Source organism: Neodiprion pinetum, chromosome 3, assembly GCF_021155775.2.
Source record: "Neodiprion pinetum isolate iyNeoPine1 chromosome 3, iyNeoPine1.2, whole genome shotgun sequence".
In the NCBI taxonomy this organism is placed as follows: domain Eukaryota; kingdom Metazoa; phylum Arthropoda; class Insecta; order Hymenoptera; family Diprionidae; genus Neodiprion; species Neodiprion pinetum.
Window position 1 is genome coordinate 25,000,464 of NC_060234.1, and position 114,699 is coordinate 25,115,162.

Here is a 114,699-nt window from a genome sequence, read left to right on the forward strand (position 1 = left end):
ATTGGCGCGCAAAAAGCTGCGTCCAATTTTCGTGATTAATCTACGCGCGATAAGGCGCGACAGATTAAACTGTCAAAAAATTTGTATTATCTAAATTTGTATCCCAAAAATTCTGTAGAAATCCAATCCGCATTTGCATCTTTCTGAATTAGATACATTGCTATGCGGATTGTTGTTCTCAGATTACAAATCGATTTGAAATGAGGATGGAGGTTGGAAGGCATGCATTATTGTGTGGCGTGTCGGTCGGCGGTCCTCTTCGACGCGAAGTCTTCGAGCTCAGTATCTCTCCCCATCTAGCGTACCACGGAACGCGATAGATGGTCCAGAGATGAGTTTTGCCCATTCAGACGATCACAGAGATCAATTGAATGGAATAACGATCGGTAATGACTAAATAATTAAATTGCATAACGATTGAAAAATGGTTGCAGACTGACAAGAAATGAAAAATTCAATTTCATTTATATTCAAATGCTTTCAAATACTCGAGAGACTCGAATACGGAGTCTTTTGGCAAAAATATTTCTGTGATCGTTTGACGCTGTGGATTACAAAGGTTAGTAACATCACGGTACATCGCGACCTTCCTACCCTCGCCTGTTTCCCAACGAAGCCACCCAACGGAAAAGAGAGACTCACACACACATGCATAAACCCCGCGACGGATCCCAAAACGTCCACCTACCTACCCGGTTACCTATATTCGACCTAAACGATTCTCCATTTTTTCCAACAAACATTATTCTTCATCATTTGCACCGTGGTCACTGACTTACATTTTCGTTGGTTACCTGTTGGGAGCAAGATATTTTTGTATCGTAGTCTGCCTTTTCGAAATACAGTATCGCGGTTGTATCCCGCGAACTCTAATATTGCATTTGTTATTTTAGTAAATGTTGGCAGACTATCGGTACATTAACCTTTTGTAAAAGTGATTAAGACATCCTGTATGCCAATTAGCATTTTTCTAAGCGAGCTAAGCCTGCAGTTGATCAATACTTGTTGGATGTCAAAAGATTGAAAATGATATATAATATAAGATGCAAGTTGATTACGTTACGTTATGCCAGACTTTGGAATTTCATCAATTTAACAATATCGTGAATTTAAATATTTTCAAACCTCAGGTGAACCCACCACTTAATCGGCATCATCGGTAAATTCAAACGTAGATTATTACGTCAGTTGCAAAACACAATTCGATCTCCTGAGTGCCGAGGAAGCGATGGTTACCTGTCGCGATGCTCATTCCACTTTTAGCAACGTGTAAAACGTCTAACTTTGAGTAAGGTATGGTAAATTGCATTACGAATAAAAATGGTTCGACTGAAAGTCAAGCACGTTGCGATCGTGAATGAGCCTATCCGTGCAGCTAAAAAATGGAAGATTTATGTAACAATTGTTACCGCCACGCCACGTGACAGAGGAATCCCAGGGAAATACCCATAACCTAACACATGCAAACTCACCAACGTTGCCGAGAAATGGTGAAGTCAACCGGAAGTCTCTGCTGAAATCTGTGAAAAACAAAGCAAGACACTAGAATTAATTTAGCAAATTGGCTTTTCGGTTTTCAAATGAATTATTACTGTTGTCTATTTTCATATTTATGCATTGCATGTTCCGCAAGAACAAAATTTCGGCTCTAGATTTTAATTAATTTTATGAGCAAAGTAAATGGTATCACTTTGATTATTCCGATTACGAATAGCATATTATACTATGGGTGCTTAATCAGAGGAGCAAGGAGAACGTTTTCACAAAGCTATGATGAACTTTGAACGACGTTACCAAGGGCAGCACAACGAAAATATGATGGAAGATTACATTTGGGCTCTAATACGAGAAAACCCATGCAAACATAAAACATCCACTATAAAAATATTCATTTTTAAACTTGATTTATCGTTGTTTTACATTTTTGTGCTATTATTTATCACAATTCTTGAATAAAAAAGACTTTGATGTTCCGCAAAAAGTTTAAAATTCAATTATAAAAAAAAAAGTAGTAATTTTTCTTGAAAATTAAAAAAATTGTTCTAGCTTCTACAAAAGCAAAATTTGATCAGAAAAATAATTGTTTCCTTTATTTGCAACGTAGGAGAAACCAAAATTTCACATGCAGAAGCCAGATCCAGAAATCATGTCGACCGGTGTTATCAATCAATAATTAAAATTAGTATCGTCACCTAGAATCTGGGTTGCTCCACACTTTAACGTCGTAGTTCTTGTAGCATCTCAGGTTTATTGGTGAAGCGACGCACTTTTCACATAATTCAGATCTCCACTTATCTCTTATACTTCAAAAATCCGCACCGGAATAACACTAGCACCCGATTCTACACTGACTTTTTGTAATGTAGCCGTTTGTTTTCACCGACGCGACTGAATAAACTTGCTAACAATGCAACTGCGCATTCGCCGAAAATCAGCCAAAAATATTACTAAAATTGACACTCGACGCAGAGACAAAACTACGCAGCACTCAAATCTGAAGTTACACAAAACAATGAAAATTCGGGACACGAAATTCACCTTCAACATTCACGGGATGTTTTCATTTCAGTAACTCGAATTTTTTTCTGGCTACACGCTGCTCCTCGTGATTATTCACAGATGAGTATGTTGTAAATACACTGATGGAACAACGTGCCACAACCTGAATAACGCGGTCTGAACGTTGAAGTGGTCCGAGAACACGAGAACACGTGATTTCGTTCCAATTGCTCGGAAACGACCGACGTCGCCCGGTGCTCAGAAGAGAATAAAATCAGTTCTCTGAAGCCGAAAGATAATATTCCCCCCCCCCCCCCCCCCCCCCCTCTTGTCGCTCTTCCCATGAGGGGGGGTAGCGCCTACTTAGCTGCTCCCCTCCCCGCCCCCGGCCAGCCTGTGAGTAGAGTGAGAGAGGGTGGGAGAATTATTATCTCCTGTCCTTCAGAGAACCGATTCAAACCCGTTCGCGGGACGCTTACGCCGTTGCCATCTATCGCTATGGTCTCAACGGCCGGGTGAAAACACCAGGTAAAATGCACGCCACGCGATCTAACGTTTGGAGGATCGCCGCATTATGTGACGTCAGGCAAAGTTTGAATTCTCCGACCACTTACGGCGACTGTTCAAATAAAGCTTATGTATCATTATATATAATTTGTCCAACTAGTCTTTATATAAGACTCAATTTTTTAGTATAATCAATTATTTTATAAAATAAAAGTTGACCCTCCGGTACTTCGTTTCAGAATTTGGGTACATGGGAGCCAGGAGAATGTAAATAGATGAAACGGAATACGAAACTTGTATACAACTTATACGTATACAACAAATATAATCGTAAGAATACTAACAGACGACATTTGTTAACACTCGTAATAAACAATCGCACTGTGTATAACCCATAACCTCTTCTTGCGCATTTGTACTCCTGCAGTCGCCGTAACCAGAATATTATAATGTGTATGTACTTTTATCACGTATTGTAGACCAGGCTTTATCCTTCTGAGGGTTCATAGTTCAACAGCTCCAGCATTAGCGCTGCACACGACGAATTGTAAAACAACCAAAAAACAACGGTTGTGGTTCACATTATAGAACTACTTATCTCGAATGACAATCATTTTCGTGGTCTATCATCGGAAGAGTCGCGATGGATTATGCAGGTTAGAAAACGGCGAAAAATGTCAACATGAAACGTCTCATTGTAAATTAGTAACGAATTTGATATAACAGGCCAGAAAAAACTTAGAAATAACTCACGAATATCTATTCAAAGTTTCATTTTCCCATTTAAAACTCCGGGAATATCGCAAATGCCTCTCGTCGCAAGAAATTGTCCGCACATAGCCAAGCATGGGGATCTGTCAATCCTCGAATCGTTGGCTACGCAAAAGGAGAAATTCTTCAAGTGTAACGATTGTGATAATGACGGGCCAAATTTGTGGTTCTGTCTGTTTCCCAATTGCAAGTGGATTGGTTGTTCGACAACCCATTTAGACCACAGCACGATCCATAATACAAAATTTCCAAACCACTGCGCCCATATGAACTTGTCAACCGAGAGGATATGGTGCTACTATTGCGAGCACGAGGTCATAGCAATCCACATACCGTCCCCTCTGCAGTCGCCAAATCCGAGAGAGCCAAAATCAAGCGGTAACAAATTCTCCGGAGATGCCTGTATCGGTGTGACATTAAAATCGGATAACTCGGAGCTGCATCAGTCCTTGATGAACAAATTCGGCAGGTCTGGAGCAAACAGAATAGACTGGGAAAAAGGTGTTCTCACCTATGAAAAATCTGGCGACTCTCCGGATAGCACAGACTCTGATGATAGCAAGGACCTCGCAGTAAAACCAAAGGGCCTTGTCGGCTTGCAGAACATTGGCAACACGTGTTACATGAATGCTGCGCTCCAAGCCTTGTCCAACGTTCCACCATTGACTCAATTTTTCTTGGAATGTGGTCTGATCGTCAATTGCATACTCAAAGATCGCAAGCCCGGCCTGAGCTTGAGCTACCTTAATCTGATTAGTGAAATGTGGAACAAAAAGACACGAGGATATGTTGTTCCTCATGGTATTTTATATTGGATAAGAACAGTTCATCCGATGTTCAGAGGCTACCATCAACACGACACACAGGAATTCTTAAGATGCTTTATGGATCAGCTGCACGAAGAACTAAAAGAACATATAGAGGATGACAGAGATCATTTATTGAGACTAAAGGGGTTTGAGGAACATTCTTCGGACGAAGAAGACACAGAGATTGATGGAACCGGTTTGTAACAGTTTCCATTTGTATATTCATTGCAGTAGAGACACATTACCTGAAAATAAATTCCCAGTGATTTTCCTGACTTGTTGCAGTTTGGAAGTCTTTAAAATATCAGCCAGCTCCGCATTGTTAAATTGTTTATGCTCTTACTAAAAGTTGGGTACCCTTAACATCTATCACGATTTCTAATATGATATTTCAGCAATACTTCATGACATTTGATAAAGTATTATTACAAATTTCTCATTTTTCATTTAAGATTATAGCTATATTTGAAGAAGAAAAAGATATTTGTCACCAAATTCCTAAATATTCAACAATCATTGACTGAAAAGTGTGTAGCTTACCCAATAAGGAACTTCATTCCTAATTGTTTCTAATTTTTCCTGTGTTTCTGGTCTGTCGCTATACTGTATCATTATTCTTTCAACTTTAACAAATAAATGGATATTTATACAAGTGAATGTTACAAAATAAGTATTACAAGGGAATATATACATATAAAATTAATTTCAATGTAATTCAAAACTCTTAGATAATATGATGAATGACTATGAACCTAATGTGAATAAGTTCACATTTTTCATTTCATTTTCAACCCGTTTACAAATATAAATTGACTGATAGTAGTCATTTATGCAGATGTGTGTTCTTAATCTGGTACAGGTTCTAGTCAATCTGATGCTGAATACGAAACCTGTGACTCGGGAGTTAGTGAGCAAAGCTCGTTGAGTGACGAGGGAGAACGCGGGACCAAAAGGCGATACTACAGGTTGTCCCAGTCAGAGAAATTGAGAAGCAAGTTCAGCAATAGCAGGAGCATGAAGAAGTCGACTGGTGATGATTCCTTCTCTCAAAATCAGAGATCGACCCCGAGCTCACCGACCAAACATCGTAACAAGAAACTAATGAAAACTAGAAGTATTATCAGCGACATATTCGATGGAAAACTTCTGAGTAATGTACAGTGCTTAACTTGTGACAGAGTTTCCAGAAGGGTTGAAACTTTTCAAGACCTCTCTCTGCCCATACCTAGCAGAGATCACATCGATATGTTGCATCAAGGATCGCTTACTCCACAAAAAGCTGGACCTTGCTCTGACGTAGTTTATGTGACCAATCAGTCGGGCTGGGTTTCCTGGTTTTGGCAATGGATGCGTTCCTGGTTTTGGGGGCCGGTTGTTAGCCTCCATGATTGCCTATCTGCATTTTTCAGCGCCGACGAATTAAAGGGTGACAATATGTACAGCTGTGAAAAGTGCAATAAACTTCGTAACGGTATAAAATTTTCAAAGGTCTTGGAACTCCCTGAGGTTCTCTGTATTCATCTGAAGAGATTTCGGCACGAACTAATGTTTAGTTCAAAGATTGCCAATTACGTTTCATTTCCTTTGGAAGGTTTAGATATGAGACCATATATGCACAAGGAATGCGTGTCAAAAGTCACCACGTATGATTTGATATCTGTAATTTGTCATCACGGAACTGCCGGAGGTGGTCATTACACATGCTACGCTTTGAACACTGCTGTAAATCAATGGTTCGAATTTGATGATCAATGCGTTACTCAAATGTCGCCGGAAACAGTTAAAAATTGTGAAGCTTATGTGTTGTTTTATAAAAAATCGTCACCTGAAATGAATCAGTTTAGAGAAAAAACTGTAGAATTGAGAAATGTATCAGCCCTGGAGCTGTCGCATTTGAATTTCTTCGTATCTCGTCAATGGATAAACAGGTTCAATACATTCTCGGAACCAGGACCCATTGACAATTCAGACTTCCTGTGTGCTCATGGAGGTGTAATTCCTGCCAGAGCACAATTTGTTGATAAAATCAGTAGGCCAATCCCACAAGAGGTGTGGGAGTATCTCTACGACAAGTGAGTATTCGCCCTGCAACAAATTAGAATTTATTTCTGGCTATGTGTAAAATGCACACTGATACAGATCAAAAACATTGATTGTGTTTTCTTTACAGATTTGGTGGTGGGCCAGCTTGCACGCATCTTTACGAGTGTCCCATTTGCGAGGAGAAACATGAATCATTGCAAAAACGGATGCGGTATGAGATGGAGGTCTTTCAACGATTAAATCACGGAGTGGATAACCCACCAGCAATATATGCATTAGCCATGGCTTGGTTACGCCAATGGCAGAGCTTTGTTAGGGGAAAAGAGACACAACCGCCAGGACCCATTGACAATACCTCCATTATCATAAATAAGAATGGTCAAAACCTCTTGAAAGCTGGTAAGATTCCCAATTAATGCCTCTGCAAAGTCTAATTGATTCTATGTCCCTCTCAATCTTGGCATATAACATACAGACTGCAGATTACGTTCACCGTATTGTATCTAAAATACTTTAATTTGAAAAGAAATTACCCTTATTAGAAGTATGTTGAACCATGTAATCCATCAATATTATAAGTTTTTGTCTTATGCAAACTCGCTGAAATCAAACCTGAGTATGTGGTTATAGTCCTAAAATTATTCTTTAATCCGTAACAGGTTCAGACTATGCCCAGATATCAGAAGAACTTTGGCAATTCTTCTTAAATACTTATGGCGGTGGCCCTGAATTAATGTTGCACTCGTGTCAACGGCCAGTATCGACACAACCGAATTCCTCCCAACATTCCTCCTCTAATCCAAACTTGATTGACCAAAATTCCAAAGCCAGTCGACAAGATGTCAAGACAATTAAAGTGAGTACAACCAGAAGTTCGGAAGTTGTGGCCCACCAAGGAAATGCCGGAGATTGTTTGATGGCCGACTCTGACACCTATCAAATGCAAGGTGACGCAAATTTCTAAAAAGTTGAAAGATTTCCAGAATTATTTTTTCCACTAAATTGTGAAATTAGAAATATTTTTCATACGAGTAATTGTTCAAAAATATAGTCAGTATAATAAACACCAACCAACAAACTTTACTTATTCACCTATTTTATCAAAGATATATTGTACGGCGAAATTCTTTAAAATCAAAGTATTCCACTGAACTGCAGATTCAATCGGTTTGTTCGTATTCAAACAAAATACAAGAATGTGATGTTTTCAGATTTCGTTTTTTAATTTCCTTTTAGATTTAATGTTCTTTTATATTTCCAATATCTGGAAACTATTCACCAAGCATTACCAATGATACTAAGTACACAAAACGTTAGTAAATAAATAATAAAACCAAGGAATGAAAAATTGTATTTATGCATACTTTAATTTAAGAGCAACAACTTCAATCGCTACACGAGTGTAATATGTTAACGAGGAAAATAAATCATATTTTTTGTTCTGCTCGAAAATAAGCTAACTACCAAAATGTGTAATATTGTTATACATACAGAGGTACAGGCTATTACCACCATAAGTATTTTTACTGTACTTCATCTGTCATTGATCGCCAGTAGTACAAATATACATTTGATCAATTTATTCCTTTCTTTCTATTCCCCATGTATCTAACACATGAAGCACCGGCAATTTTTTCAAAAAACGCAAAGTCATTCCTGGTTTGTGTGAAGTTGTGAATGAATTTTTATTCAAAATAAAATCATAATTATGCCTCGACGACCTCTCGAGACGCAAGTGATAATCAGTAAGGCTGATCAATGAAGGGAAGACATTTTAGAGGCAGAAAAAAAAATAGAGTTGAAATCAGTTGATTTTCAAAATTAGTAAGAATGTTAGGTTTTGCTTGAATCTAAAGCCCCTTCTCGTATTTTTTCAAAACCGATTTTCGTAATCGTAAATAGAAAGTGTCAGAAATTTTAGTCTAATGTATCTTACAAAATTTTATTTCACTCTGTGTAGTAAATAAATTATTATTATCTCGAGAATACAAATAATAATTAATGAATACAATCAATTATAATCATAGAGTTATGAAGTGGTAAATTTACAACAAGAAAAAAATGTATTATATCAACTAAATAATTGTTGTTGTACAAATTAATTTATCAACTTACACCAGCGACATAGAATTTGAAAAATCACTATGCAACGTGACCGTATGACATTTTTGTTTAAAACGATTCTGAATGGTTATTGATTATTATGTTACTGTTGTTGTTGTTGTTATTATTATTAATAGATATTGTATGTAATTAATAAATAGCGATATGGTATTTTTTAAATACGTATACGTTAAGTAGTGGGGTGGTTGGGATCTCACTATTACGACATATTAAGATTGTAAATTTCTTATTAATTATTAATAAAAAGTATAAATCACATGTACCATATACAAAATAAATTACGAAGTTGGCTGAATTATTAATTCAAATAATTTTTAGTTACATTTAATATCTGAGGTCAACTGCACGTTCAGAAATCATCTAAATCAACAATAAAATTCTTCATCCATTTCGGGAAAAAAAGTTTACACAGACGTCACTAACATTACGAGCTTGTGAAACTGGTTAAAAAAATGTTTAAGTAACTGAATTGTACACGTCGGCCTGTGGGCTGTGATTGGAAATCACCCTTGGCGAAACCAGAACCGTGGTTAATCCGATTTTAAAGTTTTTTACTTTCCTTCTATCTCTATAAATGGGAAAGCAAGAGTAGATTTGGAGGCTTTCTATTTCTAAGTTGAGGAATAAGTATTTTCTATAATGTCGCTATTTTGCCCATTACGCGCATCGTTATTTAGCCCTTGCTTAATTGTTGAACGAATGGTTGGTATTTTAGCTGGAAATGAGTTAGGAAGTTTCCACATAATAATATATTTTTACGCGAATTTTTTAGTGGTGTATTTTATTTGATGTAATAAGATTAATTAAACCCCTTTTAAAAATTCCCTATAAAATATTACCTACGATTACATTATGCATTCCTATCTATAATTGGAGTTACAAGGAATGTTATAGTATCTGATTAGACAGCATTTTCATATTTAAAAAGAACGACTTTGAACGGGAAACTTGTCGAAGCCTACATAATTATATAATGATTTGTATAGTTTGAGGAGAAATTATATCGTATGTATGGTTGTCTTCAGTACGCCAAAGCAGCTTCAACGCGTCGCGTGAATTAACATAAATGTCAAAGAAACAACGTCATATGATACGGACGTAAAGTCTTGAAATGGAAATGGAATGTCGGCGATAAATAATCTCCGTTTCGAAGGATCTACGCGATTTGGCAATGAGTTGAATCGTGGTAAAACTCCGACGCTTGCGTTCCTTGACGCAGGCGATCCAGACTTGCGCGAAAGATGCGCAGCATGCGTCGGAAAAGGAGCACATTGATCGAGCCGGACGCCATCAAGGGATCCTGACACACTCCGATCCCAATCCCCAAACACCGACACACCACCCCCAGTCAATGCCGCGATTCAAACTACGAGATTAAAGACTTCTAACTCGTAATAGAAAACGCGGCTAGCCATGCGGTATCGCACCAGTACATAGCTAGGCGTTAATTTGTAAAAATAAACTTTTTTTTCAAAGTGCCTATGATAATTCATTTAGTTTAGTGGTATAGAAGTCACCGACCGTTGAAGCTGGAAAAATATCGTAGACGATTCAACGCGCTTCAAGTTTTTATTGTTTCACGCAAAATAAAAAAAAAAATATAAAAAAAAAAAGAAAGACAAACTGATAAGTAAGCTGCACATTTAATATTAGACGTATAATATATTGTACTACGGGAACTGTGTAAACACATTTAACGTAATTTAATGAAACCCTATTCGTTTTGCTTTCCTACAAACAAGAACAGGAATATGAACGTTCAAATGCACCGAATCTTAATACAATTGGATGTTTTTCACGTTTCTTGTCGCTAGTGCCGTTTAGAATTTCCATTCGAATTTCATTGTAGACGGAATTATATGGTAGCATTTACTCCCGAAGTTGATACGTCTAGGTGATGTACAGCATCGTATATTCATCTTAGACGAATCTCTATCCAAATCTTGATATTATACTAATTTCAAACGACTTTGCATGCCAACAATGTATCGTGTTCTAAATTGTTTTCCTCGTGAATTGCAAGTGAGATTAATTTCTGAACACGATGAATTACAGCTTTAGCGTGCGGTTCTATCGAATAATTTTGACATTTGTTAAAGCTAGGCGATAAAAAGTGACTCTATGCCCAAGGTGATTTGCCATTCGCATTAGGCAATAACAAATTTATAACTAGGTGAAATTTCGTGTTGCTTCCGTTTTGGTAAGTAAAGTTTTCTTCACGTAAAGATCATGTCGATCGTAAGTTCAGAAAAGATGCTATCTGTTGCGATATGTAATCATTGATCTTTCGGTGCCGGGACCGACCTATATATAAACAGACGGATTTTTTGAGGGTGAATCGTTCGAGCAACAATACCAATAATAACAAATAAATGTAAAAATTTATCGAAACGGCAAAACACGAGATGAAGAAAATGGATTCGAATGGATATTTCTGAAATCTTATGATCATTATATTTAGCTTCCACCGATACTGATTATCTTTCACGCTAAAAGCTTCTCGTACTTTACAGAGTTATAATTATTGTCGTTTTTATATACTCTGGTATAAATACAATAAAAAATTAGTATACAGTAAGAATTATACGTAAATGCAGCATACGATGATGAATTTGATTATAACTCTCTAAAGTCGACAGTACACAAGTAATATCGTAATAATTGTTGAATTCTACAGGAATAATAAAAACACAAGGATAAAGAAATGGCAAATTTTCGGGGATTTTATATACCTCCAATTGGTGCGACCATAAACGTCGCCTGGGAGACTCTGAAGGCGAAATGGCCGGAAAGCAGCCCATGCATGGAACTGATACGCGGCACTGGCGGGGGTCAGTCGCAAGGTCAACAAAAGCAATTCGAACAGTTTAACGAGGGTCGTGACAACACCGAAATGACGGCAATGAATGGCGAACACCCTTACGCGGAACAAAGTATCGGCGGGATTGCGGAAGACTCTTTCAGCTACCAGCGCAGCAAGTGAGTTCAAAGCTCATGTTCATAAAAGCAGTAATTCTCTTCGCCCGTCTATATTTCAAAATTTTAAGTCACCGTTATTCAAGTCTGTGGATGAATTCAAATCCATGTAATGTCAATATTTCGCGAACATGTTGCTCCCGAACGGTAATATTTAAAATTTGTCATATGCAGCGACAAACCGAGAGGCGGAAGCACAAGCAGCGGCGGCTTCAGCGAATATGATGACGGTGGGGAATTTGGGGCTCCCGGAGTCAAGATCAACGAATGGCAGGCAGCCTGGAACATCACAAATGCGATCCAGGTAAAAATATTCCTGAATTTGGCTCTTATTTCTTACAAGTATTCAGAAACGAAGTTGGAAAATGCTAGATGATTTAAAAAAAAAAAAAAAACTATTTGAATCGGATGACATTCAGTTGCGTCGACTCTCGTAGAACTTCGCGGTTGACCTTCGCATTGACGTTAAAAAATCGACAGTAATTTGTTAACTTTTCTCGCATCGAAACGTGTTGGTGAATATTTCTGCACAAGGATCGAACAGTATCTGGTAGAAATGTGAAATTCCGATATAAGTTAATTCTGGTAGACTTTCAGTACAAGGAATGTCTACTCGACAAAACTCTAATCAAAATCAACAGAAAATGTTTATTGATTGCAATTATTTTTCTAAGCTGCTGTTTAAAGAAAAAACCTTCAATTATTTCTTTTAACTGTTTGAGATAGACCGATTATTGAAGATGTAACAGATCAGGAGCGCGAGAATGAAACAGCTCCGATGATTATATATACAAACTTATCATTAAGCTGCCTACGGATTTTTATTTCTATAATTCTGACGAAACTGGGGCGTCAAGAAAACGGAAAGAACCGCGATTTACGCAATTTCACATTTCACGCACGATTCTTTAGGCCAATTACCTCGACACTTGATTTTCACCAAGAAACGAATGTTTCAATATAATTCCAATACTACGTTGCTTTGCGATTGCTCTGAAACTTAAAAAGGATAGCATTATTATTAAACAACAAATAGTGTGTCTATCTTGAAAAAAGCTCTCGCAAAGGTCAAACGTCGTCAAATTTTGCATTCTTACCCCGCATAATTAAAGGACTACCAATTCTTAGGGAATGTTTATCGTGAACTTGCCGTTCGCCGTGCTTCGCGGCGGTTACTGGGCAATAGCCGCGATGATTGGAATCGCCCACATTTGCTGTTACACCGGCAAGATACTGGTCGAATGTCTCTACGAGTTGGACCCTGCAACGGGGCAGCGTGTCAGAGTGCGAGATTCGTACGTGGCAATTGCCAAGGAATGTTTCGGGCCAACGTGGGGAGCGAGAGCAGTGAACATAGCTCAGATAATCGAGCTACTGATGACGTGCATCCTCTACGTCGTAGTATGCGGTGATTTGATGATCGGTTCTTTTCCCGAGGGAGCAATCGACACCAGAAGTTGGATGATGCTCATCGGTATATTCCTCATTCCGTTGGGATTCCTGAAATCCTTGCAGCACGTTTCGGTTCTGAGTTTCTGGTGCACCATGGCCCACTTGCTGATAAACGCGATAATCGTCGGCTACTGCATCCTCGAGATCAGCGACTGGGGATGGTCGAAGGTTAAGTGGGACATAGACATGAAGAATTTCCCAATATCGCTGGGCGTAATAGTCTTCAGCTACACCTCTCAAATATTTCTTCCAACCTTGGAAGGAAACATGATCGACAGGTCAAAGTTCGACTGGATGATCAACTGGAGTCACATAGCGGCAGCAGCGTTCAAATCTCTATTCGGATGGATATGCTTCCTCACGTTTCAGACGGACACGCAACAAGTGATCACCAACAACCTTCACTCCCCAAGTTTCAAAGGTCTGGTCAATTTCTGCCTCGTCATCAAGGCCGTCCTCTCTTATCCTTTGCCGTATTACGCCGCCTGCGAACTCCTCGAGCGCGCCTTCTTCAGAGGTAGACCGAAGACCCCTTTCCCAACCATCTGGACCGTAGATCGCGAGCTCAAGGTCTGGGGATTGGCCTGGCGCGTGGGCGTCATAGTCTTCACTATTCTAATGGCGATTTTTATCCCACACTTTGGCATACTGATGGGATTCATCGGGTCCTTTACTGGCACCATGTTGTCGTTCATCTGGCCTTGCTATTTTCATTTGAAGCTGAAAAGAAACTCCATGGAATGGGGCACGGTCGCTTACGACTGCTTTATCATTTTTCTAGGCATTTTATTCGGCGTTATCGGCGTTTACGATTCCGGGTCAGCTCTCATCGAAGCCTTCGAAATTGGCCTACCGTTTTAGGTCATTTTAACGCATAGCTACATACATTATCTTTTTATTAATATAAGGAGACACCCTTTACTTACGCGCACATGTTCTAGTCACATTTAGGCCACGTGAATGTCGATCACAGACAAACATAATATAACGTACATATCGATTATACCGTACTAGATCCAGAAGCAATGTTCTACGGAACCATATCAGAGTAATTTTTGAAACTCGATATTTCATCGATATTAAGTCCTACCTATACCTTGGGTGGTAAAATGAAATTGATAAAGTGTTCTAAACCTAATTTACAGCTTCTAGATCTTACGACTAGCTTATCCTACACTTATGCAACAAGCAGTGATCGTGACAATATTCCAGAACGTATGTACCTATACATATACATATGTATTATATATAAATCACTGTCTTCCAATGTTAAAACTGTACAAGTATATATATGTTATTCATTGTTGAGTAGAATTCTGTATTTTATAATAATGATTAGGAAACATAATTTTTACGCACAATTTATAATTACTCATACGAGGTGAGTCGAAACAAACCCCTGCTGCATATTGATTGTGATGCTGATATTGAATTTGATATGAGATCAAAGAACACCGATTGTCAACGACTTATGAAAACTTGAAAGAGTATATTTGTTTCCTAACGCTGCTTCGCCAATCGAGTTCGATCAATTTTCTATCAAAGTCTATAATACCTGGAATTCAAAGTTGAGATTTAATGGTATTGAAAAAATTAAAAGATAAAAAGACCTCCAAGTAATAACTTCCCTTAGTTCACCTCGTAAATGAGTAAGCATAAATAGAGTAGGTGCAGTAAGATATTTATACTCAAGTGATCCAATGTCTTCCAAAGGTCTGAGAAATCAAAGTTAGATTTTATTTACACTGTGAACCGTGACTGTATCAATTATATACATATAACATTTTTGAATCACGTGGTAATGATTTACTGTCGATATCTATACGGTAACAACAATATCACACGTTACTATTCAACTTTCATTGTTACTGTTCTTGTTATTATTACGGTGCAATAACGGTTGTACTTTTTCTTATCACCGAGGAGTTATTATAAATATACGATATACACATAGATATAATATACAGTAGGCTGATCAAGCTAATGATCATACTGACAAAAACCATATAAGAGTTTGTGTCTCTAAATATATGGATATATATATATATACATATAATACATTAATCAATTAATCGTAAACCAAGTCTTCCAACGATGTCTTCCAGAATGACGAATAATTGTATATCATACAATATACTTTGTTCATAATAATAATAATAATAATAGTAATAATATTAAAATGACCCCTGTAAACGTATATAAAAAGTAGTTTCATATGAAAAATGCGATCGTACTTCACTGAGCAGTTTCACTACGCGTCTATAAAAAATACGTTGGCCTGAATACGAAATAAAATTGGTTAGAAAATAAAGTATTATACATTATACCGCATTACGTGTCGGTTGTGTATAGATCGCCCGGTGGAATTAAAATATATGACAATTCAAACCGGTGAATGTAACAATCTGCATAATGAATTTGATTATAAGATTTTACTACGTACAAAATAATAAAAAATAAACAACAGCTTAAAATTTATATCCAATAAAATTAAATTGAAAAATGTTTTAAAGAATGTAAAAAATCAAAGTCATACCATTCTTTTATTCACTTCCGAAATAAAAATTTTTAAGCCAAACGGAAAACGGAACAAGGAATTCTGAATTTTCGTGAAAATCAAGAAAAATTTCGATTCACGTCGCTTCGTTTCTTGTTTCAAATTTGAGCCTAAAGTAAAATGTTACGATAGATAGCGAATCGGGTGTTTTTATAATTGAAATTTTTTCTTTTGAGTTTACAACGCGTAATTTAATTTGCTCTCTGAAATATCGATTGGCCAATACTACCGTATCATGTACGTATCTAAGTGTAAAATATGATAAGATTTAAAAACTGAGAAAAAGAATATATTGAGATGATTATTAATAATGTAACAAAAAAGTTACATTTCAAAACGTAAGCGATTAGAAAATTAATCAAACGAAATATTTTATTTATAGGTTCGATCAACTTTCGTAGGTGAAATTTATTGTAGACATCATTCCATGACGGTCTATCCTCTGGACTCGATCGGTCAAAAAATGGACTTGGTTTTTTGTTTACCCGTTACTATTATTCTTTCTCTTTCTTTTTACTAACATTTGAACGTACCACAAAATCCCGCTGCGTTTTGAAATGAAATTCATAAACGTTATAGCTACATAGTTATATAAAAAATTATGGTGTAAAGGGCTTCCATATTACAAAAAATATACGAATGAAATTTTATTGTGCGGATTTGAACAACTTTATTGAATCATATAACGTATACTGTATACAATTATATGTATACACTTTTATTGTTCAAAGTAGCAAACCTAAGCATACAAATTATATGTGCGTTGATATTAATTTTTAAAACATCGACAATAACGAAGAGTATACATCACACATGATATATAGTAAGATGTTAGCTCCCGCTGTTATATAATGTCTTTATCGAAACAGTCAATATGTAACATGTATATGTGCAGTGTATCACGCGCAAATTATCGATACTTGTGTAAATGAGTATTATTATAAGTCTAGATAAATGAATCACGCATCTATATGTGAAGAAAAAAAATTATACAATATGTGTGCGTATGCAGGTGATACTTGACTACATTTTAATGTGTTTCATCCCGAAATCATAGAGAAGCATTTGAATTGTACAATGGAATTTATTACAGTTAAATTATTAACCTGACGCGATTGAAATACCGTATTGCATCGATTGAACTTTAATATTCAGCATATTTCTTCAGAATTGAATTATGAGAAGCTTGTTGTTCGATGGTATTTATTTGCGCACCTAATAGTTGCTCTGTCTCAGAAGAAAATAAGTATGGCCAATGACGCGGTTAAGTGATAAACTTAGTCAGCTAGGCAGACAAAAGGTTCACACCTTTCTCCATACACGGTAAAAACATGGAAATTTTGATTTTAGTCACAACTCGAATGCTGCACGAATCATTAGAAGGATGTATGTGTAACCATTTCAGTGGTAATGAAAAAAAAAAAAAAAAACTTTCACTTGAGCGAGAATAAACACCAAATGAAAGAAAAGTCGGTATTTTTTCACAGTTGGACATTTACGAATAAACAGTAAGTGAGGTATTTCGTAGAAATCAGTCATGCTCCAGAAACGACAGATAGTTCTATAAAACACGTTTAAGCGGCGAATTATTCAGTTCACCGAATACTGTCAGGATGAAACTACTACAGGTACGTGTTAATGTTTTAAACAAAAAGTAGTTGTAGTATTACTAAATTATTAAGTTGTATCGAACAAATTGCGTTTAAATTGAAAACGCCGTAAAGATTATAAAACGTAAGCCCTACGTATTTTTCATATCGTTACAGAATATGATATACGTATTGCTGTTATGCAGCAGTTTCGCTGCCTTCTCCGTAGTGGCGAGAAAATCAGGCGATGGTCAAAGAGAGAAAACAGGTATGTGAGATTAGTTTACGAAATCCCGATATTTCACACGGAATATCATCATTTTTATACAGTTGTATGATAATATATGAAGCGAAGAAAGTGTAATTGAATTGTAACGTCAAGGATGAATGGGCCATGAAGTCTGAATAAAAATTTGATAAAAATGAGAATACCGTTTCGAAAATCTTCAGAAAAGTTATATATGCCAGTGACGGTCAATACGAACGAAACAATATCCCTACTTTGTGAAAGATATCAATCCGAACAAATTAGAACATTCAAAATGATCAAACTTTTGTGTTGTTGAACCGGCTTGTGTTCACTGTTTACCATCAAGATCTCCAGAAGCCACAAGCGAAAAATTTACAAAATAGTTATCTCCAGAGTGGATAAAGATAAATTTATCTAAGTGCGACATAATATGTATCGAAAATTACATTTTCGCGTTACAACTGTACTTAATTGTAAAATTTCCTGGATGTTATTCCGGAAAATGTGTGGGAATCTGGTCAGTGAATAAAATGAGCTCAAAAACACTAAAATGGGATAAAGAAGCACCGAAGTTTAACCATTTCGAACGATCTGATTACAAAACCGTTTCTCAAATTGTTGATATTGGCTTATCTTGTTCAAATTCGCTCAGATCCATTTCTATTACATATATATATGTATGGGATGTTGTTTCATCCTTGTCCACTATCAACGGTGCAAATAACATTGCTGGAGATTTTTTAAGCGGTTTTTTCTCTTATTCTAACTTTATATTCAGACGGTGCTACCAATTCATAGTTAATTACTGGCATTCATCGTGTAATGATTAACTACGCGGATATAATTGTACGGTATTTATTTTCGTTTCAAACCGACGGTTCATGCCTATACAGTTGAGTAGCTAATATAAACAATAAGTTCAGATTACGGATAATATTGCTGCTGGTAAGATTGAAAGAGTAAAATATTAATCTGTTAAAAAACTTACTTTGATTTGTTTACAGATATTTCTCGAGTAAAAATCAAAGTGTTTCGAGGACCAAATCAAGAAGAGATGGGTAAAAAATTCGCTTCGTGGGGATTTTGGGTGAAGCAGCCTAGTGGCAATTAGAAAAAAGGGCTGAGCATTTCCATTAATTCCTTGTAGTACGTTTAAAATAGGTATTACAGATTGTATTTTTCTTATGATATCTGTTACCGTTGACATTGTACTACATTGTTTCAAAGTTTTTAAAATATAGAATAAAATTATCAGTTTTAATAATATATTAGCTTTAAAACTCTCGCTCGCTGAAGCTCGCTCGGGGTCAGATGCCTAGTGTAACTGGTTTTTGTGCTCGCTTACTAGTTGTCAGTATTTTACCATATGACATAGTTGTAGGGGAGACTGGGGCACGATGGACTCCCCAAAAAATTCTGGTATTTGCTTCATAGTATACAGAATGAACACTGTCTTTGTGCATGTGACGCAAACCAAATTTGCCCGTAACATTTTTACTATATAATGTTACAAATCACGTTTACACATCCATGTAAGTATAACATATTGTAATTTTATGACAATAAATTTAGTCAAAAAATACCACACAACAATCAGCTAAGTGCTGTAAGATTTGAAACACTACGCACAGCAATTTTAGCTCTAATTGAACCACGTTATTGTCATGTATTCCTATGTATACAATGCAAATCACTCACCAATTGCAATTTGTTGATCCTGATCGTTCGGTTTCTTTTTCCGATTCAAGATGTTATCTGAAGCATGCATATTGGTTTGATAGTACCAAACATGACGTTTTCAATAATCAAACTTGTAAACTTGAAAATTAGTCCTGAAAGTCAAAAGTCACCAGGTCAAGGACCTGGACAGCCAGAACTACGGAGCGCTTGTCCCTGAAGTCGAATTTCACGAGGTAGCGGACCTGGAGCGCAGGATCCGGGAGGTAGAGAACCCGGTACTCGAAATCTGCGGAGCGCGATTCTCATCCATCCGTTCTACTGCGCGGTTGTTTCCAGACTGAGGGATTCGGTTAGCTGATTTTCGTCTATATAGATCGATGACGTCGAGAGAAAAAAAAATTTCGGTGACGTCACTTTCTGAACATCCGAACATCCGAATATCCAAACTTTGGTTTCGAACTTTAATACCATGTATGATGTATGATTTATTCTCTAGCCTTAAGTGCGTGATGACAAATAATTATAAAGGTTTCCTTCGAAACACATTTCTATGACGGAGATTACGACTATATGTATAGAGCTGATATCTGTTTGGTAGAAATTTATTGTGGGATTTGGCCAGTGATTTGCCAGTATCACTAGAAAACAACGATTTTCATTTCACTTAGTTCAATTATTTATTTCATAATTATACCAATTAACTTATATTTTATAATAGTACATACTGTGTAAAGCTTGATTAAGATACACCCATAATTTCCATTACAGCTGTGTCAAATCCTCTGAAAAATTCCGCTCAGTAATTATTGATAAATAAATATTTTTATTTAGTATGTGCACTTCTGACAAACTTACTTGGATTGGATTTGGTCCCCTGGTACATAGAATGGATTGCACACTGCGTTCGCGTAAGCAGAGTGTAATTTTCTGAAGATCTAATTGTGGAATAAAAACTTGATTATTTACTTTTGATGAAGGCCAAATATGTATATATACAGAATACAGATCAAGTTTGAAATTAAATAATGTAATATAAATTTTTAATCGACTTCATACCATTCGTACTTCATTGTCTCTTAGAGATGCATTTGTCGATTGCAGTACAACGATGAATTTGATTTTGGTATTTGTAGCATAACCAAATCTGAAAATCATCGAATTTTTTGCCATATAATTAACTATATTCCCACCATAGGAGAAAAATTCTCCAGTGTACTTAAAAATCAGTGGCTTAGACGGGACCTTCGAAAAACGAGATGTAAATGAAAAGAACGTTTGGCAAAAGCATTCAATACATTTCAACCAAAGACAATCGAAATGCCAACTGCAAAATGTACACAAATATTGAGTTGTGCGAATTTCATGGTGAATTACATTTTGTGCTCCTCGGTTGAAAATAGCAATCCTAAAAAGAGCTCCCTAACATCAGCTGCCATCTTATTTCCAGTGTTTAATTTTTCTTCTATAATATCAATTGATGTGTGCACTTTGTAATGGAATTGTAAAGCCGCTGTTTCATCAGAGCAGCGAATATACTTCGGAGAATTCTGTAACAAAACTCACAGTGTAATCATTCACAAGTTCACATTTCCCAAAGTCAAACATAGAAGCTTATAAAAATCATTAAAGACTTCCCGTAAACCATGTAGCTAGCTTGCGAGTGGGGGGAGAGGGATTTCACGAAAGACTACGTTAGGCTACATGTGAGTTGGTTTTGTAATTGATGCGGGTTTCAATGAGGTGCCTTTGTATTAGGTACACTTAAAACTCGGCTTGATTATCACGAAAAAGGTGAGAAAAATTCTTTTTCTAGTAATAATAAATGGCATTCGTGGCTACTTTTGCTATTTGTTCCTCGGGATGTCTTGGTGTAATAAAAATGAAAAAAAAAACACTACTTGTTCATCAATATTTTTTAAACCACATGCTTTTGTGGGGTGGGGATATCTGTGAAATATCCACGATCAAATGGTATGGGGCGATGGGGATGAAAAGTGTCCAAAATAGAGCTATGTACTTTACGGACAGCCCTTTATTCGTACCTCTGATATGGCTATGATATCATTGAGACAACAGGCTTGGCCAGAGAGACCGAAGACAAGGAAATATACATGTAAAGCTACGTTTGGTCAAGGAACAGGGACCGCGAATGTTGTTAAGGACTATATTTGTAAGACTCCATATCCAGCTTTGTAATTCAGTCTTTATCCAGACTTATATCAGATCCGACAAACTTTGAAAAATTGTTAGTAATCGAAAGTATTTTGACAGATTTTGTAACCTAAAAAAATGATTTACTCACGTCTTTCCCGATCACTGCGACGCACACAGCCATCTTAGTGCATCTCAGGGATGTGAGGACATATAACAGTTTTCACCTAATTTGTATACCACAATACTTTTATGCGAAATTATCGAAAACACGGTCTTATCATTGTTTTATCAAAGAATATAGTTTTACACAGATACACTTTATAGTCCGAAGTGAGTTCATTACTTGCACACATACTACCAATACTACCAGCAAACAACCGCCTCAACAAAATATCCCTAGAGATTTTGCTTTAAGTTCTACTAACTAATGCACAATTAAGGATTAACTGACACACGTCAGAATTCGACTTCAAAACATCAGTAAGGAATGATTAATGTTCATATTGCGTATGAGAACTTTAGTCTTGACGAATATCAGGGGACTTGATCCAAGTGATAAATAAATTCGTTTAGACTATTTCAGTGACGGTGACCCCTGATTGACCGTCTTTCCGATCAAATACTATGTTAAATACCTCGTTTGTTGGTCGATCGTGGGATGTAATCTTCCTGATCTTCAATAATGAACCGTGTATTTATGAAGAGATTGAACAAGTTTGATCAGCTTGGTTCGTGAAATCAGTGATCACGATCGTTTTTTCCATATTTTGTTCACATCTTCTCAGCTGTTCATACTACATTGTTTTAAATGCCTCTTCTGCAAACCTTCGGATCCAATTATTCCAGATAGGACCATTTAACACTAGAACTACCAGACCAGTCAAAATGACTGGTTTTATAATTTCATTTTAAAATTCCCACTTCATGTCACATTTTTTCCCCGCAATGATGTAATGACTTTTACAACGATAACTAAAGGAGTAATATAATGAATTTTATTTTTGTTTTATTAAATTGGTTTTACAATTTCATTTTAAAGTTCCTGCTTTGGTACATTTTACCTCGGTAGTTCTAGTGTTAAGATTTTTCCAGTTCACTTTTGGCGGATTTAGAAAAATGCTGAAATACATGTATTCAGACTTTATATCGACATAATTTTACGAAAGGAATCCGTTGTGCACAGTCTCGAATCACTGTGAAGAACAGATTAAAAGTTGTCGTCAAAGAACATGAAATTTCGCTGTATTCTCTTCGTATTTTCTCAGCTGTTGATCCTATGATACTGAACATGAGATTTTTTGAAATTTTTGGGGTTAACTTTATGTACAAGGAGTTGTTTGAATCACAGTTACAGTTTAATGTGAAACAAAGATTGATTGTCGGTCATTTGGTAAATTATGACTTTTTAACTTCTCTGTAATTCATTGCACAATTAAACCCTTGTGAATGTAATATCAATATTTGAATATCCTCATTGTTATTACTGATAAGACACGTTATACTATGTGGAGCTACATTATTCAATTATCAAACAGAAATCTAAGGCAGATTACAAAACAGTTAATACTTGTTGCTCGCAGATAAAATTTGGAATTTTCTTTATTCTATACGCTGCCAACTGCATTAATAATAGAACTAATATATATGAACCACAAGATATTATATATACACTATAGAAGACAGGATTGTTACAATTGTCAGTCCTTATCAATCGTACTCGACAGCTAGCTAGGTTATTTGATAAAGTCTAAACTATTTTTAACTGTAATATCTTTTCTTTAGGGTTCGATATTTCCGAAGCATATAAAGAGCCTCCAATTCTTTAATCACGTACTGTCCATGCTCCAACATTTTTTCAATTTTTTGTGGATCATTTTCATCTTTGTTTTTCGTAAATATCTTTTTTAGGTTTGTACGAAAGTAAGTGTATCCCTTTGGATAATCTTTCCCCAAGTGCAGCAGCTAAAACAATATACATAGGTTGAATAGTACAATTTAGAATAAGAGAACGTAATATACACGATTAAGCTATGATTGATGGAAGAATAAGATGAAATAAAAAAACACGTCATATTGATACGCACCGTTTTGTACAACTCGATTACTTTTGTTCGCTGCGCCATTATTCACAACTTGTTTTTAAACATTGTCTGTAGGATTTGTATCAATAATACCTCTGGACTGCTCCCAACTAGGCTTTACAACGTACCTCCACGCTTGATTTTCTACTACTGCGCGACAATTCAACCTACTGATCTTGGGTTCAGAGTGTTCAGAGTGCAACTGTTTCGACAAAGCTCGGAGGTTCTCGGATTTGTTCGGATATTTGGAGTCGGCGACACTAGTGAAAATTGGACAACTGGGATGCCTTCCGAAATACACTTATCACGCCAACTTTGGGCGTGTTCGGAAATTGACAAAGTACTGTCAGTACTGAAAATGGTATAGTCCAAGTTACGTATACTGTAGATTTTCAGTACTGACAGTACTTTCAGTCAATTTCCGAACACGCCCTTTGTATCACGCAGTAAGCTGCTAGACCCCCCAGTGTATGTGTAGACCAGGCAATGATCGCCTATCGTTTTTATTTCGAGTTGCCAGTCGCAGCAAAAGTCAACTGGCGCAGCCATCTTTCACATACACGTGGTTGGCCGATACGTTTCGTCACTTTTAACGCGCTCATGTCGGCAAATTTAAAGACAAATGCAACTGCTACTTGGCAAATTTAACTATGTATTATGTTAAAAAGATTCGCGTCTAGAAATAACAATATATTGGAAACTAGAAATTCAATACTAAACATGGGAGAAAATAAATTATCAATAGTCTTCAGTCAACGTTCCAGTCCTGAGGAGGTCAATGAACATGAATGATTTTTCGCAGTAAATTTTTAAGTGTGAAAATGTAGATTTATAATAAATCATAATTACTGAAAACAAACAATTATGATTGTACAGTTGAAATGAGAATAGTTGATTATTCACATTTTCTTTGAAGTATTATAAAACGCTATCAGTATGAGATGTAATTATTGTGAATAGGAAAATAAGAAAATGGGGAAGCTTTAGTTGTAAGCAAGAAATTGTATTTCTAATGGTGTCGAGTAAATCTAATTCTCCTAGCGCATTCCTAAGCAATTTTAGAACATGATAGCCATCGCAAATAACAGAAACTTTTTCTCCGTAATGTACTGAGACCATGATTGCGTAATACCCAAAGATGCACCTAAATTTTTGCACGTATTAATACTCGAGTGTAACCCATTGAGCGTTAAACTTGTAATTATAATTCCAGTATTATCAGGAGGTAATAAAGTTTCTTTCACAATTTCAGTTTTTTTTCCCCAGTCTGAGAATTCACAAAATAATAGAAAACTGGAAACTTCCAACTTCCATTTTCACAGACAACTATCAAAACTAAAACATTGCTGCGTCTGGTAGATCCTTTTCTTCAATACCTTTATCTATATCAATGAAACCATATTCTTTATCATCCATCATTTCAATGCCTTTCTTCACTTTCATTTCATCCATCACAAGATTTCCCAAAACAACTTCATTGCGATTCAGTGCTGTTTCCCTTTCGACTTTTCTTGCAACAGCACTAAGACAGACCCCGTTAATTATGGTTGAAAAGAGGATTTCAACTATGCACTTAAATGTCTTCAAACTCATTCGATGTAATTAAAAATTATTAAACGGACTATATCTCATAAGGTGATTTGTTTGAAAAATATGTATGTTCATGTAGTGTTCACCGACCGTAGTAACATAGTGTGTGAGACTGTGGAACAGGGGGACCTGAGTTCAAATCCTTAGCCTGTCAAGGAGGATCTGAGCGGCAGCTTGCAAAAATTTTATGACGTTGCTCAGGCACTAAATTGGCAGGTTCAGGTTCGAACTCAGTCCTGCTATATGTGGGCAAGGTTTTCTGCAATTTCCCTTGTCCCTTGTGAAAATGCGGGTGTTTCTATTGAACATCTTAAGATGGCTGCAGCCGCATAATGATGGTCACTAATCCATCCTTTCCCTTGCTTCGCACAAGTCTACTGACTTCTGGGGACATACTCTACCAGGTATGGGGGGAAATGGTAACGATTATTATTATTAATATTATACAAAAAATGTTGAATTATTAAAATAAAACCAATATGTATACAATATTCGAACTCAAGGTTAGAAATGAAGAGTGATTACATGATCATAACTTCTGTTGACTTACAGAGTTTCTGTAAGAAAAATATATAGAATAATGTACACTTTGAAAGTAGACATAGTTTTTAAATGGTTAAAATCCACGTATATCACAGACATTTTTCATGTCTCGTTACTTTTCAAGTACAAAAATTCAAATACTTACTTTGAAAATATCCAACACTTTGTGTGTTATATGCTTCTTGTTAGTCATACTTTTGAGCAAATTATTTATATTTTTTTCCTCTTACCATAACGAGCATTTTTCATTCTCAGATTCTTATTCTTCTTGCGTAATTGTCTTATCTCTGATTGAGCTTTTAATACCAGTTGTTGCAGAAGAAAATTATTCGAAGAATTTATCCCATCAAGATCAATGTTAGCTACTGACTTTTTTAGTATAGCATTTGCAATGAGAGTCGCGTCATTTCTGAAATGGCGAGTAGTTTTTATGTAAAAAATGTATATCAACCAAATCCATGTTAATTCTATCCAGATATTAAGTTGGAATGTCAAGAATCTTGAAGATCTTTTTTTGTAAGCCAAGAAACACTATCCTACAAACATCTGCTAATCGACTATTAAATCAGTTCACTGACCTTCCAATGATGAATGAGTCACATTCATATTGTGTGCATTTTGTACATGTTGACAATGGCTCAGTTTGTACACTCACATTTTCATTGATACTGGAACTGAAAATAATTTAGATCATCTGTGTACTTTTATGCATTGTATAAAACACCATAATAATTACAAAAAATTTTACACATACTTCATACAATTCATAGCCCGTGGACATTCATTGCCACTCTCATTATCTCCTGCATTGGTTGGTTCTTGTTCCTCATCATCATTAATTGGACTAACTGGATTATATGGAGATGAGCTATGCAAATTATCACTCCTATTCATTGAGCTGTCGAGTATATCATTTTGCTGTTCTGTTTGATAGTTTTGATGGATTGGTAGATTTCTAAAAAAATGTCTTCCATTTACAATTCATTTTTTTATCAATATTTCTTTGTATTGATAGAAAGTATGTAATCACTTACCTTCCACGATTCTTCGCTATGCCAAATATAGTCGGATAATGATCTTTCTTTATTCTTTTCAGTTTGCCTAAACCACTATAATAGAAAGCTTCTGGTTCAAAGTGCAAACTACAAACATCCATAAATTTCTTTGGTTCTAATTTTGTATTCTCAGCATTGTTTATACTTTCTAACCATTTACTTTGAATACCCTGATCTTTAGGCAATCTGCAATAAATTTCAGAGGAGTTTAATTTTTCTACAGTATGAATTAACCTCAATCTGTCACCATTCTAAATATAATTGTTTGTCGTAGTTACTTATGAAAACTAACTGCGACTGCTTCTGGATCATCACCTTGCAATTTACAGCTACGAACACAACATTTACGTGGCATTGTTAATAAATTTCTATTTACACGAATGCCAAAGATTCAAACACAACCGGTAATTTACGTTTGAAAACAATCTGTGATTCGGTACGAAAGGGGATCAGCCAATCAAATGCAGAGTGAGAGAGAGGTAGTATTTAGTGTGTAATATATCTCGCTCTCTCATCACTTCGGCAACAATTTTGGCGTGGTCGACAGCATGGGTAGCTCCTCCAGTAGTACATATGCTCTAGGGATCCACTATTCCGTACAAATATGACAGATGGAATTAGCGGAACGCAGATTTTATTTTCCGTCCATTCCGTTCCGTCATTCCGGATTGCGGCATTCGGTCCTACATGGGACGGCACCATCGCGTCCAGTCCCAAACCGCAGTCGCAGTCAATGACGTCACGGGTTTCATGACGTCACTGACGGGCGGTAGTAAGCTGTCGGACGATTTGGGAACGCGGTTTTCAGTGCTTGCAGTACTGGAAGTATATTTCCGAACGCACCGTTGGTCGAATTACGCGAATCCTTTTGACATTTCTAGCAGAAAGGCGTAGTATTTTCGACAGACGAAATTTCCTAAAGTTTAGCTGTTTCACGTATATTTCGTTTAGAAGATGAACAGATTATTCGGACGGGCTAAGCCCAAAGAACCGCCAGCAAGTATAACCGACTGCATCGCCGGGGTAAGAAACAGAAATTCTTAATTTATAGATCCGGATGCATGTAGGTTATATTCGACCTTGTACTGAATCATCAAATAACTATGGAATTGCAGAAAATGGATGGCTTATTTACTATTCAAAGGATTGTTTTTGTTTAGTTACATGCGTTGTTATGTTTTCTATACATGTATTATACCTATGTTTGTCAATCTTGGCCTATTTTTTATACTGGTTCATTATTTACAAACCCAATTTCGCGTTTACAATTTTGCAAACATATCAGATTGGATTCATTACTTGTACTGTAGATATGTCTGAATTGAATTATTTAGCCGAAAATTTGTTCTGGAATGGGTTCCTGAAACTTGAAAAGAATTTGAAACACTGTTTTTTAATGACTTCGATCTCTTCTGCTGAAAAATTTGTTGGAAATTACAGAGTGCCTGCTGAAAGTAGATAGTCTAGTCTTTGAATCGGTTTCAAAGATTTGTAAGGATTGTAAGATTTATGATTAAAAACAGGTGGACAGCAGAGCTGATTCAGCAGAAAAAAAAATAGCACGCTTAGATGCAGAATTAAAGAAGTATAAAGATCAGATGGCAAAGATGAGAGAAGGGCCGGCTAAAAATGCCGTGAAAGCAAAAGCCCTGAGAGTTTTGAAACAGCGTAAAATGTATGAATCCCAAGTAGATAATCTGAGACAGCAGGCATTTAACATGGAACAGGCCAATTATGCCACTCAAACTCTTAAAGACACACAATCAACTGTCGTAGCTATGAAACAAGGCGTTAAACAAATGCAGAAGGAGTTCAAACACATCAATATAGATGATATCGAGGTATTTAACACGTCTTTCTTTACCTTGTTAAATTCAGCATTCTATAATAATCATTTTTATACTTCCTTTCATTGTAATTACTTTATTCTAATAAGTGATTTCCATTCTATAAAACTACATGACCCCCTTATGCTGGATACATCTTGGCAGTGTTTTTGATACTTCTCATATCTTCATAATCAAACTTGAAATCTGACATTTCATTTGTACTCACTTGTTTTAAAGTTTTTAACTGCAATGTCATCGTTTCCGAAAAGACGAAATTGCTATGACAAATTCACAGGACATGCAAGATGACCTGGCTGATATGCTATCACAAGCCGATGAAGTCCACGAGGCGATGGGCCGAAGTTATGGAATGCCAGAAATTGACGATGATGAATTAGCAGCTGAATTGGATGCTCTTGGTGATGAAATAGCCTTGGATGATGATACATCGTACCTGGATGACGCTATTAAAGCACCTAATGCTCCCATCAAGGAACCTGGAACAGACTCTGTCAGAAACAAAGTATGTGAAGCATTCTTCAAATTCAATATCATATTATTATCAACCGAGTATTCAAATCCATTGTTTCTATTTTGTAGGATGGAGTTCTTGTGGATGAGTTTGGGCTCCCTCAGATTCCAGCTAGCTAAGTTTATGCCAAACGTTGAGATTCACAGTAATACATACTTAAGCTAATCATTCTTACAGGAGCACTTGCAGGCACAGCACGCTGATCCATTTGGGTTTAGGGTATAAAAAGTTGCAAAAAACAGTCTTCAAGAATTTTGCTAAGAAAATACAACTGTTTACTGTTAGTATTTGTATCTCTTAACGCATGCAGTATCTTTGCCTGTGCAATTTCTGTCCTCTTAACATGAAAAATTAATTTTTTATTTCTGTATAGAATTAATTTAACTGTATCATAATCCACGTGTAAACAAGAAAATATAACAGCTAATAAAATGCTTGTATCTGCCGATATGGTTGTTCCAGATCAATTGGAAATTCCATTTGGCGAATTGAACAAAATTACGTTTATGTTATTACTATCACCTGCATCTGTTTACAATAACTGTAGTCGTGGGATGTTCATTGGTTGTTGGATTTGCAGTTCTACATATTGCTTTGATAGATTCAGAATGGATTCTCGGCTTTCATGGAAGTGATTTTCTTCAAATCCATTCACCTCTAGGTAATGGTGAGCATGAGCCTGCAACGCATAATTGCACCATTAATGTTCGAAAGGCTCCTAACATTACAAACGACAAAATAGTGTCCATCAACTCTTGTAATAATGATAATTACTGATTAAATTGTTGATTTACCTTTCTGCTGTAAAGTTTATCGAATTGTTGCACTATAACTTCAAGCATATTGGACATAGCTGTCGAGTTTAGAAGACACAGGAGCGACGCAGGATGTCCGAAAGGTGGTACGGAACATAATCCAACTTTCATTGCCTCTTTGCTCCATGTTGTAAATCTAGCTTTACTCTGGAATCTACAAAGCAATATAATCTCATCGAGTATGCTTGGATAAATTTCAATTAAAAAGTATAATGTTAATATTCAAAGTTACTTTTTAATGTTTCGTCTCATGTCCGTCAAAGAAGTGGTGCCTCTGACAACATGAGCTGCGCTTAAAATCACGGATCCGGGGCTCAAGGGATCTGTTTTTAATAATTGATTGCTTCTAGACCAAGCATCTGTAAATAGCTGATCTTGCATCCTGGAAAAGCAATTTAACGGCTATACAACGATAGGATGTGCCGTTGATGTATGAAAAATTAATCAAATATAACGTACTTGGTACCCGGAATTGTTGGCATTGTTGAAGCAGTCAAAGCAATAGGACTAACACTGCTGAATATGTAATTCAACTTTGGATATGTAACAAGGTTTGTTGCCAATTCATTCATATCCATATTCAAGCTACCGGGAAATCGTGAACCACTAGAATACGAATGGGTTAATTATTCGAGTACGTTGGAAATTGCTGAAGAACTACCAAGTTGATCACACATTTATACAACTCACCTGATATAATAAATCTAACACGAATAGATGGAGATGTAAGAATGGTAGTATCCTGAAAAAATTACCTTGTCAAATGTAAAAGCATATTAACAATAATACTATTCATGTCTTGGAAGGGTAGGCAACTACCATTGTACGAAGCTTGATCAATATTCTCCCTCTTAGACATTTGAGCATTACAAATTTCCAAGAGTGCTTTGTTTTCAACTGGAAAGACGCATGTGGCATGTTCTAAAAGCTCCCTTGAAGCTAGCAACACGTTATATGGAGCCGTTACAACATCCTCAGTGCCTGATGGAAACACACACGATACAAATCTGAAAATAAATCGAATTTACTAGGACAAGGAGCTAATCAATGGCTATTTTTGGCTTACATTGACTGGATTAATTATATCTTCTTTCACCTAAAAGACGTGTTAAAAAAAGATTGAAATAGATTTAATAAAGTCATTGCGGTCCAATTAAAATCACCATTGGTATGAAAAGGTTTGCCTAGTGTAAATAGTGTAATCACACTTTGAGAGTCCGATTGGAATCATGGAATACTAATTACCTGTCAACACGAGGGTGACTATCTTCCAAGAAAGACAAAACAGCAGTACCCAGGCCAGAACCTGTACCACCACCAACGGAGTTTGTTATCATAAATCCGTGAAGACAATCGCATCTTTCTGCTACTCGCCTCACAGTTTCATCTATTCGATCACGATACTCTGTGCCATGAGTGTAATGCCCAACTGCCCTAAGATAGTGAATGCAAGATTTTTGTTTTCAAAAGTTTTTTGGGTAACATACATTTGAAAAATTATTACGTCCAAAAAAGAATTTATTCAACAGAAATCTAAAGCTTTTTGATGCCGTTTTAAACATATTCATCATTTACACTTGTATTGTTTTATTAATTGATTGTACAACAAAAACAGTAGTCTTACAGAGGAAAGTTTTAAAAGTAGTAGATTAAGGGAAAAAACAATGTTAAGTTAAACTAGTCGTTATTTTTACTTCTGGATACACCGATTGAAAATAAATTTTGCCTATTACCAGTTATTTCCAGATCCTGGATAATTTGTAACGCTGCACGTTTGATCGAAGAGACCTCTTAAAGGTCCTTGTCTGTATCGAGACACAACGCTATCCTCCATGTCGATGAGAACTGTCTACACAAAACGATAATAATCACGACAAGATACAGAGAAGGTATAAGGTCGCTAGACTTTGCCAGAAGGTACGATGAATATTACCCTGGCTTTGACTTTAGCAGCATTCAGATCTGCTAACGTTTTAAACGACAAGTCTCCTTTGTTTCCAGGAACGTGGAAAAAACTGTGAAATGCTTCCGATAGCTCTCTTGTGTTTTTAACATGATCCTTTTGTGTTTTCAATAACTGTACGCTGTTACTAGATGTTTGAATTCCATACTCGTTTAATACCAGTGGCCAAAAAGCCGAGCCTATTTGATTTCCACATTGACCGACTGAAAGGAAGCCGTTGCGAAAGGTTAATAACTGAAATCTGTATTAATGTAAAACATTTTCATTGTATTGATTGGTGGATGTTCCCTAGATAGACGCAAACTAAATGAAAACAATCATGGCATGTTTGCCAATAAAGCAAACAAAATTCAACACGTTACTCAAAATTTTCTCAAAATATTTTGTCCATATGAAAAAACTGATAATTGTTTGAACTAAAACTTTAAAATCTTGTGTCAATGTATGTCACGTACCTTGAACTGATATAAATTGACTCATTATTTATTTTCAGTGAATTATTTACACGCAATGCTTTTTCCAGTGAACAAACCGCAACCTACTTTGTGCATATTATTTTACCGTTTTCCTGTCCCAAGCAGGGAATGAAGATACAAAAGTGCAAAATTGATAGAAAAAATACTGCTACTAATAAATAGTGGGTAAATTTAAGTTTGAAGGAGAAAATTGGAAAAATGTGACCGAAAATGAGAACAATACGACACGTGCTTGATATTTATTGTATGCATGCGAAAATGACAGTTGAAAAGTGAAAGGTATCAGGTGTCATCTGTGTTGACTCATGTCACATGGCCGCATGCGTAAAATTCTTTCGAGAATCAGTAGAAAGGTAAAAAAAAACTTTCAGTAAACGGCCACGATCAACGGTCTACGGTTGATTGTGATACCGCGATAAAGTAAAAGTCAGTCTTGTAGTTGATACGTCAAGTGAATTCATGGACGGAAAAATATTTTCGTGCCGAGGAGTGATGTCAATTAAAATTTTTTTTATTTTCGATCTATATCACTGAATGAAATGTGAGTAAAAATTAAGAAACTGTTATTTAGGCGGTTTAAATGCCCAGAGGCTAATGGATCCTTGCCAAATGGTAAATTACTGCGGCTCACATTCGACAAGTGTTTAGTCAACGATTGTTGTCCATTTCTGGACTTGTTTCCAGTGAATACTAGAAGTTGCTAGATTCTAGAACAACACAGCCCTAACACTTGCGAGGTAGCCTAACCTCGAATATACACATATATACCTATACATATACGACTAAACGCAAGTTTTGTGTTGTTATTTCATTGCTACGAACAAGTTGGTACAAAATTTTGAGTCAACACATTCAGAGTAATTAACCTGAGCATAATAACTTGTCAATCATGTTACGTCTAATTTTTTTGGGAACTCATTATCGTTGAAATATTTTAGTCCGTTAAGGTATTGTTGGCGAAATTTCGTCCCGGTACGAAAATAAAGGATTACACGTAAACTAATCAATCATCTCGACGCATCGCATAATCTGCTAAGTAATTTAATATCAATTGCGCAAAAATTTAGATTGTATACCATTACATGACGGAAATATTTTCTGTCAAATCATTCAGTTACTTCAATCACATCACAACAGCTGAGAGGTGATAACGTAGCTTTTCGCAACAGCTAGAAACTGCGATTACGAAAATTCCATGTATTTTGATGCTCCCAAGATATTTAACCTAAAAATTCTCCATGGTTAGTATATCCATTTACGGTGTTGTCTACCATCTAATTCATTTAATAATGTTGAAAAATTTAATTCGAAACACTGTGCAATGTATGCATGCATGGCTAGTGACTTAGGGTGACGATACCATAATTATGAGAAAAAAATTAAGATACTGTAACCACAATCAGCTGGACATTTTTATGCACGGTGTCCACAGATTCTGGTCATATACCGTTAATTATGAATTATCTGTAGATAAATGGCGATAGACTCTTCAAACTTGATTTATTTCATGAGAACTACTTGGAACTTTTTCTTATTTACCAGATTTGTAAAAGCTTCAATTTTATAGTTTACTTATTGTTAGTTTGTATTCACGGTATTAGTTTTGTGAATATTCTTAGGTTTGTTACAAACTTGGAACACCTTGAATACCTGCCGAATTTTCAATCATATCACAAGATGAGGGATTACTCAGAAATATCATTTAGAATTTGAAATTCTAGTGGGATAATGACGAAAACTTGAATAATCCATACCATCAATAGTGTAAAGTCCATTATTTTCTGTACTCCAATGCTTAATGCTCAACTGCATTTATATTTTGATTTAAAGATACTGTCATTTTTTAATCAAACACAAATGGAATATCTAAATCTTAGTACTCGATACTTTCATTTAAAAAATTTTTCTACTACAGGTATATCATTATCAAGAAATTGATTCTAAAAAATTTGGCTTCATTACAGTAATTGTATCGAAGAAGTCATTTTTACTTTTGGCATCTAGGAATAGAAAATAAGAATAGAAAATTTTGAGTATAAAAATTCATAAGAGCCCTGATTTTATCTTTATCATTTATTCGAAGAATTTATAAAACGACACATATTGTGTATTTCGTTAACAAATTTTGTATGTTTCTTCGTTTCTAAGTTTCCTATTGTTATTCAGTTACAAATTGAATATGTCTTGCTAAGGTAGCTTAGAACAAAACACTTGACACTCTTGAGAACGCATTCATATCCAAATTTCATCGGACACTCTGTCCAATTTACATTATTTGAAAGTAAACAGCTACAGTTGGTAATTTCTGTGATTTAACTCCGATCATGAATGGTATACTCAAAACTTTTTATTTCCGTGGTAGGCAAGTTGGACAAAAAAACGGCGCCTGGAAAGTGAATCGCAAGTCATAGTCAGTACGTCTAGACTTGTAAGAACTAAAGATATGTTTTGCTGGGGTAGTACTGTCCATGGCGAACTTGGCCTTGGAGGTATAGAAGATGAGAATATTCTTGTTCCCCGTGAATTGGAATTCAAAAAGTCTACTCAAGTAGAACATAGTAAGTTCGAAACTTATTCTAGTTAACTCAATTATTATTTTATTTAGTATTTAAGGACATTCAAAAATAATATTTGTGAATATGTAAATTGACCAGTTGCTTGTGGTGAGAACTACACTGTTGTTATAACTCGAGATGGTCAGCTCTATTCGTGTGGTAACAACGATCATGGACAACTTGGTCACGAAAAACCGAGGAAAAGGTTACGTAAGTGCTGACATGTTAATTGCTCACCATATTAATGAATGGGAGATGAACAATTAGAGAATAGTAAATAAAATATTGTTACGAGTCAAGATTATTCTATTGTTGTACTGTTCAAGCAGTCATCCCAGTAATCAATTCTTTCATTAAATTTTTGACATAGATTAGATGTAAGTCACGAAATGCTCGTATAGTTTATTTAATTAAACTACTTATCGCGCTATAAACTGAACTACATCACGTTGTGTTTCTATGAAACTACATTTTTTTTTCAGACCTCATACCGGGTCTGGATGCATTTTTATTCAAAAGAGCTGCCTGCGGCGCAAGTCACACAATGGCTGTTAACGAGTGGGGCCAACTTTTTAGTTGGGGTTCGAATGCTGATGGCCAGCTAGGTTTGTATTGAATTCGTGAACCGATATAGCGAGACACTGACGGTGAAGTTATCGATTCGATTTGATAGGTACTGCCAAAACTCATATTATTCAACATTTAGGCTGATTCAACCTTTGGTATCTTTAGACTTTACTGATAAACCTTCCAAACATTGTCATACAACAAACAATTGAAATCATTCATTTTGTAATGTTACTGAAAAATATATCTTTACTCATCTCTTAGGATTGAATTTGAACAATTTCGATGAACGCACTCCACGGATGGTGAAAACTTTAGGTGCAAGCGTTGTTGTGCAAATAGCTTGTGGACTAAAGCACACACTTGCACTAACAAACAATGGAGAACTTTATGCCTGGGGCTGCAATAAAGAAGGACAGCTTGGTATTGGTGGCGAATCAATTAAAGAATTGAAACCAAAGCTGGTCACCAGCTTAGCTTCTGTCCCTATGTCTTATATCGCGTGTGGTGGTTACCACAGCATTGCAGTCTCAAAATCTGGTAGTTTTTCAACATAAGACATTGCTTCTGTGTGAAATATATTTTACTCTCCAATCGTTTTAAACATTTCTACATGTATAGGTGCTGTTTTTTCTTGGGGCAGAAATATATATGGTCAGTTAGGATTGAACGACACTCGCGGTCGGGGTCTACCTTCCCAATTAAGAACGCTTCGTAATATAAAAGTACGATATGTCAGCTGTGGTGAAGACTTTTCTATATTTTTAACAATGGTACGTAAAAATTTTTCAGTACATTGATTAATAAATTGATTGAGACGAATTGAACTGTACTTGAAAAAATCGGCGGCAAGAATGGAACTACGATTATATTGAATTATGTTTTTTTTTTTTTGTGATTAACCATGATCTCTTCTAGAATTGCATGAATATGGAGGTATTTATCATGAAATAACGTGAAAAGGTGTAACAGGAGAAGATATCCAAAAAAGGTTCAAACCTTTTTCCCTTATTTAAAAGATCGGTTGAAATAAGATCTGAGTTTACTGCACTACAAATCAATTGGTATTGGTTTCATTTGTGCTTGACCATTCAGAATGTTTTTGAACAACGCTAAGTATATATGTGAATATTTCAGGGTCTGATATGAATATTTGAATTATCATTCACATAAGTATTATAAATAATTATGCCTGAAGCAAAATGTTATTGCTTTCTTATTTACTTTGCGATCTGAATGACTGAACAATGCACACATTTTGCAGCTTGAATTTCCCTTTAACAAACATTCTATGCCATTTCGCTGATTTGGGAAATTTGCAAAGAGTGTTCCCAGATTTTTTCGATTGTTTGAAAGAAATCATTTATGTAATTGACTAACAAGAAGAGGTCGATTAGTTTCCACTGATGAAATTAAATTTCCTTGGGCAAGTATTTCGGATCGAAGCATCAATAAACCTTTACCGTTTAAATTCCTGAAATACCGAAGGGATTCAAATTTTGTAACATTATAACCAATGCGTCTTATTACAAATGAATCACTTTGAAAGATATAAAATTCGACAACTTATTTTCTCATGAATGGATAGTAAGTTGTAACTCATTGTTTCAATATATATTTATTTAGTACCGGCTTACTTCTCTGAGTTTCAACTCAACTAATGGTGGATATTCAGAACACTTGGCCGAATATGTAGAGAATTTTTTTTTTTGGTTTGATTGCAGGATGGTGGAGTTTTTTCTTGCGGTGCAGGCATGTATGGACAACTGGGCCATGGCAATACTAATAGTGATATTTTACCTCGCCAAGTCATGGAACTTATGGGCAGTACAGTTACACAGGTAAATGATACATAAAATATTGAAACTAATTTTTAATCCTGTACAAATAAAACAGGCGATTTTTCATGATTTTGAAGTACGTAACGTTAACGTAACGAAACATTATCAGGAAATCATTCCTTTGCACCCTCAGAATAATCTCGCAGAAATCGCGGATGAAACAAGAGTGTTTTCAAACCTTACGTGAGCTGTAATTTATGGTTTATTCCATCATGGACAATCATAAAGTTGCCAAATAGCAATTTCTTTTTGAAATGCTTCATGATATTAGCGTCGCAAACTTCACTCTACCAATTTTTTATCCTCCTGTATTCTTGTTGCATAATCTGCACTCTTCATCTTCCGTTCAAGGTGTCCTGCGGACGACGGCACACTCTTGCCTTCGTTCCATCTAGAGGTCGCGTTTATGCTTGGGGTCTTGGCGGAGCTGGACAATTGGGTGCTCGAGTTTCTCGAAGTGTTTCCACTCCACAGGTGGTACTTGGCCCCTGGGTTTCGCCTAACGGAGCCGCCATGGTTCAACCTGATATCTCAGCTACTCCACATTCTGTGGATTGTGTTGTTCGACATGTTTTCACTGGCGGTGATCATTGCTTTGCCACTGTAACGCATAGAAAGGTAATTTGGTAACTGAAATCAAGTAGTTCAAAAGTACCAAGATCAAACTTCATTAACGTTTTTTAACTTCCCGTTTTTTTTTATCAAAATCAATCAATGAAAAGCATTGTTATTAACAATATCGTCAATCACTCCGCTGGTGGTCTGTTTTACGGTGTCCACAATAATTTATGAATAGCTCAATCCATTTATTTCAAATTTGATGACAATATTCTTCGATAGTTTATTCTCTTTGCCACTATCCCACTTTTTTTTGTTAACTATCAAATTTTTTCTTGAATACATAAAAAAGGATGGAAATTTTAGTTGAAAAATCGAATTGCAACTTCAACGGTCACAATTTTATTGAACAGAAAAGTAATCGAATGCATACAAACCTACTTTCTCCAAATTTGAAGTAAATCGATTGAGTCGTTTTCGAGATATCGCAGACATTGCAAAATATGTCAGCAAATAAAATGAAGCTCGATTTGGGTACTTTTGAACAAAAGAAACCAGATTCGCATTGAACAATTGGTTTTCGAGATATAAACTGCCGAAATTCACCCACTGTTTTAGCCATCTACTCGTATACAGGTAATACCTCCTTATATGATAATTCTAATTTACACAGCGATTTTTTATGTTCATAGGATAACATTCAACCAGACGACTGCAGAATATTACCACCATCAACACAAGTACTGACAGTTACTGAGGAACAATTGGGAGCTTGCCAAAGAGTGCCAAAAGATGCATCTGTTGATCATGACCTTCTCACGTGAGTACAATCTTGGTGCATAAGCTTGTCGGCATTGCAATCAATTATAAACATTCGAAACGTATCAGTTATCTTTAAATTTCTTTACTTTCATTCGCTAAAAAGTTATTAGTCAAGATTAGGTGAAATGAATGTAATAAACTTTTCATTTTACTTCAAAGCCTAGTATTTCAGCAATATCTCGTAATATTTTTTCAAAAAGTATCTGATGCTTGAATAGTATATTAATGATGATATGCAATTCAATATTCCACATACATCGGGTATTATTCGTCAATTCTGTATACTCAGTTAAACAATGTAGAACTAATTTATTCTAATTCAAATCTAATAAAGTTGACAGTGATTTCTGAGTTTGTGTTTTATTATTTATTGAGTATGTTTTCACGAATAATTTTCGAAACTCCTGGAATAAATAAACTCCTCGAAAAACCTGATTGACTGATCTGATTAATTGTTGAGTACAGATATCTAGAGACTGTATTCAGTAGTCAGGCATGTCTAAATGCATCATTCTTACTCGATGACGATGCTCATTATGGATGTTCAAGCAAACATCACGGTGTGGATCTTGATAAAGCGACAAAATTGTTTACAACCATTGCTGATCTTGACAACAATACTATCAAAGAACTGGTGAGCTTTATAACGAGTAAGAGAGGTAATAACTAAACTTTTAGAAAGCAAACGATGACGAAAGTTAGTTAAATTTAGTTAGAAAGAGCTGGCAAATTACCGTCAGGTTTCTGGGCTATATAAATCGTTTTGATGACATTTTATTTTATCAATTATGTTTTTTCATTTGGGAATTTAATTCCGCGAGTTTCTGCTAAAATGTTATCCTCATGTGAAGTTTCTTTGTACTCGGATTACTAATGAATTGATATAATGTAACTGACCAATTATTTTTCGAATAATACTTTTTTTTAGATCTTTACATGTCTGACTGAAAGTCTGTTACCAACCCTAATGCCATCACCCCCTGATGTCGAATCATTACGAGTATATTTGGTGCTGCCTCTCTACCATGGCTTTGACGACCCTAAACTTTGTAATAGCTTACACAAACCGTTTTCTAAAGCAGTCTCACAACTAAAACCTGAGGCCTTAAAAGTCATAAGCTTATGGTGGAGTCAGGCACCCAAGGATTATTTTGAAAGATTAGTCCGGAGTTATAAATCAGTCGTTTCACACTTCTTGCAGCAGCCAAAAGTTGCAGAAAACAAGGTTTGTAATTCGATTACCATGTACCTTGTACCTTGTACAAAATTTACATCACTGAAAACATTTATTATCATATAGAGTGTGGTATGGGATGCAACACTTCAGCTTGCTTTGGACTTTTTAAGATTATTGAACAAACTAAATCACACAACGGCTGATGGCTTACGAGTACCGTATACATCGTTTCATTTACCAGAGCTGTCTGAGTGTATCGACGTGAGAACTGATTATGTGAAATGGCTCACGGAAAAACACCCGTATGCAGTATGTATCTCATAAAATTTTACCAAATTTGTAACAATTTAAAAGTCTTTGAGTAATGTTGTGATAATAATTATATTTGATTGGCATATACCGTTATATTCAAACAAATACAGTTGTTGAATCCATTCATGGCCCAAAATTAGTTCAGTCAAACTCTGGATACCCAACTCGATTCTATGCTTGTCCAAACTAATAGTTACTGATGATAATGCGCATGGATTTTACTGACGAATATTTTACTTTTTTGTTTACAGTACCATAAAATATTTTTCTGCAACTATCCATTTCTGTTTGATGCTCAAGCAAAGACAATGTTACTAGAAACAGATCAAGCAATACAGGTAAGAAAGTCATGTTTGTGTTTGAGTATTTCGTCTGAACAATTAAATTTACAAATAAAATTGTTACGAATAGTACTATAAAATCATTTGTAATATATAAATTTTTATTAATGTTATCAGATGCGATCAGCAATGAACGAAGCAGCGACTAGAGCAATAACTCAAATGTTATTTACTCCTTTTCCTGCTGGAAATATTAGTGCATACGTGACATTGAATGTATCTCGGGAAAATTTAGTTAATGACACACTGAGAGAGTTGTCCCAATATAACTCAAGTGATCTTAAAAAGCCCCTCAAGGTGAGCTTTATCCGTATTCAAGTACTCGTATTACTAGGATCCTTTTGATTACTTTGTTCAATTAAAGAACGTGGTCTAGTATAACAATTTTTTATGTGACTTCACGTTAATTATTACTTATTCAGGTGAAATTTCATGGCGAAGAAGCCGAAGATGCTGGCGGTGTTAAAAAAGAATTTTTCATGCTTCTACTTAGAGAAATTTTAGATCCAAAATATGGTATGTTCAAACAATACGAGGAAACGAGAACCATTTGGTTCAGTGAAGATTCCCTTGAGGACGAAGTGATGTATTTTTTGATCGGTCTTCTCTGTGGGCTAGTCATTTACAATTTTATTATCATTGATTTACCATTTCCACTCGCTTTGTACAAAAAGTTGTTACAAGAACCTGTTGGACTTGCTGATGTTAAAGACATGTCTCCTGTTCTGGCTAAGTAAGTACCGAGTTCTTTGTTTTTATCGTGTTGTATTCACGTGTTGCTTTATTATAGTTTTAAATTGAAATGTGTTCCGTTTTTTCTTCACACATAGGTGCGAAATTCAATGTATATCGATCATAATATTTGTATTTTTCAAAATATGAAAGCAGCGAAGTTGCGGCTTGAATTCTTTCTTTCACAATCTGAAGTAGAATTTTGTATTGAATCAGTTAGTCTTTGAATATAGAATCTAATATAATATACAAATTATATTTATAGGAGTTTACAAGATGTCCTGGATTACAATGAACCAGATTTAGAAGAGGTATTTTGTTTGCATTTTGAAGTGACGAGAGAAGTTTTTGGTGAACAAAGAATTTATGAATTAATCACAAATGGTAGTAACGTTCCTGTTACATTAGAGAACAAGTAAGTTGTATTTCGTCTTATACTCAGTACATTAGAAAAGTATATTCCAATCAACTTACATTATTTTTCAGGCAAGAGTTCGTCGATTTATATGTAGACTACCTGCTCAACAAATCAGTAGATTCGCATTTCCAAGCATTTTATCAAGGATTTCACAAAGTATGTGGAGGACGCGTTCTAGAATTATTCCACAGCCACGAATTAATGGCCGTCATTGTTGGTAATGAAAATTACGATTGGGATGAGCTGGAAAAAAATGCAGTTTACAAAAATGGCTACACTAAGAATGATCCTACAATTGAAATGTTCTGGAAAGTTTTTCATGAGCTTTCTTTAGAAGAGAAGAAGAAATTCCTATTATTTTTAACGGGTAGTGACAGGATACCCATACAAGGCATGAAAGCTATCAAAGTAAGTTCGGCGAGTATTTCTTATATTTTTAGATCTTACGCTGCAAGTTTTGCTCTGATCTGTTACTTCGTTTCAGATAACAATTCAACCGATGTCAGATGACCGATTTTTGCCAGTGGCTCATACGTGTTTTGATCTGTTAGATTTACCTCGGTACCAAACGCGAGAAAGATTACGTTACAAACTTCTCCAGGCTATCCAGCAGACCCAGGGATTCTCGTTGGTCTAGGATTTCATGTAATGATTGCAACTAACGGTAATTAATGTCCGCAAAAGTAGTAATCATGATCGTCAGCTTGCAGAAATTTGAATCAGTAACAATTGAAAAAGTACGTTTCTGAAAGAAAGATGCGGTCAAAGCGATGTTATTTTGCAGCTATTATTGATTGTGGTTTTACGTCAAAGGTTTTCTGGGACTCACTTATAACCATATATGCATAAAGGAATTGTTGTATCGGATTTGTTTTAGCACACTAAAGATAAATTTTGTCAAATTTCTGTAGCAAAATATTTCAAACAGAACAGCTTTAACTCGGGAGTTGATTTTTCAGTAACAGGATCGATCAAAATACAGTAAAAGTAAACGGTCACGTCGTTTCCTTTTTTTAATCCGAATTCGTTCCTTCGACCTACCCGCGTCTTTCACAATGTTATTATTAATCAGGAACCGTATTTAAACAGCACGGAAATGACGTTTTTCACTGTTCGAGTTATGCAGAATAAAAAATTAAATATAAAAAAAAAAAAAATAATAAACATAAAACAAACGAAACTCAAACAAATAGCTGGACTATCGAAATTTTAATTATTCATCTGTAAAGTTTGTTTTCTACGCGTATTCATATGCTGTAATAAGGCCAAATTACTGCTGAATATAGAGACGATGGCCTGGGGAATATCTCTGTAACTAATATTACACATTCAAATTAGATGGTAATATTGCAATGCTGTTCTTATTCGAATTGCCTACCTCTAGCTTCACCTCTGTCTGAAACGGTGATTTTATGCTTCTCGAAGATGTATCTATATTAAAAGAGATTTTTTATTAATCATTACCTCATAAAAACTTGTGACGTCAATGCACCAACAAAGATTCCATGTTACAATCATGAGGTAGTAAGAGTAACAACTTCTATTTTTCTATAAAACGATAATATTAGTGGTTTATTATGATTTTCAGCTTAACATTACTAAATATATTTATTTTTAGAGCAATTTTATATTTGATAGAAACGTGTTAAAACGATCTACAGATTTAAATATTTCTTATAGAGCCGTTTGTCGATCGACTTGTGTGTTGAAAAACAATTTTCTCGTACCATAGTTTCATTACAGTAGTTTGATGCTTTTCCATATGCAGGTGAATGTCAGTCTCTGGGAAACTTTAATGTTTTTCTCTCGTCATTTGCCGTATATACTTGATGAAAGACGCTGTAATGAGATCGTGTTACAATAAAATTGTTTGGGCATCGATTGGTTGTTTATTAAAATTTTATGGAAATAGTGAATAATAAATCAGTGATCCCCTTTGCCCCTTTTTGCTAACACATGTACAATGTGCGTATATGTAAATTTTGCGGCCTAAGTTTTCGAAAACGGTACGGTATTTTCTCGACATTAACTTGTTTCTGACATGAAAAATAATTAGCGCAAAATGACAATTTTCATGACGAATTATTAAGAAAAATGAAAATGCTGAAATACCGTTTTCAAGATACTTGGCGTAAAATCAACATAACAGCTATAATTTCAATTTGGCTCAATGATCATTGGGGGCATTCGGTAGCTACTATCTAGCTAACTATCAAACGGTATTTCATGTAAAATAAAATCATGGCAAAAGTACAACTGAAATGTGATATCGCAATCAACCAAATTCTATAAACTGAGAATTTACCTCGCGATATCATCCGTATAATGCACAAGTGGCAGTGTCACGCGGAATAAAACATTATCAGTCACTTTTTTGTTGATTTTACTCTTTTAATTTGCGTAATTCAGGTCACAGCCACGACACGTGGATTTTTCTAGAGCACGCGAACAATGATTTGAGTCTTTTATAGTGACGATTTTAATTGACTTGAAAAAATACAATTTGCTAAGTTCACATCTATATTCATGTAACATGTGATAAAAAGATTTTTTGCGGGTGCTTTATTATTTCCACGGAATGCGCAGGATGTTTTTAATGCTTTTTAATGCAAAATAAATTAAAAAAAGGTATAATGTTACGATAATGTGAGTTAATGATTGAATAAACGTTATTGTTGATTTATACCATTGATATTATCTAAACTTATAATGCAACTCACCATTAATATTTATTATTAAAAATAGAGAAATAATATACGTAGAAGTGTGTGCACCTCTGATCATAAACAATGAAAAAGCTCGAACTCTGATTTTTGTGACAATTTCCAGTATAATAAAATCGACGATTTACGGTGTTTGAATTACCTGAAAAATTATATCGCTGAATTGTCAATATTTAAATTTTCGAAACGCTTTTTTGGGAAAAAAATGTTTTTCCTTACAGTTTCTGTCATAGATCGAAAACCACTGCAGAGTTGCACAAAATTCGGGATGATGAAGCTTCTGTTCATTTAAGTTTCGTAATTATGTTTTTGACTGTAATTCCATGGACAATAACAGTATGCGATACGTCGTAAAAAAATTCTTAGGTGAGTTTAGATTGCTTGGTTATCAAATTAATTATTGATATTATCGTTATTTATATACCTTATTGATGCATTTACATTTTACTGTTGCGAAGATATTTTTGATTCTTCGTAAATGTGCAGTCAAAGAGCCTTACAGTTAACAACATTGTTGGTGATACTAATTAATAATAAAAAAATTTTAGATATGGTTATGTATCTTGTATCCAGCATCATGTCAAATAAAGATAAATGATTCAATTAACTTGCGCAACGAATATTATAACAAGGAATCTATTAATACACACGGAGGGAAACCATTATTTGAGTAAAGTGATATTCGTTTTGATTCGTTCAACTAAATGCCATAGTCGAATGCAGTTTAAAATAGAATTCAACCAAGTCTTTGAATGATCATGCTGACTCTATCAATTTATTCAAGATAACACGGGGTGAGTTTTTTGCGATAATGTGAATTTTTTACGAAGAAAATGTGTGATTGAAATGACTAAAAATTTGATTAAACGCACCTCAATTGTTTTGTTTTTACAATACGAAATGGTTGTATCGAAACAAGTTAAGTTTGTTCTAATTCATAATTCGTTAATTCAAAAGTTCAGTGGTTAAGCAGGTAATGAAATTTGTTGTTACAAAACTCTTGCATTGACTGAATAATTACATTAGAGCTTTTCATTTATTTAAGCATCTGAAACCTATGTACGGTTTATATCTGCATACATTGGTTGATAATATTTGGTTTCCAATGGATTGCAGTGAGTAAGTTAAAATTAATTTAGAATACAGTTTTGTATATTCATAGTGCAGAGTGAACATCAGAACTCAAGCGCACAAAACGTATTCTTCCATTAATATCATTTATAATTCTCTTGACTCAAAATTTTATGGGATTTACTGGACATTTAATGGGTAAAGCCCAAAAAATCGTTGTTCTATATGGAGAAGTATAAGTTTCAATTAATTTCGATGACTCGAAACTTGGTATTGTGCCTTATTCGGTTGTAATAGGCCCGATGACACATTTGTTTTGCGTTATTCGTGTCTGACTTCCTAGTCGACTACCCGGTTTTATAACTATCTCTGTAGCTATTTCCGTAGCGAGAGAGTTCACCGCCTAATGACCGTTTAGAGTAATAGTATACCAATGTTTACGACGAACATAATCTCCACTTGTTTCAAAGCATGTGGTATTTCTCTTACCTCGTAAAGAAATTAGTGCAACTGATTCAACCAGTTACGCCTAACAAGCTCCGGTTGGATCAAGAAACTGTGGCATTCAATCGATGTAAATTTTTTGTTGGCTAGATGCACGTACTTATTTTATTTGAAATACCTAATTGTTTCTGTCAACGCACATGCGACTTGGAGGGACAACACCGAAACTTGAAACCAAATGATATTCAGTTGAACCAATTTCGGAAACACATAAAAAGGTTCACTCGAATCAATACTTCACTCGATCACGACAAGAAAGGGTTTTGTTAAATCAAGAAACTCGCTGAACTAACTAAAACATTTTTGCAAACTAAATCGAAATTGTTGAATTGAAATCGTTGTATTTTGAACAAACAAGGGGTGCTACATCGAAGTGAATGGACTCTAACAAAATCTATTTTGTAATTGGTTCAAGAATAACTTTTCCTTCGTACAGGATATCATTGTCTTCTATGCGTCCGCAAAAAAATACATTTTATGCACGCGTCGTCTGTGTATAAATAAGGGATTTTCAACTTATTTTAACAGTTTATTTATTCATCTGTTCACGTTAATATATTACATCGTTGTAAAGTTTTCATTAGTTTAATAATTCACGTTATTCGTTGTTTAATTACGCTGTATAAAATACGCCCACCTTCAAAATGATCTTTGTTTAGGTTTTTGTACATTAGAGAAGCGCATGCAATTTTTTTTCTTTCTTTTATATCTCAATTATAATTATTCTTCTTGCACCTTTTTCACCTCCTTCTACACAGTTATATAAATTAGTTATTATTCGCCAAATCTTGTGCGTTGCGCCTATACGGATGTGTATAGTTATCTTTAAATATATACAACGCTTACACACACGAACCTTTGCGATAAAAATAAATAGCTCAACATTGCGATGCCTAAAACACATCGAATATACAATAACTATAATTCGATAATAACCTCCCCACGAGGTATTATTATTTATTTATTATAGCGATCAGTTGAAGATGGTTTAATCTAAAGCAGTGCTTTTTGAAAATTCTACGTTTGTCCTATATAAAGCGTTAGTTTTGACATAACTGGATCTTAAGCCGATTAGAAACAATTTACGTATACCTATTAAAAACCTGACGTTTGTTTAAATGATGTTTATTAAATTTCGCCGGATGACGGAGAGAGAATAATATATGAAGAAAAGCAGTTACGTGAAAAGTAAAGGAGCCAAAGTAAAAACCGAACCTGTCAAAGGTATATAATGCGTGTATACGATCAGTCCTTACTAACTTTTGCCACTCCAAATATAGCGATTATGTTGCGTATATCCACTCCGATCGTAGCAAACCTAGCGACAAAAAAAAAAAAAAAAAAAAAATGCACCAAAAAAATTATTTCTCTTCCCAACTAACTTGGAGCGCGAGGCAACCACGGTGAAAAATGGATTCCGAGGGTAAAAAAGCGACAGCGAAGGCCTGTGCCTCTTGGCCTCCGCAAGTCCTCGGGCCCAAGAAACTAATCGTCCCTATATACTCTCCACGATTACGTTGATTATTAATTTCACAACATATTGTTCAAGTAAATTGAAAATTAATCACGGTATCAAAAGCCGAATCTCTCTCACCTAATTTCTGTTCTTTACTGTGTTTATACATGTGCTTTTGGGCGGCGTTTTTAAGCTCATTCGAAAATCGGCTACTCGTTTCGATCTCCCCGTTACTCAGAGAAAAAAGAAAAAAGAAAAAAGAAAAAAAAAAAAAAAAAATGAAAAAGTACTCACGACGTTAGACGGGTATGAAAATTATCTGTACGAATCGTCATATTTTCTTGGTGAAATTCATGTGCAGGTTTTTGCGTTGATTCATCCATCAACGATTCATACCTTCACGGAATGATCTCGTGAAATTTTCTGCACGTTTCGAAGTCGGAGGGAATTCGGGGGTCGGATATCGCGGAGTCGCGGAGGAAATTAAAAGGGGAAGATCGCGGGAAAGTCGGGAAGGTTCCTCGCAAAATTTCGATCATCGCGGCAAGAGCTAATGCTGGTATCCGGGTGCAAAGTATTGGGTTCCCGGGGGTGCCCGGTACCCGGGATACGTGCTGTTCAGGGCGTGTTGGGCGAAGAAGCGGCTGTAGTCCTTGTTGACGCGACGCGGCCTCACCGCCGGTCCTTTCGCAAGCTCGAGTCTCGCCCTGTTTTCCGCCTCCGTCTGAGCCTTGACCGACTCTGGCGGCCACTTTTGATCACCCCTCATGTTTCCGTGAACCGTTCCTTTCGTCGCTGCCGGTTGGGCTTGATAGACCGGAGCTGGTATCTGGAAGCGCGAGCATGCAACTGTAGGTATGCGAGATTTGATGTTGCAACAGACAGTAAACGTAGTGTCGGCAGCTGTAAATTGCATTGTATGGCTGCTTGTGCCACATTTTCTCGTAATTCTAATAATATTTGAACCACTATTTTAACGGTATCTATTTTACTAGATTTTTTTTTTATTAATTATACGATATTGAAAATGAAACAGTTCGGCAAAGTTACCACGGATTCGAATTCATTAAGAAACAACAATTGTGCACGGTATGATTTGTGTGCAGAATTTGAATTCCGTTTCAAGAGAACTCGCGATGTGGAAAAAATCGTTCGATACGTTTTTAAGGGACGAAAATTCTGTCGCTATTGATATTCTCGTTCCTGACGTTCCGGTGAATCAACACGTAGTATTTTCCTTTAATTTATTTTATTCCTTTAATTAATTTTACCCACCACCGACGAATAATAGGCTAATTTATTACCTCTTAAAGGGTTTAATTGTTTTGCACCGTACATGAAGCGAAATCATTTCGACGGGATTTTTTAACCTTGATCTTAGTCCGGTTATAGAATTTATCTACATGTATAACGATCAGAAGATCGCTCATTCAAAGACACAATTATAGGACAATGTTGAAATTGTTTTACTACAAATGAGTGCATCACGAGCATCGTGTTTTAAAATAGACAAATCTAAATCTGTAAGTCGCAAGGTAGAATTAAAAAAAAAAAAATAATTTCTTCATTCTTCACAAGTCAGACAATATACCTGAGAAATTGGTGGCTCAGGTCTGAGTGTTATAGTAGATGGTGGTGGCGAGAAGGTGGAGCGTGTAGGTGCCGGTGAAAATTGACTCTGCGGGGGTGGCTGCGAAGGAAGAACCCGCACGCCCTGACTCGGAATCTGGTTTTGCTGAAATTCAATTTAACATAATACGTTCACATTTGCAACCGCCAGAGATGGTGTTATCTTCGACGTAAGATGCACTCCTGCATAGTCACGGCAAATGCTGGACAATCTATTTCCGTTTTACGTTCATTATTAAACGGTAAATGCTGTATATTGTGTAATTCCTCAGTTCTTTCGAATGCATGTTTTTACACTCAAAGCAATCGCTGAAATACAATTAAAGGATACGCTTGCGTGCAGTGGATACCGTATACATATATCGATGTAAAATGATCCTCAGTATTGTGACATAAAACATGTTTTCAAAATTAATAACATCCAGAAAATGTCGAAACTCTTGCAGAATAATGATAGTGAAGCTGACTGATGTGAGTGATCACGTTTTATCCCCTTTTGAATTTGGAGTATGGATTAATTGGTTCCCGCAATTACAAAGTTTCACGTTTAGGGTATAATTATTGTAGGATGAATCGTCGTGTTCGTAAAGCAATTCAGTTATACATTGTCGTTCAACATCCACCAGTCGACCGACTCACCGAAGGTGGTGTACAATTATTCAGAACTGACGCTACTGAATAAATATTTTTTCCAGATAAGAATTTTTCTCTACTTCGCGATCAAATTCGGTAATATTGTTAATATGTAGATTCACTTTGTGCTCGCGAAAATTTGCGCAAACTATAACGATGCTGGATCAGAGAAGAGATAATTGGTCGATTGGAATATTTTGAATACAGAAAAGTGTTTTTCCGAGAGTCTTTAATTAAGTAACTGCAGATAAGAACGCTGTAATTTTGAAGATTGAAAACTGACTGACGGAAAACGCGTCTCTGGGTTTGTAATATACGAGGGTGAGAGTTGAAAAAAAATCACAAAAATCTCAAGAGCCAACAATACCAATTTTGCCTTGGAATAAATATACATTACATACGTACAGAAGTGATTTTCATGGGTTATATTTTGGGTCATTAAAATTTAGTCAACATTTAATATCCAACGAGCTTCGAAACTCAGTATAACGGCCACAATAAAAATGCGAGTGTGTCTGACAGTAGCCAATTTAGATTTTCCATTCAAGTTCGAACCGGCCTATGACGAATACTGTGAAAAATAAACATTCTAACACAATAGTCGAACGTTATTTGAGAGCGTAATATTTTGACCCATAAAATTTCTCCCAAGCATCTTTTCACTCCCACGAATTCAACCCACAAAAATCACTCGCACACGTATCGTGGCAAGGAGAAAAGGGCACGAATCGAGTCTCAAAACCGACAGCCAATAATTTCGGTAGCCTGGACGGCCCGTAATGTGAGCAGACGAACCTGTTGAGGAGTAACAGGTTGTTGCCACGGTGCCTGGGCCGGCTGTGATTGCCAAATTGGTGGCTGCTGATTACGGTTTGGCAAGGGTGACGTAGCCGGGGGTGTGACGGGAGCCCAACCCTTGGGTGCTGCTGACTGGAAGTTCAAGGGTTGACGAAGCGTGCCCCCGGGGCTTGCGGGTGACGGAGAAGGCGGAAAGTTCGCGAGTTGCACTAGTCCCTGGGGGACCTGAGAGCTAGGGGGTTGCGGAGAAGGACCGGAAGCCGGGCTGCTTCCATACGACGCAAAGTCTCCCACGCCTCGTGTCTGGGGCAAAAAACAATGAAAAAAATCCAAGGGGTTGCAGTGAACAAGTTGGGTAGCCAATTGTGCAGTTCTCGCGATAATCATCGAGCCGCGTTAATTACACGAATTAATTATACCCCGTTGTTATCGCCCACCGCCGTCTATGAATAATTACGTGCAGTTTCGGGATTCGGGGGAGTTTATGTGTGCAATTGTGAGTTTTTTTAACGACTGTCAACGAACAGTGTCGTTGGTGCAGGGGGACTCTACCTTTGATTGGACTGGCTCTTGTTCCACGTAAGTGAATTGCTGATCTTCCGGCGGTGGAGGCCAAGCCACTCGTTTCAAACCTGCAACAAGTGCTCCGGTTATTTCAGGTACGGTACAGAACGGTTAGTAAGGGTGCGTGGTTTTATAGGTAAGAAAAAACGTGCGACTCGCGGTTTTAAAGCCGTGAAGTACTTCAGCTAGTTCACGTTGTGCCAATCAAGGGCCTTGAGCCCAACTGATCGTGAGAACATCTGTTATTTACGAAATTATTATAATTCCTAGTTTGCCTGTTTGCTTAGCGACTTCAATATTGCTTCAAAATATTCTCACGACGGCTCATTTTACTCCTTATTCTTTCCGTGATTGCGCAAAGAATGTCAAAAAACGGGTGAGTTTCCTCAGTTGATAATTACCACAAGGAGTACTACACGACCTTAAAGAACGCGAGCTGTATGAGTTTTAGTGACGACTTAAAAGTTGGAGACACTGTTGTTGACCAGTTCATCCAATCTCCCATGATCCGATTTTTATTCGTAATCACATTTTATTGGCAATCAGATATGAAATAAAGTTGTATAATTCTTAGATAAAAATCGAAGTTCAACTAAAAACGGTCGTCATTTTGCGAATGAAATTCAATCGCGCAGGCAAAGAAGTATTCGAATATTTTGTCTCTAAATTAGAAGTGTATCGATGGAGCCGTTTTTGAATTTCGTGGGTACCGCGAAACATTATGTTACCGAGTGAAATCGTTCACCTTATCGTCAATAAAAATATTCCCGATTAATTGATTCTGACGAAAAATTTGCGAACCAAGCTCGATCTCCATACGTATGAACAAAAAAACCCCAATCGCATTGAATAATTAACTGTCGAGATATGAATTCTAAAAATTCACCCACTTATTTCCACTTACTCGTATGTACGGTATATTCCCTCTTAAAAACGTTGTCTCTTTCGTTTTTCCGCCGTCTTTGTTCGGTTTGCACGAGAATAACATTCGCTAATTTTTCGGCGGAATTTTGTAAATATCCGACAAGCGTGACTCGTGGCTTGTATAGCTATTTGGCTAGTCCCTGCAGCATTCGTGCGTCAAGCGTTAGTGAGTCAAGCTCGTTTATTTATATCGAGCAACAGGAAAGATTATAGGACAAGCTACGTTAACACAGGACAACGTAACGCTCTTCAATTAGCAACTGTATTTTTAAAATTCTAATCGAGAATCTCTTACTCAGTTCCCACTTTATATATGCCGAAAAAAATATGCATATAAATTTGAGGTGCGGAATTTTTTTTAGGCAGAAAAAGAGGGGCCTCATTTTTGAATAATTCGAAGTTTAGTTCGGTGAAAAACCTAATTCCTCAACGTAGGGCCAACAGCGATGTCGTGCGGATATTTTACAGAATTAGACAGATTGCATCAGTGCGTGACTGATCTTTGAACGGTTAGCCAGAACTTGCAAACATGATTGTCCGACGGATTATCATCACAGTTGGGGCCAAGTTTATATTTGAAAATTAATGTTGCCACATTGTCGCACGCGAGAACGCAAAGAATCGGCCTTGTATCGCGTCTATTTTCGGAAATTAACAATTTACATGGGTCCTCCGATTCTGTGAAAATATTCTTGATGGGCGTCCAGCCCCGCTGAAAGATACACGATCATTTTCATCTATTTTTCCACTTTGCTCTAGAGCACATGTCGCTTAATTTAAAATTCCCGACAACTTTATGGCCTTCGTTCACAGACACAGTTATGAGCTATATCAGAATTCGTGTTTTAAGGAGCATAAATCATTGTGAAAAATTTATCTAACGCGTCGAGCGTCGAGTGAGTCGATTGCAAGAATCGTTGTCCATTATTTTATAAATTTGCTCGCAAAAATTTTCCCGTTTTTATTCGCAATTTCTTAGTTTAGTCATTCTTTCTCTCATATCCTTTTTACTACCATCAGTCTCTTTGTATCATTTAACTTGCCCAACATTGTTCTAAATGTAAATAATAAACTCTATTCTACTCTATTCTGTATTTCATGTCTAATCGTAAGTACCTGTCATAAATGAATTGTTTCTACTTATATTTTTCGTAGCAGTTGCGAAGCCAGTAACGAGGACATTTTTGCCAATAAGTGAGCGATTGACAGATTGCAATACATTACAATTACATCTATTTTATTTAATTTGATTTTAACGAACATGTAAATAAAACAGCTGGCTATACACTCTATGGTGTCGATTCTTTATTTCCTAAAAATTCCTTAACAGGTGCCTAGCGGTCCGATTAATTAGTAGATTGTCTCGTTTCTTCCGACGAATGAATCACTGCAGGGATTATGTAAGCTTTACAGAAATAAATTACAAGATGTGGAAACGTACAGACTCGAAGAAATATCGACAAATTAATTTAAACTCATTTCGCAGCTGGGTTATTCGACTCGCGCGTAAAGTATTACAGCTATAAGTTTTTCTTTGTCGATTCACGATCAGTCTGTGTCATAGTTTAGACATTTTAAACGATCATGACATCGATCAGTGTAAAATAGCCGTAATAGCCAGAAAAAAAGAATACCTGATAAACTGCCATAAATTGTACAAAGAATCTTGATTATTTCCTTACTTATTACGGTATGGGTAAAAAAAATAAATAAATAAGTAAACAGATCGATAAAGTGAAAACTGGCTCCATGCCGGGAGTTCTGAACGATATCTGTGTTTATATAATTTTGGCATCCGCACGAAGTCGTTATGGGCTCGTGTTTCGGACTTGTCGAACACAAAAATCAAAAGGTGACTAAAGCACTTGAAGGAAAATCTTATCGACAGGTGTCACCTGTCGAGCTAATCTAATTACCGTTGAAGAACACCAAAGTTAATCGAAACAGTATTTCCACGACTACATACGTATAATTTGACACAAAACCACAAGATTTTATTATTAAAATAAATAATTTCCACACCAAATCACAAGCATGTTAATTTTCGCAGTCGCAGAAGATGAGGCAAAAAATTCACAGAATTAATGTGACAAAACGCAGTGCACGAAAAATGATCGGAAGCGAAGAATAAAGTAAGTATTGATACGTAAAGACGTAAATAAATAACAAATCAACAGGGCACACGCCATACTTGTGTTCTCCAAACTGTCTTCTACTCTAGTCCGCGGTGTCTCCGGTGGTTTGCCACGTCCGACTATTAATCGTCGTCGAACTTGACTATACTTTTGGCTATATGTATTCGGAACCAGCGGTTATGCGAAAGCCCGATTTCGAGCTTTCGAGTCTTGATGGAGCGGCCGGTAGTGGGGCGAAACTAGGTGAGCGTGCGCGTCTAGCGATGAATTTTGTATATTATATGGAAACCGCTTAGCGGTTTGTGACATACAAGGAGAGGGCTGGGTTGAAAACGGGCTGATTTTACCTCGGGCCGGGCGCAAAAGTAGGCGACAGTAGCGGCCGTCGCGGGGGCAAAAGGGGGGCCAACAACCGCGGTAGCGGCTGCGGGGACGCAACAGGCGGCGGGCTTCCGCCGTCGTCAGTATCAATGGCGTCTCGTCGTCTCCAGGGTGAATTGGCCGGGAGGAAAAGCATGAGGAAAGAAGCGAAGCGTATACACGAAATTCAAACGAATTCGGTAGAAAGAAAACCACCGCTAAGAGCGGCGAGTTTTCGGTGAAATTCACCGTTTGACGCCTGCGGGCAGGCAACCCGTGCTACGTTCTTTATCGCGCTACCTTAATGGGAGTGGAGGTGCTTTGCGGTTGGTTGCCTATTTACCGGCGTCGAGCGGTGCGTTTCACAGAAAACTAAAGATGCTGTACTTGTTAGTCGTTTAGTCACCGAGACCTGCGAGCGAAGCGTTATTTTGCAAATTGTCGTGTATCGGCCTACACGGTAACGTTTGACAAGCCGATTTTTCGTCATTTTGACCTTGTAATTAAGTGCTACGTATTTTTAAACTGGTTATTTTGAATATCGGTAAAGGCTGGCAGCGATGAGAATGTATCGGGGTGGGGTTCGTGAATATATGACCGTACAAAATTAGCTCGGATTAATATGTATCTGAACATGACGCTCGTTCGTCGTTCAGCTTTGGTTCTCAATCAAGTCGAAGCTTCGTACCGTCCTTATTTTTTTTCCGCGTCTCGGGGGTTCGTCGTGATGAATTGTGAAAATAAATTTATTCTAAACAGCGAACCAGATTTTAATCTTTCATCGCTTAGCTTGTATTTAGATTTCCATGCTGATGCAGAAACTAATTTCAAACTCACTCGGTTGTCCGCCGTTGCGTTGTCTAGCTTCCTCTTCTTCGAGCATGCGAAGAACGGCGCTATTTTGCAGATTCGCCGGCTTGGCCAATTGGTTGAAGTCGATACTGGAAAACAGATTTATACGCTTAGCACAGCCGGTTCGGTTGATTCGAGTTATACCATACATGTTCAAAAATTTGTAACTCATGCTAAACGTCGTAGGTTTTTTGACAATCAAATGCTATTCCACATATGCAAACAATATGCAAACGCACTTCAGAAAACAGTCAGAAAAATAATCCATCCAGAAGACGTACATGCCGGATACAGGAATTTATTTTTTAGCAAGCAATAACCATAATTTTTTATTGAATAGAATTTCTGTAAATTGAAAAAACCCAGAGTAATCCCCTTTTAACGATTTACTAATAAAATTCCAAAGACCGTCACGTGTCCACTGTACTTTGTAATTAACTGTACGATTTCTTATTTCTCTTGCTGAGTAAACACGTTACCGGCGATTTTCGTTTGTCTGTAAATTTTACGCGAAAAGTGTAACTTTTTATTAAGACTATTGGAAGCGACGGAGAAATGAATGAAAAATTAGGTCGAATTTTGCACGCAGTTTTAAAATCGAAGGCGCGAATAATACGACGTGTATACTTATAAACGTGAGAAAGCACCTTTTTTGGGCGATCATTTTGCAGCTAAGCTCCTGTGGTTGCACGAAACCAGACGCACGTCCGCGACACGACAACTTTGGTCTGCCAAATGCTAAACTAAGTCAAGTACACAATGGCTTGCGCAAGGAGCTGAAGAGGTGACGGGGTTTTTGCTATATCAGTCGCTCGATTTGGGGAGCGAGGAGGGCGCGGAACTCCCTAGGGAGGGAACGGAATCACAAGGCAAAAATTACCCAGACACGCGAGTTTATTTGCGGCATTTAGGAATCACTTACTTACTAAAAATACCCCGATTGCTAACGAAACCGACCCGACGTTATAGGTATACGGATGAATAGCTTATGGATCCGAGATTCGGGCATTTCGCGCGTGAATCACCGACGTCGCGTCGAGACGCTTGGCGTCGGTTTAGCCGCGTCTCGCGAATAAACGTCATCGGCTGTCAATCGCCCGGCCAATAACCGCCGACACCTCACGTTTGCTCTGAGTAAATATCTCTCAATGTATTTCACCGTCTTTTGGCGTCTACCAGATCGAGATGCTGCCACGCTGTCTGTTTGTTTGTCTGTCTTTTCTCGTTGCAGCTCGCCGTCCGCGTCGCTGCCAAGATGAACGTGTTTTACATTTCAATGCCAAAAACGGCTGGTAATTAGTCGTTGTTACGGTTGAACAGTTCTAATTACCGCTATACTCCTTCCTTTGCGAAATACAATTGTAAACATTGGAATGAAATCTCGAAATAGCTACATTTCAATCGACAAATTTACCGCTACGGATTTCACTAATAGAATTTGACGTACGTACAAATTGAATTGAACCGCTGACGCGATTAGTTTGGCAGGAATTCAATTAATTCTCTAGCACGGATAATGCCGTTGTTGTTAAGACGAATAGGTAATGCAATGCAATGCAGCTGTCATTCGTATTTATAATATTTCAATTGAAATTCCTTGTAATAAATGAATCTTTGTGCCGTCACTCTCGTATCTAATTCTTTATTTCATGTATATTTTATACAGATTCGATTTCTGAGGGCTTTCAGAAGAATAGCAATGAGCAAATTTATTGGACACCCTATTTCTGTGTTTGTGTTTGTGAGTTACAAATCTTTCTACGCTCATTTTATGAGAAACGTAACTAATTGTAAGCGTATTTCGTACGGGAAAGGAATCTGATTTTCTTACCCGACAGCACCGTTGGATAGAACTTGAGTCTGGCGTTCGAGTGTCTCTTGCACCGACTGCGGAGAGTAGAGTTTGATCGGTGAGTTGAACTGCTTGTTCACGAACTTTGGCCCCTGGCCCGCCATCGTTCACTTCCTTTATAATTTCTTCTAACTACTGTAAAATAAATATTTATGCCGCTTACGACACCATTCAACATACAAATCGACTCTTGCAGGATTTTCAACAATTATGCTGGATTCATTACACCTGTCGGTTACGTGAACTGAACGCATAGGAATGTCTTTAGTAATTTCAGAATGAATATTTTTTCTTCGATAGGATAGACTGAGAGAAAAATACGGTACACGCATCGTTGCGTAGAGTCTCAACTTTGGTTTATGACTGTTTCTACTTACCCTGAAAAGTATGCTAGTTTTATCGATTTTTATGCTAAGGATGATAATTTTAGTGGCTTATCTTGACCTTAAGTAAGGTTGAGGACAATTTCATCACATCATTCAAAAAATGCAGTTAATTGTTTTTAGCATGTTCATTTCTACTAAATAACCGAATGGTGAATTTGGATCTTGACAAGGTTGCTTGTTTATTCTCTCTGAAGTAGAAACATTGGTAAAACTGAAGTGTGGGTAAGAAATTCTTGTGATAACAAGGGTTCGTTATAGGCAGCTGATGGAGTCTTGTAGATATACTCCGTTGTTCCGCGTCAATGTCGAAGTTTGCTTTGGGCTATAAGCGTCGCCGAGACAAGATCAGGCCTAAAAATACGAGAAGTGCTCTCGATAGATCGTAATATTGACCCTGACTAAAGGTGTTAAAAGTTCCCCAAGACCAACCACCTAGACCTCGATAAGACAGAGGTGCTCAATTAAATAAGGGCTGGACTCAACGCGACAGACCTAAAATTATATTGTTCATCTCTAAGTGAATTTCGATCTGTGTAAATTATAGGTGTCCGACGTAAGGCCATAAACTGGGGTGTTAAAGATACTGCTTTCTCATACACGTACAATAAATCTGGCCGTTAATCTTCGACGCGTCGTCCTCGTCGAAGAACGTTGGGAAACAGCTGTGCCGACGTGTTACATACGCACACATTCTTCATTGCGGCATGTGCCAAGTGACGTGATATTTTGATTGGAGTATCTCTAGTTTTTTTTTTTTTTTTATATATTTCTGCATTATCAAAATTTTTAGTGCCGATATTCGATTTAACGAACCCTGGATACATGCTTTGAACGGTGGGATAATTGATCAGCTGGAAAGTTCGTTTCTTCATTACTTCGTGTTTTTCTCACTCCCTCTTTTCTTCCCTCAACAGCTGAGACTTCAGTTATCTCGCTTGTGAAAAGTGTTTATTTTGGCTGAAACACATTTTCTTTTGCGTCGTGGGTTGTTTTCACTTAATCACCCATTGTAACGGTTCACAAAGCGTCACGAGCTTGCACATTCCAGCACCTCGGTACCAAAAATTTAGCGTTCGTATCAGAAATTCGCAACATGCACTGTCGTATTTTTAGCAGTAGCTTCGCGACGCTGGTAAACGAGTGCGGTATGATTACCTCGGCTTGCAAAATTCCTCGCAAATTAAGATGCCGTATATGTATGCATATATAACTATAATTCGCGATGGAAGACCTCGTAGGTGAAAAAATTCACAGGATAAATTTTGGCTAGGATCAATGACGAAGCATTTGTTTACATTGGAAAAGAATTTGGAAGCTATATTATACCACCGCCGTCAAAATGGATACGTAAAACCAAAACACTTCGAAGCTGAATTAATAAATAGAAAGAAGGTAAAGCTTGGAAGATTACCGACCCTGAACTCGATGAAATAAATCCTGTGCTCGATTGAAAGTTAGTGGGAAATAACACTAATCATGCGGATGATTTCGCTATTGGAATAATTTGTGCATCGTTGTTACTTTGTCCGTAATTGTCAACTCATCTATTTTTATTTTCGACTTTCGAACAATGGGAAATAAAATAAAGTACAGCGTGGTTAAAACTCGATGAGAATCTTTGCGATCAGGTTTTGTACGTCGAAACGCGGTTGAGTCACCTGTTGACGGTGGTTACCGATTTGGCTCGGTCTGGTGATGGCGAAGACACAAAAGCCAAGTATTCGCCCGGGACCTTTTTGAGAACCCCGAAATTCCTCCGCGTTCCCTTTCACCGAGGTTAAGCCCTCGAAGCCTCTCCGTCATCCGGTAAAACGTTCAAGGGTATTTTTGACGGAATATTTACCCCGTGAATAATGTGGTTTTTTTAACGGAAGGTTTTCGATGAAACTTTTCGATGGTATTCAGTATCGTAATTAGATACCAAACTAAGCTAACACGTCTAAGCTTGAAGAGCTCTTGAATTTTTATAACGCGCTTGCTCTAACAACACTTATACGTTTCAATCCTGGAATAAAGTGTTTGGAATGTCAAAGTACCAGAAGTTACCCACACAGGCAAAAGAAACATTAATTCCGCTGGACAGCTATACGGTGAAGTAGGAAGAAGTCTGTGAACGAGATACCGTGTAGAAGGCGGGAGAAATAGATGAGTCGACAGGGTATTCTGGAATCTGTGCCAGAAAAACAGGGCCGAAGAGAAGATTCCGGACGTGAAAAACGAGTGAAAATCACTATTATAGAACGGTACTTAAATCATCGCTTCGTTATGTATATACTGACAAAAGTTCACGAGGGTACGTTGACATGCTTTCGAACTCAACGTTTCAGTGCTTGTCACTTGAAAGATATTCGGAAGCTAAAGTCATGATTATCGCTAACGTTGTTGGCAAATATTCTTCGGGGAAATCTGCTCTCACAGGAAAATTGATTATGTCATGCTTCGAGGGATCCTCAAAGGGTTACACAGCATGATTTTGGAAGAAGTGTGAAAACAAATCGACTGAATATTTGTTTCAATTGCCATCGAACATCGGAAGTTCGGATTTATTGCCAATTCATGACTATAAAATTTGACTTTGTCGATAATCTATTGGCTGGATGCGACAGAGCGGTGGAATAATCGGACTACATCGGGTTAGAAAAATGAATGCTTCTATTCTCGAGTGTCAATTATAATCAAAGTCAAAGTTTTCGGTAGCGATCTTCTTTAGCGCGACAAGATGCAGAGGGTATCGATAAGCGTTATATTAAGTTCACGTGAAACGGTTCGACATCGCGGTTGAAAAATGATCTGACCCAATTATATCGGGAAACCTAACCGAATTATCGCCAAACAGGTATATAATAAATCAGACCCTCGTGCGTCAGAGGCGGTTTTAAGGTGAACGCGTGTCATCAAAGAAGAGAATTATAGGTGCGTCCCTGCGGTTTTGGCCGTACTCACACCTATGCGGTTTAAATTTAGCGCGGATTCCTCCGAATATACGTGTATATCGACTTTGCATACTTATACGCAAAAAGTTCGCCGCGAGACGTGTATAATATGCGCGTTCGTGAAATTTCGGAAAAGCTCGCACGGCCTCGGGAAATCCCGAAAGGTCCGAATCTACGATACGTTGGTCGGGTTGGATTACCAGCGGGGGTGGTTAACGCCGAATGGAACGAGGGTGGCATTTACCATTGACGAAACTCGCGGAAGGCCCGTGAAAACCGACGAATAATAACCGACCGTTCGCCAGAGGCGTATTCGTAGGTATAGGGCATTGCCACGCTGGAATAATATCGCTCATCTCGACTTTTTTCGGAACCTAGCGTTTTATATATTCCCAAGAGTATTTTTATAATATTATATTTTCGCACCTGTTACGTAACGCAAATTGGGACGCCTGACCGCGAGGTATATCCATCACTGACCGCGAGGCTTCCTTATAATTTGCTTCGAAGAGGCTCTTTGGACCGAGAATTGCATGGGATATTATCTTTCCGTACCTTGATGGCCGTATAAATTTTTCCAAATTTTCTCGATATAAACCTTTTCAGGCAAACTGTTATCGAAATGTGCAAAATCAAGTCGTCACTATTACGCTGTATCGCCAAACATTGCAGAGAATTTTTCGATTTTTTTAATTCGGTCAAGCAGAAATTTTGTATATTTTAAAAAATCTCTACGAATCACTTTTAAAAACTCCCTCAGGCCGAAATGTTTCGATCATTTGGTGCAGTCGGAACTGTTTTTATAACGTTTCGATGTCCGGAAGAAAAAATGTCGAAGTTTTCGGATTAAAAACTACGACAGATGAGATTCAATATTTGATTTGACTTGATTTAAACAGTATTCTGAAAGATTCATAACATCCGATAAGGCTCCCTTGATTTTTTTTTTCTCATCTTTCCAATGACATTCGAACGGGGATCATGTATGTGATACGAATAGTTTAAGGAAATTGCGAACATTTTAAGGATACAAGCATTAATAACTATTATTCATGAATGTTGTGTGATCGAATTTCCCAAATCGATGAAATTACACCGTTAGCTGTATTTGTACAGCTCATCAGTTCTATTTCTCACAACAATCGATCAAGTTTCTCAGATTTTTTTCTGTTGCTCAAGTGAAACATGAAAGCTATAAAACAGCACGTATCTATTATACGTACAAACAATAGAATTTTTTGAAAAATGACCACACGTTTAGCAGACGAATCAGCGTCGATGACCGTGAGAGCCTAAATCACCGGTTTAACATAAAGTTTAAAAGAAGAAAATAACTTGGCCTATAATAAATTAAACAGTGGTCCGCAAGAAGAGGAAATCTTTGCATATTTAGCATGGCATAATTAATACGGTTTATTTTCAAAGTACCGAAAGGGTAAAGCTAATTTTCCCTGTAGCTGATGAATTCTTTCCAGTCAACCGTCGTTTATTTATGGCGAATAAGTTACTATAAATGTTGATCCGCGCACATCGTAATAATAACGCGGATAAGCGGACGGATGATCGCGAAGCGAGTGACACATTATACTTAAACGGAGGGACGATGTCACGATGACGCTTGACAGTAATTAAACTCCGGCGACCCTGGCACCCTTCGAGCCGGTAAGAGGCACTTTTTTTTTTTAGAACCCTGCAACAAGGCAACGATCCCCGCAGCCGTGCAGGGGAAAGTGGCGACAAGTCTCAAATATACAGTGAATCACGTTTGAAGTTGTAACTTACCTTAAGCGTAACTTGCGTTACGAGCCGTTCTCCCGAAGGTGGAACACACTCAACTCAACTCGAGTAAGCTCAAACGCTGAAAAGCAACGACGATCCTCTTCCAGCCACCGTTGCCCACCGCGCTAAGCTATTTTCGTATACCCACCTAGCGTCTTTGCGAGCAAAAGTCTTGAATTTCTAGAGATTTTCTAAAAATTCACTGGTCAACACCTCGGTCATACAGCGGTGCCACGGTCCGGCTTTACGCGGTTTGGATTCTACATTTTATAATTCGAATTATCGTAGTTACCAAACGCGTACGATGCACTTCACGAATTTCGTCCCAAGCATGCGCGCGCCCCCGCGTTTTAGCGCTCAATTTTTTTTTTTTTTTTCATACTTGTTTTAGTCTTTCACGGTTTCAAATACATGCAAGTTTCCCATCTTGTACCGTTCCCTAGCCAATTATTTGAAACAGGAATAACGTTTAGTCGGACTATTATCGGGGTACTTGGCTCAATATACACGCACTATATGCCAAATTAGATTGTAAACATTTTCAAAGCGGAGGGACGTGTTAATTTATTTTCGAAACTAGCGTGGCGCACTGCGAACAAGGCGAAGAAAGCTCAATCGTCAGAAGCTTTTAGAGAAGATTATTGAGAGAAACTATTAGGCATTTATCATCTTCAAATACCTGCTGTGAACAATGATAAACAATTTGGAAAATCCTGCCAAGTATAAAATACCGTCTGATAGAAAAGTTTGAAAAAAAAAAATCACCTCAAAGTTTCGAATAAAGCGTCAAAAGCTGTATTGCCTTCGTGCAACTGTTTGTTAACCTTATTTCTCACGAATAATTATTTTATTTTCCATTTTTATGAACATATAATTTTAAGGTGCTTACAGCTACGTTTTTCTCCCGTACGAGTGCATGAAAGATGTAGAAATGTTTTCACAATTTTCAATCAACGCCTGAAACGATCACAATGTTCCCATTTTAAAATTCTTATAACGCACGTTTAACGCGAGGAAATAAATTTATCGAAATCAAAAATGTATATAAACGCTAGACAATTTTTATTCATTCTTCCCTCAAGGTCTAGTCTTCTTTCGCATCTATTTGTGGAAAATGAACGACGCATTTGAGTGAAATTAATTCAGAACTCAGAAGAAAGATACGCGCATGATCTGAAAGACGATGTATAATGCATTTGTCCTCCTTAAATAGCGAGAGTGAATTTAAAAATTATACATATAATCATTCATGCAAAGTCTGTACGTTTATACTGTATTAAATTAAATTATATTGTATACCTTACATATGTTATGTGTAGAATGAATGATTATATTTGAAGTAAATGGTTTCCAATCAAAACTCATCGAATTTTGTTACCACGATTGTTGAGAAGTGTCGCGGCTCATCCGAAGTTAATAAATTTCATGCGATATTCGTGCAATTTATAAACCGAGAACGAATTAGTTAGGTCCAAGTCTTAAAAAATTGTAGAATTTGAAAGAAATTCACGATTGAAGAGAAGTAAATTGAATTTTTCAGTGATCGAGTATCCGTAAATTCTGGAATTCAATCGATCGTTTCAATTAACTGGAACATCCCCTAAGAAAGCCCGTTGTGTTTCCGTAGTCTCTCTGTTCTATCGTACTACCAATAGGTAATCATCCGTATATTTTCCGTGACCGCACTGCAGCTGAAGCAGAAATTAACTATTCCAACAAGGTGCTGAGCGGTGGATATCTACTATTCTATACACGTGGTTTAATTAAATGGTTTAAATAGCTTTGGTTACCGCAGTATCTTGTTCTTCTATTAACAACAAGTACAAATGACGTATCTCCGCTGTTATCGGTATTATTGTTCAGACGGTATAGTAGGATTCGACCCAGCATTTAGACGTAACGACGTAACGACGCAACGCAGCTGCTGAACCTTAAACTCGTGTAGAGCGTGATGCTAGCGGTGCACGATGCGAAATGGTAACAATTAGCGGCATATCGATGCAGGGAAGCGGATTGCGTTTGGTATTGGGGTGCATAAGTTCCGATCCGTCTGCGACAATTATCATACGTCGTATTCGACTGGTCGCGGGATGATCGATGCGCGGCATGGTGGAGTTTCCTGCTGTTGGGAAGATAATGGGAAATCAAATAGGAGCCCAAGAGCGTAGATCCAAGAGAATCCTGCACGCTCGGGTTTTTCACGTCTCCGACAAATTTTTTAGGTATCTGGACGGTAAGTGCATGTCGGCTAATATTTCGTATTCTGTCGTATTTAGGCGTCACGCAAGCAGTGGATAATGCAGAGCATGCGTACAACGGCAAAGTACCACTTGTGGTCTTTGAAACAGTATAAATCGCAAACATTAGCGCTGATGGTGTTGTTGCAGCGCGAATAAGTTATTCGATTGAAATACACAGGCCTGCAAATAAATCCTTCAAGAAAAAAATAATGAAATATTATAGACGTAAAGGTTTTGATGTGCCGAATCCATATCTGATTTACATTCTTTGCTGCCACGTATATACTACATGATATATGGTTTGTCTGTTATTGTTTAAAATTTAGAATTTGTCATGTTTTGTTTTTGCATTTAGACTACTTTAATCTATTTAAATAGTGTCTGTACGCACAAAACCAGTTCGAACTTATAGACAGAAAAAGAAAGATATCGCCTAACGTTGTTTCGAATTATACTAGTATATAGATTTTCTGACGATTTTAATGCTTAAGCTTTTTGACTCTGTAACTTTTTTGTATAAATATTGCTGCTATCATTAGTGTTTGATTATAATTTGTAGGCAAATACCGCGTTTTATTAAGGTTGGGGGGAGTAAGGCTTGGCCGGTCTAAAATCATACCTATTTTGAGGAGTTTTTTTTTTTTAAGAAAGGAAAAACACTTAGAGCAATTTGAATTCCCGGGCTTTATTATTTGGAGTTTTAAGAACATTTTGTAATTTTCTCATTAAAATTAATGACAAAATGGCGGCATGGCGCATATTAGTAGCGAACGACTCCAAACTCGAGGGCTATTGTGGTGGCGTATCTCCTGACATCACTGTCCAATTTTCAACGGATAAAAAAACTTTTTTGAGTTAAAAACACCTTGCCGGGTTCGAGCTCGTAGCTTAAACGTTGAAAATTTTTTTTTATCAAATATACACGATTATGAACTAAAGAATTTCATTTTACGATCAAAAAATTGTTGAAAAAATGTTGGTATCAAAATTCAAAAATCTAGCCACGAGCTTGAATCAATAAAGGAGTTTTGAAGATTTTGTCAAAATTTCAAGTCAATCGAATAAAAATTGACCAAGGAATCTGCGCCACCGGATTGAAAACGTGGTCGTTCGTTACTCATATGCGCTATGCCGCCATTTTATTATTAATTTCAATGAAAAAATTCTAAAATGTTCCGGAAACTATAAATAATAAAGCTCACGAACAAAAACTCCTAAAAATAAGTATGTTTAGACCGGCCAAGCTGTATTCCCCTCCTGACACTTAAGAAAAACATTACATTAAAAGTATACGTGGTACATATTTTTGATTACTGTACTTCTATTCAAGAGCATCGAATCTATTACAATTACGCATAATAAAAGACGGAGAGAGAAGATTGTTTTTTACAGATCAGTGATATCTTTCGCATGGAAATGAAAATCCCAATGGAAACAAAAAATTAAGATTCTCCCTGACGTCTTTATACGAGCAGCAATAAAGAGTTGATATTGAAAGAGAATGGTTATTTTCTTTTAAATGGCAGCCCCTCTCCCTCCATCTCTTTATAATTCGTATTTACAACTTTTTCGAACACCCTCTTACTACGGTTTCCTATACTTTTTGGAAATAGATCAAGCTTAATCGTTATTAACAAGCTAATTGATTAAGCTTTGACTTTTTTTCATATACGCTCTAACGCGGTATCATCATCAAAAATCGCTTGAACAAGTCAAAAATTTCAGGAACGAATAACTAAACTGATTGAATGGATACGGAAAATAATGAGTATTTCGCAGGTATATTTAACTAGCTAAATGCATATGAATTATTCACGAATAAGTCGGAAGTTTAGAATTTCAAGTCTCAGAGCGTTGCTTGTAACTTTTTGTAGCTGATAAAACATCGTCAGTACCATTTACAGATCATATTAAGCCGATTTGACTATTTCGTGCATTGAAACACTTGATAATCATGGAAGATACTGCTCGCGATTCATAAAATTCGAAATCACCGGAATAACTGTACTAACGTAATCATGATCCCATTTTCTCCTCACCGTGTGAATTTAAAAATAAACTCCAAAATATCTATTTTTTTAAACAGAAAATATAGTAAAAACAATTTATTTTTTGGGCTTTCGTACGTATGTTCTAAACATATTGAAATCATGTTTTTTTTACAGTTCTCGCGGATTTACCTAAAAATAAATTTCATATTCAGAAAGATCAGAGTTTTTTAACACTTGAACAAATTTTTTTCGCCGGCAAGTGGTTTAATTCAAAGACGTGATAAAACGGATCAACGTGTTTCATGTAAAGGTTGAGGCCTAAGGGATTAAAAATGGAAGGGTTTTCATACCTTAGTGTACGCTCTAAAATATCCAAATTGCAATCAAATCGAAATTCCCACGTTCATCTTTTTCGTCGCAGGTAGTGCACCGTGTCGACCTCCGCGTGCTTTAAAGTAAAAAATGTACCTAATTAGCGAAGAACTATTATGTAGTTTATTGTAAAAGTAACGACAGTTTTTTTTTGTAAATAATTAAACAAATTTAATTGTGATTTCATGCTGAATTTTTTCACCCAATTAAGTCCGTGATTAGTTTAATCACGGAAATAATTTTGCTGGAATAAAAATAAAAGACATGTCCGTGAATCTATTTTTAGCCACGTCACAACGTGATTAATAATTCTGATCAATTGATTACCAGACCAATAAACGTAACGTTTTATGGCAAACGATGGTTAAATTTTTTTCTAATAATACGATCACATTGCAGTAACAACATCTGCCGATGTTCGTTATTGGTGCAGTTTGAGTGCCACATTTGGCACTTCGCTATGGTAAACACACTCTGCAAAATTCACTGCCTGCGTGACACTAAATTACTGCAGAGTAGGTGTCGGTTACCACGTGCGCTTACGATTCTGGTATGGCATCCATGGAAAGGTACATCGTAAATTAGTTCCAAAATCGTATTTCGTACCAGAGGGCGCTGCTAAAAGGGGGATACGAAAAAGGCGCGCGTGGTCTTTCTCGGGCATCACTGGGAAAATCAATAATAGTTCTCGTCCTTACCGACTCCCACTTGGGGCGCTCCGCTGCGCTCGGACCTCCTCGTCATCCGACAAGGACAGGCTGTGTTCCTCGGCTCGCGAACGACGCCACGCTCGAGCGTAGCGCCCTGCAACCGCCATTATAGATCCCGTTGTATGTGACTGAGGCTTCGGAGCCGCGGAATATCAGGTGAAAATAAGTCGTTTTCTATCTATTATTCGTGATATCATATCGGATAAAGATGAAAACGTATAGCAGAAAAAAGGGCGACAGTCCCAGCAACGTTATTATTCATGTAAACGAGTTGTGCCGACTGTGTTTGGCCAAGGAAGAGGAAATGGTGCCAATATTCGACGATGACACCGTGCCGATGCCGCTGAGGATCATGGCCTGCGTTAATTTAGAGGTTTGTCTCTCTACCGTATTCCCTTATTTACATCTCAATTGCCAATTCGATATCTTCGACGGCGTCTGCTGTCTCCTCCGTGGTCACTGTCCTTATCGAATTAACGACGAAGGCGGGCTAACAAGTTATCGAAACACAGGGATCTATTTTATCTCGGTGTACGACCGCCGCACACACATTCGCTACTCGGAGATATTCGACGTTTCGAAATATACGTGTGTGTGCTGCTGCCGTTTATGAAGCGAGTGGGAAAATGGCATCGCGCCCCGCGAAGCAACTACCATCCTTACCGAATACCGAGTTATCGACTTTCAGAATGTCGTTACACACGCTCTACGGGTTCTTAATTTACAGGTTACATATAAATCTTATCAAGTTGAGATAGGCTTCGAGCAAAATATTTGTTTCTAGTTGTTCGCCCGTTCGACGTAGCGGAGAATTGCGTCCCACGAACTAGTCCGCTCTTTTATCTTAATCGACACTGTTTTAAGCTTCGGAGAAAATTGATGAATTTTTTATTTAGAGTCGTGACACGAGTAGTGTTTGTGGTATAGATTTTTTTTCAAACCCCTATCGTCTTGAACCGACACGTAGGCGGCCGTTTATCTGGCGGTATTTGCTCAACGATCAGAAACGGAAATCTATTTTACCTCGTTGACGCATACGCAAATGTAATTACCTACGTAGATGAGTATGCAGGTGTGAGAGCTCGGTGAAACAATATTGAATATTGCCATGTCGACTGACACAACTATAGTCTACCTCGGCGAAACGGGTGGACATTAGTATAAATCTCATCATTAACTCAATATATCCATAAAACATCTATTAGCTACACTTTAATGAAAATTATGCTCCAGCCCGATCGCCATGTTTTTTATGGGTGTTACACGTACGCCTCTAGCGTGGCGCCATCGTACTAACTGGTGGCTTCGTTGGTGATGTAGGAGGTGATGCAAAATTTAAATGAACACCGCGATGTATCACGAAAATGACGTATTCCACGCTGTATAATACTCATCAAAGAAAAATGATGCTTTGTTATACTTTGAATATGACTTGTTAAAATTTACCAAAATCCTTTTTATCATTTTTATTTATATTTTTTATTGATTAGACCAATGTCTTTAAGTATTGAGTTTTTCTTAGTCTTAAGTTTGCGAAAAGATTTACTGTTTAAATTTTATGCTCGTACAGCCGCCAATTAGTTACTGCACTAAGTATCCAAGTGACTATGCGTTATTATTGTCACATGGAACAGATTATAAAATGACAAGTGTCCTGTAATTAATGAATCTATGAACCACCCTAGTGATTTTGATTCAATCTTTTTGTACGTTGATTTTTAAAAGTTATGAAAAAAATATTAGTTCTTCACATAGAAACTTTAGAGGATACCGTGATATTGCGTTTTTCCTTGTAATTCAAAGCTGCTCACAGCAGCATAACATTTGCATCTACAAGATTATTTTACAAAATCATGTTTTGTGAATTTTGAAACAATTCTATGATAAATGACCCTAGGTGTATGACGAAGATGGTCTGCCAAATATGATTTGTCACCCTTGCAAATATCAACTGGAGAAGTCGTACCAGTTCAAAAAGAAATGTGAAGCAGCAGATTTCAAGCTTAGGAAGCATATAAAGCTAATTCAACATCTGACTGGCCAAGAGGAGAATAGTTCACAGGAAGGTGATCACGAACACCCGTCAGGTAGTGGAAAGTCAAAACAGGTCAAGCAATTACTAGCTGATTTGGTATCGACAAAAGGAAACAGCAGTCACGCCGAAGGTGATCCAATAGAAGTTACCGAGGAAGAACTAGTTGGGGGATATATATTGGGTAGGTCGTAAATTAAAATAAATTGTTGAACTTGGATTGATAAAGATTCAACACGGTTGTCAAAATCTGGAAATGTTAGAAGGATAAAAAATTTATCTGAACATTAAATTGCAGTGCAGATTGCTGAACTAGCTTGTGTCTTTTCTAATTAAAACTGATTAAAAACAACTTTTTTAGATGTTACAATTTCCTAGAACAATTTTAATCAAATTGTGTTGGTTCAGCTTTCAACTGCTGGTTTCTAGTTGCATTTATTCTTTGACGAAAAGTATACTCGGTTGAATGTAATTTTACATAGCTTATGATCAAACTAATATTCATTAGGCATGCATGCAGAGAACCCAGAGATGGAGGATCCGCTCTTCGATGATCCTGAAAACATAACGTTAATTCCGGCAGAAGAACGTGCTGCTAAAGCTAGGTGTACGATACGCACCACGCGCATTAAACAAGAGCAAGATTCAGACGAAGAAGCGGATGAAGTACAGCGTGCAATAGCCAATGTTGATCATAAGAACGTGTACCTGATGGAATTAACTGGTAACAGTGGAGTTAAAGGAGAATCTCTGAAACTGCAACCCATGGGTAAGAATTCATGATTATTTGTCCGATGTCTTGCATGAGAGCTACTTAATCGATTTATCACAAAATAATGGTTGTACTTTCAGATGAATCTGAAGAGCTAAAGGTCTTTCAGTGTGACAAATGTCCAAAAGCATTTACTCGTAGAATAATGCTGAAGAGACACGAATCTGTGCATGTTCAACAGAGAGGTTTCACTTGCCAGGCTTGTGAAAAGTGGTTTCCAACGAGATCTGCATTGGTTAGACATGAGCGTACTCATACTGGTAAGTTTGAACGTATACTACAGAAATGAATAATACCTCTCGCTGAATGTAGGTAAATATTAGGAAGAATTAACTCAAATAAAATCTTTCCATTTTTCAGGTGAGAAACCGTTTGGATGCAACATATGTCACCGTGCTTTTGCTCAAAAAGAAATTCTACTGCGTCATTTGATGACTCACTCTGGTCAGAAACCATTCCAATGCCAACACTGTGAAAAAAGTTTTACGCAACGTGAAGCTCTGAAAGTTCACATGCGGCGTCATCAGAAGTTGAATCCCAATGACATTCAGCTGCATCACTGCCAGCTGTGTCCAAAAGCATTTTGCCATGCGTCGGGACTTAGCAGACATTTGGTTACACATACTGGTAAAACATACAAATGCATTGAATGTCAAAAGTCGTTTACTGACAAGAGCTCGTTGCTTAGGCACAGTCGCATTCATTCACCTAAAAAAATTATGAATTGATAAGTCATCACACGGGTGTAGAATTCCAGTCGAAGAAATGACATATGATTCGAAGCTGCTACGTCATCGCAACACTGAAACAATAGAATCTGAGGTCAAACTATTCAGCATACAATGTGCAATTGAACAAGAATGTCCTGAAACAGTCAGATCAACAGAATGAAAGTAGCGTTTTATATCCATAATACTTTCTATTTATAAGTATTAGCCCTATTATTGCTTTTATTTGATTGAATCTTTTGATTACCGTTAAAGACTATTTGATAATTGACGGTCAATAGATCGATCTTCCTTCACTTTTTCTTAAAAGAATGGCGAGGAAGCCTGTTTAACAGAAAATTGAATTATTCTTTCTCCGCTAAACACTGATTTTCTACGTTTGCTATAGTAGAAGAAATATTTTCATAAAATGAGCTCATTCTTGAAGTATTCTATCAGGTATCACCGACCCTTCAAGGTTACGGAGTACGATAGAGTGAACTTGAAATATTCACTGGATTTGAAGAAATGTGTACTATGTATGTTTATAACGAAACGGTGATACCTTAGATGTGTGTGTAGTATTGTGACAAAGCAGAGAGAACTTGGGAGAATTTGACTTCGAAAGTTGGAAATTGGGGCGCGTTACTGACATTTTTCCAGGTAGTGGTTAAGCAACTTGGTGGCACCACAGAGTGCTGTAACACAGAAGACAGATATGCTACTTACACTTGTGAAGAAACGTGGATTTTGATTTGGTTCCGATAAGTTCGTGATATAAACTCAATTTGAAGCGCTCATATTATCTGAGAGGTTACAAAATGATGACTATATGACCAGTTTCTATATTTTTTTAAAGCGGGGATATTGGAAGAGTATTAGAAACAAATCCTCTCAAAAGTCATCTCACTTATTAATTAAGTGAGAATTTTTTAAAGTCAAGTTCAGCACCATAAACTTTGCATGACTTGTATTCCCAACAGTACCATAGTTTTTTTCACGCTGCAAGTAATATGATTATGAGATTGATTTTTAATTGTCCCTAGATATTAGTTGAGTTCACATAATTTGATTATCCTCTTTCTAAATGTAAGTACATTGGTATATTTTATATCCATACGGTATATATATATACATATACATACATATACATATATATATATATATTAAGCTGATTCAAAAAAAACGGCTAATTTTTTTTTTTCAAAATCCTCACATAAAAACTTCCGAGAAGGTGTGAAAGGCGCCTGTAAAAAGCAGAGCCTTTAATATTATTATTAAGAGGTCGCGTATCGGGAATTTCTATTTCCCGTTTAAATAACACAGGAATAAATTTTTTTAAATTTTGCAATTTCGTATTTTTGCAACGGCTCATTGAATTAGCGGACCAAAGCATATTTTTGTAGGAAATTTGACGCTCTACAAAAAAAGTCCTTACAAAGTTTTCGATAGTCACACTCCTTCAAAAGTTATGCGAGGTCAAAGTTGAACTTACAAAAAAATTCAATGTTTTTTTTTTTTTCGATGATACTATGAATCTTTTCTCATTATTTTGTTATAAAGATATATTTAATAAATATATCTTACTCTAATTGGGCTTTTTCAATCATTAATTTTCCCATCGCGTCAATATAAAGTTACCTTACAAAAATGTGATGTTAAATAATAAACATGTTATCATGGAGAATCCATAACTGATGCACTTGACTATTTAAAAATGTAATTGTTCCGAAATCTATCCTCTTTATAACAAAGTAATGAGAAAAGATTCATAGTATCATCGAAAAAAAAAAAACATTGAATTTTTTTGTAAGTTCAACTTTGACCTCGAATAACTTTTGAAGGAGTGTGACTATCGAAAACTTTGTAAGGACTTTTTTTGTAGAGCGTCAAATTTCCTACAAAAATATGCTTTGGTCCGCTAATTCAATGAGCCGTTGCAAAAATACGAAATTGCAAAATTTAAAAAAATTTATTCCTGTGTTATTTAAACGGGAAATAGAAATTCCCGATGCGCGACCTCTTAATAATAATATTAAGGGCTCTGCTTTTTACAGGCGTCTTTTCACACCTTCTCGGAAGTTTTTATGTGAGAATTTTGAAAAAAAAAATTAGCCGTTTTTTTTGAATCAGCCTAATATATATACGATAGTTGTATATACTAATGATTATAATCATGTCTAGAGTCTTGTAGAGCAAAGTTATCCGTGTCTAGCAGTAAAGTACCCAGTAAACAAATGAGTTTGAAAATGTGGAAAACAAGAGAAAATTTGAATCTTGCTGAAACTATTTTATCGTTCCCAAAATTACAATTAGAAACAATAGTTTGGATAATCAGTTGAATCTGTTTCTATACCATCAGTGGCTAAAGATTACAATGAATTGATAGATATTGAGAGTTTTTAGAATCACGTAATTATAATTAGAAAGTCATTCGAAGTGTTTCTAGAATTATATTTCAATTAACAGTGCAAATATTCGAAGTCTTTCGCCACTGATTGAAGTAGATTTGAAAAAAAGAAACCAATAGAAAACGATAAAAGCGCTTATGTCATTCGTGGATTTACATAAATTCAAATCTTAGCAGTATATGAACAGCAACGAATAAACAGAAATCGAGTTACTCAAAACGTGTTAAACTTTATTCGAGGTCAATTTCAATTTGCACAACAAAATCGGATGTAAACTGATAAAATGGAAATTTCGTATTACAGATTTGATCAAGTTGAAATTGTGTAATAATTCAAGTAATGATAATATTTGAAGAAACTCAATCCGTAGAGCCACATTCAAAGCAATACAACGATTATACAAGCTAGTCAAATAAGCGATGTTTTGAATCTAAAATCGCAACAATTTGGGAGGTTGTGAAAAAATGTAGATAACATTTCGAGACGACATATATATAAATGGTATGTTGTTTGTTGGGATTTTAGCTTGGCACGATTTTCAATAAAAAATATAATGACATTAAAACCGTTTAAAAAACGTCATTTTTTCGTACTATTGGTACTTTTATCGCACTGCTGGCCTGATTTCCTCCTGAATTTTTTTACAAATTATGATTTTGCGAAAACTTGGTGTAACTTTTGATATAATTATCTGAACCTAAATATATTGTAATTGCTTCATTTTTCAGTGCTCTATAAATTTTATCCTTTAATATTTATCTGTACATGGTAGAAGCGTACCGCCGTTATTTGCAGTTAAGAAAATGAAAATGCCTTCCTCGCGGTTTCCAACAAAACGAATAATTTTTGTTTTCATAATTTTTTCATTTTATTCAGTCGGTTCTGACTCAATAATATCTCCATATTTTTTCATCCAAACAGTTACCAACAAGTTGTTATAAACAATTCTAGTGAAGAACAATTTTGAAATTATTATTTAACGTGATTTTTTTGTTATACTTATCCCTTTACAAGGTTAGCTCGTACCGCAGAATGTCAAGGGAACAAATTTATAGAGTATTGCACGATGAAGCGATGCAATTAGTTTCATTCCGTTATTATTATCAGATAAAATAGTTACATCCGATTCACAAAGAGACTAAATTTCTTTAAAAAAATCAACAACAAATGGCCGGTATGAATCTCGCAAAAATAGTACGTTACGAAAAAATTACATTTTTTCTTCGATTAGATTCTTATTGTACATGTCGCCCCGAATATTATTTCAGAAACTCTAAAATTATTGTGATTTACAATGCTTATTTGACTGACCTACAATTTGAATTGGTTTTTGCATCAGGCAATACGTTATTTAATTGAACTTCGCATTGGCCGACATCAAAGTGAATCTGTTTTAATATGTTTCAATATTTTTTCGGTTACTGGGTACGTACATACATACGAGAACACGAAAAATGCCAATTTATATTAATATAGATCCACGAGTATGAGAAATAATGAACTAGATCACGTGACTACGACTTCATATAGAAAATTTTTTATCCAAAGGTAGTGAACACCTTGACTCTTGAATATACCAACGGCCTTGATGAAACCATTTCATCTCAGCATTTCCGCCAGAAACAGCGTATTTTTCGATACCGTTGATACATTTACATTCATTACTATTTACTGCCTTAAATTTCCAAATTATCAATTGAAACTGAGATAATTACTGTATGGTCACCAAGATAAGAAATAATAGGTATAGTATATAATTTTAAAACTTGGATATTGTTTTCACAAAGTAATATAGACACAATAAAGTGATAGTCTGATTAAATTTGTTTTTTGAAATTTGGCCAGAGGGATCCATATACAAGGACGACAACAGTTTAAATTCTCCTATATCTTAGAATGGCTTTATGTTGTAAAAAGGGAGAAATTAAAATTATTTAATGATAAAAAAATTTGAGGTACTGAGTTTAAAAGATCAATGAAAAAAACCACTTTAAAATGATCAAAAACTATGCGAATACGAGTACATCGGGATCTTCCAATTAATAGCACGATCAAAAAAAAAAAACCTTGTCCATAGTGCGGTTACGGTATGGTACTATTGGTTTCTTATATTCATTCATTGAAATTGTGGGATTCACGTAAGTTGTATAAATGACAATAATATTTACGAAAAGAAATTTTAGATTCTATTGTCATTTTGACAGCTGGTTCAAATGCTGTTACTGCGTCTCATCTAGGTGGTGAGAGTGTAAATTGAATGAATGAACCCACAGAGTAAAAGGAAAGAATAATCTTCCAAGGAGTCTCAATTTAACTGCCTCGACTATCATAAGAGGTAACACAAGGATTATTACATTTATTAACACACTTGTTAATTGTATAAGAACGAAAAATATTTGCATACCAATATATCGTTCATAAAAAATAAATACCCCAGCATGTCTGACCGCCAGAAGTTATACCGCTGTAGGCGTGTTTTACCCAGGTACCATATCTGTCGAACTGTCGACTATCATTTGACTAATTACAGCCGTGATAATTTCAACAAGTGAAAAGTTTGACTTAGAGATGGCAAAAAGTCGGCAGAATGGTGATTGAGATGTGATAAGTACTGTCAATTAGCCAAAAGTCAAAGCTGTATCATCCATATGAATGTTCTCAAAAACATCTAGATCAAGACGATGCCAAAACAAAAATTAGATATCGTATGGAATTCATCATATCGAGTGTCCATTACAAAAAACTTGGTAAATATCGAAATTTCAAAGATTCCTTTGAGGATATTTTTTATTGCGTCAGGTCAGTTTACAGTCGAGTTTCACACTATTGATTGTAAATTAACTACCTTGTGAACATGTATGAACGTATGGTTGGCATGTAGTGAACTATTGACTTCAAACACGTTCTCATAATCAGTCTTTATCTTTTGCTGACAATAAGTCAAATATGATTCGTTACGTGGGTAGCAAATAATGATCTCCCGTTGTCATAATGCTCCGATATACGTCAACAAATCAGGATCTGCTCCTACTGTGTCTGAAGTTAAGTAAACCGCAATACTTCATTATCAAACATCTTGAAAACTTGACTTCTACAAAGTTACTAAATTTCAAAATAGTGATTGTTCTCTCAATGTTTCGTGATTTTGTTTTGTCATTTATCTATTCTAAACTGTGTCTACATTGTGCTTATTTGTTTTTGCTATACATTACTCAATTTCCTTGATTTAGCGAAAGACTGGTATATTACTACGCTGTTATTTTAACGTGACAAATATTAATTACATTACTGATTAAATCCAACTCAGCATGTGGTAAAAGAGTAAATTTATACCATGATTGCAGACTATTATTCAGAATGCAGCTGTATCTTTTTTTTTTTACTGCTCTCAGACTTTCTCACGCTATTTATCGACAAATTACATGGTTCATCCATGAAAAGCTGTATTTTTTTCTAAGAAGTGCGGAGAATATAAAAATGGCGTGTATGCAATATTGGATCTGGCAAGAGGTAGGCCGATTTTTTCTATTTTTACGGTAATACATGCCAATAATAAAATAAAAACCTTTTATCAACTCATAATAAGATCACATTTTCGTTGGAATTTTTCTTTGTGCTGTACCTCTAAGGTGTGTGCTGATCTTTTAAATCCACGCGTATTTCTTATACCCTTTTATCAAACCCGCGCGCCAACATAATTCTTTACTGTTCCGAGCAACCCTTTTGGTTCTCAGCACAAGTGCGAAAGGTTCGCGCTCTTGCTCATTCGTGTAATCCGTGGCTATAATACGGAAAGACTTGGCTTGTAGGAGTCGGACCCATGAACCTGTTACGTTATCAGTGCTATTCTGGTGGTTATTGTGAAAACTACGATCTTTTCCTTCTTTTCTAGCTGCAAACAAAGCCGAACAGTCTACGTCGATCGTTTTCCTTGTATCTAGACTCCGTGTCCACGGTTGTTGCGTTCCGAAAAATGGACCCTGCGCAATGCGATTCCATCTTACGTCCTCGTTGCTCGGAGAATTTGTGCGACGCTTTGTCTCTCTTTAACACTGTCGCATTTCCCAACTTTAACTCTGCAATGAAATTTGAAACATGACTTGGCTCATATCGATGTCTGACTTGCATGTCGTGCGACTTCAGGGTTGTATATTTTTTGCAGAAATTTGCTCTTGATTATTGTATTTATAATAGTTAGGGTACAAAAAGAAGCTCGTCAAAATGGTGAGATCTTTTCTGTTGTATGAAACACCTAAATCACGTAACTAAGTAATAAAAATACGAATGCTTTACTGTACAATGAGGTTATGTTTATACAAATAAAAATTAGACATTTAACTTTCAGTTTGGGTTTAACATGTTTCCCGACATACCGAGGCATTTTAATACCCAATACAAATGTTTTTCCGTCTCTATGATCCCTGGGACCGAGCGGCAAGATGTGGAACGCGGCGGAAAAAGTAAGCTGACGATTGCCAGTGTTCTTTGTATCGCTGTCATAATTGACATTTGTTATATTTTGGCTTCTATTCTTTTCAGTCATCATGCCTCCTTCGGCACTTGACCAATTGACGAGACTCAATATCGTTTATCCAATGCTTTTCAAACTAACTAACAAAAAATCGAATCGAATTACACACTGCGGTGTTTTGGAGTTTGTCGCAGATGAGGGGAAAGTGTATTTGCCATATTGGGTATGTATTGAAGTTATAAAAATTACATTTTACTGGAGTTTATACAAATGAGCAAGCAAAATCGCACAGTCTTGCTTGAAAACACGAGGTGCATCAAGTTTTGCTCGTTGACTTGCTAAGTCAATGTATCGTTCACAATTGATGCCATCTAGATTCTAAAAAATTTGTCAATTCTCGAGTCGAAAAAACTTTATATCCAGTTTCTTAATCCTCAAGCTGGTCGTCTCAGATCCAGGTTAAAAATTTATGCAAACAAGTACAAATCACTCTTTTTAAACTGTGTGATTGTATTTAATAATGTGGCGTTTGGGGGAAATATATTCATGCCATTCAGTCACACAAGTTCAAATCTGTTCAGACTGCTATAGTTTCGAGGACGAGAGATTAAATATGTGCCTATATTCAAAGTTCTGAAGGACTTTTCAGTAATATTGAGCTGGGTATATTTAATTTATTTTTATTAAGGAGCTGACCATATTTTTATGATTTGTAGATGATGCACAACCTTTTATTGGAAGAGGGTGAAATATTGAATATTGAAAGCGTAATGCTTCCAGTCGCTACATTTTCGAGATTCCAACCGCAGTCTGAAGACTTTTTAGACATTACGAATCCTGGAGCAGTCTTAGAAAATGGTCTGAGAAGTTTTGCCTGTCTTACGACTGGGGATATTATTGCAATAAAGTATAATCAAAGGATATATGAAATGTGTGTATTGGAGACAAGGCCTGGCCCAGCAGTCAGTATTATCGAATGCGATATGAATGTTGAATTCGCGCCACCGGTCGGTTACAAAGAGCCAGAAAGAGTGATAAAACCCCAAGAAGAAACAATAGACCCCGTCGATATGATGCCCGCTCCGCTAGGATTCGTTGCCTTTAAAGGACAGGGCAATAGATTGGATGGAAAGAAACGTAAAGATTCTTCGCTGCCTGAACTAAGCTCTGGCAAACCAATATACGTCAGGGGAATACCGGATTATGATTATAAAATCGGAACGTTGAAATTTTTACGGACTACAAAGCCGGTTAATAATAAAGAGGTGGGAATTGCTTTATCATTCATTGTATTTTGTAAAAAAATTACTTCAATGTATAGGAATGAAAGTAAAACTAAAGTATTTTTGCAGAGTAAAGACGTAGACGAATTCAAGGCGTTCACTGGTGAAGGTTTTTCTTTGCGAAAATCGAGAAAATAGCGTGTGATAATAAAGAGTGAGGAAAGGAAAAATGAAATTATGACTGTGAAATTTATTTATCTATATACTCCTATTAATTTTTGAAGAAACTGTTTATAGATAAAGTACCGTTTCTATAACTTTTACTACATCTGTAACTTGTATATAGTTTCGGACATAGTACAGAAAGCATGTGTATTATAATTGGGTTTGCCAGAAGAAAACAATTTTCGAATTTCCACTCATTACGTCCATTAAATCCGATTTACACCATTGAGTCCATGTTTAATATGTTTAATTTCTTAATAAAAGTTATCAGAAGTAGCTTAAAGAAGCACCGTGAACCGAAACGTGTCGTGAATTTGCGCCATTCTATTTACGTCACTGTTCAGTTTTCCAGTAATTTTCCAGCATAATAACAAAATTTTCCGGGAACCCAGCTGAATCAGCTATGATCGAATCGTGCTATACTAGGTAATATTATATTTAATTGGCTTTAATTAATCGATGTATTTTTAATATCAATCAACTCCCAATTGAAAACCGGTAAAGTCAGTCTAAGATAATCGGAATCTATAACTTTTTTTCAGCTCTAATTATTTCAATCCATTAATTAAGAAAGGTGTACAAACATACGAAATTTATACATTTTACGAATCATCGGTGGTATGAAATGCCCATAATACTAGAGTAAAAAGCTATGGAGCTTTCATTTGGAGTGATTTGAAACAGATTTCAAGTGAGCATGTAATGTTTGTGTAAGAATACAAGTTTTTATTTAGTGTAAAAATGTTGTCATTCGTCAAATGAGAGAAATTGAAACTGAAGGGTTATGACAGAATTAAAATTTTTTCCACGTATGTAAGGTAGTTGTGTAAGGTTCTCTCAAATATTTAAAAAATCAGCCTGTTCCAAAAATACACGCTGATTGGACGAACGTGCAACGCGAAAAATTGTACGTACCTACAATTTCTTTGTTAGATATCTGTAAATAGATCTAGACTTATGAAGTTCATAAAATTAATATAACGATGCACTTTCAAATGCAATCCTTATTTCGTAACTTGAGGTTTATCTGAAATTTGGGAAACTGCGATGAAATGAAACGTACTCGTCTTTTATAAACTCAACTCTTCCAAAGTCACGCTAACGTTGCAAAATAGTGATTTTTCTTTCTCAATATTTCATTGCATTAATCTTCACCTTCAGGAAGAACTGATTTCGAGTTGGCGGTTCGATATTTTCTAAACGAAAGACCGAAGAAGGGAAACTATAACAACCTAAAGTCAGTTTAGATCAGAATTTGTCCTATTTCATTTTCGGAATCAAATTTTACAGATTTTTGTGGTAGAAATGATAAAACTTTGATGCTTTTGATCCGGTTCAGATATGTTTGTTTACTGTCATTGACGCAAACAATGTTGTTGAAGATTTTGTAAACTATTTTTCCTCGTTTCCTAATTTTTCATTCAAACTGCAAGTCGCGATTCATCCGTAAAATTGCCAAATGCACTCATGGAAATCCATACCGAAAGTCCGCGGGTGCAGTGGATCTCCATAAACGATCTTATCGGAACATGAAAAGCATTCCAAAAGCATCCCTGACGATTCTAGCCTCAGAGATGCTTCTGGAAATTTTCGAACGCGCGATTTCTAATTTGTCCCGGTAGTGGCACAGATAATACTCCTAGTTGATCTGACTTTAATTCGGCTGAGCTCTTCGTCGAATAAGACTTTTATCTCTGGACTGATTGGTGGTAAATCCCTCAATTAGAGGCCATCTGCTGGGATACCGGATAGAGAGACGTCTATCAGACGGTCTCGAGACAGGAGACCATTGAGATGATTACGAGGAACCAGAATGCAGCTAGGATTACACCGGCTCCAGGCGAAACTCAAGAGCTCGTACCCTGCAAACTCCGAATTTGCCATCCATGCAGGAATCGTTAGCTCTTCTGTCTGGTCCTTCTAGTTGCCCAACTTTTGATAACGCTATGTCTAGTGCCAACATAACTGCACAACTGATTATCAGTTCTCCAGTTCTACCATGCTCTTACCTGCATAATTTACAACTGGAAGCGGGAACATCTCTATGAATATTCTACAATTCGGTGGGTGGTTAGCATCATTTCGCGAGTTTATCCGCCTAGATTAATCTTTCGTATTCCTGCGATATTGACCGGCTTGTGTTCGTTTGTAACAAGAGGATTCAGCGTTTAGAATTCAGAGCTAGCGATAAGTCACAAAATTTTCATTTCACGTGTGTATCATCTTTTTCAACGATTGACGCGGGCTCAAGTCTGAAGCTTTGAGATGATATCGAACCTTTTCTTGTTTCAAAGATTCAATATCATTTCATCACAAGGGTAAATTTTCGCAAATTGCTATGATTTTTATTGATAGTCATAAATATTGGAAATTCAAAGACTTTCGGAAAAATTGCCGATCGACAACGAAATTTTCTTTACAACACGGGGAAGTTGAACAAATTTAGTTTGGGATATTTCATAAATATCTTTGAACGAATCCATGAAATGGTAATATAATATGAGTCGTGCGGAATGAGTTTGTTTCGAACCTCATTTTGTCAGCAACTCAACCAATGTTGATCGCACGAGCCACGTGCAATAGCGATGAAAGTACATGCGAATCAAACAGTATAAAAATATAGTAGTTAAAACCGGTTTCGTTTGTATTGAAAGTAAGGTAAATTATATGAGTCAATTTCAGTCCCTCTTTTCAATTAAAAAGTAAAACGTTTCTTCCTTATCTAAACAGTAAAAAAAAAAAAAAAAAATTGCGCATGGTGAATATGACCTCCAAACTACTGCGTTTTTGTACACAGGAGGAAAAGAATTTGCTGAATTTACCAATAGCGAAAGAACTCTTTTCGGTTCTGATTCGAAGAAACGTTATTTGGCTTTACGAAAAAGTGGGTAAACAACAATTCGTGTTATCAAAAAAACCAAATTTATTTGAATTAAAAAAACAATTCTTCCGCAGTATTTGTTTGCCATATTTAGTAAATTGAACACATTTTTTTGTGTGTACGAGTTAACTGAATTTCGGTACTAACTCTCGTGAAAGCTTTCGGAACGTTGATTATCAGTAGCGTATAGTTTTCCGTTGTAATTTTATTCGTCTGTTTTATTGTAGGCATTTTTTTTTTATACCGGACCACGGCAGCTGACTTTGCAATATATCTCTCGTAATGCTTATGCAAAGCGAGCCTCAACTTTCAACATTACCCAACGCTTAGTTTAGTTTCAACGTTTAACATTTCGAGTACATAATTAGGTTACGAACTGAAAGCTCACTCTTCTGCGTCGCAATCCTCACACTCTACGTAATGTACCCTTAGAGTCTAGGATGGGCAGGTAGTTTCGGAATTGTTCAAAATTTCATTAGGCAAAGCTGCCGCTCTATTTAGACCCGTTGCGTGACAAAAAAAAGGGGAGTAAAACTGACGTGTTCAGAGTTCAGACTTCAATTCGGTCGAGGCACGAGGTGTGTACCTACAGCGGCAATACCTATCGCAAAAAATTACCACAGTTATCCATCAATTATAATTACACGTAGTTGCAAAGTTACATGTACGGTCTGCAAAAGCTGACGTGCCAGACTTTTTCTCGCGGTTAAGATTACTTTCCATTCACGTGGCAAAAGTCCGATCCAGATACCTGAAACAGATACCTGAAACGGATACCTGTCGTTTTTAGTTATTAATTCTAAAGACCGATATTTCCAAGTCCGTCACTCCAATGCACCGTCATTTTGAAATTTCAATACTTTGTCCAGATACTGACTTACGAGAGGGGCCAATTCTGCTGGAGCTATGCCAAGTGACGCCAACCGTTATAGGTATGATCCTTGATCCTCGAGCTGAAAACCGGCAGCGTTGGAGAGCCGCTTACCCAGCTATTAGACGACCAATTTGCATATTCTATCGTCCTGCAAGCGTTAGTAGTTCTGTTATTGGTGTAACTTCACCCTTCAAAATGCCTCTGTAATATTACGCCCACGCTGTTCGTAGAACTTCTAGATTGTCAGCGTAGGAAGGTGTCGTAATATACATTACCCAAACACATGCCTTTGGCATCTATATATTCGATTAACTTATACTATGATTAGTTAACCAATTGGAATATCTCTTCTTTGGCTGTACAAGTTTGCATCCTAATTTTCCGTTCCCTCATCGATTCGATTACCTATACAGTAGAATAAATGAACGATTCGTTAATAACACAGGCCTGTGATGCTTTTCCCCGCACAAAACTGATTGTGAGTAGAGTAATTTCGGTAGGTATTAGATACGAATCTGTGAAAAAAATATTTTGAAAATTGTATCACGTAAATATTCTGAGAAATTTGTTTTTCTGTTTTCTTAGTACTACTAGATTTAATTTCCAATTTCTGTGTTAATTATATGGACTAATGGTAGTGTTGATATTTAAATATTCATCTACCTTCGCTAGTAGTTGTTTATGGTGATTTTAAGCATATTTAGAGTTACGTAAGTACAAGAGAAAAAGATTGAAGAGGGATTTTGAAGAAAGTAGAAAAAATATAAGTCGTTTTGCTAAAACTAATGCTGTTCCTTTTATACCAAAAAATTCAGTTTTATATTCATTATATATTTTTTTTTCATAAAAATTGTTCAACAATCTGTAAATATGCGTAGCTTGCATAAAAATAAATCCTGATGTGCAGTAAAAAAACTAGGGCTATATTTTTATTCAACGTTCCTAAATATCTAAAAAACAGCATTATTACTTAAGCGGGAAATTAAAAATGACTAGCTTCATTCGGATGCTTAGTGTAGCTGGTTTTTGCGCTTGCTTACTCGTTGGCAATGTTTTACCAGATGATACGAGATTTATCAGATACCTCACACCCTCACCGCTTGAGGATTGTTTAATGGGTAATAAATGTTAATAAACACATTATCACAACATATGTGCAAATACACAATTGTGCTTATGCGCTCACTACGATCATTAACTGAGTTGAGTAAGTTGCTGTAAGGGTGGGATGCCTAGACAGCTGAATTTTGTGCTCGTTTGGATAAAGCCTTACTGTCGGTATTATACTTTAGCGTACATTCGAAGAATGTTAAAACGTAACTCACTACCTGATAATTCTGCTCGTATATATCGTAACATACGTATACAATAATTTACATAGCGAATCTCGACGTCCAGTTAATAACGTTGTTAGTGGATATTAAATGTTGAGAAAATATATTGTCGTAATATACGTACGAAATCATCATTAGCGTTATGCTGGTGCACTTGCCAGAATCGTTAGACCTGGACAGCCAGAACTACGGAAAATTAGTCCTGAAGGCCAAAAGTCACCAGGTCGAGATCCACCAGGTGGAGGACCTGAACAACCAGAACTATGGAAAATTAGTCCTGAAGTCCAAAAGTCACCAGGTCAAGGACCTGGACAGCTAGAACTACGGAAGATTAGTCCTGAAGATCAAAAGTCACCAGGTGAAGGACGTGGACAGCCAGAACTACGGAGCGCTTGATCTGGAGGTCGAGATCCACGTGGTGGAGGACCTGGACAGCAATAACTTCGGAAGATTAGTTCTGAAGGACAAAAGTCACCAGGTCAAGGACCTGGACAGCTAGAACTACGGAAGATTAGTCCTGAAAGTCAAAAGTCACCAGGTGAAGGACCTGGACAGCCAGAACTACGGAGCGCTTGATCTGGAGGTCGAGATCAACGTGGTGGAGGGCCTGGACAGCAATAACTTCGGAAGATTAGTTCTGAAGGTCGAAAGTCACGAGATCAAGGACCTGGACAGCCAGAACTACGGATCGCTTGTCCTGGAAGTAGAGTTTCACCAGGTAGCGGACCTGGAGCGCAGGATCCGGGAGGTAGAGAACCCGGTACTCGAAATCTGCGGAGCGCGATTCTCATCCGTCCGTTCTACTGCGCGGTTGTTTCCAGACTGAGGAATTCGGCTAGCTGATTTTCGTCTATATAGATCAATGACGTCGAGAGAAAAAAAATTTTCGGTCACGTCACATTCTGAACATCCAAACATTCAAGACTTGGTTTCGAACTTCAATACTATGTATATGTATGATGATTGTATTTCGCAGGCCTGTGTAATCGATGCCATCGAAGCCTTCGATTCTTCTGATATTCAACACACCACTCTTAGCCACGTTCCAGGGGCTTTTTAAATTCACTGTAGACGTGTAATGGAGTCTAGCGTGGGCTGCACGTTTTCCTAGGCAACACGATGTGAATGCACGAAACTTTGTCAATCGCAATGACAATTGCGTATTGGCACCCAACCCACGCTGCAAGAGGAGTACAGAGCTCCCGCAATTTGGTCCAGTCCAATAGACTAAACCTAGTGAAACGTGGCTCCGAACCTTTCATTTTACGACGGTGAAGTAGTCCGGTAAAAATTGCATACAATTGCATGCTACTCCAGCTGCGGTGTGAAAAAAGTCGATTAAACGTTGGTCAATTTTTTCACTGTGATTTTTATAGTCTTATTAATTGTCACGAGTATTGAGCATGCATGTGACTGTATTTCTAATGGTACTAATCGAATTTTCAGACCAGTTTTGTTTTCATACCATAAACCATTAGAGCGACGACGATGACGATGCTGATGATTATCAATCACGATGGTAGTACAGCTATTATTCTATCATGTGAGAGAATGCTTTTCAAGCGTTGAATTCAAGTCTGCAAATGCAACTAAGCGGGCAGCAGGTTCGTCAAGCAAGGTATTGAAATTGATCATAGAAATACGTTTGCCTGCAGTGATTGAAAATAAAACGCTTTGTTGTTTACCACGGGTTCCGATTCATCCGTTCAAGCTGAGCGTGTTAAAAAAAAAATGGTAGAACACATCACCAATTTATTCAATTTTGGATGCACCTACTGCAGCGTTCACGTTATGTATAATTGCCCGAAAAATCGCAACGCCGTTATTCCAATCGGATATTCAATGCAACTGCAACTAACCGCATTTCAGTAATTCCAGCAGAAGGTACACCGCATATCTATGACAACATCTTGATCTATTTGAGATCGGATGTAACGCGATATTCCTTTCGAATTCGTATCAGGGATTCACGTGGTGTCGGAGTCAGAACGGTGTGATGATCCCTTGCAGATGAGCGAGTCACGAAGCTGTCTTGGCATGGCTGTATCTATATTTTACAATATTGTACGAGAGATTAACATGTATATGTATGTAATATGTATGTATGTATATAGTTATTAAAGTACGAGAATTAATTGTAATTGTTTCTTCAAGTAGCGTAAATGACGCTAATTATCTAAACGACCTCGTGCCTCCTCTCTTGTCATTTCGCTCGCGCTTTCCGCTTTGTCATTCCCAACAGCAAGTTTCGAAATTCCGTTTGGGTAGAAATTCCTTAATGTTATCTTTTCCTAATAAAATTCTAATATTTTTCCTTGTACGGGACGAGGTAGGAGAAGACAGAAGATTAAATTATAAATTCGGACATACGATTTCAAGATGACGAGCTTTTCAACCTAAGCCGTATTTCGTTATATGTACATGGGATAAGCTATGTATCGCACAAAATCGATCGCCCGCAGGCGTAGAAGGTACCCAAAATTTTTGCAGTTGGAACAGCATTCAATACAAACGATTAAACAGCTCTTTAGTCTCTTGGGAAAATATCGTATAAATACAGTGGCCACCGCTTCATCTTCAAACGACCGTTTTACTTTTCGAAATTGACCGACAATTGGTTGAAGGCATATCATTCGATCGTTCTACGAATAATGCTTTGGAAGAATGTTATAGGTGCTAATTAATTATCGATAGAATTGACTGGAAGTAATCATGATCGCAAGGCGATATGGCGGTCCCAAATTGGTTAAGGTTCATCTGGACCTCGGTTGCTCTTATAATTCAATCGTTTCGAAAGAAAAATTCAATCCGACGACGCCAGAAAATGTCTCTAAACCAAGGAGTGAGCAATTTCTGGTCAAGAAAATCAGTTCCACTGATGTGCTTACAAAAAAATAAAAAAATAATCACCGAAAATTGGTGTTAAATTTCTCGGAAAAAATCTCAGGAATCACGAGTATCATACAATTACTGTAAAAATAACGAAAAATTTAAGGAACTTGTATTGAAGTTACGAAACCTTCAAAATACCGCGTTTATTTTTATGACGGAGGAGCTTCATCGACTGCGGCACAATGAGTTTTAGATTGGATTACCTGAAACGAACTCCCTAAAATTCGTGAAACTTGAACCTCAACTTGTTCTTATTAGAACTAATAAAGGAGAGTTCTTTGAAAATTTCGGCACCGTTTTCAGCGATGATGCGGAACCTTCTTAAACTGGGTAAAGCCACCCAGTTTGGTTGACTGTGTCGTTTTTCTTCGGCTGTAATTCCGCTCCATTAGGCATCGTATCGCGAGTAATCTTTTCATTCGATTGAAAAATCTATTAGCGAAATACTTGCGAGTTATTCCAAGTTTGCTTTCCGCAGTTGTAATGTTCACCCGTGATATTTGAAATTTAAAAGATTTCATCGGTTATCCGCGATGCTGCGAAATCGTTCGTTTGGAAAACGAAAGCGGTAGGTTGTGTCAACTATCGAGATAATAGATGGTGCGGTTGTAGTTGGCCGAGGGATCAGGTTACGGGTACGATGTTAGTTTCTAATCAATGAAACGAGGTGCTCCCATTAGGCTAAATCGATGCTCTGGTTTAATTAATCGATCCAAGGTATTCGGTATCAATCTTTCGGCATATACCTCGGGGCTTTGGACCTTCCTATCATTACTTGGAGAATATTTTCGATAGAAAACCGTACAACTGAGAGAAATTCTTAGTCCGGTTACCGCTCAGTCCTCAACTATTTCCATTTTTCACCACAATCGAAAAATACAGTTCTAGGTACAATATGAAAATTTGTTTTGCAGTTGTTACCAGAAAGTCTGGTATCCGTTACTATTCTTTCTCATTACGATCACTGTTACTATATTTTCTCGTAATTGTTGCGAAAATTTGATGCTTGCGCAACGATAAATTGACGTTAAAGCCTTGTTTAATATTTTGTAATTCCAACAATATTTAAGCAGTTTTTTTAACGATGGCTATTCTACTGAATTTTTCTAGCTAATATAACGAATGAAATTTTTCTCATTGTCACTGTGTAAGTATTTTGCGATCGTAATCGATAGGCGAAGTTCGAATAACGCTGAGAATGCAGGGTAATACTTTTCAGCTTCTTACCTCTAGCATTTTTCCCGCTCTCTGTACCGGACCGGGGCTTTTGGGTAGTTTGCCTCTGATCCACTTAAGCGAAATTTCGTCGAAGAAAATAAATAAATAATTCTCATGGCAGGCATTCCGGGGGAGGTTCCACCTTTCCGTGATACTCGTTTTCCATTCTGCCTGTAGGAAGAGTGCTGGTAGGAGGGATGGTTTCTGGTTCTCTGGTTCGCCGGTCCTCTTCCTCAGTTCCCGGTTCCCTTATCTCGCATTGATTTACATCTTGAGTTGTTCCTGCGGGAGCGGCTTCACCCTTTTTCACTCTACCTCCGCCATCCCGTCTCTCCTCTTTGTCTTTACCAGTCTTATTCTCTCTTATTCTCCTTTATTCCCAGTTTTGTTCTCTCGCTTCCAGGGATCCCAAAGGAATCTACCTCCTCCATTCGTATCTCCCGACAGAGACTTGGGTCTCTGCTAATTATTACATTATGCTCTGCACACCTCTCTGCACAATTATAAAAAGATCTCCCCAGTGTTTTTCGGCTCACCAGGTACTCGGTCACTTCGTATTATAGGTATTCTACCTTTGAAATCCACGCGTATTACTTTTCCACGGTACGTATATATAAATATACCTGAACGGAATTTCTTCAATGGGTTTATATATACTGAGAAGAATTTCATTTGTTATGGTAACTAGAAAAATTCAGTAAAACAGACATCGTTAAAGAAACTGTTTGAATATTGTTGGGATTACGAAAAACGAGGTTCACCTAACCATTTTGCGCTATTGTCGTTCCTTTTTTCGTAGTTGCAACGCAAACTCAGTTCTTTCGGTTTACTCTACTATTTTAGTTAAACAAGGCATTGACGTCAATTTATCGTTGCACAAGCATGAAATTTTCTCAACAGTTACGAGAAATCGTAATGAGAAAGAATAGTAACGGATACCAGACTTTCTGGTAACAGCTACGAAACTAATTTTCATTTTGCACCTAGAACTGTATTTTTCGATTGTGGTAAAAAATGAAAATAGTTAAGGACTGAGCGGTAACCGGAACTAAAAATTTCTCTCAGTGCACGAATAAGGAAATTTGTAGTTTACATTGCATTTGGATAGATTGTATAGGTGTACCATAGCACCGATCTCACTTCTATATATATTATTCGCTGACAGGTATAATACTGTAAATAAATGTCTTGTGCTTTATCAGTTTTTCTTTGGCTTTTTACAAGCGCAGTGCACGCGCAACCCTTCGTCGAGACGTGTTCAAGGTGAGACAGTTTCAGTTGCTGCGGATATCTCCTTTATACAACGTTGCATTTCGGTTCGCTGTGTATGCTGCAGTTTCTGCTAATGACACAACTTTCCTCCCATCTGAATCCTTGGCTGCTTTTGTTACTGTGACAATTCCTGCGAATTCTCCAGCCTTCCGGATTTCCTCCAGCTAGATTATACCTACTGCAGAATAAATCATTGTTTCTCTCGCGCTATTCAATCGCAGGGAAGATTATCGGTGAAAACTTGGTCGCTTATTTCAGAAGTGAATCCTGCGGAGTCAAAGACACAAGGATAGAGAGTAAGATGGATCGAGAAAGAAAGACGGAGAAACAGGAAGACACGTTTACGAAATGGATTGGTGAATCGGTATAGTTTCGTGATTTCGCGTAAATATATACCGTTACACAAATCTTGTTTGAATTTTAAAGACACCTTTTTCTTTATTATATCGGGGCTGGGTGATTTTTTATTGAACCCGCGTTTCTCTCGCTTTCTCGTTATCACGGTTCAATTAAATTTTCTTTTCTTTCAGTCACCTTGGGGCAATGTAATAAATTGCGGCCAGTGAAACGAAAATTGTCGGGCTTATACTTTGTGTCCAAATTTGGTACATCCATACCCGTTTAATTATCAAGATGTCATTCGAGTTTCAGTTCAGTGCGACTAAATGTATAACGTCGCCTTGCAAATCTTCCGGAATTCCCACAAATATTATATATATGTTTTAAAAAAAAACTGGTTCGAAGATTTGAGCTTTTTTTTAAATTTCAGATTTGATACGAATTGATCTCACAATCAGAACGACTGACCCAGTTGTATGAGTTTACAAAATTGTTTCGTTAATTTCGTCAAGTATTTTCTCAGCGCAAAGCTTGTTAAGGAAATCGTTATCGAATAGAAAAATATTTCGAATTGCGAATGGAAAATTCTCCGCCGAGTTGTAAAGACGCGGAAATCCTCACTCGAAGACGGACCACAAACCCACAAACCCCAACGTCTGCACATCTGCAGTGAACTATTATGTCACGTTCCGGTTGTGTAAGGAACATTTCAAGTTTCCGAGTATGTGTGTTGTACAATTATCTGGAAAGGGCTTGCGGGCTTCTAAATGGGGGAAGTCAGCTTGCAAGAAAGGATGTAATTGTCGCGATGCGAGTCACTCCCCAGGGATGTTTATACTCCACGCTTCAGGGCTGCCTGAGAATCTTGACTGTATTCCTGGTGGTTTTTATCGCCGACTCCATAAGCTTCAAAATGTCAGCCGTGGTCTTTCGTGGTTTGGCCTTTTGCCACTTGTTATTTCATCTAGAACCGCTTTCGCTCCTCAAGGAGGTTCGTCCGCCAAAAATCGATGCCTTTTATTAATTTCATTACGAGATATTCGCACGTTGAGAACTTGAGGTAATTATTAAATTCGAAAGCTCGTGAATCCAGTGTTTTCTATTTTGTCATTTTTAAATGGATCTTCGCAGCTTGTGAATACGATAAATATACTCTGTATGTACGATTATCTCGCTCAATTATGTAATATTCCCGCATTATTCGAGAACGGTGAATGGCTAATAGTGAAAGTTGAAGCATATCATTGGATGCAGCCTAGCATAATTGGCTAGGCTGCGAGTAATACTGCATAATTCTAATTCCGTATACAACCTGTCAAAATAATTCAAAACTTGGCCGGTGGTGTAGAAACTTCACGCAAACTTGATATCGGTGGAAACGAAGCTTTCTCTATGTTTGTCAACGAGGGTGCAGAAACAGAGGGCTTGAACGTGCCGAGTTTGAATACGTTTCAAACCAACGGCAATGGCAGCACGAAAATCCAGCGTAATTCTATCTGAATATTTCCTGCAGATGTGATGAAATAAGCTACGAACCTCACGTGCCGGAGTCATTTAGCCAGCTCATTTAATTACCGAGTTACGAGTTCATCGTGTATATATAAGTATATATATATATATATATATATATTTACACACTCGTAAAAATATACCGGAATACGAGTTTTGATTGTGATATATTTGCGACCTTTTCAAGCTGCACCGGAATTATAAACGTACACCGAAAGTTTCACAACGAACAAAATTGTGGTTACAATGCCGAGTCGGTGAAACCGTAAATTGTTAGCGTCATTAAAAATGTGAAGAGAGTTTTCAGAAAGAGAGAAGAAGAGTTAGTAAAAGAGAAAAGCAGGCAAGGCTAAAAAATCCCATCCGTTTAATACAATATATATATGGGCTATTTAAGGGATATACGTCAGATCGTTTCTGCTAGGGTGCTGCTCTCAAATTGTCGGGCGATTCGCTGCTCTGGCATTTCACGTGAGTTTCAATTCACCCTCGGTGATTCCGGGCTCCCATTGTCGTGATTTAACGCGGTGTCATTGGCTGTTTTCAAATTTCACGGAATCAGCGCGAAATCCTTTGCAAGTATATCCTATATGTTTCCTTTTTTTTTCCCTTCGAATTGGGCACAAATTACCATCGGCTATTGATCGTTCTCTGGTCGTTTTACTCCGCCCCTTAAAAATACGTAAAGGGCACGTTCCACGCTGCAACAGCTGTATGTATGATGGAAAAATTGAGTTTTGGAGACGACAACATTTTTATTTGTATATGAAATTACTAGAAATTTAATAAACGCAGTAAATGAATTTCACTGAATTCGAAGAAACTTTTTTTGTTCCAGACGAATTGCGAACTAAATTTTATTAACAAAATATAAATTTGTGAGAATTCATTCCAGTAGGTGAACGTTTACGTATTGCAGATGAGCTTTCTAATACAGGTTGGTGCTGCAAATAAAATTTAGTTGCTTCGAGCACTTAATTTTTCTGCGTTCATCATGTGAAAATTCAATTCATTACGTGACCAAACTCTAATCGAACGAATTACAATCAACCACATCAGTGTGTGGGTTTTTGTCTGTGTATGTGTTTTTCTGGCAGACCCCCAGAACGACTCGAAAGCATTCGTTGCGTGTAACCGTTTGTACGGTCAGCTAATTTGTTGGGGTGCGTGAAATTGTCCGGGAATTCGGTGGATTAAAAATGTATGGAACCTACGTGGCTATAAAACAGCGGTTTAACAGTTAGGCGAAAGTATCGAGTATCCCTTGTTAGCCCAAACCCTCAACTAACGGACGTGTTTGTGGGCCTCGCCTAAGGTGCCTCAGATGTGCCCCAACCGCATGCATATTATGGTGATGAACATTCACCGCCGATAAAACGTGCCGCCATTTAAACATGGTGAAAATTTTAACGTCAGTTTATCGTTTCGCCAGCATCGATTTATCGCAATGTTTACAAGAGAACCGTAATAAAAAAGCATAACAATAATTACTACAATTTTGCACCCAGAATTTTATTTTTCGGTTACGATAAAAAATGGAAGTAGCTAAGGACAGTATAGTAACCGCGGCTCGAAATTTAATAATTATCAAAAGAAGCATGATAGCAGTTCAAGTTTTGGTATTGCGGCGTTTTTTTTTCCCGTAAATGTTTGACACATTGAAAAAATTCGTCTTGTTTTGATGTGTCGAAAGAAATTTCTAGTTGTTATGCGGTGCATGACACAGTCACTAACTATTTTTAATTTTTACCATATGACAAAAATTTATAGTTTTGGATATAAGATGAAAATGTTTTATTATTATTTTTGATTATGATCGCGCGTGATATATTTTCTTGTGACTGTTGCTATGATTTGTCGACGGTATGCACAGTAATAAATTGATATTACCGCCTTGTTTGATTGATAAAATGTAGTAAACTAAAAGAACGGATGTTCAGTGTTGCAATAACCAGAAATCAGAACATTCACGACTATAATTCTAAATATGTAATTACTTTCACCACATATTCTTGTATTATTTCAACAACATTTAAACCGTTATTGTAATGATACCCATTTTAGTTTACTTAATATTCTCGCAACTATAAAAAGAAATAAGAAATTTTCCTGAGTGTATACGAAAAGTAGAGAGACGGTCGCTGCGGTCGCCCGTTACTTCATCCTGTTTTTCGAAGAACGAAACCCCTGGATATTGTTCTTCCTCTATTATTTCAGAACCCCGAAGATACAGGGGGTATCGATTCAGGAGGCTCGTTCTCCCGTGTTTTTCTACTGCGCCTCGGTTTTTCCTCGTATATATGTATACATATAAGTATATATATATATATATATATATATATGTATACATATATATTGGAACATTAAAAAACGATTCCGGCTTGTTTAGGCGTCAGAAAAATCGTGCGGCGATGCGAGACTTGATACTACATCTCTTTCCCCGTGGAATAGACTCGCACTACTCGAATACGTGCGGACTATAAACTTCGATTCGAATAATGGGCTTTAACCATTCGCTATCTGCATTCCGTCCGCTGGATTCCCGCCTTACATAATATCCAGCACGGTGAAAAAGTGGGATAAAAATAACGATCACGAGGAGCAACATTACTGTAACATTTTTTTTTTTTTTTCTTCAACCAATGTTGAAGTTGTTTTACCGTTTTGGAGAATGTAGAAAACACTCGGTAAACAGTTCCTGCACGTACAAAATTTACCGAGGAATTATCAGGGAATCTTGAAAATCCTTTGAAATAAAAAAGTATCTGTATATATTCGTTGTTAAAACACAAGAACTCCGAGGCGACTATCTCGGGACATAAACTTAGCACAACAGGCACCATTTTATGACTTCTGGTTTCGCAGGGTGCGAGACTCGGTGCCATTTCGTGCGTTTTAGTTCACGTTAAGGTGAACGATACAATCTTAGAGTCTGCCACAAACACGCAGTTGTTTTTTTTTTTTTAACTCGTAAATGAACAGTCGCGTTTCGTTTTAACACCATCAGCGACTTCTTACCGTGCTCTTACCGAAACTCAAGTAAACGTAGAGTTATAACAGCGGTTCAGCAATTATTAAGGTGTTTCGTTGATCTTTATACGTTTGGTAAGAATAAATTATTATACGTGTATTGTATTTTGCACTGTTTCATATTAAGGTAATATTTTTTTTTGTTTGGTCACGTTGGAACAAAGTCGGAACGTTAGTTTTTGTCGAACTGAAAATCCTCCTGAAGTATAATAGGATTTTCAGCTCAAGTCTAAGAGGCGCTTTATTCCGTGCCTCTCTTTCCTAAATTAACAACATGTAAAAAAATATGCTTATTCCAGTTTCTTCGCAGTATTTTTTTTAAATAATCGTGCAGTATTGTTTGACAGTTGGACAGGCTTCATTTCAGCAATTTTATTTTAAATAATAACACATCCGTTTTCGTAGACCATAGAAAGTCAGTCTTGGTCTGCCATTTTTTACAAAAGATACAAAAACACCTCATCTTTCCAACACCTGATTTCTGGCTGCTCAAACGTCAAAAAGAAAACCTCAAACAATTTTTAAAGATTTTTTTACTGCCTACACTTTTATGCCCACATGAGACCGTACGCGCGAATATTTTGTGAAATTCTGCGAAGAGGCTGGAATGGGTTTATTTTTATGTACGTTAATCTGAATAGGAAAAAGTCTCATATTGCAATACGGCATCTTTTGGATGTGGGCTAAATATCCTACATATATTTGTGGAGGATTTTCTGTACTTCAAAACTGGTGCTTAATTGTGATATATATATATATAGGTATGTATACTATGTATGTTCCGTTTTTATTATTTTCAAGAATAATAGTCGAGTTATATGTATTTCTTTGACCATATGTTTTGGAGTGAAAAATTTCGCAAGGTATTTCATATTATACAGAGGGGGATAAAAAATTATGCGAAATACAGTTGGATCAAGTATGTTTAAAAACGTATAATCTGAACGATAAATTTCATTCTTATCATCATATAAGTAGATCCGACAAATTTTTGTTGGTCAAAAGTATACAAACTGTACAACCTCCAAGTATACTTATTTAAGTATCTTTTATTTCTCGACAGCTGCGGTAATCCGCGGTATTATGTCGGGCTAAGCTGATTTATGCTAAGTTGAGGAATAACATTACATCGCGTGGATTTCGCTGCAGTTTGTTTGGCCCGCGAAATTTCCCCTCAATTTTCAAAAGCACTACTCCGATTCATTCCTTAACATATCGTGTGGTTTTTTCAGCAAAGCTGGAAATTGAAGCAATGGCACCCGATGATTCCGAGTACGTACGAAACGAGGCGAAAATCCGAAGAAAAGCTGGCTGGGTCGCTTCGTTCACTTACTACTTCAACCGTATGCGATACTATCACTTTTGGTGTGCCGAAAAAGTAGAAAAGGTATTGCTGGTGGCGATGCTTTGGATTTTAAACCGTCTCCTTAACCTTAACCTCCATTACGACGTAGTCAATTCTTAATATCTTTTAAAGTGCAGGTTTTTTTTTTTTGACATTTGTCAAGTGAACAAAAATGGTAACGTTTTCTTTTGCCGGACGTGGAAACGAACCTCTTTCTAGAACGTTTGAGGGTGGATATATCTCTATTTTGACTGACTTCAGCTTAAGTGACCTCGAATGTTAACCAACCTGCTTTTTTGATAATTGTACAACGCATTTAACCGTCTGACAAATTTTCAAAAATGCGATAGTAAGTTCCATAAGTTTTTTTTTTAAACGATCTTCGAGCGTCCGCCAGACTCATTTCCCAACTCTGGAAATGAGACAGACTGCTGTTTCACTTAATTTTATCACGATGCTAACTAGTACGAGTTTCGTCTATGCGAAAATAAGTTTCGGGCATCGAAAAAAAGCCCGATTTTTATAAGTAAAAGAAAACTTGCCATACCGTCTTTCCAACTCCGGAAACCAGCCAGACTGCTTTTGTACGAAGTTTGAGGGTATTACTAATTAGTACAACAAGTTTCATCTTTGCGAAAATAAGTAGCATGAGTTTGTAATTTTCACTCTTCGATTTTTTGAAAACCGTCATCGCTTGATCCGAAACTACTATAAATAGTGCGCGTGGAAATAAGTTTCAAAAAAAGTTCACTGGCTCCCGCATTAATTGATCCTCAACCTCGAATTGAAACATTCGCGTTACTTTCAAACAAAAAATCTCTCACTTCCTGAGTCTAAAAAAATTACACATCGCTCTTTATAGTTTTATCTCAAATTTGACCCGTCATGAAGTTCAGGGGAAACGGGAAATGGGAACGAACCGGCGCGCACGAATCCTGTAGGAATCGTATATAGAATCGGTCTGAAAATTATTTTGTTGAAACGAACTTCTGTGGAACGAATTTCCGCAGGAACGAACTCCGTAGAAAAGGTGGCCTCTCACCGGACATTGTTCAAAGTTTTTCCAGCGCATCTCGTACACGAGAAGACTCGGCAGTGAGTGATGGCACTTCGTTTAAACATTACAAAGAATTTAATGATATTCGACTTTGAAACACGCGGGCCGAGTTTCAATTCGGTAAAACTGGAGGGCTTCGACGTCACCAAACTTTTGTAAGTTGGGTAGCGTTGGAATGGAGCGAGGGACGGGACATCGAAATGAATCTCAACGTCAGTTGAATTGACATAGAATATCTGATTTTCTCGATAACTTGTCAGACTCTCATCTCGCCTTCTTCGTCCATTCTATCGTTTTAATTCTGAATAATTCCAGCCTCTGATTTCCTTTCTACAAATACATTCCTCTCCGAATGAAGCCTCGTATCCTTAATTCAGTAGGAATCAAGTATTCTCACGTGTATCTCATCTTCCACGATATATTATCGTGTATGGTAAGGTATGCAAGCTGTGGAGCTTATTTGATAATAAATAACTGAGAACGTACTCCGCGGTCTGAGGAAATGTTCATCGCGTCGTTAATCAAAGATAATGTAAAAATATTATACTTTATGTTTGTATAACGATATACGAAATTCTACATAGCTAAGAAACATTGTTGAAGTGAATAAAAATAGTATTTTAACAGCAATTTTTCTGAATACCTATTCTGGCATTCCTTTTTTTTTTAAATATTCTAAGCTTCGTGATGGTTAAATTTCAAATATATGCGCTTGTTTCAAGCAAACTGCATATATTTCAAAATGTGTACTCCTCAAAGTTTAATGCCTTCATATTATATATAAGGATAAATTGTATAGCGCGTTGGCTCCAATTAAGCGTTTGAAATATTTGCCAATTAATATACTCGCTGGCGGGATTTTCTGAGCATTAATTTTGTGGTAATTTTCTGTACCTGGTTGATTGGCTAAGTTCTCAATCTATATTAAAAATAAGAAAATCAAAGTATGCAAAAAATTTTCAACTGTCGACCATAAATTTATACGATTAGTAGTAATATTATTCACAATTTCACGAATGTTCATATGTAATTAGCAATTCATGACGGTAAGGATACAAAGTTACGAATGCAACACCGGAACGGTGAATTTTTTTTTTTCTTGGTTATTTCCAGTAATATTACCCTGTGAGAAATTCGGCATCTGGTTTTGGTTTTGCATTTCGTATTACTAACGTGAATCATCTCAGTGGTATCGAGTTGCTTTCGGCCTATTTCGACAAATCGTATCTCCACGAAACATCTGTATTTTATATGTTCGGTATTATACTCTTGTGGTTGAAACCTGAATAATATTCCATACCCATGATATACCTATGGTTGGTATAGACACTTCGAAATACGCCGTTTCTATGGCAGCACATAGGTATGACAATACCATAAGCTTTCACAGATCGAAACGGAATCAGCTGAAACGTGCGAACGAGAGTTCTATGATACAAAATACCGTACATATGATCAGATATCAGGATTTGCGGAAATGAGATCAACGGAAACAGCTAATTTGGAAATTTTTGAAAATTACAATGCGAGCTTGCAGTGAGTTACCACGTTATTTGTTAAGCAAAATAATACCGGTTTACGGTTTTTATTCAAAAGTGTAAAATTTATTTTATAGAGCCTAGTACGACAGTTTATTTTCAGACTTTATTATATTGCGTGTTTTTAATCAGTTTAACTAGCTAAAGTTACGTTGTTTTACTAATACCCTGATATTTCTAATCGCTCAGCGATCACCGCCGCGTGGCGGCATTTATGAGTCATAAAATTTGTGAAAGCCGCATAAAAAGGTGCGAGGCAGATGATACAGGAATATACGTATTTTCCGAATTATGTTTCTCTACGGAAATGCGATGAGATATTTATTTTTTCAGTGGTAATCGCTATAAAAATATGTCGAATAGAATAATCGTCGGCACGAGTTTTTCAAAATTGTACAAAAATTACAGACTATTATTGCACGCCGCTCCTCGCACTGAACTCATTATACATGCATAATTTTTTTAACCGGCAACAAGTCAGAATTCTGGGACAGCTTATCGTTGCATCGAGACATAAAAAAATTTGGTTAAAAAATGAAAAAAAAAAACGTAGGTTTTGGCTGTATTCAAACCCTGTCCGCATCCAATAGACCATTAGTATCACATTGTTATTTAAATTCACATTTACCCCGTTGTAATATTTACCAAGAATACGAACGTGGATGGAGAAGTTATGTATCTATATACCTCTATGTATATTCATCAGAATGTATACACGTATACGATATCCGTGAGGTTGCGTACACACGACTACTTACTACTACTTATAGAGCCATTCCCTCTCTTCCAGGATGGTAGATGTTTGTTTAATAGTTTGTATAAGTCCGGAAGCTGAGTTGCCGCGTAAGATGGGTCTAAGTCAGGCGAAAGATACGAAGGGGGGCGGAGGAGAAGGCTTGGGAAAGGTAGGATTTGACTGGCTGGTTCCTTCGATGCCATTAATCAAAGGCGCTCACACTGGTTCTGATTCCGTCAAATACAATCCTCCGAGAAACCGGAATATACAAGCCTTATTGTACGAATTCACGGGCCTGCTGCCGGGAGTGCCAGTGTTTTACCATTCGCAAAAACAGTCCGACAGTCGATAGCTCTGACTCCTTCAACTTGAGTGAAAACGCACACCCGATATACCCACTCTATGCTGTGACTGATGAATTTTAGATCTGTGAACTTGGAAGTTGAGATTTTAGCGGCAGGTTGAACGTTTTTATACTTCATCGTTTTGTTCTGATCATATGATTAACAAACGTCGTTGCTCGTTTTTGGAAAATGAATACCAGACACCTAACCATTGAAGTTAGACTCTTGAAATCGGATTACTCTACTGAAATGCTTCTTCGTTTTTCTTTTTTTTTTGGTCAGTTATGGCTGTGAAGTAGTAGCAGAGAGTGTATTAAAATTGGAAATAAAGAACAAGTTGAAAGCGCGATCACGATAGGCAAAGTTTTTCGGGAAGTATTTTAAGGTTCAGGGCGCGTTGAATGGAATTGCCAGTTTATCATCGTTTTTTCGTATTAGGTAGATATTAGGTCTTGGATGCCTCGCAGTGCACTTTCGTTTTTAACCGTGATGAAAAGCTACCCGGGGTATATAAAATTGCTTTAATCTCTAGATCGAAATGAAAGTGATTTCTCTGGGGAGCATTATTAGACTCATCTATCATTCCGGGTCACCGTCACGGTCCCCATTTCTGCCGCAGGAAAACACGTTACGTCAAAATAAAGAAAAGAGAAGAGAAAACGGCCGAACGGAAAAAAAAAAAAAAAACGTCAACAAGAAAGTTGGGCAGAAAAAAAGGACGGAAAAATTCCACACAAAAACAAACTTTTCCCAGATGTGATAATTTGTTAACGAAATCCAGGTGTCATCTCTATCGGCGTCGGGCCGGCTGCCCTTCTTTCACGAGGAAAGTCCACCTCCTCTGCTTCTTCGAGAGAAACACTCATTTGTCACCCTCATGCAGACCCCGGCACGCGAAGCCTAAATCCTGAGGGAAGAAGAGCAAACCATTTATTTGAATAACAAACAACAAATATAAAGCCGCAAGAATCGCGCAGCGAACGGCAAAATGTCATTACCGTTAAACCAACAATGACTGAACAAGTCATTGTCTCCAGAATTTTCTTGTCAAGCCAAGGCTTAGGCAATGTCTGTGTACCGAGAGGAAACGAATAAACTTAGCAGGTTGAGTGACCAGTTGCGCATGCGCAAAATAATTGGACTCTATTGGTCAGTGAGCTCGTACCGCGGTATTGTATTTCGGTATTTTCGTCTGCAAGGCAGGGTAGCAACCTAATCGAAACCGCTCATGAGATGTCAAATTCTCCCGCGTTAAGTGGCGGCTTCATATTACGTTGTTACGATAACTCGTAACAGTTATCAGTCACCAGCGATCCGTTTGTCGTTACCTTAAAAAACCTGCATCACATAGCTTCTACGAGCTGCGTGCGACAGCATCGGCTTCGGTTGGTCAGCCTGCGTGAAAAGGCGACTAATTGCGCATGCGCAGTCGGACGTCCAATTTGCCAAGTTTCACTATTTCCTAGCAGGTTGACAGTCAACCCGGACTATCAGGGGTCGTTGGGATCTACCTGGAGGTGCAGGAAAAGGCGTTCCGGTGAATTCAGTGACAATCCTCTCCGCGCTCGACCATTGAGCTGGAAATAAATACCCGTCCCCAGTAGCGACCCCTTGTTAACCTTAATTTCTGAGTTTCATGGAAATGGAAACAGAACCGCAGTCCAGGGACGAAGCAAGCACGTGTAACGTACCAGTTTACCCTCAGGACTCTAGGATCGGTGTCTGGGCGGCCACATTCGACCGTAGAAACTCTTTCGTTTATTAACCGACGGGACGCGGGATCTGCAGGGCAACGACGAAGGGTCGACCAACATCCTAAAACTACCCGCCATTACGTACGTGTATTTAATAACGCGGGGTGCATTATTTGCCTCGTTTTGACCTAGTTTGTCGGAGGCGTGCTAATTACGAATGCACGTGTATATATACGGTATTATATTTACAAGAGTGAAAGATATATTTAACGGTGATTTAGGGTGACGCGATTACATCGCCGTTGCGTGTTTTAACCCTGATGGTTGACAGGTGTTCCGAATGTGTATTACAGTAAGAATTGCAAGACCGCTTTATTAACTGCTACCGGACATGCTAATGACGGTATTCACGAAACGGGGAGACTTTGGTAAACGTATTTTCGGCTACACACGTTGCACAATGTTAATCAAACTTCGGCCTGTAATACTGGCAGAACCGACAAAATTTACAATGATCGTAAATTACCAACAAGGACACACTTTTCACGACAATCATGTTAGTTCTATGCAAGTATTCTACAAGTATTCCGTTTTTTTTTTTTTTATAACGAAGGAAGTAATTGCCATCTGGTTCGCATGATGCTGAATTTCACAGTGAACTACGTTAAACTTATAATGAATGGCTGACTCTGTAGAACCGGAATCAAGTATCCGTTGTGTTCTTTGAACCCTGTAACATGATCTCGTGCTTATCTACGAGTGAATTTTTTCAGTGTGCTAGTGCGAAGGATTAAAAACTATCCACTAGGTCATAAATCTAAGCTTTTACTCCTTATAAAATTGAATTTCCTTTCTTTAAACTCGATACACTCGTCCTGGCATTCAGGTGTACGAAAAAAACCAATTTCAACGGTTTCGGCAGTACTTTGGACGATGAAGAAAATTAATTTTCAAAATATGTAATATATAGTGTGAAATGAATTTATTTTTGTATTGAAATAGAAGACACTAAATCACTACAGGTGTTTACAGGTTCTATATCATCTCGAACAACCCCAACAACCTAGTTCAGCTACATCGTCGTCTGACGTTATCGTTCGATATAAAATGAGGTAGCCAAAACTATCGACAGCAAAGGGAAAAGTTTGCTATCATCAAGTAAACTGAGCTACTGTAGATTTCGATCACAGTATAATCCCCCAATTTCAACACCCCATTCAGAACGACGTCAATTGGACCCCTACAGAAATTGGATGATCCTCATTTCCCGACTACCTTGAAACCAAGATGAAATCCGGTCACCTTCTCAGCCGGAAAAATAAATAGACTTTGATTTCTCGTATCTATAGAATCTCTAAAATTTTCACGACTGGTACAACACTGCGTCCCTTCGTGTTTTAAAAGCTGCACGGTGTGCGTTCTACGTTATCGGGTACCAAATTAGGTTAAAAGTGTGCTATTATAAAATAAAGAGGGCAGGCCAATAGGAAGTCATTGAAGTCGAGGTTCGGCTGGCTGTTTTATTCCGCGGAAGATTTCTGACCAAATCGTTTAACCGGGGCTGGTTGCTATGGCGTCGAAGCCTGTCGTGGCGAAATTTTTCATCAGATTCATTGGCCGTTTTACACGACTTGCGGTCGCGCATTCTCTTAGAAAAATTCGTGTATATTTAGTTTCACTTGTCGGGGTCGTGAGGTACATTGAAAAATCAACACGAAACTTTAGTTTAGTTCGTTGCTCCCACGTGCTATATATCTTTGAACAAATTTAGAAAAAAAACGTAGAAACAATCTCAGGCTTCAATTTCATTTTTAAATTTTACCGGAAAGCCTACGAATTTTCCCGTTTCAATAACATAGGTCAATGTTTTTTTGCCGACGATGCGTTACGTGAAAAAATATGAAATTTGGTAAACTTGTTACTTCACATAGTGATTCAATGAAAATTGTAGAGATTTCAGGCATGAGACAAATCAATCGTGACGTATCAAAAACCCTCTGCTATGCTAATGGGAGAATTCGAAGATTTTTGCGGTTATAGAACTTCGAACTTGGATAACAGCCTGAGATTTTCCCTGTAATTTTTCTTATTTATTTCGAAAATATTTCAGCCCATTGGAGAGCTAAACTCGATAATTGGGTTCTATGTTAATCAGGATCACCATAATAAGGTACTTGTAGGTTTGTCTGACTTAGCGTTTGCACGCGTTGCGGTGCGAAATGTCTGACAATAATTATTTGGTAACACCGCGCTGAGAACCTCGCTCGAAGCAAGGCGTCGTTTCTTCACATCAAGCTACGCAAACACATTCATGCATATCGTATATACGTACACATCCGAAGTTTGAGGAGCCTTGGAAACTGGGAAAGTTTAGCGGGGTAAAGTTGCGGCGGAAAATTCTGTCCGTATACGTTGGTATGCGTATAGGTTATAACTTGAGGTACGCGAAGCAGCTAGGCATGCGATAAAGTAGCTTTCCCCGTAACGTGTTGCACACGTGAAACGCTGGAATGGAGGTGATACGAAGGGAATTTTTGTACTCTTTTGGAAAATTGAAAATCTCCGATGAAACCGTCTTTGCCAGTCATGTCCGTACGAAAGGTATGCGATAAGTTGCCGGGAAGTTACTCTTGAACAGCAACACTGAGAGAAATTTTTAGTTCCGGTTACCGCTCAGTCCTCAACTATTTTCATTTTTTACCATAATCGAAAAATACAGTTCTAGGTACAAAGTGAAAATTAGTTTGCTGCTAAAACTACCTGTTACCAGAAAGTCTGATATCCGTTACTATTCTTTCTCACTGTGATCACGCGGAGAGAAAAATCTGAGAAAAATTACCCTGCTGTTACTAGTCGTGATGTAAAAGACACCTAATGCAGTTTCTATTGATGCATGTTACAAAAATTATGGGTTTTTGTGAAAAAAATTACTACCTTGCTTGGAAACTATGTATTTCGGCGGCACAAAATTTAAAATGTGACGACGCATTTTTCTGATGCAGCGCGGTAAAAACTGCATTTGGTGTCTTTTACATCACGATTATAGTAACAGCAGGATAATTTTTCTCAGATTTTTCTCTCCGTGCACTGTTACTATATTTTCTTGTAACTGTTGCGAAAATTTAATGCTTGTGCAACGATAAATTCACGTTTAAGCCTTGTTTAACTAAAAAAGTAGAGTAAACCGAACAAAATGGTTACGCGTACCTCGTTTTTCGTAATTCCAACAATATTCAAACAGTTTTTTCAACGATATCTGTTCTACTGAATTAGTATAGTTACTATAACAATGAAATTTTTCTCAGTGAACGCGGCGAAGGGTGTATAAAAACAACTTCCTTATTCCCGATTTCTCAGTGCCACACCCATTTCGCCACCGATGGCAATTCGATCTTCAGAATGGAGCTCATCTCGAGATACGTGTACCGGGTATGATTATGTACAAGTGTCCCTTCCAGTCGAGTTCCGAGGGCCGGGTGCAAACAACCTATAGCCGCGCTGTTTGCCCAACTAATAGTGTACCTTTCAAGACCCTTCATCGTCCGGTTTCCCACCCCGAGGGGTCTCTGCTGCGCTCTAGACTCAAATCTGGAATTCCTACTATGCGGCTAGGACTTCCTAGATTATCATATTAAGTCCTTACCAATCCCTCATTGATGTGGATTATCTTTGTCAATGTATTCGGTGTGGTGAAAGTATTTGTCAAAATTAAGCACGTGGGCTAAATGTATAGTTGCAGTTACTATTAGACAGTTCTTAACAATCTTTACTTTTTACCCTAACAAAAAAATGTGGGCTTGGGTAAAAAATGAAAATGAATTTTGTAGCTGTAAACAAAAAATCTAAAGTGTGTTGCTACTCTTTTTTTGTTGTGGTCAATTAATTGATGACGAAGTCTTGTGTTACTCAAAAAATTTCATTAAATAAACAAACGGATTTAGTGCTGGTAAATGTGCAAGAACACTTCTGGAATAAGCTTTGCTGCAATTTAACTTCAAGAATCTAGAGTCATTTATGTAATTTCGAGTCCAGTAATCAGCAAGCTTTTTTCTTTTTTTATACTTTAGAACCGTTATCGTTGGGCGTGTTTTAACTGGAGTCTGAGTATGAGTGCATGTTTTTTTTTTAAACTTTTCGATCGATCTACTGCTTTACCAGCTTTACCAGCATTGCCGTTGCCTTTTTTGATGGGTCTTAAATAAACATATTTAATCACTTATATCCTCGTATTTATTTTACTGTAGATGAAATTAGTAGCCTGGAAGATTGCAAAAAATTGGTTCACTATTAACCACTTTAGAGAAGCTATTTAGAAAAGATTCCATTTTTTGTTTCTAGAGAATTCGTTCACGAGCAAAATGAGCCCTAGTGCATTAAAATCCTTCAAACGATTCGCTTTTTTCATTGTAGCAGTGACATAATACTGGAATCTCTTCAAAGTCATTGTCTTCAAAGTCAAAGTCATTATGCTATTCCAACTGAAATTTAACCGTTTTCAAATTGTTCCAAGGGAATATTGTTTCAACTAAATTCAACTCGTTGAAATTCGGTCACAATTTCAAACCTCCGTTACATGATATTAGCTTTTCGACTGGACTGTACGTTTGGTACATCATTAATTGCGGCTTCTGCAATATGAATTATATGAAATTTTATTTGCGCATATCCTGAACGTTTGATGGTATCGGATGGTGATAAAAATTTACGCTTTAAGGAATGTAACGTGTTGATATTTGAAATCGACTATACAAGATAAATATCCCTAATGGGTATGTAGGCATAGGCATCGCTTGAACAGATCACTAAAAAGGCGGAAAGCGAAAACTGTCGAAGGATTTCAAAGGAGAGCTAAAATTACTCTTCGTTGAATGTTGATTTTCTCATGTTTACGACCATCGTTTATCTGTGAAATGGATTAGGTACACCGATGTAATCTGTTAACGCGTTTGATTTCATGGTACCCTGTTCGCAAGCTGTGTACGAAACGCGTTTTGCCTCCCCCTGATGAAATAAGCAACAATTCTGCCGTTGAATATAGCCACGTCATATATTGGAAGTGTTGTTTTCGAACGTTGGTACACAAGTATTGGTCTTCCTATCCAAATCGAGCGAGACCTTCGCGGGGATGCTTCCTAAATTGAAATGAAAAAAATTCGCAGGGGCGATAAGCTTTCGTCTGTAAAGCCTCCCCCCCCCCAATAAAAAATTTAAAAAAAAAAAAAGAATCAAGAAAACCTCGATAATAAAAATGAAAATACAAGAGAAAATGAAAAAGCGCCTGCCTTTCTTTCGGCAGTAACCCTTTACACCTCTGTACTGCTATCTTCAAGCCAGCAAGGTAATTATTCCATGCCGGTACGATAAGCAAAGATAAGTAACCTCAATCTAAATTTTAAATTACCTAACCAAACGTTAAGACCTAATTCGAAAAGTCTTCCTTTCTGGGGAAGAAGGGGTCATAAGTCTTCGTAAATTTGCGAATATCTTGAGCGTTGCTTAATTAAACCTGGATACACCGTCGCGTCGGTTCTCGATTTCTCTATCTCGCAGGCTCTTCTCGGTCCGGAGATACCTGTTACTGCAGAAAATAATTTGCCCGATATCTCCCGAGGTGAAACTAAAAGTTCTGATTAACCATCTTTCATCGGCCGATCTATTGCGACATTGCAACCTGTCGCTAGAACTATGCCGAAAGTTTTTGCGAACGATTATTGGTAAGTAATCGACGAACCAATGTTTCGGCTATAGTTTGAAGTTAGTGGTCCGATCAAGGGACCATTCGCTTGGAAATCGAATGAATGATTCCGATTCACTGACATTGTTTTAGAACGATTTCTATAGAATTATATCTCTAATCTTATCACGTGATTTTCATTGATTTCCAGTATCGCGTACTGATTTCTTGGAGATCCTTGATCTTCAAAAGTAGTCGCGAATGCAGCGAAGTAAATTTCTCTCTCACGTTTGTTCAAAATTGATTTGGAGTGGTGTGTATCTACCGATGTAGTAACTATGTATTGGCAGAAAAGGTGTGGAATAATTTGGCTGACCGATCTCATTTCGGAGACGAATCACAGTATTTTTTTTCGTTTTTCTCACACCTTTTCCATTCGTTCCTCCGTCACATCACATGGATTTGTCGATCGTTGAGATTAACAGTTTTTCGAAATTACCGCTCGATAATTTCATTAATCAATCAAAAGTATTTCATCGTCAAAGATTGATGTTTCTCATCAAGCCTGTGAGAGACAATTTGCTCGACGAAGGAATATCTTCTACCCTTCGCGCAGGCAAGAATATAAAAAGAGAAATTGAGAAGTAGATTGGATTGCGATACTCACCGCAAAGCGGAGAGAGATTCGCTGACTGTGTGAGTTCATATATACCTGAGCGATTTCGCAAGGAATGTGAAATCAATTTCGAGTGTTTTTTATCGGTCGGAAGGCCTGTGGGATGATGGACAATAGGCCTTTGTCGTTAGCTGAGGTGTTATAATTTAACGATTAAAATTTAACATCGTTCCCCAGTCGTTTATTGCAACAACGAACGCGCGTATTCTACCTGTTTTTCAATAATGGCGAGCCAGATGAATTGCGAAATTTAATTGGAGTTTTGTATAATCGGAATTCAATTTTATTCAGATATGTAATGCAGTGCTGAAAATTCACTTGGGTGTGAAAAATAATGCGTTTATTGAAATAAAATAATTACAAACCTCCAATTCCGGTACAATCGTGAGTTTTCAACGTTAATGAAAATTATTCCCCCAGCCACTTATATTACGTCAATTAATCTACAAAAAAATATTTTCAAAGAACACGGTGACGCGTTTTTGATTTGACACTTATAAATTTGATTACGTATGATATTGAAAAGTGAATTTGACGCTAATGTCTCAAATGTTTTGATGAGACAATTACAGAGGTGTTTTAAAAAATTTACCATGGCTGAAAATTTTCATCTTGCACACTTACAGTTAGTTTACACGAAATAACGAACTTCTTATAACTCAGCCCGTGTTGCTTATAATTTGTTTTTTTCTCGTTTCCCGGTGAAATGTTTCGAAGTTCGGACAGAAATGACTTTAGATACGATTAGACTTAATTAACGTGTGATTGACTTCGCGACAATGGGATTAAAACGGTATAGATTATATAACGTGAGCAACTTTTGTTTCCAGTGAATTCTCTCCGAGAGTAGAGAGTAACATTCGACAGACCTGGAAATAATTTTCCCTTTGTCAATTAAAGCCGCTTTGGTAAACCTGAGGAATTGAAGGGTAGATCCGATTGGTCTGAGCATTACAAATACGTATAATCTCAATTATATAGCGCAACAAGGGGAAGCGAGCTTCTCGAGTAGTAATTTCGTGTTGAATATTCCAACTCTTACTGAAATCTCGGTGAAAATTACCGGGGTTCAAGATTATCCAGGCGACGTTTTTCCTTTTTCTCACATTTGCTGATATGAGAAAAGTAGTTGTTTCATTTATTAAAATTCATTAATTTTGTTTCTAATTTTTCGTTTAAAACTTTTTCATTTGGCTGCCAAGTCTTATCGGCTTCAGATTTTCCACTTCGTCGTTTTCGAGGCGATGAAAAGTACCGCTCAAAAACTGTTTTTCCGGCTCGTTTTCTTTCATTTATGATAAATATTCGTTCGGTTGATTATAACGCTTCCATTCCAGCGCACTCGGCATCGGTGCCAACAACAGCCTATTTGTCTCGCATATTGAGCTGTGTTTTGCGTGGCAACTTACAGTCCAGAAATTCTCATTTGCACGATTGCCTTGACCCGACCCACTGTAAACCTCCACCCGAGGGGGTAACTACAAATAGACGGTTGAAAAAGTGAGTGAATTTCGGAAATTTATATATCTCGAGAACCAATTATTCAAAATGTCCAAAATTCAAGTCAACCTATTTAGTAATTTCTTAGATATCGTGGGTGACGAAAAACATGCCAAACGCAGTGCTTCCTATTCAATGAAGCTCAATCTACATATTTTCGAACACAAATACCAATCCGCTTGAATAGTCGGTTGTTGATATATAAAACCCCTTTAACGTTAAACTGTGAAACTCGAACTACACGCACTTATTATAATATCGTGACGGATTCTGTCCGGGACTGCATGAATTATGAAAAACATGCAGACATCAGCCAAGCGATGTTTTGGAATCCGCAATTCGCCAGGCAGTGATAGAAAATGGGTCGTGGTCCATTTTTCTTTGCTTTTTCATTTTTCTCTCTTGGCGGGAGAGCGTTTTAAATTCTAACCGAATACGCCGAACTCTTTATTAAATTTAGTCAGGCAGAGGAGGAAAGAAAGGAAATTATAGATTACACAACCCCTCTTCTACCCTCCGAAAAAACGTAAAAAAAAAAAATAATAAAATAAAAAAAACTGTGCAGACACGCACAGCTGTGGTAGGTATATTTCTTTGACGAGTATAATAAACTCTCGAGATTTGACGTGCTTGTAAGACAATTCGTATCTTCATCTGTCGAGTCTGAGGTACGGGACTTGTTTTTACCCTCTGGAGTGGGAATTATTAAGAGTCACACCGCAAGACGAGGCTGGCAACCCTTACAGAGATCTTGCATCTTATGAACAATGAAAGTAATAAACGTAAGCAAGGCAGGAAAATTTGACGTTTTATGAAACAAAGGAGGCATGCTTCGTTGTAGCACTTGCAGTATGGACGTTTGGCTGTTATCCGGTATTTATCGCGTACCTATCACCGGATCGTAAGTAGAATCTTTTTGCAAAGGCTTTGTGAAATAGAAAAAAATACAGCCGAAGCGGAACAATTTTTAAAGAACTTTTAAAAATAAACGCTCACTTCAGATCTCTGCTACCCTCGGGCATTGGAAATTTACACAAGGAACAATACCAAAGCGTTACGAAGAGCTGAAGGAATAGAAAAATTAAAGAAGAACTCGAGTTCAAACGAAAAAATGGTGAATTTTTCATCAAAGCGCAAGTTGAAAACCAACCGTTAATACTCGTGCCACTTAGACTTTGTCCTCGATTTTACGGTGAAGAATATATTACCTAGATGAAGTCGAATAGTGCAAAGGTTGAAGTACCGATAAAGTTAGAGTGCGAGATGATATTCGGGAAGGAAGTCTCTCGATTATGATTTTGACTGAAAACGTAAGGGAATGATCGATTTTGCTGTACAGTCGGGTATTTGAATCCCGGCAAAGTTTCGAGGAGAAATTTGCTATTATGCCTTTATTCTCTTTGGTTCCTTTGAACCCTACGTATGGTGTACAAGATTATTCTTGCTTTGCCGAAACTCGTACTTTGATCATTTGTCCTCGTAGCTTATATAATATCTAATATCTACCTACCACCTTTTTGCACGTGATGGATTGTAAAAAAAAAATCGAGCTAGCTCGGGGCTTTTGCGAATGGCAAAAGTATGCGCGGCGGTATAGAATCTTCTTAAAATAAAGTAGAATAAAGCCCTCCGAAGATTCTCTCTTGAAAGGAAAGAGGTCCTGCTCTCGCCGAAAGAGAGGATACTTCTTGAGATGAGGTCACGGCGCGCCGGTGACGATGAGAGGGTGAACAACGCGGCGAAAGGGGGGAAAATAAAATCTAATTTATAAGCCCAATTGAATGACTCGGGGGTTCTTCGTACTATGACGAAAGACGCCTTCCGACGATCGGTGTTGTGGTCACTGAATTTCATACCGCACCAATTCCGACGAACGGTGCAACGCTAAAAAAAAAAAATACTCGTCGCAAAGATCCTCAACTTTACACGTCCGGTTATTTTAATGCGAATCGCGATAATTCAGTAGCAGTATATTCCAGAGCAACAGTTTCGGCAAAGATACCGTCCAAAAGTATCGAATACCTTCAGAGTAACCTAAAAAGGTATCTCTTCGAACTCGAGTAATTTACGATGTACAGCGGTTGCGGATCCGGAACTTTTCTTTTAACCAATTTAATTTTAGATGAATGAAAGTGCAAAGATTTTTTTTTTTATCTTTATCTACCCTGGGTGAGAAATACTAGCATGAAAATAAATTACTTTTCCTTGTTAATGGACGGACTGTAGATTCGTTTCATGATATATAGGATGCACGGATTTTGATCGACGTTGTCAGCAATTTGGTTGCCACGGTAGAGTTCATTACCTGGAATTGAAATACTCTTCTCGTGTGAAATAGTTCTGACCTTATTTCACGTCTATAAGTAAGTCTATGTGTAGATAAATATATATATATATTATATATATATATGTAGTACATACTCTCTGATTTATATGAAAATGAAAATTTCACGGTTCAACGCACAATTTTCATAAAAGTTTAATCCAAATTGAAGAATAATATTCCGGGTAATCCTCTCTAGTGGGGTTAGAATTTAAATATTTCAAATGGAATGGGAATAGTGATCAGGGGAATTTTTTTATAAAGCTTCTCCCAGGAGTCTTATAGGGGTGAAGGAATTTCATTAATTCCGATTCGAGTGGCTTTATCCTGGGGTTCCGTTTTCGTAATTAACATGGATTACTGCTCTATTTTGTCATTTTGTAGAATAAGGCGATCGCAGTTACGAGAGCTAAAAGGCAAATCGTGCGGGTGAAAAGATCAACTTAACGTATCTCAGTTACGTTACTTACATTTTCCTCCAACTCACGTGAAATCAATTTCCACGTATAGTTAAGAGGTAAAATAGCATTTCAGTTACCGCGGAGTCAGCTCGATTTTCCAATGAAATATCGACGTTGTACGATGGGCGAGAAGCTTGCCTTGAACTTCAGCTGTGTTCTGTACCTGGAACAGAAAGCTCTTCTCGTTGGTAATATGCATAATCTGCCGCTGAATCAAGACAAATTAGAGAGTCGAAGACGAAGCTCTTGGAGTATTTGGCAACTGAATTATGGGCTTATTACGAAATCAAGGAATAGTGGTGCAATTGTACCGAGGATCAGAGGTTCGTTAGAAGCTCACAGAGGGAAACCGGGATACAAGATTACATGCTTGTAGTATCTACGCGATTTCATCTAATTAAGAAGGCTGGTTGGTTGAAAATCGGTAACGTTCGTTAACTTTATCATGAAATAGTCTTATATCGTGAGTATTTATCAAATTAACTTATTCTTCGGTTACGAATATTTCTTCGGAGTTAGAAAAACAGAAAATATTGGAATTTAAAAAATCGACTTATTCTTAGATATCGACGTTTCATTTCATATCTCTTGAAAATAATTAAAAGCTTAGTGGATTCGTTCGAATTCAATCTCCAATGGCTGGCTTTACTTCGAAAATTATTTCCTCCGAAGTTACTGAAACCGATTTTTCTCTCAAGCCGTCAATTCAACATTGTCAATCGATCCTCGTGAAATGTCATAAAATTAGATAATTTAACAATGAGAATACTACGAAAAAAAGTCTTTCGTTAAATTTGAAGAAAATAGTCTTATAATAGTCTTCTAAACAAAACGAGTCATCGTAGAATGAAATCTAACGAATCTGTAAAAATGTCCGCTATTCAGCACGATTTGAAACGAAGCATCGATATTTAAGCTTTTTTTTTTTATGACTCCAGTACTTTCCAGTAACAATTGGTCGGATTTCAATCGCATGCCAACAGCCTTGGCACGAATGGTAACCTCCAACCCTAGCTACCAAATAATGTGAATGGATTTTCACGGTCTATCGCGTTACCATGAGTTATATTTTTTTTTCCGTGGGGGAAAATGGCGAGGGTAGCATCGGTAGCACAACCCTGGGCTAACTTCTTAATATTCAATCCCTGATCGTAGGGATTTTTTCTTCCTGCTCTCCTCTAGCGTGCAAACGTAATAAAATTTCTGTCACGTAAACGGAAAAACTTTACTGCGTGTTACCGGGTATAGTCTACGGCCTGGTAGCAGCAGCGATACTGTCAACCCTAGTCCGAATGGCATTGCAAATGGGATCTGGGTCACAGGTTTATACAGGAAAAACTTTATTGACCACGTCAGTTTTCGAACCCTTGAATTCTGTGATTATCGTTAACGATTTGGTAATTCAAGACCCCGTGATATACGTTCTCCCAGCGGCAATGTTATCGGACAATGTCAGTTTCAGTTTTCTGTGACAAAAGTAAATATGGTTGCTCAGAAGCGAGTAATTCAACGGGACGCGGAACTGAAAATATATTTATCGGACTTCTGGTCAAGCAGTGATTCCTAATTGGCTGTAAATGACGTCATGATGGAAATTAGGATTAGGCGACATTATTGTAAACCAAAATTATTAAAAAGTTCAAAAATTGACAAATTATATTATTACATTTTTTCCCCACCCTTTATGAAATTTCGTCCATTCGAAAATATTTAAGACATCAACTCGAATTTTCATACATCAATACCGATTCTTATTCGGAACAATTTATTTTCTATTTCCTAGTTCTGATTCATTCAATTTAATTCATTATTTCGATCAGGCAGATTAATTTGACCAGCGTACATTTTTTTGCTCGATAAACGATTTAAACTACGATGAACGTATGTTTTCTACCGCTTATAAATCCGGATATTTCCCGTAAAATTAATTGTTCGCCCACGACCTTTCAGCACATGCAGATAATTTGACACGAGCAGCTTTCCAACGGTGAAGAGAAAAATCTCAGAATGGTACTTTACTCGGGAAAATATTTGTAAGTAAATAGAATGAGTGAGAACGAACGGAAGAATACCAGTAACGGGATAAGAAAATTGTTATTGTCGACAGCCGTCACACAAATTTATCCCATAGTTTCAGCTGTTTTACAATCTGCCATCAACTTTCTTAAAACCTGTTACACCGACCCCGATTCCGTATCAAATTAATGCCCGGATAGAAATTCCGGCACGTCCCAATGATATTCGGTGTAATGCACAGTCAAATATCTTAACAATGGAGATAGGCTACTATCAGCGCAAGCCTTGGGTCTGGAAACAATGGGGAAGCAAAGTATAATGGTCTGCTCGTAAGGTCACTTGCGTTTCACCCGTTAAATCCCAAGTGGACCTTTCCTGTGGCTATGAATCAGAATCAAATAGCTGCAGGTATGCTTGAATGCCTTGCGTAGAATTATTTCGCGTAATTTCTCACCACGGTGAATTCTGTGTACAGATCGAGGTGCGGATTGATAATTCTAATCTGTGACGAGTACGTGCGTGTCTGTTCAGGAGATTTACGTAGGCTGCTTAAGGATGGATTAGCCTCGTTGGCTGAATCGAAAGTTAGGAACAGAGAAGAAAACGTTTTAAAAA

General features: G+C 37.0%; 11 protein-coding genes and 2 long non-coding RNA genes across 34 annotated transcripts; 6 read left to right on the forward strand and 7 right to left on the reverse strand.

Moving 5' to 3' along the window:
* The first annotated feature begins 3,597 nt into the window (after positions 1 to 3,597).
* Positions 3,598 to 9,031, forward strand: Usp20-33 (Ubiquitin specific protease 20/33). The gene is made up of 4 exons (XM_046617474.2): positions 3,598 to 4,782; positions 5,446 to 6,658; positions 6,757 to 7,028; positions 7,289 to 9,031. The coding sequence occupies exons 1-4, from the start codon at positions 3,813 to 3,815 to the stop codon at positions 7,591 to 7,593; spliced, it is 2,760 nt and encodes a 919-aa protein (XP_046473430.1). The 5' UTR covers positions 3,598 to 3,812; the 3' UTR covers positions 7,594 to 9,031.
* Positions 9,032 to 10,041: 1,010 nt separating this feature from the next.
* Positions 10,042 to 18,843, forward strand: VGAT (vesicular GABA transporter). 5 transcript variants are annotated; one of them, XR_011176609.1, is made up of 7 exons: positions 10,042 to 10,953; positions 11,431 to 11,732; positions 11,904 to 12,033; positions 12,858 to 16,738; positions 17,226 to 17,366; positions 17,505 to 17,595; positions 18,582 to 18,843. XR_011176609.1 is itself a non-coding variant. In XM_046617476.2 (5 exons), the coding sequence occupies exons 3-5, from the start codon at positions 11,458 to 11,460 to the stop codon at positions 14,040 to 14,042; spliced, it is 1,590 nt and encodes a 529-aa protein (XP_046473432.1). In that variant the 5' UTR covers positions 10,042 to 10,383; positions 10,853 to 10,953; positions 11,431 to 11,457; the 3' UTR covers positions 14,043 to 16,754. The 5 variants fall into 5 exon arrangements, 4 of the variants coding, with proteins under 4 accessions (XP_046473432.1, XP_046473431.1, XP_046473433.1 ...); XM_046617476.2 differs by lacking the exons at positions 17,226 to 17,366; positions 17,505 to 17,595; positions 18,582 to 18,843 and having other exon boundaries at positions 10,042 to 10,383; positions 10,853 to 10,953; positions 12,858 to 16,754; XM_046617475.2 differs by lacking the exons at positions 17,226 to 17,366; positions 17,505 to 17,595; positions 18,582 to 18,843 and having other exon boundaries at positions 12,858 to 16,754.
* Positions 18,844 to 19,843: 1,000 nt separating this feature from the next.
* LOC124214823 (trafficking protein particle complex subunit 2-like protein) lies at positions 19,844 to 22,353 on the reverse strand. Its single transcript, XM_046617493.1, has 6 exons — positions 22,047 to 22,353; positions 21,560 to 21,635; positions 20,632 to 20,804; positions 20,314 to 20,401; positions 20,113 to 20,192; positions 19,844 to 20,039 (listed from the first exon to the last, which is right to left on the reverse strand). Exons 2-6 carry the CDS (start codon positions 21,590 to 21,592, stop codon positions 19,997 to 19,999), a joined length of 417 nt encoding a protein of 138 aa, XP_046473449.1. The 5' UTR covers positions 21,593 to 21,635; positions 22,047 to 22,353; the 3' UTR covers positions 19,844 to 19,996.
* A 639-nt stretch (positions 22,354 to 22,992) lies between these two features.
* On the reverse strand, positions 22,993 to 23,689 carry osi (electron transfer flavoprotein regulatory factor orsai). The gene is made up of 2 exons (XM_046617494.2): positions 23,496 to 23,689; positions 22,993 to 23,373 (listed from the first exon to the last, which is right to left on the reverse strand). Exons 1-2 carry the CDS (start codon positions 23,532 to 23,534, stop codon positions 23,170 to 23,172), a joined length of 243 nt encoding a protein of 80 aa, XP_046473450.1. The 5' UTR covers positions 23,535 to 23,689; the 3' UTR covers positions 22,993 to 23,169.
* A 315-nt stretch (positions 23,690 to 24,004) lies between these two features.
* Positions 24,005 to 27,505, reverse strand: LOC124214821 (uncharacterized). 3 transcript variants are annotated; one of them, XM_046617491.2, is made up of 5 exons: positions 26,973 to 27,505; positions 26,660 to 26,866; positions 26,380 to 26,580; positions 26,204 to 26,299; positions 24,005 to 26,034 (listed from the first exon to the last, which is right to left on the reverse strand). In XM_046617491.2, exons 1-5 carry the CDS (start codon positions 26,990 to 26,992, stop codon positions 25,836 to 25,838), a joined length of 723 nt encoding a protein of 240 aa, XP_046473447.1. In that variant the 5' UTR covers positions 26,993 to 27,505; the 3' UTR covers positions 24,005 to 25,835. The 3 variants fall into 3 exon arrangements, with proteins under 3 accessions (XP_046473447.1, XP_046473445.1, XP_046473444.1); XM_046617489.2 differs by having other exon boundaries at positions 26,204 to 26,293; positions 26,959 to 27,505; XM_046617488.2 differs by having other exon boundaries at positions 26,959 to 27,505.
* Positions 27,506 to 27,563: 58 nt separating this feature from the next.
* Vps60 (vacuolar protein sorting 60) lies at positions 27,564 to 29,542 on the forward strand. The gene is made up of 4 exons (XM_046617492.2): positions 27,564 to 27,703; positions 28,204 to 28,521; positions 28,805 to 29,032; positions 29,110 to 29,542. The coding sequence occupies exons 1-4, from the start codon at positions 27,635 to 27,637 to the stop codon at positions 29,158 to 29,160; spliced, it is 666 nt and encodes a 221-aa protein (XP_046473448.1). The 5' UTR covers positions 27,564 to 27,634; the 3' UTR covers positions 29,161 to 29,542.
* LOC124214817 (tubulin epsilon chain) lies at positions 28,350 to 34,037 on the reverse strand. Of its 4 annotated transcripts, none has more exons than XM_046617481.2 (9): positions 33,372 to 34,037; positions 31,790 to 32,022; positions 31,590 to 31,705; positions 31,102 to 31,290; positions 30,612 to 30,863; positions 30,316 to 30,462; positions 30,089 to 30,238; positions 29,836 to 30,010; positions 28,350 to 29,720 (listed from the first exon to the last, which is right to left on the reverse strand). In XM_046617481.2, the coding sequence occupies exons 3-9, from the start codon at positions 31,688 to 31,690 to the stop codon at positions 29,574 to 29,576; spliced, it is 1,161 nt and encodes a 386-aa protein (XP_046473437.1). In that variant the 5' UTR covers positions 31,691 to 31,705; positions 31,790 to 32,022; positions 33,372 to 34,037; the 3' UTR covers positions 28,350 to 29,573. The 4 variants fall into 4 exon arrangements, with proteins under 4 accessions (XP_046473437.1, XP_046473438.1, XP_046473436.1 ...); XM_046617482.2 differs by lacking the exon at positions 33,372 to 34,037 and adding an exon at positions 32,927 to 33,165 and having other exon boundaries at positions 31,590 to 31,701; XM_046617480.2 differs by lacking the exon at positions 33,372 to 34,037 and adding an exon at positions 32,927 to 33,165.
* Herc4 (HECT and RLD domain containing E3 ubiquitin ligase 4) lies at positions 32,586 to 44,949 on the forward strand. Of its 8 annotated transcripts, XM_069134271.1 has the most exons (19): positions 33,279 to 33,331; positions 33,410 to 33,536; positions 34,658 to 34,853; positions 34,950 to 35,060; positions 35,333 to 35,455; positions 35,682 to 35,957; positions 36,039 to 36,190; positions 37,142 to 37,258; positions 37,610 to 37,876; positions 38,509 to 38,636; positions 39,104 to 39,272; positions 39,567 to 39,863; positions 39,939 to 40,124; positions 40,379 to 40,465; positions 40,586 to 40,765; positions 40,891 to 41,201; positions 41,466 to 41,615; positions 41,687 to 42,026; positions 42,103 to 44,949. In XM_069134271.1, the coding sequence occupies exons 2-19, from the start codon at positions 33,534 to 33,536 to the stop codon at positions 42,253 to 42,255; spliced, it is 3,246 nt and encodes a 1,081-aa protein (XP_068990372.1). In that variant the 5' UTR covers positions 33,279 to 33,331; positions 33,410 to 33,533; the 3' UTR covers positions 42,256 to 44,949. The 8 variants fall into 8 exon arrangements, with proteins under 8 accessions (XP_068990371.1, XP_046473427.1, XP_046473424.1 ...); XM_069134270.1 differs by lacking the exons at positions 33,279 to 33,331; positions 33,410 to 33,536 and adding an exon at positions 32,586 to 32,648; XM_046617471.2 differs by lacking the exons at positions 33,279 to 33,331; positions 33,410 to 33,536 and adding an exon at positions 32,659 to 33,032.
* LOC124214827 (uncharacterized) lies at positions 37,169 to 38,804 on the reverse strand. The gene is made up of 2 exons (XR_006882213.2): positions 38,427 to 38,804; positions 37,169 to 37,859 (listed from the first exon to the last, which is right to left on the reverse strand). It is a non-coding gene; the product is annotated as an uncharacterized lncRNA (long non-coding RNA).
* A 1,483-nt stretch (positions 44,950 to 46,432) lies between the features above and the next one.
* LOC124214820 (uncharacterized) lies at positions 46,433 to 62,380 on the reverse strand. Of its 2 annotated transcripts, XM_046617486.2 has the most exons (7): positions 62,221 to 62,380; positions 57,099 to 57,254; positions 55,253 to 55,356; positions 50,985 to 51,064; positions 50,430 to 50,735; positions 48,964 to 49,107; positions 46,433 to 48,201 (listed from the first exon to the last, which is right to left on the reverse strand). In XM_046617486.2, exons 2-7 carry the CDS (start codon positions 57,221 to 57,223, stop codon positions 47,923 to 47,925), a joined length of 1,038 nt encoding a protein of 345 aa, XP_046473442.1. In that variant the 5' UTR covers positions 57,224 to 57,254; positions 62,221 to 62,380; the 3' UTR covers positions 46,433 to 47,922. The 2 variants fall into 2 exon arrangements, with proteins under 2 accessions (XP_046473442.1, XP_046473443.1); XM_046617487.2 differs by lacking the exons at positions 57,099 to 57,254; positions 62,221 to 62,380 and adding an exon at positions 55,915 to 56,068.
* A 728-nt stretch (positions 62,381 to 63,108) lies between these two features.
* On the reverse strand, positions 63,109 to 67,342 carry LOC124214826 (uncharacterized). Of its 2 annotated transcripts, none has more exons than XR_006882212.2 (3): positions 67,148 to 67,342; positions 66,799 to 66,896; positions 63,109 to 64,336 (listed from the first exon to the last, which is right to left on the reverse strand). It is a non-coding gene; the product is annotated as an uncharacterized lncRNA (long non-coding RNA). The 2 variants fall into 2 exon arrangements; XR_006882211.2 differs by having other exon boundaries at positions 63,109 to 64,339.
* A 238-nt stretch (positions 67,343 to 67,580) lies between these two features.
* On the forward strand, positions 67,581 to 75,881 carry LOC124214818 (zinc finger protein 189). 4 transcript variants are annotated; one of them, XM_046617484.2, is made up of 5 exons: positions 67,581 to 67,903; positions 69,428 to 69,746; positions 70,083 to 70,331; positions 70,415 to 70,594; positions 70,695 to 75,881. In XM_046617484.2, the coding sequence occupies exons 1-5, from the start codon at positions 67,739 to 67,741 to the stop codon at positions 71,060 to 71,062; spliced, it is 1,281 nt and encodes a 426-aa protein (XP_046473440.1). In that variant the 5' UTR covers positions 67,581 to 67,738; the 3' UTR covers positions 71,063 to 75,881. The 4 variants fall into 4 exon arrangements, with proteins under 4 accessions (XP_046473440.1, XP_046473439.1, XP_068990373.1 ...); XM_046617483.2 differs by having other exon boundaries at positions 67,582 to 67,903; positions 70,071 to 70,331; XM_069134272.1 differs by lacking the exon at positions 67,581 to 67,903 and adding an exon at positions 68,318 to 68,574 and having other exon boundaries at positions 70,071 to 70,331.
* A 1,250-nt stretch (positions 75,882 to 77,131) lies between these two features.
* Positions 77,132 to 79,657, forward strand: Ufd1-like (ubiquitin fusion-degradation 1-like). The gene is made up of 5 exons (XM_046616175.2): positions 77,132 to 77,676; positions 77,798 to 77,912; positions 77,992 to 78,146; positions 78,640 to 79,188; positions 79,276 to 79,657. Exons 1-5 carry the CDS (start codon positions 77,674 to 77,676, stop codon positions 79,342 to 79,344), a joined length of 891 nt encoding a protein of 296 aa, XP_046472131.1. The 5' UTR covers positions 77,132 to 77,673; the 3' UTR covers positions 79,345 to 79,657.
* Positions 79,658 to 114,699: the final 35,042 nt, after the last annotated feature.

Coding starts and splice junctions, on each gene's coding strand:
- Usp20-33 (XM_046617474.2), top strand. CDS start 3,813: ATGCCTCTCGTCGCAAGAAATTGTCCGCACATAGCCAAGCATGGGGAT. Junction 6,659..6,756: donor TGGGAGTATCTCTACGACAA/GTGAGTATTCGC, acceptor TTTTCTTTACAG/ATTTGGTGGTGGGCCAGCTT. Junction 7,029..7,288: donor TCAAAACCTCTTGAAAGCTG/GTAAGATTCCCA, acceptor AATCCGTAACAG/GTTCAGACTATGCCCAGATA.
- VGAT (XM_046617475.2), top strand. CDS start 11,458: ATGGCAAATTTTCGGGGATTTTATATACCTCCAATTGGTGCGACCATA. Junction 11,733..11,903: donor TTCAGCTACCAGCGCAGCAA/GTGAGTTCAAAG, acceptor TGTCATATGCAG/CGACAAACCGAGAGGCGGAA. Junction 12,034..12,857: donor ACATCACAAATGCGATCCAG/GTAAAAATATTC, acceptor ACCAATTCTTAG/GGAATGTTTATCGTGAACTT.
- LOC124214823 (XM_046617493.1), bottom strand. CDS start 21,592: ATGGCTGTGTGCGTCGCAGTGATCGGGAAAGAC. Junction 20,805..21,559: donor TCGCAGTGATCGGGAAAGAC/GTGAGTAAATCA, acceptor GTTTTGTTACAG/AATTCTCCGAAGTATATTCG. Junction 20,402..20,631: donor TCAACCGAGGAGCACAAAAT/GTAATTCACCAT, acceptor GATGATTTTCAG/ATTTGGTTATGCTACAAATA.
- osi (XM_046617494.2), bottom strand. CDS start 23,534: ATGGCGCAGCGAACAAAAGTAATCGAGTTGTACAAAACG. Junction 23,374..23,495: donor TAATCGAGTTGTACAAAACG/GTGCGTATCAAT, acceptor ATATTGTTTTAG/CTGCTGCACTTGGGGAAAGA.
- LOC124214821 (XM_046617488.2), bottom strand. CDS start 27,035: ATGCCACGTAAATGTTGTGTTCGTAGCTGTAAATTGCAAGGTGATGAT. Junction 26,581..26,659: donor ATAGCGAAGAATCGTGGAAG/GTAAGTGATTAC, acceptor ACATTTTTTTAG/AAATCTACCAATCCATCAAA. Junction 26,300..26,379: donor CGGGCTATGAATTGTATGAA/GTATGTGTAAAA, acceptor AATTATTTTCAG/TTCCAGTATCAATGAAAATG.
- Vps60 (XM_046617492.2), top strand. CDS start 27,635: ATGAACAGATTATTCGGACGGGCTAAGCCCAAAGAACCGCCAGCAAGT. Junction 28,522..28,804: donor TCAATATAGATGATATCGAG/GTATTTAACACG, acceptor ACAAATTCACAG/GACATGCAAGATGACCTGGC. Junction 29,033..29,109: donor CAGACTCTGTCAGAAACAAA/GTATGTGAAGCA, acceptor TCTATTTTGTAG/GATGGAGTTCTTGTGGATGA.
- LOC124214817 (XM_046617479.2), bottom strand. CDS start 32,299: ATGAGTCAATTTATATCAGTTCAAG. Junction 30,239..30,315: donor CCAACAATTCCGGGTACCAA/GTACGTTATATT, acceptor TTGCTTTTCCAG/GATGCAAGATCAGCTATTTA. Junction 29,721..29,835: donor ATAAACTTTACAGCAGAAAG/GTAAATCAACAA, acceptor TATGCGTTGCAG/GCTCATGCTCACCATTACCT.
- Herc4 (XM_069134270.1), top strand. CDS start 32,601: ATGTCACATGGCCGCATGCGTAAAATTCTTTCGAGAATCAGTAGAAAG. Junction 35,061..35,332: donor AAAACCGAGGAAAAGGTTAC/GTAAGTGCTGAC, acceptor TTTTTTTTTCAG/ACCTCATACCGGGTCTGGAT. Junction 39,864..39,938: donor CAAAAGTTGCAGAAAACAAG/GTTTGTAATTCG, acceptor ATTATCATATAG/AGTGTGGTATGGGATGCAAC.
- LOC124214820 (XM_046617486.2), bottom strand. CDS start 57,223: ATGGCGGGCCAGGGGCCAAAGTTCGTGAACAAGCAGTTCAACTCACCG. Junction 49,108..50,429: donor AACCTGTTACTCCTCAACAG/GTTCGTCTGCTC, acceptor ATTGAATTTCAG/CAAAACCAGATTCCGAGTCA. Junction 48,202..48,963: donor CTGAGCCACCAATTTCTCAG/GTATATTGTCTG, acceptor TCGCGCTTCCAG/ATACCAGCTCCGGTCTATCA.
- LOC124214818 (XM_046617483.2), top strand. CDS start 67,739: ATGAAAACGTATAGCAGAAAAAAGGGCGACAGTCCCAGCAACGTTATT. Junction 69,747..70,070: donor AGTTGGGGGATATATATTGG/GTAGGTCGTAAA, acceptor AATATTCATTAG/GCATGCATGCAGAGAACCCA. Junction 70,332..70,414: donor TCTGAAACTGCAACCCATGG/GTAAGAATTCAT, acceptor TTGTACTTTCAG/ATGAATCTGAAGAGCTAAAG.
- Ufd1-like (XM_046616175.2), top strand. Junction 77,913..77,991: donor TGTGGAACGCGGCGGAAAAA/GTAAGCTGACGA, acceptor TATTCTTTTCAG/TCATCATGCCTCCTTCGGCA. Junction 79,189..79,275: donor AGCCGGTTAATAATAAAGAG/GTGGGAATTGCT, acceptor GTATTTTTGCAG/AGTAAAGACGTAGACGAATT.